This window comes from Mesoplodon bidens (assembly GCF_964165515.1).
Source record: "Mesoplodon bidens genome assembly, contig: HAP1_SCAFFOLD_118, whole genome shotgun sequence".
In the NCBI taxonomy this organism is placed as follows: Eukaryota; Metazoa; Chordata; class Mammalia; order Artiodactyla; family Ziphiidae; genus Mesoplodon; species Mesoplodon bidens.
Window position 1 is genome coordinate 610891 of NW_027671260.1, and position 144179 is coordinate 755069.

General features: G+C 42.3%; 3 protein-coding genes across 7 annotated transcripts; 1 reads left to right on the top strand and 2 right to left on the bottom strand.

Moving 5' to 3' along the window:
* Positions 1-3493: 3493 nt before the first annotated feature.
* On the top strand, positions 3494-100998 carry LOC308611634 (uncharacterized protein). 5 transcript variants are annotated; one of them, XR_014014979.1, is made up of 4 exons: positions 3494-4259; positions 5154-5269; positions 30325-30389; positions 100516-100998. XR_014014979.1 is itself a non-coding variant. In XM_081260347.1 (3 exons), exons 1-3 carry the CDS (start codon positions 29120-29122, stop codon positions 100518-100520), a joined length of 246 nt encoding a protein of 81 aa, XP_081116473.1. In that variant the 5' UTR covers positions 28885-29119; the 3' UTR covers positions 100521-100998. The 5 variants fall into 5 exon arrangements, 2 of the variants coding, with proteins under 2 accessions (XP_081116473.1, XP_081116472.1); XR_014014978.1 differs by having other exon boundaries at positions 3494-5269; XM_081260347.1 differs by lacking the exons at positions 3494-4259; positions 5154-5269 and adding an exon at positions 28885-29295.
* LOC308611649 (putative speedy protein-like protein 3) lies at positions 11554-15528 on the bottom strand (the record flags this gene model as incomplete). The annotated part of the gene is made up of 5 exons (XM_081260353.1): positions 11554-11852; positions 12013-12181; positions 13701-13786; positions 14271-14446; positions 14964-15528. 5 exons carry the CDS (start codon positions 15526-15528, stop codon positions 11592-11594), a joined length of 1257 nt encoding a protein of 418 aa, XP_081116479.1. The 3' UTR covers positions 11554-11591.
* Positions 89399-92023, bottom strand: LOC308611645 (NUT family member 2G-like). Its single transcript, XM_081260351.1, has 2 exons — positions 91687-92023; positions 89399-90727 (listed from the first exon to the last, which is right to left on the bottom strand). Exons 1-2 carry the CDS (start codon positions 92004-92006, stop codon positions 90595-90597), a joined length of 453 nt encoding a protein of 150 aa, XP_081116477.1. The 5' UTR covers positions 92007-92023; the 3' UTR covers positions 89399-90594.
* Positions 100999-144179: the final 43181 nt, after the last annotated feature.

Genomic DNA, 144179 nt, shown 5'->3' on the forward strand with positions numbered 1-144179 from the left:
TCAATGTCAGGAGTTTGTTGCCATCTGAAACGGCCTCTGAGCTTGGCATGGTCTTTTCCTTAACCTCCTCCACACCATTCCTTAGTTACACTGTGGCACGTGGGGTCTCAGTGTCCTTACCAGGGATTGAACCCAGGTACCCTGCATTGTAAGGCAGATTCTTTAACCCTGGACCACCAGGGAAGTCCCTACCCTTATGTTTTAACAGTTTTGGAGGTCTTCACAGAGATCTTGGATGGATTCACCTAACATCACCAGGTAAACTTCGTTTCAAAAGTAGTGCACCTCATTCCTCAAAACTTTTAAAGTAGAACTAATTATAAGATCCAGAAATTCCACTTCTGTGTATTTTTTCGGAAGAAAACAAAAACACTAGTTCAGAAAGACACATGCACCCCTATGTTCATTGAGCATTATTTATAATAGCCAGTGTATAGCAGCAACCTAAGTGTCCATCCATAGATGAATGGATAAAGAAGATGTGTCATATATACATATATATTTATATGTATACGTATATATATATATATATACACATATATATGTATATGTATATATATATAACTGTACACACACACACAATGGACTATTAGCCAGAAAAAAAGAAAAGAAGAAGAAGAATGAGGGGCTTCCCTGTGGATGCAGTGGTTAAGAATCCGCCTGCCAGTGCAGGGGAAATGGGTTCAAGCCCTGGTCCGGGAAGATCCCACATGCCACGGAGCAGCTAAGCCCGTGTGCCACAACTATTGAGCCACGCTCTAGAGCCTGTGAGCCACAACTACTGAACCCATGTACCACAGCTACTGAAGCCCGCTCACCTAGAGCCCATGCTCTGCAACAAGCTAAGCCACCGCAATTAGAAGCCCATGCACCGCAAGGAAGAGAAATCCCCGCTCGCCGCAACTAGAAAAGAGGCTGCATGCAGCAACAAAAACCCAATGCAGCCAAAAGTAAAATAAATAAATTTTTAAAAATTAAAAAAAAATGAAATCTTGCCATTTTGTGGCAACGTGGATGGAGCTAGAGTGTATTATGCTAAGTGCAATATGTCAGACAGAGAAAGACAAATACCATATGATCTCATTTGTATGTGTACTCTAAAAAACAAAACAAATGAACTAATGTCACTAAACAGAAACAGACTCATAGATACAGAGAACAAACAGGTGGTTGCCAGAAGAGGGTAGGTGGATGAGTGAAATAGGTGAGGGAGATTAAGAGGAACAGATAAGCAGTTAGAAAATAAATGAGTCATGGGAATGAACTATACAGCATGGGCAATACAGTCAATAGCATTATAACTTTGTACGGTGACGGATGGTAACTAGACCATAACTAGAGTTAATCTTGGTGATCATTTTCTAATGTACAGAAATATTGATATTATGCACCTGGAACTAACATAGTGTAGTAGGTCAGTTACACTTGAATTAAACTTTTTTAATTCAAACGAAAACAATAGTGTGCCTCGTTAACTAGAGATGCTTAGTCATACAGCAGTTCTCTAGAACGTATTCATCCTGTGTAACTGTAACTTTATACCCGTTGAACAACTCCCCATTCTCTCCTCCCCCACCCCTGACAATTTATGGGTGACTCTTTTAGATACCTCACCTCATATAAGTGGAAACACACATTTTTGTCCTTCTGTGACTGACTTATTTCACCTATCATAATGTGTTCTGTTTATATCCCCGTTGTCACAACTGGTAGGATTTCCTTCTAATAGGAAAGTCTGAATAATATCCTATGTATATACCCCATTTTCTTTATCCATTTCTCTGTGGATGAAAATTTGCATTTTTTTCCTACCTTGGCTCTGGTGAATAATGCTGTAATGACTATAGAGGTGCATGTATCTCTTCTAGATATTGATTTCCTTTTCTTTGAATATACAGGCTATATTATATTGTATTATATTCTATTACATTATATTCTATTATAGTTATTGTGCTTCCCGGATCTTGTGTTTTTCACAAATTGAAGGTTTGCAGCAACTCTTTGTTGAGCAAGTCTGTTGGCACTGTATTTCCAACAGTAGTTGCTCACTTCTTGCCTTTGGGTCATATTTTAGTAATTCTCACACTATTTCAAACCCTCCATCAGCAAAAAGGTTACTACTCGCCGAAGGCTCAGATGATGGTTAGCATTTTTTAGCAGTAAAGTATTTTTAATTTTCTTTTTGTTTCGGCTGTGCTGCACACCACATCACGTGGGATCTCAGTTCCCTGACCAGGGATCAAACCTGCGCCCCCTGTAGGAAGGCGGATTCTTAACCACTGGACCACCAGGGAAGTCCCTAAAGTATGTTTTTTAACATCTTTATTGGAGTATAATTGCTTTACAGCGTTGTGTTACTTTCTGCTGTATAACAAAGTGAATCAGTTGTATGTATACCTATATCCCCATATCCCCTCCATCTTGCGTCTCCCTCCCACCCTCCCTTTCCCACCCCTCTAGGTGGACACAAAGCACTGAGCTGATCTCCCTGTGCTATGCGGCTGCTTCCCACTAGCTATCGGTTTTACATTTGGTAGTGTACATGTGTCCATGCCACTGTCTCGCTTCATCCCAGCTTACCCTTCCCCCTCCCCGTGTCCTCAAGTGAATTCCCTATGTCTGCGTCTTTATTCCTGTCCTGCCACTAGGTTCATCAGAACCACTTTTTTTTCCCTTTGGTTTCCATCTCGCTTCGTCCCAGCTTACCCTTCCCCCTCCCTGTGTCCTCAAGTGCATTCTCTACGTCTGCATCTTTATTCCTGTCCTGCCACTAGGTTCATCAGAACCACTTTTTTTCCTTTGGATTCCATAAATATGTGTTAGCATATGGTATTTGTTTATCTCTTTCTGAGTTACTTCACTCTGTTTCACAGACTCTAGGTCCATCCACCTCACTACAAATAGTTCAATTTCATTTGTTTTTATGGCTCAGTCAAATTCCATGGTATATATGTGCCCCATCTTCTTTATCCATTCATCTGTCAGTGGACGCTTAAGTTGCTTCCATGTCCTGGCTATTGTAAATAGTGCTGCAGTGAACATTGTGGTACGTGTCTCTTTTTGAATTATGGACTTCTCAGCGTATATGCCCAGGAGTGGCATTGCTGGATCATATGGTAGTTCTATTGTTAGTTGGGTTTTTTTTGTATAAATTTATGTATTTTTATCTATTCATTATTTTTGGCTGTGTTGGGTCTTTGTTGCTGTACGCGGGCTTTCTCTAATTGCAGCGAGCAGGTGCTTCAGTGTTGTGGTGCGCAGGCTTCTCATTGCGGTGGCTTCTCTTGTTGTGGAGCGCGGGCTCTAGGCATGCGGGCTTCAGTAGTTGTGGCATGCGGGCTCAGTGGGTGTGTCTCGCGGGCTCTAGAGTGCAGACTCAGTAGTTGTGGCACACGGGCTTAGTTGCCCTGCGGCATGTGGGATCTTCCCGGACCAGGACTTGAACCCATGTCCCATGCATTGGGAGGAGGATTGTTAAACACTGTACCACCAGGGAAGCCCTATTTTCAGTTTTTTAAGGAACCTCCATACTGTTCTCCGTAGTGGCTGTATCAATGTACATTCCCACCAACAGTGCAGGGGGAGGGTTCCCTTTTCTCCACACCCTCTCCAGCATTTATTGTTTGTAGATTTTTTGGTGATGGCCATGCTGAGTGGTGTGAGCTGATACCTCACCGTAGTTGTGATTTGCCTTTCTCTAATGGTTAGTGTCATTGAGCATCCTTTCATGTGTTTGTTGGCAATCTTATATCTTCTTTGGAGAAATGTCCATTTAGGTCTTGTGTCCACTTTTGGATTGAGTTGTTTGTTTTTTTGATATTGAGCTGCGTGAGCCGCTTGTATATTTTGGAGATTAATCCTTTGTCAGTTGCTTCATTTACAACTATTTTCTCCCACTCTGAGAGTTGTTTTTTTGTCTTATTTATGGTTTCCTTTCCTGTGGAAAAGCTTTTAAGTTTGAATAGGTCCCATTTGTTTATTTTTGTTTTTATTTCCATTTCTCTAGGAGGTGGGTCAAAAAGGATCTTGCTGTGATTTATGTCATAGAGTGTTCTGCCTGTGTTTTCCTCTATGAGTTAGACAGTGTCTGGCCTTACCTTTAGGTCTTCAATCCATTTTGAGTTTATTTTTGTGTTATGGTGTTAGTAGTGTTCTCATTTCATTCTTTTACAGGTAGCTGTCCAGTTTTCCCAGCGCCACTTATTGAAGAGGCTGTCTTTTCTCCATTGTATATTCTTGCCTCCTTCATCAAAGCTAAGGTGACCATATGTGCGTGGGCTTATCTCTGGGCTTTCTATCCTGTTCCATTGATCTATATTTCTCTTCCCCAAAGTATATTTCAATAAAGGTATGTACATTGTTTGTTTAGACACAAGGCTGTCACACACTTAACAGACTACAGTATAGTGTAAACAGAAGCTTTTCATGCACGGGTACACCAGAAATTTCATGTGACTCGCTTTATGGCGGTATTGGCTTCATTGCAGTGTTCTGGAACTGAAGCTGCAGTGTCTCTGAGCTGGGCCTGTACACCCAGAAGTGGGATTGCTGGATCATATGGAAATTTTATTTAAAAGATTTTGAGAAAACTCCATACTGTTTTCCACAGTGCCTGCACAATGTTACATTCCTGCGTACAATATGCAAGGGTTACGATTTCTCTACCACCTTGACAACTCTTATCTTTAAAAAAAAATAAAAAATTGTAGGCATTCTAAGAGATGTGAGGTAGTATCTCATGATGATTTTGATTTGCATTTCCCAGATGATTAGTGACGTTGAGCACCTTTTCATGTACCTGGTGCTGTGTTACGTCTTTCTAACACACATACACACACACAGAGGGATAGAAGGAATCTTTTGGAAGTGATGAGTATATTATCGTGATGGTGGTGATGGTATCACAGGTGTGTGCATATGTCCAAACTCATCAAGTTATATACATTAAACATGGGCTAGATTTTGTATATCAGTTCTACGTAAATAAAGCCGTAAAAGCCCAGCAACAAGTGGTGTATTTCATGAGCCAGTGAAGCCCAGGTACATCTTGTCTCCTCTCCCAGGGGTGAACCCAAGCAGCCTTTGAACTTGGCTCACTTTCTGTTTCTTTAGTTTCCCCTTCTATTACTTTTGTGTTTCTCCTTTGTTCTCAGATTCCAGCTAAGTGGTTCCCCATTGGTGGCAGCAGTGGTTCTGAGTTTGGCTCTGTCATTTGAAGACTTGATGGTCTCTAAAGGGATTAAGTTTCTACAGAACTGATCTCAGTTAGGTGAGAGGTAACAGAGGATCTAGTTTGTTAGTCTTTTCTTAGTCTTTTCTGTTTGTCTATTTGTCTACTTTGACAAGCTCAAATCAATTAAGAATCTCTTGCCCAATGGGATGAGAATGGCTCTTTAGTATCTAGACTGGTGAGTGTTTATTCCTGACCCAAGTCTAAGACTTAAAGCTGCAGGTAAAAGTTCCATTTCTCTGTATGTCTGTGTGTCTATAATTCAAAAAGGTCTTTACCTCTGACAGTGCGAGTATGTAATGTTTTCCTACTTCTGGATCTATTAAAGTAGATTGTAGAGTCTGTTAAATTAAAGGGTTTCTGTCCTGATTGGCTTACAAAGATACAAATGTGCTTATAAAAATTATATATCCCTAAAATTCTCAGAGAGAAAGGAATTAGAACTTCTAATACTTTAAATGTGCTAGAAAAATATTCTTATTGAAATCAAGTCAGGGAATTCCCCAGCGGTCCAGTGGTTAGGACTCGGTGCTTTCACTGCCAGGGTCCAGGTTCAGTCCCTGGTCAGGAACCTAAGATCCAGCAAGCCCCTCGGTGCAGCCAAAAAAAAAAATCAACTCAGAAATTTAAAGACTTCAAGTTTACATAATTTAGGTAAATCTTTGACACATGAAGCTAGTTTAATATTTTTGGTTTCATAAAAAGTTATTCGTATCTTATTTATCAGTATTAGGCATACATTTAAAACAATTCTACTTGGGTGTGTTCTTCCTAAATTTATATAGGTGTGCCCATCAACTAAGCTCATATTACTTCTACTTAATGTTTAAGGTTATGAAAAATGTAAGTTTGTGTTTAACCACATTTAGTTTTTATTCTGACAAACTTTCTTTCAACAGTAACTATGTTTTCTACTGTGTTAGCTTGTCGATAAATTCCCAGATCTTCAGTTTACGTAAACCCTTGAACTGGTACTAAGTTGTGTTACTTACTGGATAATCATTGGATACCGAGGTCATTTGTAAGCAAGACAGAAACCTGAGGCATTGATTACTAAGCATAATCTCAAGTTATATGCTCTTGCTGCATATGTTTACTTGTTACCTAGAGGCTCTGTCTGTGGGTGTGTTAATGAATGTGTTTGTCTCTGCCACTTGAATAAGTTGTGTAAGGGATGTTTGTGGCTGTGTAAAGTTGTGTTATGTGTGTTCATGAGCTCTGCTAGCCTGAAATGCTGATGTGTGATGGGCAGTTGTCAATCATTCACTCCTAGTTTTCTTTGTGAAATGGAAGTAACTTTGGTTCAAAGTTAGTATTAATATACTATGAATGAGACTTGACCCATAGTGATGTTATCGGCTGGAACAGAACTCAGGTTCAGCTGCTCATCGCTCAGAAGTCAGTGTTCCAGAGACAAGGGTTGGTGGAAGAAGAAAGATGCTTTATTCAGGAAGCTGGCAACCTGGGAAGATGGTGGGCTAGTGTCCCCAATACCATCTCCCAGTTGCCAATGAGAGGGAAAAGGGGTTGATAGGGAAAAGACGGGAAGTCTCTGGGCTGTGCCGGTGGGGGCTCCATGCAGAGTAGCACAGTCAGCTCTGACCATCCTCTTGAAATTGGTCATGCAGCGGTGTGGTCAGTGTCATGTTGATTGTTTCAGGCACAGTTAATCTTCAATTCCAGTGTTGGTTTGTTCCCATTTCCTTGAGGCCAGTTCCTGGAATTGTGTAAGCCATTGGTTCAGGTCTGCTCAAGATGGAGCAGCTTGTGTCATAGCTCCAGTCTGGTCATCATACAGTTAGCTTTCTCCTCTTGTAGTGGTTTTAGTATCTGCAAAACAAGTTAGGAGTGTGTGTCTGACACTGTTACTTACGTCCTTCGGGAGGAACTAAAGATTCTGTGACTGCTGTTGTCCTAATCAGTAACTGCTTGAACCTGTTCTTTGGTGACTCAGGGGAGGCCTGGGAGACTGCAGCTATTTTACAAACAAGAGGCAGGGGACATGGAAGGGCCCTGCATGGTCCTCCTTGGTTCCAGCAACCGAGAGGTACAACTTTGTATGCAAGATAATGCGATGTAGTTTTGTTTATTAACAGGAACAAAAATAGTTTGGTCCTAAAGTAAAATGACTGATTGTTCCAGCACCAGAAAGAGGATAGTGAAGGACACAACCTGAATGAGTATAGAAAGTTGTAGGAGACGGGTAGAAAGGGAATTTTATTTGTCTGAGCCGAAGGCAGCTCAGTTTTGATGTTTATTCCAGAGATTTTCAAAAAAGAGCTTATGGTTCTCTTAGTAGCAAATATTATATTGATGCAAAGCTGGAGTTTGGTTTTCTCTCTGTACAAATGATAAATTTTTTTCATGGAGTATTGGTCTCTTTAATAAGTGGTTGGAAAAGTTGTTCTCTAAATCTGCCTAAACAGCAGAGATTCTGTATCTCACTGGAAGAGGTTTCTGCACCTAGTTCTGAATTCATCCGGCCTTATTATTTTTTTGAAAATAAATGCACAGGGACTTCCCTGGTGGCTCCTTGGTGAAGAATCCGCCCGCCAGTGCAGGGCACACTGGTTCAAGCCCTGGTCCGGGAAGATCCCACGTGCTTTTAGAAACTAGAGCACAGAAAGACTAAGGTCATGTGAAATTTGAAACGCTAAATATTGTCATAGTGTTAAGCAGTTTGAAGATTGTTGGAAGAAATTATTTGTCATTCATTCAAGCAATAAACATTTGATGAATACTTGCAAAACATAAAAAACCTCTAGAACCCGTGAGCCACAACTACTGGAATCGACGTGCCTAGATCCCATGCTCCGGAACAAGAGAAGCCACTGCATGGAGACGCCGACGCACCGCAATGAAGAGTCGCCCCCGCTCCACTGCAACTAAAGAAAGCCCACGTGCAACAACGAAGACCCAACGCAGACAAAAATAAATAAATATATAAATAAATGTATTGGGGGAAAAAAAGAAAGAAAATAAATGCACAACAAAATTTCTGCATTTCTGAGAAAGTTAAGCTTCCTTAAAACTGTGTTCCTTTTGGTCTGTTTTTTTTTTTTTTTTAAAGTCTACTGTCAGGAACTCCCTGGCACTTCAGCGGTTAGGATTCTGCGCTTCCACTGCTAGAGGCCTGTTTTCGATCCCTGATCAGGGAACTAAGATCCTGCAAGCTGCGTGGCGAGGCCGAAAAAACAGCCAAGACAAAATAATCATCTCTTGGCTGTTAAACAAAGTCAAGGACCTTTAGTTCCTCCTCAAGGGCTATTGGGTGATATTCTGAGCCACGTCCTTGGAGCTGTTTGGCAGAGACTGAAACCCCCAGCAGGTGGAAGAAGTTAACTGCATGTTGCCCACAAGCACGTAGACCCCAGACCAGTTGGAACCAGAAGGCTGATGATGTTGAGTCCCCGTTACCTCACCACTGACCAATCAGAAGAATGACCGTGAGCTGATCACGCACCCTGTAACCCTCTCTTCAACATGTAGCCCCTTTCTCTTTTCCCTGTATAGTCCTCAAGCAAAACTTCAGGAGGGGAGAGTTGGTTCTTCGGGACATGAGTCCACCTCTCTTCTGGACTGCCGGCTTCCTCAATAAAGCTATCTTTCCTTTTACCCAAGAGTTGTCTCTCAGTATTGGAGTCCTGAATGATGCAAGACCTGCCTCATCTTCTGTAGTTTTCTCTACATGAAAAATAATTGAGGACTATTTTTCAGAGTTAAGAAATGTGGTTGGATAATCACAACGCCATTAAGCAACACCTCGTTGGACAGCAAAGAGGCGAAGCCGACTGGTAATGACCACACACATCCTGACTGTGAGAAGACTTTCATCTTTATTGTAGTTCCCCAAAAGCTGCATCGCACGGTACTCTTGAACAATCTAAAATAACATACAAACATGCTGAGGCAAGTTAAAAAATTAGGACTGAATTCCCACAATTCAATAATGAGAACTAAGAAAATACAAATTTATGCTTACAAGAATTGGGAGGAAATACCCACTATGCTATAAGTAGAATGGAAATATTATGTAATAGATAAAATCAACAATCTCTTGAAAATGTGAGTAAAATTGTATATATGTGTAAATATACAACAGCTACAGTTCTCATCACAAAAGTTTGTAGTAATAAGATGTTTCAAAATGAAGACTATTTCAAAACTATTTAAAATAAATATATAAACATAAAATATAAAAATACAATAATTTTATAGGTGACATTTTCAAAATAAGCCAGTGAAACTTAAGTCATGAGTCATGACCCTGTGGCTGTAATTATATATATATATATTTTTTTTTTCTAATTATATATTTTAATGTTATTCCCTCCTATTCTGAGCCGCTACACTCCACCTTCAAATGCTTCTAGACTGGGGCAAACAAGTGTACAAAAAATGGGACCTCCAATGTTCGTCTCAGGGGAGATGGAAATGAAATGATCTGAAAATTGAGGTGGTGCCTTCCAAAAGGGTAGAATCTGAATAAACCCTGTTTTCTTATTGTCCTGCCACAGACTCCTAGAAGCACGCCCCGCTCCTAGGAGTATAACACGAAAACTGGCCTCCGCTCATTCTAGAAGATGCTGGCTTCTTCTCGATGATCTGCACAAGAGGCTTCTCCCTTCTTCACGGCTGTCGTCAGTGTCTGGATTGACTTCTTGTTGAACATCCTCATCTCTCCTGGGCTCTGTGATCTGGAAGTAAGAGAAGGAGCAAGGATGTCAGATTTCAAAGTGGCAACTGTCCAGATATAAAGGTTTTCACATTCTTAGTCAATTCTAACCAGAATTGAGACTCATTTATGATTGGAGTTTTATCTCAAATTCTCCATTCTGAACCCCAGTCCTGAACCATTCATTGTTTTCAAGTGCGATTCTTGGACTTTGGTGACCCTGACTCCAAAAACTACTGAATACACCCAAGGTCAGGCCCAGTAATCTGCTTTATAGCCCAGACTCCAGGTGATTCTGCTCAGGGAGCTGGCATTTGGAGAATGCTGCTTTAGTCTTAACTCACCTTGGTCCTTTGGCACCACTTAAATTCTGAACTTGGAAGCACACTACAGACATCACTGACAAGTCAACATCATGGACCAGGAGACCTGAGGCCGGATCCCTAACCCTAACCCTGCATCCTAATGTCTATGTTATTATTAAGTTTTCATTTATTTACTTATTTTCTTTCTTTTATTTTTGGCTGCATTGGGCCTCTGTTGCTGTGTGTGGGCTTTCTCTAGTTGTGGTGAGCGAGGACTACTCTCCGTTGCTTCTCCTGACGGCTTCTCTTGTTACGGAGCACGGGCTCTAGGCGCACAGGCTGAGTAGTTGCGACTTGCGGGCTCTAGAACGCAGGCTCAGTAGTTGTGGCTCGTGGGCTCTAGAGCGCAGGTGCAGTAGTTGTGGCGCACGGGCTTAGTTGCTCCGCGGCATGTGGGGTCTTCCCGGACCAGCGCTCAAACCTGTGTGCCCTGCATTGGCAGGCGGTTTCTTAACCACTGTGCCAACAGGGAAGTCCCTGGATCCTAATGTTTAAATAATACTCAGCCCTAAACTTGGTTAGTGTTATGTGCTGACTGTTTGTGTCCCCCAAAATTCTTATGTTGAAATCTTAAAATCTTAACCCCTAAGGTGCTGGTCTTAGGAGGTGGGGTCTTTGGGAGGTTATTAGGTCATGGGGTAGAGCCCTCATGAATGAGATTATTGCCCTTGTAAAAGAGACCATGCTGTGTTGTTTCTAAGCAACGCGGTCTGTAGTAGGGCAGGTTGAATGGACTAAGACAGCTAGTTTGCAAGACTTAAACCAAATGTTTGCTCAATCCTCTGCCCACATCTAGAACTCTAATGTGTCAATTGTAATAAGCCATGCTGAAGATGGCATTCCTTAACCTTCAGTCGTTGTGATAAACCCCCTTGACCATAAACGTGAGGGGGAAAAGGTGAATTGTACTAGAGGAATCATTGGTCCAGAAGTGGTGAGTCAGGGGGAATAAAGAGTCACAGGTGATCTGGCCATAGGCAATTTGAAAGTAAATTTGGATGAATATAAAGCTAGTCATAATTCATCTTTTCTTATTGAACGTGTGGGCTGTTCTATCTAATATCCTGTTTGTAGACATTTACTTTGTTGTAGCTAAATGCTAGAACCCATAACCCTGAGGGATGTAAGGCCAAAAATGAATGAAAAAGAGAAACTGGAAACACAGTATATGGAAAAGAATCACCATCTCGTCAAAGCTGTTATTTGGACCCAGTTGCTTTGGGTGAAATAACTTCAGTGAGACCCATGCTTCTGGGACAAACTGGTTTCCCCGATGTCTGGTGCCCACGGGCCTCGCGGTGCTGGTGTCTGTGTGTGGCTGTCAGTCCGTGGCTGGCGCAGAGTCGGCACGTGGCTGTGTGCCTGGCTGGCCCCCTTCACAGCGTGAGAGGTGATGTGGGTCCAGCAGTGGGATTCCTCCGATTTCCTCAGTAGACAACACGTCATTCCACCCGCACCTTTGCGCACGCAGACCTACCTTTGCGCAGGCCGATGACCTCAGGCCTGCGTGGTCCTGGGGCCTCTGGGGCAAGAGGGCGCAATCTCTTCCCCACACCCAGAGCTCTGGATCAAAAGCCTGGATCTGGAAAGACAAACAGCCCCTGGCAATGAGGATGCCGCTGCCTCCCGTTGCCCCGCCTCCGGTTCTTTCTCGTCTGTCCCCAGGTCCCAAACCGAGTCCCCCATGATCCCCACCTCCTCTCCGTCCCTCCCCCTCCCCGAGACCGCCACAGCCCACCCACCTGCTCGCACTCTTCCCGAGTGACCCATGTCTTCCAGCCCATGGATCGGATGAACTGGGAACACAGTTTGTGGAACAAGGCATGCTGGGAGCTGTTCTTTCCATAGAGGAACGAAACGATGGCCTGCTTGGGGGCCTGGTTGTTCTCTTCCATGTCGCTGGCCACATAGCTGGGGAAAGACATCAGGTCGCTGTCATCAGGACAGGAAGGGCCTCCACTTGAGATCAGCTTCCCAGAAAAGAGGCAGGCTGAGCATCCTCACACGACCCACCCAGCCCTGCCCAGCGTCACCGGGAGCCGCCCAGTCATCAGGGAGCCACTGCCAGGCAGGACCTTCAGAAGGGTGCCTCTCACACCTTGATGATGAGGACACGATCCAAACCCCCCGTTCCCTTCAACTTGTTTTATGTGCACACACCTCTCTTCCTATGTTGTAGGTACATGTACAGTTCCTGAGGGCAGGAGCTGATCTGATCTGTTTCTGCATTCATCCCTCTCTTAGCAAATGACACATTTAGGGCTTGGTTCATATTGATGCATGAATTCAACAGCCTTTTGTGAATCTCTGTTCCCACCACCTCATATTCCCCAGCATGTAGGGTGTACTTTATAAGGTTTGTTAGATGAATGAATGAATGAATGAATGAATGAACATTTTATCTCATGGCCAAATGCAATACTGATTACCTAGAAGTCTCACAATAACAAACATTTGCCCAATGAAAAGAATTGTGCTGAGTGTTTTGGGAATGCATTGACATTTTGACGAGACCTGCCTTCCACGTGGTGTCTAGTCTAGTGGGACCGGGGAAGGGGAAAGGGGGAGATAAGAAATGACTATAATGCAAAGCATCACATTATAATACAATTTGAACTAAAGTGCCTCTGGGATGCAGAAGTTAGGGAGATCGGGCATCGTGAAGGTTTTGGTGTTTGAACCCACTTTAAGGATAGGGTCGTTTTCTTCAGATAAATGTATGGCAAAGATACCTGGATAGAAAGCTCAATAGAAACTTAGAGGGCAGGGTATTTGGAAGGAGCAGTGAAACACAGGAGTAAAGTATCAGGACGGTGTGCTAGAGATTGCAGAGAGAGTTAAATCCCAACGCAGAACTCTGGCCTTGATTTGGCATGTCATTAGCCAATGAAATTGTGTGAAGCGGTCAGACCTGTGTTTTGGAAGGATGTTCAGGCAAATAGAGCCAACTGGCTTGGGAGACTTGGAAGAAACATCAGTGGGGAGCATTTGACACCAAATCCGCGCTATGTGATACGGGCCCCGATTGTGGCATTTGTCGTGGGAATGCAGAAACGGAAGATAATCACACTTGGTGCTGATGTCGGAAGACCTGAGACCGGAGAATTCGAACCGGAAACGTCTCAAGTCTGTTACTCGGGGGCAGGATGGTGTCAGTTCTTTCTTCCTCTCCTCTTAGGAAAGTTTCGCGTTTTGCTTTGTTTCTTTCAGTGTTTTAATTGACATTAGGGTAGTTTGTTTTGACAATGAATGCTATAAAAAACAACATGGTTTGAAAAAGAAACCACGGTACCGTAATCCTGTCATTTTCACACCTAGAGTCAGTACAAAGGGGTTTAAAAAAATAGATGAAAGGTCAGAGCCCCACATCTCTCCCTCTGCCCTCCCAGGGTGTTGAATATTGATGGCGGGGATGGAGCAAGGTACTCACAGAGCTATGAAGAAATGGATTATCTGGAATTGCCAGGAGAAGAGGCCGGCCCGGCTGACATACGCTATCACCATCGACAGGAGATACTGATGGAAAGAGGGGAAAAAACGTAGGAGAGAGGTCACATCCTGGAAGAGGAGAAAGAGTGGGAGGGAGAAGGGAGCAGGGGACGAGGAATGGGTGGTGCCACTTGGAGGAGAGACCCCCGTGTGGGGTGAGCCTGATTATTTGGGGAAGGGGAGAGGACAGAAGGTCAGAGTTGGCGGCGCTCCAAGGGTGGGAGGCTGTGGGATTGAGGGCGTGGACTTAGGGCCGCGGGCACAGGACGGTTTTCGATGAACCGGAGCCAAGGTGAGTCCCCAGGATCTGAGAGGAGAGGGGACTTAGGCAGCAACCACCAAAGGGGCACTCCTGGGGCTCAGATCCCAGAGGGGACCTCGAGGCCCCTGGAGGGAAGTGTTGACAAGGCATGAGGTTAGGAGGGGAGTGGAAACGTGGGTGTAGAAAGCACCCAGCGCGCCCACCTAGAACAGGTGCTGGAGCAGGAATCCATCTCAGTGGGTGACTTACCTTGTCAGATACTTCCAGGTTTTTGTCCCAGGCGAGGAATTTCTTAACGATGGGATCCTCTGTGAAAAAAGGGCAGATGTTGCCAGTGGGAACAGGGCTGTCGTGGGAGCATTCCAGAGCCAAGAGGGTGAACCGCGCCCCCCTGGGGAAATGCCAAGATGTGGCCCAGGGTGAAGCTGACGGAAAGAGGGGAGGGAAGACCATTCACTGTGGGAGGAAAGGGGGTGACTCCCCTTCTGGGGGGGCCGAGTGACAGGGAGTGATGCCCCTTCATCATGCATTCACGTACCTGCAGAGGGCATCAAGATACTCTCAGCCAATGTCTCAATTGACAGTCATGTCAGGGGGTGAAGATGGCTTGTCAGCCCCTCCTCCCTCCACCCTGAACATGCCAGTAAGATTCAAAAGGCCAGTAAGAGCTAGAGTCTCGGGTACAGTTGAAACCAAGGGAACCTAATCCTGTATCATTTCTAAATCTAACCTAGTCTTGTATCATTTCTAAGTCTAACCTCATCCTGTATCTTTTATGTGTCTCCCGTATCCTTTATCCGTAGACAGTCCGCCAGGGACGGAGAGCGCACCAAGTAGCAGGGAATTCTTTTCCACTGGGAAAGTGTAGTCATGGGAAGTTTTGGTTTGTTTGTTTTTCAAGTATAGGATTGGAGGTTGCTGGGCAGGGCGGTGGGTCCTTACCAAGCATCCACTTGAAGACCTCGTGGTGCTCAGGCAGCACTGAAGACACCCGCTGTCGCTTGAGCTTCATCTTGAGCCCACTGAACGACTCCATGACCCAGGTGTCGGCCTCGTGGTGCTCAGGCAGCACTGAAGACACCCGCTCTCGCTTCAGCTTCATCTTGAGCCCACTGAACGACTCCATGACCCAGGTGTCGGCCTCGTGGTGCTCAGGCAGCACTGAAGACACCCGCTGTTGCTTGAGCTTCATCTTGAGCCCACTGAACGACTCCACGACCCAGGTGTCCTGGGCCTCAGCGGCCGTGTTGCCCTCCACCTCCGCTCTGAACGCCACTGACCTCTTCCTCTTACAGCCGGGGCGCTGAAGCGGGGGGCTGCAACCAGCCCAGGGAGCTGACGAAGGAGAAGAGACTGCAGTATGACGCTCTCGTCTTGGGAATCCAGCCACTGGTGACCACCCAACCCCACCCCGACTCCGCCTCCCCCCCCGAAGCACCTCCGTGCTTTCCAGTCTCACAGACCGCTGACCTTGCCCCAAGTCATCTTTCCATCTTTCTCTGTCCATATCTACCTATCCCTCCCCTGACTCTTTTTGTCATTTGTCCAGCTTCCCGTTCTCAAAACTCTTTCTCATGGTAGATAATTTCTCCCACCAGGAATAAAAAAAAAGAACCCTCCCCTTGTTTCCTCTCTCCTCTTCTCTCATCCTTGGATCTCATCTCCTAACCCTGTTTCTTGCTCCCCAGGTGTTCCCGTGTCCCCAGCTCCTGTGCTCTCCTCCCTCAATCCCTGGCTCTCTGAATGTCTCCTTTCTTTCATAGGCACCTTATGCAGGTGCTCCTTCCCGACCTCTGTACCCTTTCCTCCTTACTGGTCAAATCTCTGAAATTCCTTCTCATGCCAGCTCCCTCACCTGATGGTCCTGGGCTTTCTTCATAGACAGTCAACTCCATGGGGTACCCTGAAGAGCTGGACTGGGAGTTCAGCTCCTCAGCCTGGGAAGTCGGTTGACAATTGTCCCTGATGTCTCCCAGACTCTTCCCTTCCTCGAAGCCTAGACTCTGCTTTGTCCCAACTCTTCTTCTGGACTTGGGCTAAACACAAGTGGTCGTCCCTTCTCCAAGCTGCGGGGCAACTGTCAGTGGAGAGAAGCTCTGGCGAGATTCTGTTGTCTACTACTGCTGCCAAGCACCAAGGAGTCTGGTCCATCCAATCGGGAAGGTCGGAAGCCTCTGATGTCATCATCAGAGTTTGAAGGAAACAAGTTTGAAGGAAAACACAAGTAACTGTCAGACCTATGCGTGCACTTGTCCCAGGGATCGGGGTAAATGGTATCTCCTGCCACTGACCCAACCTCTGCCCGTCCTCCAAAACCCCCCTCAAGGTATCCGGACCCCTCTTTTTTATTGTCATAAATGGCAAAATTTTATTCTTTTTTTTTTTCTTCATCTTTATTTTTTTATTTTTTTTGCTTTATAACAAATTTAATCAGTTATACATATGTTCCCATATCCCCTCCCTTTTGCGTCTCCCTCCCACCCTCCCTATCCCACCCCTCCAGGCGGTCCCAAAGCACCAAGCTGATCTCCCTGTGCTACGCGGCTGCTTCCCACTAGCTATCTACCTTACGTTTGGTAGTGTATATATGTCCATGCCGCTCTTTCACTTTGTCACAGCTTAGCCATCCGCCTCCCCATATCTTCAAGTCCATTCTCTAGTAGGTCTGTGTCTTTATTCCTGTCTTACCCCTATGTTCTTCATGACATTTTTTTTTCTTAAATTCCATATATATGTGTCAGCATACAGTATTTGTCTTTCTCTTTCTGACTTACTTCGCTCTGTATGACAGGCTCTAGGTCCATCCACCTCATTACAAATAGCTCAATTTCGTTTCTTTTTATGGCTGAGTAATATTCCATTGTATATATGTGCCACATCTTCTTTACCCATTCATCCGATGATGGACACTTAGGTTGTTTCCATCTCCGGGCTATTGTAAATAGGGCTGCTATGAACATTTTGGTACATGTCTCTTTTTGAATTATGGTTTTCTCAGTGTATATGCCCAGTAGTGGGATTGCTAGGTCATATGGTAGTTCTATTTGTAGTTTTTTAACGAACCTCCATACCGTTCTCCATAGTGGCTGTACCAATTCACATTCCCACCAGCAGTGCAAGAGTGTTCCCTTTTTTCCACACCCTCTCCAGCATTTATTGTTTCTAGATTTTTTGATGATGGCCATTCTGACTGGTGTGAGATGATATCTCATTGTAGTTTTGATTTGCATTTCTCTACTGAGTAAAGATGTTGAGCATCCTTTCATGTGTTTGTTGGCAGTCTGTATACCTTCTGTGGAGAAATGTCTGTTTAGGTCTTCTGCCCATTTTTGGATTTTGTTTGCTTTTTTGTTATTGAGCTGCATGAGCTGCTTATAAATTTTGGAGATTAATCCTTTGTCAGTTGCTTCATTTGCAAATATTTTCTCCCATTCTGAGGGTTGTCTTTTGGTCTTGTTTATGGTTTCCTTTGCTGTGCAAAAGCTTTTAAGTTTCATTAGGTCCCATTTGTTTATTTTTGTTTTGATTTCCATTTCTCTAGGAGGAGGGTCAAAAAGGATCTTGCTGTGATTTATGTCATAGAGTGTTCTGCCTATGTTTTCCTCTAAGAGTTTGATAGTTTCTGGCCTTACATTTAGGTCTTTAATCCATTTTGAGCTTATTTTTGTGTATGGTGTTAGGGAGTGATCGAATCTCATACTTTTACATGTCCCTATCCAGTTTTCCCAGCACCACTTATTGAAGAGACTGTCCTTTCTCCACTGTACATTCCTGCCTCCTTTATCAAAGATAAGGTGACCATATGTGCGTGGGTTTATCTCTGGGCTTTCTATCCTGTTCCATTGATCTATCTTTCTGTTTTTGTGCCAGTACCATGCTGTCTTGATTACTGTAGCTTTGTAGTATAGTCTGAAGTCAGGGAGCCTGATTCCTCCAGCTCCATTTTTCGTCCTCAAGATTGCTTTGGCTATTCGGGGTCTTTTGTGTTTCCATACAAATTGTGAAATTTTTTGTTCTAGTTCTGTGAAAAATGTCAGTGGTAGTTTGATAGGGATTGCATTGAATCTGTAGATTGCTTTGGGTAGTAGAGTCATTTTCACAATGTTGATTCTTCCAATCCAAGAACATGGTACATCTCTCCATCTATTTGTATCATCTTTAATTTCTTTCATCAGGGTCTTATAATTTTCTGCATACAGGTCTTTTGTCTCCTTAGGTAGGTTTATTCCTAGATATTTTATTCTTTTTGTTGCAATGGTAAATGGGAGTGTTTCCTTGATTTCACTTTCAGATTTTTCATCATTAGTATATAGGAATGCCAGAGATTTCTTTGCATTAATTTTGTATCCTGCAACTTTACCAAATTCATTGATTAGCTCTAGTAGTTTTCTGGCAGCATCTTTGGGATTCTCTATGTATAGTATCATGTCATCTGCAAACAGTGACAGCTTTACTTCTTCTTTTCTGATTTGGATTCCTTTTATTTCCTTTTCTTCTCTGATTGCTGTGGCTAAAACTTCCAAAACTAGGTTGAATAAGAGTGGTGAGAGTGGGCAACCTTGTCTTGGTCCTGATCTTAGTGGAAATGGTTTCAGTTTTTCACCATTGAGGACGATGCTGGCTGTGGGTTTGTCATATATGGCCTTTATTATGTTGAGGAAAGTTCCCTCTATGCCTACTTTCTGCAGGGTTTTTATCATAAATGGGTGTTGAATTTTGTCGAAAGCTTTCTCTGCATCTATTGAGATGATCATATGGTTTTTCTCCTTCAATTTGTTAATATGGTGTATCACGTTGATTGATTTGCGTATATTGAAGAATCCTTGCATTCCTGGAATAAACCTCACTTGATCATGGTGTAAGATCCTTTTAATGTGCTGTTGGATTCTGTTTGCTAGTATTTTGTTGAGGATTTTTGCATCTATGTTCATCAGTGATATTGGCCTGTAGTTTTCTTTCTTTGTGACATCCTTGTCTGGTTTTGGTATCAAGGTGATGGTGGCCTTGTAGAATGAGTTTGGGAGTGTTCCTCCCTCTGCTATATTTTGGAAGAGTTTGAGAAGGATAGGTGTTAGCTCTTCTCTAAATGCTTGATAGAATTCGCCTGTGAAGCCATCTGGTCCTGGGCTTTTGTTTGTTGGAAGATTTTTTATCACAGTTTCAATTTCAGTGCTTGTGATTGGTCTGTTCATATTTTCTATTTCTTCCTGATTCAGTCTTTGCAGGTTGTGCATTTCTAAGAATTTGTCCATTTCTTCCAGGTTGTCCATTTTATTGGCATAGAGTTGCTTGTAGTAATCTCTCCTGATCTTTTGTATTTCTGCAGTGTCAGTTGTTACTTCTCCTTTTTCATTTCTAATTCTATTGATTTGAGTCTTCTCCCTTTTTTTCTTGATGAGTCTGGCTAATGGTTTATCAATTTTGTTTATCTTCTCAAAGAACCAGCTTTTAGTTTTATTGATCTTTGCTATCGTTTCCTTCATTTCTTTTTCATTTATTTCTGATCTGATTTTTATGATTTCTTTCCTTCTGCTAACTTTGGGATGTTTTTGTTCTTCTTTCTCTAATTGCTTTAGGTGCAAGATTAGGTTATTTATTCGAGATGTTTCCTGTTTCTTAAGGTGGGATTGTATTGCTATAAACTTCCCTCTTAGAACTGCTTTTGCTGCATCCCATAGGTTTTGGGTCGTCGTGTCTCCATTGTCATTTGTTTCTAGGTATTTTTTAATTTCCTCTTTGATTTCTTCAGTGATCACTTCGTTATTGAGTAGTGTATTCTTTAGCCTCCATGTGTTTGTATTTTTTTACAGCTCTTTTCCTGTAATTGATGTCTAGTCTCATAGCATTGTGGTCGGAAAAGATACTTGATACAATTTCAATTCAAACAAAATTTTTTTTTAGCTAAGTAGTATTCCATTGTGTGTATATATATCACATCTTCCTTACCCATTCATCTCTTAAGAAACACTTAGCTTGCTTCCATATGTTGTCAATTGTAAATAATGCTGCCATGAACATTAGGGTGCATATATCTTTTCAAATTAATGTTTTTTGGTTTTATTTTTTCGATATATATCCAGGAATGAAAATGCTGTGTCATATGGTAGTTCTAATTTTTTTTATGAGTTTATTGGAGTACAGTTGATTCACAATGGCGTATTAGTTTCTGCTTTATAACAAAGCGAATCAGTTATACATATACACCTGTTCCCATATCCCCTCCCTCTTGTGTCTCCCTCCCTCCCACCCTGGACCCCTCTTTACCGCTTCCCAGCAGGTGCACTGTCCTCTCCCTGCTGGACTCTCCCTCTCCCTCCCATTCCTCTTCCACGGCCTGGTGGGAGAGTGGGGAGAGGGACAAGGAAACTTAGGGGAAGCAGCAACGTTTCAGCCTTATAAGAGTGAGATAATGGCTTCCGTGGTGGTGCAGTGGTTGAGAGTCCACCTGCCGATGCAGGGGACACGGGTTGGTACCCCGGTTCGGGAAGATCCCACATGCCGCGGAGTGGCTGGGCCCATGAGCCATGGCCGCTGAGCCTGCACGTCCGGAGCCTGTGCTCCGCAACAGGAGAGGCCACAACCGTGAGCGGCCCGCGTACCCCCCCCCCAAAAAAAATAAATAAAGAGTGAGATAAGTATGTAAAAAAAGATCCCAGGTACATCGACTCAGTGGATTAAAAAGTTACGTTAAAACACGCAATTTGGCAAAGCTCTTTGGCTGAATGTTTACTGACACTGCGTTCAGAATTCTGTACTGGGGGAGTACACGTCCGCTCCCCTCAGGCACCTTTGAGTCCAAGAGCCATTTGGAGAAGCTAAAATCATAGAAAACTACAGGTGCTCACGACCCTTCAAAGGGTGTCTACAAACACACACACACACACACACACACACACACACACACACAAAAAGGGCACCTTTGGATGTCACAAAGTCCATGGATTGTCCAAAGCCTGCCCCTTGATTCCAGTTAAGAAGTTCTAGTCTACTTATCAAAATCTTGAGAATGTGGTATCACTGTTGACCCAGAGATTTCACTACCTGAATAAAAATGTCACATGTACAAAATACTAAATGGAAAAAACTCCAGTTCAACACAGATTATTTTTCTGAATAAAAATGTCACATGCACAAAAAGACTAAATGGAAAAATTTCCAATTCCAGACAGGTTATTTTTCTATGAGGGTAGGAAGTATATGGTAGCCGAGATGCAGAGAAGAAAATAGCCAACTCAGGGTCATGCAGTGTCACTGGAAGCTTCTTCTGAACCTCCCAACTCGTACTTCCACTCCTCCCCTTGGGGTCTGAGTCTTGCTTTTTTTCTTGGGTTTCCCTGGTGGCACAGTGGTCAAGAATCCGCCTGCCGATGCAGGGGACACAGGTTCGAGCCCTGGTCCGGGAAGATCGCACATACCGCGGAGCACCTAACGCCCGTGCGCCACAACTACTGAGCCTGCAAGCCATAACTCCTCAGCCCGCGAGCCACAACTACTGAGCCCACGCGCCTAGGGCCCATGCTCTGCCGCAAAGAGAAGCCACCTCAATGAGAAGCCTGCACACTGCACCGAAGAGTAGCCCCCGCTCGCTGCGACTAGAGAAAGCCTGCGCCCAGCAAGGAAGACCCAACGCAGCCAAAAATAAGTAAAACAAAAATCTTAAGGAAGGAAAACAAGAATTCTCATTGTTGTGCAACCATCCCGACCATCCATCTCCAGAATGTTTTCATCCTGTCCAAGTGAAACTCTGTCCCCATTAAACACTGACTCCCCACCCCCCTCCCAGCCCCTGACACCCACCACTCCACTTTCTGTCTCTATGAATTTGACCCATCTGGGGACCTCACAGAAGTGGAATCATGTAACATTTGTCCATTTGTATCTGACTTATCCACTTAGCTTAATGTCTTCGCGTGTCATCTGTGTGGTAGCCTGTGTCAAAATTTCCTTCCTAGACCCCAAAGCCAGTGTGGACAGTACACAGTGAGTGAGAAGGAAATAAAACCGTGGGTCTGAAGAAGTTCAGATGTTTGCCAAGTGCAGTGGGAAAGCAGTGAATGAGAGGTGTCCTGATCCAGTTTGCACTGAAAGAGGAACAATTGATTTTGGCTGCTGCATAAATGGATGGGGTGGGGATTCAGTAAGAGTGGAAGTTGGGAGACCCACATAAGGTTAGGAATTTGGCGTGGTAGTCCAGGAAGACGATGTCTGAGAAGATGGAGAGAAGTAAACAGGTTCTCTATATTTGGAGGGAGAATCAGCAGGGCTCATCGGGGGATCAGATTGCGGGGAGGTAGCGGGGCGCTATTCTGTTTACTCTGTGTGCACGTGTGTGCTTATGCCTCTACTGCTGAGACTTAATTGTTTCTACAAAGAAACACTAACCTTTCCTCTTAAAAGTGGAATTGTTAAATTTTCACTGTTCATACAAAGAAATGTCAATCTTTGAAAAATACATAAATGGTCTTTGTATCAATTAGAAACTTTCCTTCCTGTTTGTGGGTGAATAATATCTGTTGTGTGAATATACACACTACATTTTCTTGATCCATTCATCTGTCAGTGAACACTTGGTTTGTTTCCACATTTTGGCTCTGAATCTTGCTTTTGAATTATTGTTTGGACTTTGATGAGAAGTATCTCTGTTGTTCAGGATGTGCCCAGAGGTTTATTCTGTCTTCTGATCACTTCCATATTTCTAATTAGCCCAAGCAATGCATACGTAGAGTCAAATCAGTTCATCCAAGGTGCAGGGACTGAGTGTCTCTTTGGTTTGCACTCGTGGACTTTCTGAGATGTTCTAGGTCTCAGAGGCCGTGCAAAGAGTGTCTGAGGTCCTCCAGAGCTGCCACAGCCTGGCTCTCCTCAGGGTCTGCACTGCTGGGAAAAGCACTGCTGCTTGAGGACCTGTGTCCCTCTGCTGTAGACGTTGCATTGTTAGGAGGCAAATGAATTCAGATTTGCGTTCATCATGCTTTCAACCATCACAGCTGATTGGGTCCTTGTATAACAAAACAGAAGTTCACTCTCCCTCTTGGCTAACAGGCTTTCAAATATTAGAAGGTTGGTATTCTGTCCCCATGAAAATTTCTCTTGTATACTGTGAAATACCCTGATTGCTTTATCTAGTCTTCAGATCTGGATTTGCATAATCCCACCCCACTGCACCTTGTCCAAATGTGCAACAGTCGGGTGGGACCCATCTTAAGATGTGTTGGTATGTTGTCCAAAAATGGCGTAAACAGCCCAGATTGAATGTGATGTTGTAAGTGAGCAGGACCTTGTGGGGCCTTCCTGGGACGGATTCTCCCCATGTCTTCTGCCTGCTTCTTGTCTTTAGAAAATTTTAGCCTCCTAGCCTTCCGTGAGTTGGAAACAAACAATTTAATCAGAGAAGGGAGAAAGTGCCAAAAGAAAGGAAAAGAGTCCCAGAAGACCAAATAATACTAGTGTAGCCGTTAAACAAAGTCAAGGACCTTTAGTTCCTCCTCAAGGGCTGTAGATACTGTTCTGAGCCACGTCCTTGGAGCTGTTTTGCAGAGACTGAAGCCCCCAGCAGGGGGGAGGAAGGTAACTGCATGCTGCCCACAAGCATGTAGACCCCAGACCAGCTGGAACCAGCCGGTTGATGATGTTGACCTCAGATTACCTCACCACCAACCAATCGGAAGAATGTCCACAAGCTGACCACACACCCCTCAACCTCCTCTCCCTCACCCCACTCGTTTGTAATTCACTTTAAACATTTTTTAAATTTTATATTGGGAGTATAGTTGATTTACAGTGTTGTGTTAGTTTCCGGTGTACAGCAAAGTGATTCAGTTATATGGACACAGATATCTATTCTTTTTCAGATTGTTTTCCCATTTAGGTTATTACCGAATTTTGCTTTTTTTTCGTGGTGCTGTGTGGCTTGTAGGATCTCAGTTCCCTGACCAGGGATTGAACCCGGGCCACGGCCGTGAAAGACCAGAATCCTAACCTCTGGGCCACCAGGGAACTCCCTAGGTTACTACAGAATATTGAGTAGAGATCCCTGTGCTCTACAGGAGGTCCTTGTTGATGTCCTGTTTTATATATAGTTGTGTGCACATGTTAGCCCCAACCTCCTGATCTATCCCTCTCCCCCACCTTTTCCCTTTGGTAAACATAAGTTTTTTTTCTATGTCTGTGAGTCTGTTTCCGTTCTGTTCAGAAGTTCATTCGTATCACTGTTTTAGATTCCACATAGGAGTGGTAGCGTATGGTATTTGTCTTTGTCTGACATCCTTCACTTAGTCTGATAATCTCTAGGTCCATCCATGTTGCTGCTCATGGCATAATCTCATTCTTTTTTATGGCTGAGTAGTATTCCATCACACATATGTACCACATCTTCCCTATCCATTCCTCTGTCGATGGACATTTAAGTTGCTTCCATGTCTTGGCTATTGTAAATCGTACTGCTATACATATTGGGGTGCGTGTGTCTTCTTGAATTATGGTTTTCTCTGGGTATATGCCCAGGAGTGGGATTGCTGGGTCCTACGGTAGCTCTAGCTTTAGTGTTTTGAGGAACCTCCACACTGTTCTGCATAGCGGCAGCACCAGTGTACATTCCCACCAACAGCCTCACCCCATCTGTAAACACCTTTCCCTGAAAGCCACGGGGGAGTGGGGGCCTTTTGAGCCCTAGATACCTGGACCCCTTGCTTGTTGCCCTGCCGTAAACGCGGCACTTTCCTTCACCGTGACCCGTGTCCGTAGATGGGCTTTAGTGCGTGCGGGCGAGTGGACCCAAGTGTGGTTCCGTAACAGCGTGTTTGGAGATCAGCAGAACTGTCGCCTCTCCTCCTCTCTCTTCCTCCTGCGGATGCAGTTTAATACAACAACGGCTGTAGCTCTAGTGCAGAAATATCAGTGGGGTGAGGCAGAAGGGCTTTGTCAATACAGTCCTTTGGGCATGAGAGTCACGTGGAGAAAATATTCCAACACAGATGCCTGGACCCAGCCTCACAGATTCTAATTCCACAGCACTGAGCCAGGGCCTAATTTTAACCTTCTCAATGGACATGCTTCTGATGTGGAAATGACTGGGTGGGATGTGCCACCCAGGCTGGTGCAGTAGGGGGTCTTCAAGGCATCGTTGAATGCAATAAGCAGGAGGGAGGTGAACCGTGACCTGGATTTCAACCAGGCAGCCTCTGGCAGGGCTGTGGCCGGGCCATGGGTCCACAGCTGAGCAGACGTCTGTGTCAGCCTGCAGTCCTCCTGCCAACGGGTCCGTGACAAGCCCTCCAGCGGCCTGGTGCTGCTGCGGATGAGCAGCCCTGGGATCGGAGTTCAGCCCAGGCACCTACCTGCTACATACATAGTGCATGTGCTTGTGAGGAAACCGCCCTCTCCACCAGGAAGCCTGGAGCACATCCTCCCGTACAGCCCTCAGAGGGGACCAACCCTGCTGACACCTTGATCTCAGACTTGCAGCCTGCGTAAATGTCGGACAGTGCATTTGTGTTGCTTAAGCCCGCCAGTGTGTCGTATTTTGTGACGCAGCCCAAGTAAACTGCTACGACCTGTATTTTGAATAAGAAGGAATTCACATGAGACGGTCACTTTCCTGCTTCCCCTGCCTTTATTTTTTTATTTTTATTTGTAAAAAATTATTTATCTCTCTTAGGCTGCATCGTGTCTAATTGCAGCACGCGGGCTTAATTGCCCCGTGGCGTGTGGGATCTTAGCTCCCGGACCAGTGTTCCCAGGCTTTGAACCCACGTACCCTGTATTAGAAGGCGAATTCTTTACCACTGGAACACCAGGGAAGTCCCTCCCCTGCCTTTAAATTAAGACGTGTCGCTGAGCTTCAAAGAAGAGCCTGTCCTTTTCTGTTAGATTACAAACTTGAGTTTTCTTCTTAAACAGTGCGTTTCCTGGTTGTGGTAGATGTGTTAGTGTTGAAAACAATGGTTGAGAGACTTTAAGAGGAAAATGATTTTACAAATCCTGAAGATGGGTGCCAGTTATCTTGATAAAATTGGTATGTTAAGAGACCCAAAATAAACAGGAGAAAACACAGGCAACTACTTAGGAAATGCAGGATGGGAAAGGCTTCTTCAAGTACAGTGTCCAAGCTGATGAAAAGTATGAAGTGAAAGTGAAAGATTTGAACACAAAATATCTTTTTAAGTGTCTGTATAACAGAATGTGAGAGTAAAAAATTAAGTTAAAAAGAGAAAGAACAGGGATTGACAGATACACACTTTTATATGTAAAATAGATAAACAGTAAGGACCTACTGTATAGCCCAGGGAACTATGTTCAATATCTTGTAATAACCCATAATGGAAAAAAGAACCTGAAAAAGAATACATATATTCTTACATAAATACATGTAACTGAGTCACTTTGCTGTACACCTGAAATATTGTAAACGAAGTATACTTCAATAAAAATAGATAAGTGACAAAGTAGGGAAAATATCTGTATTTAATAGAAATGCAGATACAAAAAGAGAAAGCTTTATATTGTAAATCTCCATATATATGAAGAGATCTTAATGAAAGCAAACTAAAAGGTGGCCATTGCTGCTTCTGGTCAAGGTGAAATCGCAGGGTCCAGGTTTACCCTCCTAGCTTCAACAACTTTAAAAAGGGGGAAATGTATGAAATGACAGTTTTTCGCCTTTTGGAGAGAGGGGAGAGTCGTGAGAGACATCAGCTCACTGCTGGACATCCTGTTCATTGGGATGACTCTGTACTTATTATTCCCTTTTTTAGAGCATTTCCTCAAGACAGCTTGTAATAGAAAGACTTCCAGAGAGTGTCCAGGGCAGGGGGCTGGGGAGCCCAGCATGTCTCTGGGCTGGAGGGATAGAGTGAGGTGTTGAGGTGGGCACAGCAGCTGGGGTTCACAGGCCACCCCAGTCTTCTGCTGAGACACGGTCAGTGCATGTGGGTGAGGTGAGAACTGGAGGCCTGGTGGCGTGCTCATGGGCGCACTGCCCTTCCAAGGCGCTTCCCAGCAAGGTACTCCGTGTAGCTGATGTCCTTACGTGGTGAACTTGGAAAATGCGAGAAATGCGCCCTGGAGGTTTGCCAGGCTCAGGCTCAGAGGAGGTGTGGTCGCTGTCATTCCCACACAAGCAGCATTTCATCGGTGAGAATTCAGGCAGAGGCCACAGTCAGCAGCAGCAAGAACTGGAAAAGACCATTCGTGGCTCTAAGCAGCCACTTCCAAGAGCAGTTTTGGAGAAGCACACATTTTGTGCAGGATTCATTTAATGTGGCAGTTCAGCTGGGGAAATCAGGAATGGGTTAGGTGCTTATTCATTTGCATGAATCATCACTTCTTATTTCCGTTTTTAGAGGATTTCCTCAAGACGCTTGTAATAGAAATACTTCCTCTGTCCCTTTCGTAAGTATCTAAATCTTTTTAAAAGCTAAATCAGTCTCTTGCCAGCATTACAACCCAGGAATGTTTATGTTAAGGACCTGAGAGCTATCTTCTTTATCTCTCTGTCACCAGGGGAGTTTAGGCTAGGTGTTAGGCACTTTCCTCTGAGCTATAAGTACGTGCTTGTCCTAGAGATAGGAGAAGTTGTCTTTCTCCTTTGGATAAAGGGTATTAACTAGCATGGACAACCACCGAGATGACCAGGTGAATTTAGGATGTACTCTGAAAGAATGTATGCCATTTTTATGGTGGTGTCAAGTCTATTCCCATGAGGCAAGTTCCCGTTTATCTTGAGAACTTGTATGCAACAGATTTTATCTGCTGAGCTATAAAAAAAAAAAGGTGAGGTTGATTTCATTTGCACAAACATTAGTGGTTCACCTGTGGGTGCACAGCACAGTCTGGTTTAATGGTTATTCAACAGTAAAACCGTTTTCCTTATCTCTACATTTGTGGAGAGGATTTTCTCGGTTGGCGAGAGATTTTTTATTTTTATTTTGTGTGTTCGTTAATTAATTAATTAATGAGACTGTGCTGCACAGCATGCGGGATCTTAGTTCCCCAACCAGGAGTCAAACACGTGCCCCCTGCAGTGGAAACTAGGAGTCTTCACCACTGGACCACCAGGGAAGTCCCTGGAGATTTTATTTTTACCTTTTCCCCTAGCAGCTTTTAAGGAACAGTTGGCCAAGAACACAGTTATATTATTTCACCCCCAGTGATAAATAGTGATAAATCATTACCCTTCTGATTCCATTTTTGAAAAATGATATTTTTACCTAACATAAACAGTATCCTGTATAAGAGGTAAGAGCCCAGGTATCTGTTTTCTGTTTTCGGTTTGTGTGTACGTTCTGATTTTCGTACAGTTTTTAATGCGTTGGTTGTGTAATCTAAACAGCTACAGTTTCTATTTTCTTTTCCTTCCGTGGGCAATATTAGTTTGTGTCATGGCTGGGCATTTATTGTATTCTAGGATTTGAATGAAAGTTGTAGCGTTTCAGTTAAGCGAACATGATACCCTCCTTCCCCTCTCCTGGTGGTGGGGGAATCTCAGATGTAACCCGAAATGTCCCAGGGCCGGGAAAGGACCAGGGAGCCTGGAGACCATCACACAGCCCCCACTTGAGGCCACACCTTTCCTTGATCCCTAACAGGAGTGAAGACAAATGGGCAATGGAGTCCCTGGTCCAGGCGGCACACCCTCGCAGCACAGCAGCACTTGAGCGCCAGATGAGAAGGAGACATTTCATACGTTCACTATCTTGACGGCACGGAGACTTCGGGGAGGCTTCTGGAGTCCGGGTACTTGTCCCGTGCTCCTGGCGGGCTTTGGCAGGCGGACTTCGGGCGTCCGCCTGCGCAGGTGCGCCTCATGATTTGTGCGTGTTGGCGCACGCGCACCGCCGCCGCACCGCCCCCGCTTCCTGTGCGTGCCCAGGTCGTCGCTGGCCGTCGTTCCCCCGTCTTGGCCTCTTGCGGGCGAGCATTTCGGGGCCTGCGGGGCGGTACGCTGTCCGGGCCGGCCGGCAGCCCGCGGGAGCGGGCTGTGCGGGCGAGGGTTCGCGTGGGCCGGGTGGAGGCTGGAACTGTGACCTCCGAGCTCGAGCCGCGGAGCCCGCGTTTGGGCCGGAGTGGCCGGGCGGCCGGCAGCGGTGCAGTGCCCGACCATGTGCAGCGCGGGGCCAAGCGAGGTCCCGGGAGGGACGTGGGCCCAGAGCCGGCTCCTCTGGCCCAGTGGTCTCGGGAGGCGGAGCGGAGGGACCCCGAGAGAGGAGCGCGCCCGAGGAGCAGCCCCCGGACCGGAGCCTCGGGAGCCCGGGGCCGGTGAGCGAGTCCCGACGGGGTAGGTGTTGCGTGTGCAGGCCTGTAGTTGGTTGTGGAGCCTGCGGCCCTTGAAGAGCAGGGCTTGGGGTAGCCCGCCCCGGGCCCCGCGGTAGAGCCACCTGGAGGGTTTGACCGCTTCCCGGAGGTGGAGGGGCCGGGCTGGAGGACAGGGCTGGCTGCTCCGGATGGGGCTCCCCTGGGACTTGTGAGCTCTGGGTGTCCTGGGGGAGCAGGGTCCACAGGCTCGGCCGGGACGTGCCGCGTCCTCCCCTCCGTCCAACCCCGATCCTCCACCTCCTCCTCGTCCTCCCCCTCCTCCTCGTCCTCCCCCTCCTGTCGCCGTCTCGGCATCTCGCACGTGTGTCTCAAGGCGCGTCAGCACCTTGGTTGTGTAATGTAAGCGTCCGCCGCCCCCCTGGGTTGTGCCCTGTGGAGTCGCACAGTGTAATCGGTGCAGGATGAGTCTGCAGGGCTTCTGTCCTGCTGCCTCGGGTGAGGAAGGAAGCGATGGGGCCTGAGAAGGGAGATGACTTGTCCTAGACCCTCACCGGGTGTGCACGTGGGGTCGCTCACAGGACTCCAAACTCCTAGGGCAGGTGTTCTGTCCACTTAAAGTCAGCTTTAATAAAAGATGTTTTCGAGCGTCGCACTTAAGTTTGTAAAGTTTGTATAAATCATTGCAAGACTGAAACGCACCTGAGTGTGTCCCTTTATTCTGGGTATCCTGTGGATGTTCTGATCTAAGTTGTTAACAGACTGAGAAGAGATAAACTATAAGCGTTTTTTAATTTCATATTTAATGACGGAGGTTTATTTTAATAGGATTCAATGTACACTCGCTACGGAAAAATAAAGTATCCCCTCAGGTACCAGAGTCACGTGGGAGTTACAGACCTGAGGGTGGTTGCTCCCTCCTTATTCTCACAGGCCCTTCTGAAGGTGAAAGGACGGGTCTCCCACAGGTGTCTCTTGTGGAGCGCGGGGCGGGTGCTCGTGCACCCCGAGCCGCTTCAGTCGTAGCTTCACTGCCTGCGTTTTCCTTCTCCAGGTCCGCCTCCACTGTCACAGTCCTGCACGTTGTTCCAAGAGCAGCGGAAAATGAGTCAGCCTCTGGTGAGTTTTGCTGTTTACGTATTTACCTGCTGCTGTTCTTTTGTGATAACACCTTGGGAGGCGAATAGTTCAAAAGTTAAAATGGGAAAGTAGGAGTAGGTAAAAGATGTGGTTAGACAAAGTGTAGAGGAGCAGGTCAGCACCAAGTGTTTCTGGCAAGTTCTACGTGTAGATCCCAGGATCCTCTTAGAGCCACAGTACAAGCCTCGTGTTCTTGACATTTGTGTCAGAACACCATCCCTTGCTTGACTTATATGGTCCTGCCAAATCACTTTTGTTCTCGAGCGTTAAAAGGTTTCCCTGAGGATCCCGCTGTAGGCCGCGAGCCTTCCTGAGAGACAGCCCCTAACGTGTTGACATTGGTGCCTTCCTTGTGCTTCCTGTAAGCTGAGAGCGTGCTGTCCAGGGAGCACTCAGTGCATATAAGTTGTCTGTTCAGTAGAACACCGTTGTCACATAGGTACATTGTTTTCAGTGCTCAGTCGAGGGATGCAATGAGGATCATCTGGAAGAACAGCCTTGTCACCCTTCCAGTAAACTGCGCTCTTTGTCTCTTACAATCTCAGAGGGTCGCGCTACACACCATGCAGTGAGGTCTCTGGCAAAGATTCTTGTTTCCCAGCTGAATTGTCTCGTGCAGCCTGCGGTCTTGGTTCTGCCCCTCCACGGAACCTGATCCGGTTGAGGTGACCTGGCATCCAGCATACAAAGCGGTGGAGATTTGCCAGTCGTCACCTCAGACCACTGTCGCCTTGCCATCCGCAGAGTCTGCTCTGTTGGTTTCTGTGACAGATCTCTCCTTGCTGTCTTCCTGACTGACTCTGTCTTCCGCCCTCTGTGTGTGTTGTCGTTTCACCCTTGGTCCATGACTCTCCACCCCGTCTGATCTCACCCTCTGGTGCTTTTCACCTCCAGCTCTGTCAGTTCTCCCACCTGGACCCGACAGATGCCTCTGTCCAGCCACTTGCCAGCATCTCTATGGCGTTTGTCCAAAGGGCACCTCGGATGACTAGATCCAGTAGATCCAGAAATGATTATTTACAGCTCCCCTGCCCCTTGCCTTGTCCTGTTGTCTCTGGCGGCTCATCGTTGCATCATCCAGCCTGTCACCTGCCCAGAAAAATGAGTTCATTCTAAAGTCCTTCTCCATCCTCTGTTACCACGTTGTAGTGTGAGGCTTGTTAATGTCGTCTTCTGAATGGTTTTTATTCGTTCTCCTTCATCCCATACTTGCTACCATTAAAACAGCTTATCTGTTCATTTCTGTAGTTACAGAAACTTCTTTTCTGTGCCGCTACCTCTTTCCTCCAGCAGCTCAAGTGTATTCTCCACGCTGAGTATTTCTCCTAAAATATTAATCACAGCGTTTTGTCTGCATGTGGGAAGCACTTTAGAGGTTCCCTGGGTGACTGGACAAACGAGGTTGCCGTTCCGCGGAGCCATTAACCATCGAGCCCAGCACTGCGGGGAGGTCCTAACTCGCCGATGATGCGTTTGGATGGATCTGTGGGGTAAAATCCTGATCGGAGAGGCTTAGGAGAGAGTGGGAGAACTGGGTTTGTTCTGGTCCCAACTTTTTCAAGACATTTTGCTGTGACGGGGAAAATAGAAACTGGACAGTAGCTGGGGTAGGAGCTGAGGTCCGGGGAGGATGTTGTGTTGTGTTGTGTTGTGTTGTGATGGGAGAAATAACAGTGGGAATGATCCAGTAGATGCGTGTGGGGGAGGGGAGAGCTGCTGCCCGTGGTCCTGGAGTGGGGAGGGGATGGCAGAGCTGGGTTGCAGGTGGGGAAGCCCTCCGATGGCTTCTGTGTTCTCAGGGAAGCAGCTCCTCAGCTGAGGGTGAGGGTGAGGTTGGGGGGTTGAGGGGAGAGCAGAGCTCTGGGGCCCAGCTCCATCGTGACCATCAGCACACACAGTGCATCCAGCTGGGAAGACTGTACTTGCCTTCCCTGCCTGAAAAGCCATCTCCTTTCTTAAATGTGGGAGTAATTACTCTTTGGGGAGCCTATGTAATTACATGGGTGCTTCTCAGCTCAAAACGAATTGAGTGCCAGTTCTGGCCACGGACATTTTCTTCTCTGCTGATGGAAGGGTCCCCAGAGGAAGTGTCCTGCTTGCCTGGCTCTTGGCCTCGAGGACCCTTCACACCATCTAGTGTTGTGTCTTTTATCTTTGACATAAGCATCAAATGTCTTCAGGTTGTGCATGTGATCTTAAGAAGCAATTCCCTGCTTCCAGGAGCTTTTGTTCTCCTCGGGAAAGGCACTTCACAGACGTAATTACGGGAGAGGACGGGAATCCTGCCCGTCGATACGTAGGGAACTCCAGAGTGCTGACAAAGCAGAGCCTGCTTTCATTTATTTATTTATTTATTCATTTATTCATTTAAATTTTTTATTTGTTTACTATTTAACTTATTCAGTTTCAGCTGCGTTGGGTCTCTGTTGCTGCGCGCGGGCTTTGTTCTCTAGTTGCGGTGAGCGGGGGCTACTCTTCGTGGCAGTGCACGGGCTTCTCATTGCGGTGGCTTCTCTTATTGTGGAGCACAGCTTATAGGCATGCGGGCCTCAGTAGTTGCGGGTCGTGGGCTCAGTAGTTGTGGCACGCAGGCTCTAGAGTGCAGGCTCAGTAGTTGTGGTGCACGGGCTTAGTTGCTCCGCAGCATGTGGCATCTTCCCAGACCAGTGTTCGAACCCGTGTGCCCACCATTGGCAGGCGGATTGTTAACCAGTGTGCGACCAGGGAAGTCCGAGAGCCTGGTTTTAAATGCATTGTCAGAGCACGTGGCTCAGTGACTCGGGGAAGGGGGACGGCCCTCAAGTGCCCAGGACTTGGGTAACTGCAGAGGTTGGCGAGGCTCTCAGAGCAGCGTGAGGTGGACTGGATGAGGCTCCTGAGGTGCTGGTAAGGACCTCCCTCCTTAGGATGTGGGCCTCCCGTCAGGAAGAGCGGGACGTGAAGGCAGGCAGACCCTGAGTTTGACTGAAGAGCCTCCCCTCTGTGCTGGTTTTGGTTTCTTCCTGTGGAGAAACTGAAACCTTGTAATTGGGACAGTGAGTCATCTGATCAAAAGATGTCATGTGTAGAGACTGTGGACGGCATGAAACGCGGAGTGGGGTGCGGTGGGTCAAGTCAGGGGGACTCTGGGCTCCAGCGCGATGCCCGACAGGAAGGGGCGAGGCCGCGGCGTGTTCCCGCTCATCCTAGGCCCCGGTAAGCAGTATGGACGTTCCCTTGGAGTTTTTCTGAATCGTGAATGAGGTTGAGAGTATTGTCACGTGCTTAGAAGCCGTTTCTTCTTTTTAATTGGTGGACAGTCTTTAGCGCAGCTTTAGGGTTACAGGAGACTCAGAATCGAGCAGACAGCGCTTTCCTATACCCGTCCCTCTGGGTTCCCCCCATTGGTAACGTCTCTGGCCTGTGTGGCGCGTCCTCTCAGTGATGGATCGGCATTGACACCTAATTCTCCCCTGGAGTCTGTAGTTTATATTAAGGCTCACTCTCTGTGTCCTACTGTTCAGGTTTGGACAGGTGTGATGACCTGCAGCCACCACTGCAGTGCCACCCAGAACCATTTCACTGCCCGAAACATCCCTGGGGGCCACCTGTTCACCCGCCCAGTGCCCCCAGGCCCCCGACAGCTGCTGGTCTTGTTACTGTCTGTGTATTTTTGCCCTTTCGAGAATGTCACGTAGTTGGACTCCTTCATTCTGTGGTCTTTTCAGACTGGTGTCTTTCTGTTTTTGTATGAAGGGCCTGTTCATGTCCACTGCCCGTCTTACTGCCCCAATGCTTTCCTGTGTTGTTTTTTTTTTTTCTGTGTGCGCGCCTCTCACTGTTGTCTCCTCTCCTGCTTCGGAGCTCAGGCTCCGGACGTGCAGGCTCAGCAGCCATGGCTGAAGGGCCCAGCTGATCCGCGGCATGTGGGATCCTCCCGGTCCGGGGCACGAACCCGTGTCCCCTGCATCATTTGGCACTGGAAGGCTTCCAGAAGCCTCCCCCTTCCATTGCAGCTGAGGAAGCAGCTCCTCAGCTGAAGGTGTGGGTGAGGTTGGGGGTTTGAGAATAGGCAGGTGGAAGAACTCCTCAGTCTGGAAGACACGATGTGGGAGGGAATCTGAGTAGCTCATGTAACGTGTGTATAGATTATTCACTAAATCTTGAGTTAGCTCTTAAGATTGAGAAGCAGCAGCATTAGGGAATAATAAGCGAGCTGTCCTCCACATCCTAAGACACGGTACCAACTGAGACTATAAATCTGCAGGTCCAGATTCATTCACAGATGGTAGGCTGATGGGAAGCTGTTAGCCAGAGTTAGGGGGTTAGGGAGCAAATCCCCAACTTAGATTCTGTAGAGGGTAACAACCTGCCTCTCTCATGCAGGGGGAGATGGAATTCTCAGCTCCATGCCTCAGGACTCCGGTCCATTATCATGGCTGTTGTAATCTGTTTCTGAAGTGGTCTTTTCTACAACATTGAAAAAAGTGACTGCATTATCCTGAACATTTTTATCAAGTAACAAATCAGCTGATATAAATGCATAAAGTTGGCTGAAAGCAGGCCAGGATTTCAAAGCCCCTTCGGCATGTCTAGGTTGGGCACACGTCATGGAGCCTAAGAGTTTATTTAGATGGGGAATCTTAAAAAGCTGCGACTAAAAGTGACCATGAAATCATCAAACTTTTAAGTTTGAAAAAGGCTCATTCTTTTTCATATGTAAAAAATCATTAACTGAGTCATTAAAAGAGCTTTTTAAAAAGCCTCCTGTCAAGAGAGTGACAGATACAGAACTTTAAACCCATGCCTCTGGGGCCAGTGCTCTTTCTGTCATAAAATGTTTCTCCCTAACATTTGATGAATCAACACACACACACACACACACACACACATACACACACACACACACACAATGTTAAGACCCAGTGTTCACTCTTCAACTTGCTTTCAACCATATGGAAACTTTATGGATTGAGTCTTTCAGATATTATTTCAGAGCAGATAAGCCAAACGCTTTCTCTCACCTGGCTCCAAGCACTGTTTAGTCTTCTCCAACTGGGTGTAATTATTCACTAGGGATCTCGCCTGTTGTTCAACACTCAAACTTGTGATGGCCATGCTGTGGACTCCATTGTCTTGAGAGGAAAGTTTACACACCAAAACATTTGGGTGGGTGAAAGGAACACAGGAGAGGAGACTAGAGGAAAGGTATCGGTGAATATGTAGTGAGTTGTTGCTCTTCTACCTTGATTATGCCTGACTGGCTATTTTTATTAACATGAGCTTGTGCTACATGCTTGATGCATGACACACGCAGACTCCCTTAACTTAGAACATAATTGTGGCACATGTATCTCCAGCTACAAATATAGATACAAAAGAGCCTAAGGAGCTCTGAGAGTCACATACCTTCATTTATTTTTTTGACTTTTTCTTTTTTTGTGAGAATTGAATAGAAATAAAAGCTAAAAAGTATCCCTTATTCACCTAGCAATTTCTTCTCATCTTCCTTTTCTCAGGTAACATCTCTAGGAATCCTCCCATACCCAGGAAAAGATAGTTTCTCCTGCTCTTTACAATCAAAACCCCCTGGGCAACCCTTTCTCATACCTTTTATAGTAGAGTGTTGAATTGTGGATTTACTTGTCTGAATCTTCTTGAACCTGTGAGAAAATTGAGTGCAGGGTCTGAATCTTCCAACAGTGTATCTTCCAGTGCCAAGCACGAAAGAGTCAACTAACATGTAGCTTTAAAAAAAAAGTATCTTGTACATATTGTAAGTGTTCAATACATTTGTACATCAAATACATGAAATAACCAAGGCTGAGAAATATGATAGGAAAAAATTAATATTAAGGAGGATTTATAAATGAGTAGAAAGGGGATTTTAGAGAAGAAATCATGATTTAAGATTATTGTTTTTTTTTAACCTGGTATATGTTGCGGATTGCTATAGAAGAAAAGGCAGTTCAATACTTTGAAAATGTGTGAAGTCTATATTCATTAGTTCATCAGCTAAAATAAGGTGGTATGCCCATAGCTGCTCATCTTTCAAAAATTTTCATAAATGTCAACTTGTTGAAAATATTTATGAAACTAATTTTTCTTTACCTTTTAAATTCTCTTGGAATTAAACATGGTGATTTACCACTAAGACCTTCAAGATGTATTAACTTATTTAGGCCACCATAATAAATTTGAGAGAGTCTTTGTACAGAGATGCATTTTAAAAAACACAGTTAATCACCCAAAAGTAATTTATAAAGGAATTCAAATTTTAACCATTACTCATAAAAAAAGGTGAAAAAAGGAATTAAATTCATAAAAAGTTGAACATTCCTACATCTTCATCCCCCTACTCAATTTTCTTGTAGTTCACAGTGCTGCAGAATTCCTAATGCAGAAATCCTCAATTATATCCAGCACTTTTTGGCTTTTCCCTTTTCTTTACAAACCCTCCATTATTTTCTTTTTCTTTTTTTTAAATATCTTTTTTGGAGTATAATTGCTTTACAATGGTGTGTTAGTTTCTGCTGTATAACAGAGTGAATCAGCTATATGTATACATATATCCCCATATCCCCTCCCTCTTGCGTCTCCCTCCCACCCTCCCTATCCCAGCCCTCCAGGCGGTCACCAAGCACCGAGCTGATCTCCCTGTGCTATGCGGCCGCTTCCCACTAGCTCTCTATTACTCTGTGTTTGGTAGTGTATCTATGTCCATGCTACTCTCTCACAGCGTCCCAGCCTAACCTTCCCCCTTCCTTGTGTCCTCAAGTCCATTCTCCACATCTGTGTGTTTATTCCTGTCCTGCTCCTTGGTTTATCGGAACCTTTCTCTTTTTTTTTAGATTCCATATATATGTGTTAGCATACAGTATTTGTTTTTCTCTTCCTGACTTCCTTCACTCTGTATGACAGACTCTAGGTCCATCCACCTCACTACAAATAACTCAATTTCGTTTCTTTCTGTGGCTGAGTAATATTCCATTGTATATATGTGCCACATCTTCTTTATCCATTCATCTGTTGATGGACACTTAGGTTGCTTCCATGTCGTGGTTATTGTAAATACAGCTGCAATGAACATTGTGGTCCATGACTCTTTTTGAATTATGGCTTTCTCAGTGTATATGCCCAGTAGTGAGATTGCTGGGTCGTATGGTAGTTCTCTTTTTTAGTTTTTTAAGGAACCTCCATACTGTTCTCCATAGTGGCTATACCAATTTACAGTCCCACCAACAGTGTAGGAGGGTTCCCTTTTCTCCACACCCTCTCCAGCGTTTATTGTCTGTAGATTTTTTGATGATGGCCATTCTGACCGGTGTGAGGTGATACCTCATTGTAGCTTTGATTTGCATTTCTCTAATGATTAGTGATGCTGAGCATCGTTTCATGTGTTTGTTGGCAATCTGTATGTCTTCTTTGGAGAAATGTCTATTTAGGCCTTACGCCCATTTTTGGATTAGTTTGTTTGTTTTTTTGATATTGAGCTGTGTGAGCTGCTTGCAAATTTTAGAGATTAATCCTTTGTCAGTTGCTTCATTTGCACATATTTTCTCCCATTCTGAGGGTTGTTTTTTCGTCTTGTTTATGGTTTCCATTGCTGTGCAAAAGCCCCATAGCAGTATTGTGAGTGTCACTGAAGCAGACTTGGGTCCACTTATCCACGTGCAATAAACCCAATGTACTGACACTGGGTTGTGGTGAAATAAAGTGCCGTGTTTTATTGTAAGGCACCATACAAAGAGTCCGGACAGCTAGTACTCAAAAAGCCTCATTTTCCTGATGGGTTTCAGCAAAGTGTTTTTAAAGGCACGGTGAGGGAGGGGAGTCCCAGGGTATGTGATCAGCTTGTGCACAGTTCTCTGTTTGGTTGATGGTGAGGTTTCAGGACAGTGTCACAGGGGTTAACGTCATCAATTCTTTGGCTCCAGTAGGCCTGGGGGCTATGTGCTCATGGTCATTAAGTAGTTAACCTTCCATTTGGTGGGAGTTTTAGCATCTGTAAAGCAGGAAATGTGCATCAAATACTGTTATCTATGTACTTCAGAGAGGAGCTAAAGTAGAGGATATGGGGGAGGGGTCTATCCTAGGAAGGCCCCATAGGGTCCTCCTCTGTTATATGAGCCCTGATGTTCTTTCCAAAATCCTCTTGAAGTTGAAGACAGACAGATTGGGTTTCCATTTTTTTGCTACCAAAAGCATCCTAACTTATACACTTGGCATAAAAATACTCTACTAATTTGGTACCTGCTCAGAGGTCTTGCTCAGGGCTGTACACAACTCCAGCTTGTGTCATTCACATTGACATTATTATGAATGGTACCCACTGGAGTTGTGCAGTCCCCAACTTTCATAGTTGTAAAAGGCTGTGCTGCTTTGTATCTGCTCATCTTTCCAGCTCCCCTTCAGTTGTCTTACATATGTGAGCTACAGTTGAGTCAGTTCCAACTACTTTTGCTCTCCAGAGGAACCATGGTATTACTTGGGGTTTTTGTGATCACTTTGTTCCCAATGCCAAATACAGATTCTTCACAGTTTGTTCATCTGACAGAGTCGTGTTTATTCTTTGATGGTCTTCTCAGATATCACCTTTACTCTAAAACTTTTCTGGTCACATCATTTTCCTGCCATAGACCCTAGGCACTCATAGTAAATGACTTTATCAAATGTAAACATAGCACTTTGTGTACATTTCTATCAATGCATCTCATGATGGTTTTTTTTTTTTTTTTTTTTTTTTTTTTTTTTTGCGGTACGCGGGCCTCGCACTGTTGTGGCCTCTCCCGTTGCGGAGCACAGGCTCCAGACACACAGACTCAGTGGTCACGGCTCATGGGCCCAGCCGCTCCGCGGCATGTGGGATCCTCCCAGACCGGGACACGAACCCGCGTCCCCTGCATCGGCAGGCGGACTCTTAATCACTGCGCCACCACGGAAGCCCTCAGGATGGTTTTTTATGTTAGTCTTCTGTACTGACCTATGTGCTTTTTGAGCAAACAGATTTTTCTAATTGTGGCCTAGTAGAGGAAACCCTAGCACACAGCAGATGCTTAAAGGACTCTCTCTTTGTGGACTGTTTAATGTATTCATTAACACTCATAATTCACTGAATGAACCAAATCATTTAATATTTACAGTTTTCCACAGCAAGATCTTTTTCGACCCACCGCCTAGAGTAATGAAAATAAAAACAAAAATAAATAAATGGGACCTAATGAAACTTAGAAGCTTTTGCACAGCAAAGGAAACCATAAACAAACTGAAAAGACAACCCTCAGAATGGGAGAAAATATTTTCAAACAAAGCAACTGACAAGGGATTAATCTCCAAAATACACAAACAGCTCATTCAGCTCAATATCAAAAAGACAAACAACCCAATCAAAAAATGGGTGGAAGACCTAAATAGACATTTCTCCAAAGAAGACATACAGGTGGCCAAGAAACACATGAAAAGATGCTCAACATCACTAATCATTAGAGAAATGCAAATCAAAATGACAGTGAAGTATCACCTCATACCAGTCAGAATGGCCATCATCAAAAAATCTACAGACAATAAATGCTGGAGAGGGTGTGGAGAAAAGGGTACCCTCCAACACTGTTGGTGAAACTGTAAATTGGTACAGCCACTATGGAGAACAGTATGGAGATTCCTTAAAAAACTAAAGATAGAGCTACCATATGACCTAGCAATCCCACTCCTAGGCATATATCCAAAGAAAACCATAATTCGAAAGGATGAATGCATCCCAATGTTCACTGCAGCACTATTTATAATAGCCAGCACGTGGAAGGAACCTAAATGTCCATCAACAGAAGAATGGATAAAGAAGATGTGGTACATATATACAATGGAATATTCCTCAGCCATAAAAAGGAATGAAATAGTGCCATTTGCAGAGATGTGGTTGGAGCTAGAGATTGTCATACAGAGTGAAGTAAGTCAGACAGAGAAAGACAAATATTGTACAGTACCATTTATGTGTGGAATCTAGAAAAATGGTAGAGATGAACTTACTTGCAAAGCAGAAATAGAGTCACAGATGTAGAGAACAACCTTACGGTTACCAAGGGGGGAAGGGGTGGGTGGGATGAATTGGGAGATTGGGACTGACATATATAACTACTATGTATAAAATAGGTAACTAATGAGAACCTACTGTATATCACAGGGAACTCTACTCAGTGCTCTGTGGTGACCTAAATGGGAAGGAAATCTAAAAAAGAGCAGATATATGTATATGTATGACTGATTCACTTTGCTGTACAGCAAGAAACTAACACAACATTGTAAAAGAACTATACTCCAATAAAAATCAAATAAAAATTTTAGAGTTTTCAATCTCCCATTACCACATATATCCAGATGCAGCAATATTTACTTCTTCTATCAGTTGCCAATGTCAACTAAAAAAACCCAAACAATAGCAGCACAGTAAGGAGAAACTTTACTCAAAAGGGTAAGTGCGAGGAGGGGCCTATTGCAATTGGGGGAGGAGAACTATCGCATTAGGGAGAATGCTGTGACCCTAAGATCTGCAAGCCTCTCAGTGGTTAATCAAAAGGGGTTTTTCTTCTCTTGAGAGGAAGTAACAAGGGTATTAAGGGTAGGGTGTGGGCAAATGGGATAAAAGAGTAGCTTGAGTGGATGGTAGATCAGAGAATATTTTACCCTGAGGTCAGCCTGTTCTTAGGAGAGATTATCTGTTGACTCAGTCTGACAGTGAGTCCGAGTTCTGGAGCCTGGAGGAAGGAGTGAAACTTTACAGTTTGATTAATAAGCAGTTTGTTCCAATTGATTAGTAGGAATAAACACTTAAGATGATAATTTATGAGACAAAAAAATGGCAATTTGGAATATCTTTGTCTGGCATTGCCATAGGTAAACAAGAGGAGGCATCTGTGGTGGTTCTTAGGAATAAGCTGTTTTCCACAACACAAAGGGCAGAGGGATATCTTAACTTTTGCTGTTTTCCAGGATTCGAGGGCTCAGGTAAAATTCCACATTGTCACTAATAATAGTTTTCAGTATCGAAGGACACAATTAGACTATATAAAACTTTATTTTATTTTCCAGTGGTCATCACACAGCCAAGCAAATGTATCCACTTGTTAAATTTAATTACCTTTTATCTTAGAGAGTTCCCCCAAATTAAATAGGTCGGAAATTTTTATAAAGAATCAAATATTGCTTTCCTGTCTGAAAAGTGTGGACTGAGTATCAGAGACTTATCAGACTCCTTTCAAGCTAAAGTCACCTTCATTCACTTGATAAGACTGTAGAGGGCACAGTTGGACTGAAACAAAGCTTGAGTGAAAGAGTGTGAGAACTTCATTACACCCAGCTAATACCCACCTGTGTGCTGTCAGTGATCCATATCTGCCTTTCAGAGCAAAGGTCTTTTAAAAAATCTTTTTGAAAGAGGGTTTTCTTATTTGTCACTTTACTTTCTTTTTAATTAATCCTGACAACATTTCATGTGAGAAAGTGTGTTTGAAGAGATAGAATTATAAATGAGTCCAGCATTATTGTTATAGTCCCTGTATTAAAATGTTACTGTAAGCTAAGGCAAGGAAGTCAAAGATAGTAGATTAAGAGAAAACTGCTGGGGAACTGAGCAAGCATTATTAAAAACAAGTGACAGGTTTGTATTACTCTATTGGAAGGAGCATATAGTAGTGGAAAGACTAAGGAATTAGTTGGGCTATCCGTAAGCTATTTGAAGCACAGCTTTTTCCAAAGCTAAGTAAAGTTTTGTCTAATCATCAGCTAATTTGTGGTTTCAAAATCCTGTAGTGTTCTTGATGCAGTTACCACCAAAATGAAGCATGCCCTTCTTCCTAATGGTCTACTCCTCCCCTTCCTTGTACTATATGTGCAAAACAAATGACATATACGAACTCTTTATGTTCTCTTTTCACCCTGCTTTCATTCCACATTGCACCAAGATTTCATTTTCCACATCAGTAATGGCTTTATAATTTCCAAATTCAAAGGTTTTTCTTCTGTCTCATTTACCTTAAAATCTCAATTGCCTTTGATTTTTTGCTCCTCACAGATGACTCTTATCTTTTTGCTGTAATTGTGTTGACTATGTACTACCTGTTACTCTTTTCACATATTTAGCAAATCAGTTTGTTAGTTTGAGTGCTTCTTTTTGATTTTTCCCATTCCATTATTTTGGGAATTCACCATACTTCTGTATTTTGTGTGCTGGTTCTCCTCTATCAGACTATTGATTGAATTTTATGTTTCCAGCTAAAACCTGCCATTGGATTGGCTATTACCTCAGTGGGAAATGGCTATGGTATCCATGTAATGTACTCTCACTAAAGCCCCAACTTTGTATTGCTAATTGCCTTCTAAATATTCATAAATGGATGTCTTGCTGTTCCTTGAAAGATAGCTATTCAAAATCATTTTTCTCTCCAAACCTAGTCCCTCTTTCTGATTTTCTCATTCTTCTATCTCTGCCATAGCCTTTAGATAGAAAAAAATTCGACTGTTTTTTCAACTAACACTCTGTAGGCTCCTTGCTATCCTCCTAGGCCAGGTCTTTGGGCCAAGGTAACTAGTGTCTGGATCCATTAGAAAGTCCAAGGGGGCAGAATTTTCTTTATGCTTTGTTCATTAATGTAGCCTAATCACAAAGGATGATAACTAGCTCAATTAATATTCATTAATAAATGAATGAGCCCAAATACCCAAAGTTAGGTTCTCCTATTATTTATTTTACATTAATTACCAGATGAATATTTTTAATACCACTTTTGTATTGCTGCTTTTCTGATCAGAAACTTCATTGAGTCTATTTTGTCTCTTTTTTTCTGACTTTTAAGATTGTCCATTTTTCTATTCTAAGGAGGTCCTAAGAAAGTGAATTAATGTTGTGGGTAAGAGTGAACGTACTGGAGTTAAACAGCCTGAGTTTGATTATTGTTCTTTCATTTACTAACTGGGACAGGTATTTAATTTTTCTGTGCCTCGGTTTCTACGTCTTTAAAATTGAGATAATGATCAGTGGATTGATGTTAGGATGAAATAAGTTAGTGTGTCTTAAGCACTCAAACAGTGCCTGGTATTTAATGAATGCTCAATATGCATTATTATTATTATTATTATTATAAACCTCTACATTTGAAAAGCGTCTGTACAGTCAGTGACATCCAGATGTTTAATAGAACATATCCCATCTTTCAAACAAAATTTTACATGTAATCCCAATAACTTTATGAAATACAAAATAAGTGTGGCTTTGATTATTTGTACCCTCCGCTCTTTCATAAACTCATAAATGTCCTTGACAAAATCCCCAAGCTCCAAGAACTACAATTTAAAAACCCCTGGTCTCAGTAACTTTTTTTCTTTTTTTTTAATATTTATTTTTTTGGCTGCACTGGGTCTTAGTTGTGGCATGCAGACTTCTTAGTTGTGGCATGCGGAATCTTAGTTGCAGAATGTGGACTCTTAGTTGCAGCATGCATGCGGGATCTAGTTCCCTGACCAGGGATCAAACCCGGGCCCCCTGCATTGGGAGCACAGGGTCTTACCCACTGGACCACCAGAGAAGTCCCTGGTCTCAGTAACTTTTGATGTAAGTATTTACTGATTGACTAAGTCATGTTGAAAACCATTAGATTGTAGAAAGAGCAGGCATTTTAATAATACATCTATTATATTGCCTGTCTCAAGTGAGGGTATTGTAAGACAAGGAAGTTACATTTGAAAATATTATGTAACACAGACAATTTATATCTATTTTAGTAAATTTAGATCAAAGGAATAAACTTTTTTTTATAATAAATGAGGGGTAAGTTTGAATTACAAATCATACTTAAGGAATCAAAGTGTTGTGTTATTATAATTGTCATATATAGAATAAATTATTTGCCCTTTGAGCATTTGGAGATGACTTAAAACATTATTTGTTTCTGAACTAAACCTAAAAGATGTGAAAAGCATTTTCTAAATGATGATATTAACACTACTTATCCTTTTACTTTCAACTCTGTAAGCTTAGTAAAACTTCAGTCTTTATTGATATCCCCATATCTAAAAGATATTTATCTCTACTGCTTAACTGGAAATTTTTGAGAAAAAATTAATTGATGTTATTAAAAGAAAGGTGTCATCTAAAATTATACTGTCTTATTTTTAGAAAGAATTTGCTGAGTGATCCAATGAACATCTGACTAAGAGTCATGTACTCTTAAAGGGGTTGAGAACAGGTTCATGAGATATTTGAGTCCCTTCATTTTACAAATGAGAAAAATATGAGCCTGCTTAGCTAAGGAATTTACCAAAGATAGATGATTGCATATTAAATATTAAGAAGTATTAAAATCTCTGTTCTCAATCCAGTACTCTTTCCACCATTTGGAAAATTAATCATACAGTCTCAAACATCAAAATATTTTTTCCTGTATCCAAAAGAGAACAGAATGTCATGTTTTAGAATCCAGATGTCATATCAACTTAAAAAGCAACATAAAAAACAATTGTAAAGTAAAACTTTGGATTAAGCAGATGATGACTGCTTGATTGGTAGTGGCTTATACTGGAATATAAAGTAAATCAGTAAGCAGAAATACTGCAGACATCTGTTTTTCTGAATGTCAATCAACAGAGCTGTTCTAAGAAGGATTGAGAAATAGCAAAAGGCTGGTCTTTCTCCAATCTGTGGTTGTCTTTATTGAACTCATTTTCTTTTTTCCTTGCCCTTTTTGGTGCCTCTTATCTCTGTTCTCTCCTTCTCCTACCAAAACTTCTTCTAGGAAACTTGTATCAAACTTGTACTGAAATGTAAATGGCTTACAAGCCTTAAGGTGCTGCCTCTCCCAGGGAAGTGTGAGGAGTGAGATTTAAGAGGGGCAAAGAAAGGTAAAGTTATAGAATGTATATCTAAATATGAAATTTTAAGCATCAGTGAGGAAGAGAATAGCAGTTTTAAATTGTAGGAGGACACACTTCCCAGTGATTTTAAAACCATTGTTAATCTCCCCAAAGAAATAAAAACCAAACAGACAAACAAATATGCAACAAATATAACAGCCAAACACAAAACCAAAAATAAAAAACCCCAAATTAATGGGACTTGACTATGTTGAAACTGAGATTAATATGTGGAGTATTGATTTCTCTAATAAGTTGAGTCCCTCAGTCCATGAACATGGTATATCCCTTTATCTAGGTATTCTTTAATTTTTCTCAGTACTGCTTCATAATTTTGCATATAGAAGTCTTCGTATCTCTCATTAGATTTATTTTTATGTGTTTCACTTTTTAGATATTACCATCAAGAGCATCGTTTTCTGAATATCCTATTTGCTGTTGGTCTGTACAAATACAATTGATTTTTAACAATATTGACCTTGGATTCAGCAACCTTGTTAAATTATCTTATTCAAATGGCTTACCTGTAGAATTTGTTTCAAATACCATAAGGATTAAAAGATCAATTCTCTAAAACAATGTAATAAATCTAAGATTTCCTACAAACAGTAATGTTTTTAAAAATTCATACAGCAAAACTTGACAGGAAAAGAAGAATAAATATGTAAATCCACAATCATCGTGGGAGATTTTAACACAACTCCCTCAGTAGTAGGTAGAACAACCAGCCAAAAGTCCATGGAAAATTTTTAACACAAATATCAAACTTGATCAATTTGAAATATATAAAACGCTCTATGCAACAATGATGGAAATCACACTTTTCACAAGTATATATAGACTATATTACAAAATTACTTATATGGTTGTACATAAAGCAAGTCTCAACATATTTCAAAGACTGAAATACAATAAAATATGCTTTCTGACCATTGAGATGTTGAGTTAGAAATCAGTAACAAAAATTATTTTAAAATAGATCCAAATGTTCAGGAATTAAGCATTTTACTTTAATAATCCACAAAGAAGAAATCACAATTAGCATAAGAAAAGCAAAATTTTAGCTATACTCCCATGGTTTATTACATATGTGTGTACTCTAACACCATCACAGTTTCCCCCACAAGCATATGCACTAACAGAGTTTGTATCCTATCTATCTAGTTTCCTTTAGGGTCTGATAAGGCCAGTTGAAGATGCTTACTAAATGCTAATTGGGTGTATCGGCAGAACTCTTGGTTTTAAGCAACATGATATGACTTAGATAACTTTAAGAAAATGAATTTATTACAGTGATACAGAGTAGCTCACAGAATGGTTTGGAGAGTCAGAGAACCGTGGGTCTAAACGATCAGCCAGGAGAAATGTCTAAACTTATTTCATGGTCTGATGTGGTGAAGACGAGATTGCCGCTACTGCTGGATTACTTGATTACTCTGCAGATTGTAATGCTGAGCTCACAAACACAGAATTTAGATGCTGCTGGAAAGAGGGTATTGCTTCCACTAGGGTTCTTTTGTGTGACCAGTATAGACTCTACAATTACTGTTTTCCACTCACTCACTGGCAGCTTTTAATTGCAAATCTGGGGCATATGCATCCAACTGATAGAATTCCGTTTTTGTGCTAATGCCCTAGTTTCAAAGGAGGCTGAGAAAACAAGTACTTGAGATGTTTAGCTTCTATGGTGAAAGGTGGATTTGCCTCATAAAGGGGGAGATTCCTAAATCATAGGGAATGGACAAGGTTCATGCAATTTATCTATGACTTTCAGGCAGACATGGGTCTTGCCAAGACACTTTGGATAGTCTATTTACTGATCTGTAGGTTCTCTGAGCATGATGTCATTAAAATAGAGGATAAGTGTGATGTCAGAAGGTCAAGGTCTCTATGAACTAAGCTGTGATGTAGAATGAAAAAGTTGAGACAATACAGTGAAATTAATACTGCTACCTTGTGATTTGCAAGCAAATTGTTCTGATGTTCTCAGCTTTTTAGAGTAAAGGAATAAAAGCATGTGCCTAATCAATAACTATTGATTACTTAGAAAGCAAAGCAGGTCCCTTAGAACCTTACTGATTTGTTCTAGTGAAGAGACCACATATAGAACAACGGCCTCAATTTGCTGTCTCTAGCTGATCAAATTTATAACAATCTTCTGTTTTACTCCTGAATACTCTGACTTCTACACTAGACAAATTGAAATTTTAAAAGGGAATATGATAGAAATCACCAACCCTGAATTTGTAAAATCTTCAGTAGTGAAACTAATCACTGTGATTCTCTTAGGGATTTAATCATGCTTTTGACATATTATTATAATAAATAGAGGAAGCTCTTGGGGCTTTTATTGAGCTCTTCCTAATAAAAATATTATTCCCTGAGACATGCAGCCAAGATGGTGATTCTGCTTGTGGCTGAGTGTACTACTTTAATGATATACTAAGAAACTAGTGAAATATTTATGGAATTTTGGGGCATCCTAGTAGTCCTACTGGGAGGCAGACTTAAGTCAAACTGCCATTTATCATTTCATCTTCATGTCTCCACCCTGACTAGTGGAGAATAGTGGTATCAAAGGTACCAAGAATCAATACAGGGAAGGGTAAAGAGGTTGGGATGGGAAAAATTGACTTCCATTTTCTAGGTAACTCTTCTTGGCTAAGTCATTACATGTCTCCAATCATGGCGAAAAAAATGTTACTATATATCGTAAAATTGACTTCTCTTTAGAAAGATGGCAAGTGAGGGTTGGAGAGTCCTTTCTTTATTGGAATCTACCATTATATCCTCATCCCACTACAAAGAAGTCCAGTTCTTTTTCAGTCAGTGCCCCATTCCAAGATGCCAATTAAACTCTCATAATAAAGCAGTCATCAGAATTAAATGTTTAGTGTTATTCTATCTCAACCTGTGGATGCAAGAAGTAAGACTTTTATCACATTCACAGAAAGTTAATGATATTTGGCATTATCTTGAGCTGGGAATTTAAGACTGGAATATTACATTCTTATTACATTGGTTTATCCTGTTGTCTTTATTTTTAATTTATTTTATTAATTTATGAAAAGAAATTTTACTGTGGTAAGAAAACAATATGTGATCTACTCTCACATTTTTAAGTGTATAATACAGCCCCTGGCAACTATCATTCTATTCTTTGTTTCTGCGAGTTTGACTATTTTAGATATCTCATGTAAGTGGAATCATGCAGTATTTGTTCTTCTGTGACTGGCATATTTCACTTAGCATAACATCTTCAGATATATCTATGTTACTGCACATGGCAGATTTTCCTTCTTTTTTAAGGCTGGGCAATATTCTATTGTATGTATATATCACATTTTTAAAATGTATTCATCCATCAATGGATATGTACGTTTTGTCCATATCTTGGCTATCATGAATAATGCTACAGTGAGCATGGTAGTGCAGAAATATCTTTTAGATCTTGATTTCAAATCTTTAGACTATCTACAGAGAAGTGGCATTGCTGGGTCACGTGATAATTCTATTTTTAAGGTTTTTAAGACCCTCCATACTATTTCATAGCAACTGTACCATTTTACATTCTTACCAACAGTACCCAGTAGTTCCAATTTCTCCACATCCTTACCAATACTTTATTTATTTTTATAATAGCCATCCTAACAGGTTCAGGATGATACCTCATTGTGTGTTTTCTTTTGTTGTTTTTTGGGGGTTGTTTTGGTCTGTGCTGTGCGGCATGTGGGATCTTAGTTCCCTGACCAGGGATTGAACCTGCACCCTCAGCAGTGAAAGCACAGAGTCTTAACCACTGGACCACCAGGGAATTCCCTCATTGTGGTTTTGATTTACATTTTCCTGATGGTTAGTGATGTTGAGCACCTTTTCATATATCTGTTGACCATTTATATATCTTCTTTGGCAAAATGTCTGTTCAAGCCCATCATTGCCCATTTTTAAATTGGGTTATTTGGGGGGTTTTTTGCTATTAAGTCATAGGAGTTTCTTATAAATTTTGAATATTAAGCCCTTATCTGATACAGGGTTTGCAAGTATTTTCTTCTCTTCCATAGGCTGCCTTTTCATTTTGTTGATTGTTTCCTTTGCTGTTCAGAAGGATTTTAGTTTGATGTAGTTCTACTTGCCCATTTTTGCTTTGTTGCCTGTGCTTTTGGTGTCATATAGTTAGGACATCATTGCCAAAATTAGTGTCAAGGATCTTTTCCCCTATGTTTTCTTCTAGGAGTTTTACAGTTTCAGATCTTATGTTTAAGTCTTTAATCCATTTAGAGTTGATTTTTGTGTATGATACAAGAGTCCAGTTTCATTCTTTTGCATGTGGATATCCAATTTCACCAACACCATTTGTCAGTTCTGAGAAAGAACAAAGTTGGAGGCATAAGAGTTTCTGATTTCAAAAAAATATATTACAAACCTACAGTACTCAAAACAGCATGGTACTGGCAAAAAAGACAGACGAATGGAACAGAATAGAGAGACTAGAAATAAACATATGCATATACAGCCAACTGATCTTTGACAAAGGAGCTAAGAATACAATTGGGAAAGGATGCTCTCCCAGTGCCCTTAGAAGTAACCATGACACCCTACAGATTTGGAATATTCAGGGCCTCCATACTTTTTTAAAAGATAAATTTATTTATTTATTTTTGGCTCCATGGTGTCTTCGTTGCTGTGCACGGGCTTTCTCTAGTTGTGGCGAGTGAGGGCTACTCTTCATTGCAGTGTGCGGGCTTCTCATTGCGGTGGCTTCTCTTGTTGCAGAGCACAGGCTCTAGGCTCATAGGCTTCAGTAGTTGTGGCACACAGGCTCAGTAGTTGTGGCTCGTGGGCTTAGTTGCTTCCCGGACCAGGGCTCGAACCCGTGTCCCTTGCACTGTCAGGTGGATTCCTAACGACTGCACCACCAGGGAAGTCCCAGGACCTTCATCCTTTTACATGTGAGTTACTACTTGATTTTCCCTAGTCAGGTCACTAGTAGGCTTTAAGTTCCAGGAGACTCTAAGGTTAATTTTTCTCAATTTGTTTCTTATTGCCAACTAGGGATTTACTGTCTTCAGTGCCAAGCAGGCTAGATAACTGATGGCAGTTTCCCCTATATCCTCAATGATCTGTTGTCTCTGATCTCTCCTGGTATCAATTTTTATGTTAGAGCAATAGATGACTTACTCTGGGTTAATTAAGTAGAAAATAAACTACTAAAAAGATATTGGACAGTTTATGGAATCTCTAAATAAAAGATTCAAGAACCAGCATTGGTGTTTGGAAGTTTAAACTTATGCCTAGGAATCATGCTGTAGAATTGGTCCAGGGAACAACCTAGTGCAAGAGTCACTGGGCAGAGACACTTCAGCTAGAACTACAAAGATCAATGATAGGGGATGCTAAATACAGTAATATGAATCACTGATACATTTGTTCTGGATACTGAAAACTGTGTGTGCTTTCCACTTCCAGAATATATTCTAAGCAGTCTTTTCTTCTTGTCAGTAGCTTCTAGTCCAGTCTCCAGAATGGATATAACTGATTGTCAGAGCTAAGGTCATATGCTAGCCTATGGCCCTAAAGGTTACTCAGAGATTAAGTAGCTGGCATTTTCAATCTCAATAACGAGAGACAGATTCTTCCTCATAAGATGGGGATTTCCATAACTTATATATGGGTTCATACACTGGACAAAAACGAAGAGTAGAACTCTCCATTAGAGTTTATTCATGAATAAATACCACATAAGTCATAATTTTCTTTACAATAATATTTTGGAAACAAGAATAAGGAAGTTATATATATATATATATATATATATATATATATATATATACACACACACACACACACATATATATACACAGACACACACACATACACATATATGTATATATGGGTGTGTGTGTTTATAAATTCTGACTTTATATAAAGTAGGCCTTTGTTTTTTACTGTGACTGTTCTGAATGCAGAATGGGGATTCTTTTAGTTACAAAGAGGAAAATGAAAACTTTTTTCTGAACTAAACTACATGAAGTGTGAACATGAAGATTAACATTGTCTCTGAGGCAGGAACCTCAAAATTATACTCCTTCTCAATCAATGTTATTGTCAGTTCTTAGTTTTATTAATTATTAAAGGAAAATATATATCCAAGACATTACTGCAAATAAATATTTTAGAATATGTCTGGCTTTTCCTGTACAGTGAAAACATTTTTATAATATGAAATGTAAGAACAGATATTTTTCCAACGTAAGTTCTCGTTGCACATTCTCACATATTATAACCATATGTAATTACTGTTAAGTGAAAAGCCTGAATTAGATGAGTAAATTGTTAGAGCCAGTGGTAAGAAAATTATTATATATATTTTTAGCACAGTATTTAAATTTTATATTTAAGAAACTTTTGAGGGACTTTTCATCTAGCTAGTAAGTGAGTTAATTAAAAACAGAGGAACGTTGTGAAGAGTGACACCATGGTGTTTTTAGAATCAGAGGGGTATGAATTCCAATTATTCAATGATAATTTTTGAGATCCTACCACAGCCAGGTACATGGCTTTTACATTTTCTCTAGGAATTTCATTTTCATCATCTAAACAATAGATATAAAACATTTAACTAATGAAGTTTTTGAGAGCAGAACAAATCTTCAAGGCAAGACACAAAAAGGTGAAAACCTTTCCAAGTAACTTGACAATGTTCCAGAGCAAAACTCAATAATATTTATAGAAATACAAAAATATTCATCACTACTACAAGGCAAAATTAATAAGTTATGGCATCCAACCAAAGATTACCAGGCATACAAAGGGTCAGGGAAAGATGAACTATAATAAGAATAATCACTTGAGAGTGACCCAAAACTGGCACAGATGTTAGAATGAGAAGATAAGGAAGTCAAAATAGCTTTTATAATTGTACCACCCATGTTAAAAAAAGTTATGTCGAAATATAGAAGATATAAAAAAGAACCCAATTTAACTTCTAGAGATGAAAGCTACAGTTATTGAGATCAAAACAAAGCAAACAAATCATTTGATAGGTTTTGTGTGTTTGAAACTTTGTTGTTTGAAAATTTGTTTCATTTGTTCTACCAGTTAGACCTGGTAGAAGAAACAGTGTTTCTGGGTAAGAGATGATAAAAATACCAGTCCTCCAGTTAGTTCACTGTCACTCTCAGAGAGCTTAAAAGAGAACTCAGTGTGGTCGAACAGTAGCCCAGAGAATAAGTTGGAGGGGGTTATTGCTGGAAGTGACAAAAGTAAGACACGGCTTCCACTTTGGGGTGTCTTCTGTTGTAAAAGAGGCAAGAATGAGGATGAACCATAAACTCTTCCCATGCTGAAGCCACAGAGTGAACCCATCCCATGTTATTAGAGGCCACTGATACCAGAGGCAGAAGACCAGGATCATAACTGCTAATGGGCAGCTAATTGTGCTTGTAGTCAGAGGAGGGTCTCCCTCTTTTCCCCTTTTTCTTTTTAATTCTAAACTCAGGGTTATAATTAAACAAAACAGGAATTTAGAGAAGAGCATGTGGGAAGCTTTTTGGCTATTTGGAGTTGTTGCTTTGAACAAATATCCCCCCAATAAAACTAATAACATAATAATAGTAGTACATGAAATGTCCATATATTGACTTAAATGAATTCTTTAAAATTAGATGTAGTTTTTGGTCTAGACTGCAAAAGCATTAAATTTCCCTTGTAGCAGTTACTGAAAAAAAATTAAACATTTACATTTCTTTACTTCATCAAGATTGAATTTCTCAATCAAACCACATATGATTAACCTGGTTTTCCAATGTATCTTTTATAACAGACACATAATCTGATAATAAACATGGCATTGCTTTCTAAATTATTTTTAATGACATACATGATAGAACATGAGAGGATCTTGGCCCATTTAGCAACCCCCATACTTTTATTTTAATGGAACATATAGTTTAGGTAGAAAATATAGCCTAGTGGATTTAAAAAAAATTATCTTTGGAAATGAAAAATAATGGGACTGAAAGATTATGTATAAATTAGAGACTATAAGGATTTGATTTATTTGAAGTACAGAGTCCTTAAATTGTGCTTCTGGTTAATAAACTGGCTTTAGACATTGGACAAAGGTCTGTAATTTCTTCTACTACAGTCTGGTATTTCAAGAGCTACCAAGAAAACACTGCTGAATGGCTTTAGGTCTCAGAAGTTAAGACACAAGAGAAGTCAGATATCACCACTATGGTGGTAAATTCCCTCTATGCAAAACAATTTTTAAAAATTCCACTTCTCTCATTAGAATACCACAGTGCAGAACTTGCGTGGTGGCGCAGTGGCTAAGAATCCCCCTGCCAAGGCAGGGGACATGGGTGCGAGCCCTGGTCCAGGAAGATCCCACATGCCCAGAGCAACTAAGCCAGTGTGCCATAACTACTGAGCCTGCATGGCACAACTACTGAAGCCCACGTGTCTAGAGCCCGTGCTCCACAACAAGCGAAGACACCGCAATGAAGAGTAACCCCCACTCGCCGCCACTAGAGAAAGCCCACGCGCAGCAATGAAGACCCAACGCAGCCAAAAATAAATAAAAATTAATTAATTAAAGAAGAAAAAAGAACACCACAGTGCAATGTCATCATCTCCTCAAGAAAAAGTGCCATATAATTCTGTTCTCTGTCTTCAGTGTTATGCAGTAAGACAAGATTTGTTTTCTCCAAGTCCCCCCTCCCTTTTTTTGGTCATTTCCCCCTCCTAGAAGAGAGCCTTAGCTTAGATGAGAAAATAAAGTTTCCATTATCATAACACCAAATAAAGGCTATCAACATTTGCAAGGGAAATTTTGATTGTAGATGTTTAACTGAAAGATTAAAACATATTTCCGTAGGACCTTCAAGGTACCTGACCTCTCCCACAGCGTATCTTGCTGAGAAGATGAAAGGAGCCTATTGACTGCTAATCAAGCCTTGCAGAGTAAGAAGAAAGCTGAAAAACCAAGGTCATGGTGAAGAGGAGAAAAGTTAGGGAGAACCTACAGAGATGCAGCTTTAAGCTGAAACCGGTATAGACTTTAAATGGAAAAGAGGAAAACACTATCCGTGCTCTCCACTGTTCTCTATGTGTTTTGTATTGTAAAGTAGGCTTTTCTTCTAGTAACAGACCCACTTTCATGCTCTTCCAGATATTCAAGTCTACATAAATAAGGATTTATATACTTGTGGTCTTGTCTGAGATTACTGTACTGTGACATAACATATGGCTGTGCCTCCATCTAAGACTACCATAGAAATGAGCCAAGAAATACTCCACCGTTTATCTAAACTACCAGATTGTTGCTGAGGAAGGGGAGTGCTCACAGCTTTTGTAAATTGATGTAATGAATACTCTTTCAGCAGGGGAGTAACTTGAGAAAAGTAGTAATCTTGGCCTGGAAGCACTGGCGGAGAGAATGCATGGTTTAACATGAATGCCTAGGTTAATGCTTTCTTGTGAGTTTATTAGTTTCCCATAGGAAAATTTCACAAGCTGTTATCAGGCTATGAAGAGAGGGAAGAAGTCTGGGGAAGGTCATATGTGTGTCTGCATCATCCAAAATGGCTGATAGAAGGGAAATTAGATTGTTTATGAAGGCGGAGGAAAAGTCCGTGAATGATATGGCAATATTGATGGGGGCAATGCAGTTGATAGAGTATTTGGCTCCAGCTACATTTGAAAGAGGGCTTGAAACTAGTGAAAAGACAGCCAGTAGGTACGTGAGAAGAAGAATGCATTATTTAGGAATTCATGATTCTCTGCCATTCTCAAATAATTCATTGAATAATTAATTGAGAGGATGGGTAAGGGAAATTGATTAAGCTTTAGAGAAACTGATAAAAATTATTTAGTGGACAGTGTATGTTATGGTTGATTTAAGAGATTTTCAAGGGTAATTTTGACTTTACTCCCTTAAACAATATTTTCCACTGATTTTAGCACCTAATCAAATATCAGAGTAATATTTGACTCCAATTTATGGACAGATTTGAATATACAAAATCTTAAGTAACCTAAGAATGGAAGGCAAGTTTAAAGAGAAGTTATAAGGTATGAATACAAGTTTTTCCTCTCATTAAGCAATGCAAAAGGAGAACTACAGCTGTAGAACCCTAGAGTTTGTAGAGCTTTTCAGTGTGATTGAGCCATCAGAGATCAATGTTTTATGGTACCATAGTAGGAAATCCTATATTATGATATCGTAGTATCGAAGTTAGTAATCTTATTCAATTGTGATGGTATTTTAAAAGACTAAGAAAATTAGGATGTGTGTGTGTTTGTACTAAAGGAAGTTGAAGAAGAAACTATTAATCATTAATTTACTGTATCCCAAATTCAGAATTCAGAAGTTGGCATGGTATAGATTCAGGAATTTTTTTGTCTGTGTTAGATTTAAGGAAGGAGTGAATATTATTTGATACCCATAGGAAGACTAAACCTAAAGAGAATATAAATACTTTTTTCTAGGGAGATTTTTTTTTCCTTTGAAAAAATGCTTCAGGGTAACACTAGAGTCTAAACTCTTTGGGGACAGTGGCTATTGGTGAGAGTATTTGGAAGTGTAGGTATAGTTAAATAATAAACTTGATTCTTGGAGTTAAGGACTCTGAAAAAGCAAGAAAAGTTACTTCTCTAAGGGCAGGATCACCTTAAGGAAGTTAATTTGAAAATGTCATTTAACAGGTGTGAGTTTTGACACACTTCAGTGAATATGTGCACCATGTTGTTCATTGACAAGGGGAAAAAGAATTACTATGTCATTAACAAGACCACTTCTTACCAATCTGAAAGAACTAAAGATATTTGGAGAGTTCAGATGGTATTATAATTGATTCATCCAAGATTACTCCTAGAGTGAAATAAGTGGATTGGCACTCAGCATCTATTTGATCTATAGTCATTTCCCTTTATTCGAGGTTTCATTTTCTACTGTTTCAGTTACCCACGGTCAACCGAAGTCCAAAAATATTAAGTAGAAACTTCCAGAAATAAACAATTCATAAATTTCTGAGTAGCGTGATGAAATCTTGTATCATCCATCCACCCACCGGGATATGGACCATCCCTTTGTCTGGCATATCTCACCCCTTAGTTACTTAGTAGCCATCTTGGTTATAGAACTGACTCTCAGTATCACAGTGCTTGTGTCCAAGTCACCCTTATTTTACTTAATAATGGCCCCAAAGCAAAAGAGGAGTGATGCTGGCAATTTGGATATGCCAAAGAGAAGCTGTAAAGTAGTGTCTTTAGGTGAAAAGGTGAAAGTTCTTGGTTTAATAAGGAAAGAAAAAATCATTTGCTGAGGTTGCTAAGATGTATGGTAAGAATGAATCTTCTGTATGTGAAATTGTGAAGAAGGAAAAATAAATTCATGCTAGTTTTGCGGTCACACCTCAAATTGCAAAAGTTATGGCCACAGTGCATGATAAGTGCTTAGTTAAGATGGAAAAGGCATGAAATTTGTACAATAAGATATTTTGAGAGAGGAAGGGACCACATTCAGATAACTTTTATTATAGTATATTGCTATAATTTTTACATTTTATTATTAGTTATTGTTAACCTCTTACTGTGCCTATCTTATAAATTTTATCATAGGTATGTAAGTATAGGAAAAAAACACAGTATATATAGGATTCGGTGCTATCTGCTGTTTCATGCAACCACTGGGGTCTTGGAATGTATACCCTGAGGATAAGGGGGCTACTGCATTTTCTAGTATACCTTCCTAAGGCAGAGGTTAGAAGTTAAGAAAAAAAAACCCCAAACCCTCTTTCAGCTTGGGATCTTTATGTAAAAGAAATTCCACAAACTCAGTGCATTTATGTGAGACTTGGAATTTGAAAATAAGGAAAGGCAGTTATCCTGGTGCTTTAGCTTTTGTGGCCAGCAAGCATCGCTGTGGAGACATAAGTATTCATCTGTAGCATCATTCCTGTGTACTTAACTCCCTAGGTAGTAAGCACAATAGCTGTTTCTCTTTGTGAGTTTAGATGGAAAATCTATAGACTCTATGTACATTTAATGAAAATTATGAAGCAGTAACAATTGTTACAATCACACGGGTCAAGAAATGGAACATTGGCAACAACCAAGAATCCCCTCCATGCCTTGCATCATCACAAAAGCCTCCCATAGCACAAACAATAACCACTTACCTAACTTTTATGTTAACCCATTCATTGTTTTTCTTTGTAGATTTATTACTTATGTGCACATTCCTGTAATACTGTTGATAGATATTTGTGTTGTTTTCTATTTATGGCTGTCATGAACAATGCTGAACAAGATACATGTTTATATATGTATCCTAGTAGACAGGAGAACACGTTTCTCTAGGGAGTGAACTACTGGGTTACAGGGAAGTTTCAGGAATGAGATGCTGAGTCACAGAGAAAATATGTCCTTAAACCACAAGATAATGACAAGTGGTCCAATCAACTTACACTTCCAACAGTGGTGGTGACTCATATTTAAATTCCTTGACATTAGTTGTTATCATTTATTTTAATATTTCCTATCTAATCTGTGTGTAGTGGTACCTCATTATGGTGTGAATTTTAGTTTTCATGATTACTATTGAAAATATAAATATTTTACAGTTTTAAATATAGTTATTGGCTTTTGGGATTTGCTGTTTTTTGAAGGGTCTATTGAATTTTTGGCCTACTTTTCTATTGGGTTATTTGCCTTTTTATTCTTGCTTTTAAGAGTTTATTTCATTTTTTAGTTGAAGTATAGTTGATTTACAATATTATATTACTTTCAGATGTAGAACATAGTGATTCAATATTTTTATAGATTATACTCCATTTAAAGTTATTATAAAATATTGGCCATATTTCCTGAACTGTAAATATATCTTTGTAGCTGATTTATTTTACACATTTTATACCTCTTTATCCCCTACCCCTATCTTGCCCCTTCCTCCTTCTCTTTCCCCACTGGTAACCACTAGTCTGTTCTCTATAACTGTGAGTCTATTTCAGTTTTGTTATAGTCATTCATTTTATTTTTTAGATTCCACATATAAATGATAACATACAGTATTTGTCTTTCTCTGTCTGACTTATTTCACTAATCATAATACCCTCCATGTCCATCCATGTTGTTGCAAATGGCAGGATTTCTTTCTTTTTCATGGCTGAGTAATATTTCTCTGTGTGTGTGTGTGTGTGTGTGTGTGCGTGCGTGTGTGTGTATCATACCACATGTTATTTATTCATTTGGCTGTTTGCAGGCACTTAGGTTTCTTCCATATCTTGGCTATTGTAAATAATGTACATAATGCTGCTGTGAACATTGGGTGCATTCATCTTTTGGGATTAGTATTTTCGTTTTCTTTGGATATATACCCAGGAGTGGAATTGCTGGATCTTGTGGTAGTTCTGATTTTAGTTTTTGAGAAACCTTCATACTGTTTTCCATAGTGGCTGCACCAATTCATATTCCTACCAGCAGTGTACTAGGGTTCCCTTTTCTCCACATCCTTGCCAACATTTGTTATTTGTAGTCTTTTTGATGATAGCCATTCTGACAGGTATGAAGTGATACCTCATTGTGGTTTTGATTTGTATTTCTTTGTTGATTAGTGATGTGCATCTTTTCATGTGCCTATTGGCCACCTGTATGTATTCTTTGGAAACATGTCTATTCAGGTCTTCTGCCCATTTTTAATTGTTTTTTTAATATTGAGTTTTATGCGATGTTCATGTATTTTAGATATTAACCTCTTATAGGTCATATCATTTGCAAATATTTTCTGCCATTTAGTAGGTTGTCTTTTCATTTTGTCAGTGGTTTCCTTTTCAGTGCAAAAGCTTTAAAGTTGATTTAGGTCCCATTTGTTTATTTTTGCTTTGGTTTCCTTTGTCTTAGGAGACAGATCCAAAATAATATTGCTATTATTTATGTCAGAGTGTTTTGCCTATGTTTTCTTCAAGGAGTTTTATGGTTTCTGATCTTGTATTTAGGTCTTTAATCCATTTTGAATTTATTTTTGTATATGATGTGAGAAAGTGTTCTAATTTAATTGTTTCACAAGTAGCTGTCCAGTTTTCCCAGCACCACTTATTGAAGAGACCTTTTTCCTATTGAACATTCTTGCCTCCTTTGTCTTAGATTAATTGACCATAAGTGTATATAGGTTTATTTCTGGTCTCTCTATTCTGTTCCATATGTCTGTTTTGGTGTCAGTACCATACTGTTTTGTTTACTGTAGGTCTGTACTATAGTCTGAAGTCAGGGCGTGAGATACCTCCAGCTTTATTCTTTTTAAGTTCTTTTCATATTTTGAATAGTAGTCTCTCTATTGGTTTTATATGTTGCAATGATCTTTTCAGGTCTGTGGCATGACCTCTCTTTTAACTATCTTTGTGTTTTCTTTTGTTGGAAAATATTTCTTAATTTAATGTGGGTAAATACATCAATCTTTTCCTTTAAAGCTTATACTTTTTTCCATCTTTCTACTTTGTGGCTTAAAGATAGCCTCCTATATTGTCTTTTAAAATATATTTGGTACCATTTCACATGTAGGTCATTAATCCATCTGGAAATAATTTTGTTTACAATATGATACAATTTTAATTATTTTTTCTTTATGGATACCCTAGTGCTCAGCATTTTTTAATCGAAAAGTTTGTTATGTCTTTGTTGAGGTGCTGTGATACCTCTGTTATACAGAGGTGCCATATGTATGTGTGTGTGTGTGTGTGTGTACATATATATACATATGATTTTGTTTTAACAATATATGTTTTGGTTTGTTCTTCTGTGTCTCTATTAAGTCTTCTTTTGGTTCATTTGTTTGTCTCTATATCAAAACTGCACCCTCTTTGTTACTAGAGCTTTATAAGAACACTAAATATTCAGTAGAACAAGTTTTCCCACATTTATATTATTCTTCAAGTGTGTGGTGGGCTTTTGTAATCCGTATAAATTTTTAAAGAAGTTTTTCAGGTCCAAAACAAAATCTTTGGCATTTTCACTTAGATTTTTCTTACCCTATAACTTAATTTTTAGAGACTTAACATCTTTTCACTATTAAGATATCCAACTTATAAACACAAAATATATCTCTATTCATTTCTGATTTCTTCAAGGTCTTTGAAAAACTATTATAATGTTGTCTGTAAAGGCTTTGTATATCTTATTGGATTTATTGCTACTTCAGCTTTTTGGTGCTATCTAAAAGGATTTCTTTCTTTTTACTATCACTTTCTGTTTGATGCTATTATATAAAAACACAATTTATTTTTATTGATTTTTATCTAGAAATCTTAAGAAGCTCTCTTACAAATCCTAGCAATTTCCTGTACATTATTTTGTATTTTCTCTGTACACAACAATATCATATCTAAATAGAACAAGTTGTGTGTTTTCTTTTCTAATCCTTAGACATTTTAGTTCTTTTTCTTGACTTTCTCCACTGGCTAAACTCTGAAGTACAATACTGAATAGAGTGGTGACAGGGGGCATCCTTGTCTTCTTCCTGATCTTTAAATCTTTAATCATCTCACCTGTATCTATAATGTTACTCTATGGTAGATAGCTAATTTTCATTTAAGAAAGTTTCTGTTTCTAGTTTGATAAGATTAGCTGCAGGTTTTTGTAAAATCATACATGACTGCTGAAATTACAAGAAACTTTGGATTTAATTTTTTGTATCTTTAATTTTATTAATTTTGTTATGTAAAATAATTTTGGTTATGTGTCATGAAATTAGCTTTTTATGTTGGACTCAGTTTGCTTATATTATATTTACCATCTGTTTTCCTGGGTAAGGTCACCTCTAATTATCCTTTCTTATACTGTCCTTTCCTGTCTTGAAATGAAGAAAATATTAAAAAGTAGTTGAATAGTGTTCCCTCTTTCTATTCTCAAAGAGTTTGTGTACTACTGGAATTCTTCCTTTCTTTAGAACACACTAGTGAAAAATCTTGGATTTCAGCTTTCTTCATGGTGAGAATAGTGAGTGCTGATTCAGTGTCTGTAATGTATAAATGTATGTATAAATTTCTATTTCTGTTTGAATCTATTTTGATATTATATTTTTCTAGAGGACTGTGATTTTTATAAAATTTAAAATTTATTTGAAAACACTTTGTTCATTTTTTCCTTTGTAAAGTCTGTAACATGTATGTGATATATGACCCTTTTACCTTTCTGATACTGGCTTCTTGTCCTTTCTATCTTTTTTTTTCTTTTTTGGTCTTGAGAAGACTCTCAAGTAGATAGCCATTTTTATTAGTATTTTCAAAGAGCCAAATGTTAGCTTTTGAACTTGTATTGTTTATTTTCTATGTCATTAATTTCTGCTCTTGCATTTATTATTTACTTCTTCCACTTTCTTTGGGTATGTCTCTTGAAGATAGCACATAGTTACATGTAATTTTATACAATCTGACACTTATTTTCTTTTCATTTGGAGCAGCCAATCCATTTGCATTAAATGTAGTTACTAATTTGGTTTCAATCTTCCTTTTTTTCCTACTTGTCTAAATTCTTTCATATTTTTCTTTTTCTTCTGGAATCGTGAAATATTTATAGCAGTCTACTTTGACTCTATTAAGTTTGAAACTGTAAGCTCTATTTTATTATTTAATGACAATTTCTGTCAGAATTTACTAAATATTTAGAGCTGAAAAAAAAAACCCTTGCTGGGAACCTGTAAATCAATACTTGTAATCTGTGTCACACACACACACACACACACACACACATTTGAAAGGAAACTTATTAGAAATTAATTAGCTAAGTTTGCAACATAAGAATTAAATAGATTGTGCCATAGAAGAAGAGATAATTAATAAAACAAGTAGGACAAACAGAAAACAAACTATAGAGGGTATCAATAATCTCCAACTTGTAGGAGGACTCACACTTCACACTATTTAAAACAATAGTGGTAGGACAGTAAAATGGCGTCACTCAATTGAAAACCATCTAAGCAGTTCCTCCAACAATTAAACATGAAATTACCATATGACCCAGCAATTCTACTCCTAGATGTATACCCAAGAGAAATGAAAACATATGTTCACACCAATTGAACAAGATTGTTTATAGCAACATTTTTCATAGTAGCAAACAAGTGGAAACAGCCAAAATGTCCATCAGCTGATAAATGGATGAACAGAATTGGTATGTCCATACAATGAAATATTACTTGGTTATAAAAAGGAATGGAATACTGATGCATGCTATCACCTAGATGAACCTTCAAAATATTATGCTAAGTAAAAAAGTCAGTCACAAAAGACCTTATATTGTATGATTCTCTTTCTATGAAATGTCCAGAATAGTGAAATCTACAGAGACAGAAGATAGATTAGTGGTTGCTTAGAGCTTGTGGGAAGTAGGGTGGGAATATAGGGAGGTGATGCCTAAAGAATATTAGATTTGTTTTTTAAAGTGATAAAAATGTTCGAAATTGACTGTAATGATGGTTGCACTTATATGTGAATATACTCAAAATCACTGAAATATATAAATAGGTGAATTCTATGGTATGTGAATTATATGTCAGTAAAAAATGGGATCTAAATTGACAATAGAGAGGATCAGTAAACTTCAATTTTGTTTCTTTGAAAATATAAAGAATGGTATTTTTTTATGTTCATAAAAGAGGAAGGCACAAACAAAACTATGAAAGAATAAGGGTTTTACTTACATATATTTGGAGTTTTACTAATTATAGGAATAAAGTAAAGAGTATCATGCCATTAATATGAAAATTTATAAAAACTTGAATTAAAAAATAAAATTAGCAAAATTGTCTTAAGAGGAAATAGAGAAACATAGTATACTAACAACTTTTACATGAATAGGCTAGTCTGGTCAAATGTCTAGAAATCAGCAAACAAAAACACCAGGACCAGACATTTTAAAAGTGCTTTGCGGGCTTCCCTGGTGGCGCAGTGGTTGAGAGTCCGCCTGCCGATGCAGGGGACACGGGTTCGTGCCCCGGTCCGGGAGGATCCCACATGCCGCGGAGCGGCTGGGCTCATGAGCCATGGCCGCTGAGCCTGCGCGTCCGGAGCCTGTGCTCCGCAACGGGAGAGGCCACAACAGTGAGAGGCCCGTGTACCGCCAAAAAAAAAAGAAAAAAAAAAAAAAAAAAAAGTGCTTTGCAAATCCTTCAGGGATCAAATTAACTTTTATCTTATATAAAATTTTTCAGAGAGTGAAACAAGAGGGTATACTCACTTCTTCAATATACAATAGCCAAACCTAAATAAATAAAATATACAACACATCCATTTATAGAGATCAATAAAACTATTCCAAATAAAATATTAACACAAGATTAATTTATATGTACAGAAGCAAAAGCCAGTGGAAAATATATTTGAAAACAAAAAAAGAGGTGGAAAATGTCTGCATACAAAATACAAGAAAATCTGTAATCTCTGAACTTGCTGGATACAAGACTGACATACAAAAACCAATAAGAATTTAAAATATTAGCAACAACCATAAGAAAATGTACTACTATTAGTAAATACTATTCCATTAATACTTTTACTATTAAGTAAAAATATCATTCACAATAAAATAATAAATATCAGGTATTTGAGAATAAATATAATAACGTGAGTCAAATATTCATGGAGAAAATGATGCTTTCTTAAAGGATGTAAAAAATTAAATGGAACACTTTATAATATTCTTTGTAAAAATGAATCAATATTTTATAATTGACCATGCCACTAACTTGTGTATGCATTGCTATCACAATGAAAATTGCAATAGATATTTTCATAAGCCATGACAAGCTAAATCTAAAGTTTATATGGGAGAGAAGTGTATTAGGCAGAGTTCTCCAGAGAAACAGAAGCAGAGCCAATAGGAGATGTGTATGTGCAAAACATCTGCAGGGCAGGGCAACAGGCTGGAGACCCAGGGAAGAGCTGATATTGCAGTGTGAGTCCAAAGGCAGTCTGCTGGCAGAATTCCCTCTTTTTGAGGGGACGTCAGTCTTTTTTCTATTAAGACTTTCAACTGATTGGGTGAAATGTTAATCTCATCTAAAAAAATTCTTCACACAAATATCATGAATCATGTTTGACCAAATGTCTGGTTACCGTGTCTTAGCCAAGGTGACCATTACGTATAAGTAGGGAGTTGAAACTAGCCAAAAAATTCTGAAGAAGATATGAAAACATTAAGAAACATGAGGAAAGGGCAACCTATGCTACCTGATATAAACATTTAAAGTCATATTAATTAAAACAGTGTGGTACTGGCACAACAAAGGTATAGACAAACAAAATTGAACAGAATATAGGGCCCAGGAACATAGATAGATTAAAAAAAAGACTAATGTGGTAACATTACAGATTTGTGGAGAAAGGATGAACCTTTTAATAAATGGTGTTGAGATGATTGGAAATTCATATGGACAAAGGATTAGACCCCTATCTTAAAGAAATGAGAAAATAAATTCCAGTTCAAATCAAAAATTAAATACGAAAGAAAAAACATGAATACTTTAGGAGCAAAATATGGATATAGCTTTATGAAGTCAGGTTAGGGAAAGGTTTCTTAAACACAACATTTAAAGAATCACAAAGTATGAAGAAAAGCTGAACAGATTATATGACGTTCATATTGAAACATTTCCACAGCAGTATAGACAAATGGACAAATAAAAACACAAAAGAATAAATCTGGGTGGCCACGAAACTTATAAAAGAAAGGTCAGCCTCTCTATCATTAAGGAAATTCTTATTTATCTACATTAGAAGCTAGGTGCATTGGAATCTTAATGTAGTGCTGTTTATAATAAGTTGGATGTTACCTAAATTCCCTTCTTAAAGGTAATTGATAAATAAATTATGGTTTGTTCTCAAAAGTAATATTATACAGTAGGTAAATTGAATGAAATGTTTTTGTGTGTATTAACATGGGTGGATCATAATAACATAATGTGAATTTAAAAAATAAATTGCAGTTACAAAAAGAGTATGTAGGTTTACAAATATATGAACTGAAGGGATGGGTGTGTGTGTGTGTTTGTGTGTGTATGTGAGAGAGAGAGCAAGAGACAGTGTGTACATGAGTTTTTGTGTGTGTTAAATAAGAATATATATGTAGTCAGATACGGCAACATGAACATAGAAGATTCACATACCTTTTGGATAGAGATCTCTCTAATGATTGGGGATGATCTGAAGCGAAATGCAGGAATCAGATCTTTGGAAATACCCGTCAGGCTCCACGTGAAGTTTTGAAAAATTTACCACTTTAAGTAAACATTTTCTTCTCTGAGTCTGTTAAGATTTATTGCAAGTTCGATCTAATGAGCTGTATAGTAGAATGAAGTTTTCAAAGTATGCTTGGTGAGGGATAGATTTCAGATCATTGATTGTTCCCCTAAAGACTAAGGCTATTTGGTGAGGAGGCTCCAAAACAAGGATTTTGTCGATATATAAATCTGTTTTCTTGAAGAGCTAATTATTTGTAGTTATGGCAGTATAATTTATTGAAGCTTTAATTTGTGTTTGTTTTCCCCAATAACTCTATGACCACCACTTCAAGATGGTAGTCAACATTTGCTGTTAATTACTTCAGGGGAGATTTGTGTTAGGGTGAAAAGCTGGTGTTTCCTGGAATTGACCGATTTTCCTTTGTTCTTTGAAAAGCACAAATACTTTGAAAGAATAATGTTAGGTGAGAGAGAGAGAGAGGAAACAGAGGAGAGCCATTGAGACTCCAAAGGAAGAGGGATAGATGTCCCCGAGGCTGGAGAGAGGGACATATGTTCATGTAGCAGAAAACTTAAACATTCACTATGGCAATGTGAAAATAGGGCATGTCTCCAGAGGTACAGAAAGATTTCAGAAACAGTGGTTATGCACTTCATGCAAGTAATATGGGTTCAGGCACCAACTTTCCTGTTATTCCAGTTTATCAGTGAAGCAGTAGAGTCAGCAGATTTAAAGCCACCATGAAAGTTCAACAAGATGTATCTTTTGTTTAAGGCCCAAATACAGAGCCTCTACCACACTTTCTAGGGTTATTTTAAGCCTCTAGAATGTTCATGTGACCTAACGAAAGAAATGGATTCTTGAATGATGACAAATGGTAGTTTCTTCTTTGCCTGATGGGATGAGGGCTTACATTATTATTAAATTTGACATAAAAGAAGTGAATGAGCCTCTTCTTTTTTTTTTTTTTTAAGATGTTGGGGGTAGGAGTTTAGTAATTTATTTATTTATTTTTGCTGTGTTAGGTCTTCGTTTCTGTGCAAGGGCTTTCTCTAGTTGTGGCAAGCGGGGGCCACTCTTCATCGCGGTGCGCGGGCCTCTCACTATCGCGGCCTCTCGTTGCGGAGCACAGGCTCCAGATGCGCAGGCTCAGTAGATGTGGCTCACGGGCCTAGTTGCTCCGCGGCATGTGGGATCCTCCCAGACCAGGGCTCGAACCCGTGTCCCCTGCATTAGTAGGCAGATTCTCAACCACTGCACCACCAGGGAAGCCCGAGCCTCTTCTTGACCAAACACTTGAAATTCACTTTAATGAGAATACCAATATGGTGTTGTAGAATAACAAAATCTCATGCAAGAAGGGAGCCTAGTGATCACTCCATCCAGCCTACCATTTTGTAAATAAGGAACCTGAAATTGATCAAATGTGGACAACTTGCCCGAACTTAATATTCTGGTAATTAATCAAGCTGCGATTCAAACTCAGGTCTTTTGATTCCAGGTCTAGTTTATTTTTCCCATTACATTAGGCTTTGTTTAAATAGATACAATTTTAAAAGTACATGATACCTTTACTCACTGTGGGACAGTATTCCAACATGAAGGTTTTATTTCTATTTGCCTTTCCTTGAACCTAGGACAGTTGAGGAACACACACACACACACACACACACACACACACTCAGTAAATCTTCATTGCTTGGACTATCAATCCATTGGTATTTTAGCGTTTCCTTCAGAGATATGATGCATCCTAAGAAGCTATATTTTCAAATAGCATATTTCAGATGAATTATCTAAATGTGTGGGGGTTAGTTCCTGAAAATCTATTTCTCAGTTAATTGCTAGTTAATGTTTTTCTATTTTTACCACCTTAATCTGCTGTCCCTTACCTGGACTCTTAAAAAGGGCCTTCTAAAGTTTTTTCTTGAATCCTTGTTTACTTGTCTATAGGAAACTCCCCATAGATAATCTTTTTTTTTTTTTTTTTTTTTTTGTGGTACACGGGCCTCTCCCTGCTGTGGCCTCTCCCGATGCGGAGCACAGGCTCCGGACGCGCAGGCTCAGCGGCCATGGCTCGTGGGCCCAGCCGCTCCGCGGCATGTGGGATCTTCCCGGACCGGGACACGAACCCGTGTCCCCTGCATCGGCAGGCGGACTCTCAACCACTGTGCTACCAGGGAAGCCCTCCCCCCATAGATAATCTTTAAAAATTAAATTAAATCATTTTTCTCCCATGTTTAAGCCTCCAAACCCAACTCTGCATTGCACTATCCTATTGTAATTGAATAAAATCAATATTTCTCACCATTGACTAAAAAGCTTACATGATATGGCATCTCCCAAATACTCCTTTGTTTGGTCTGCTATGACAAAAATACCATAGACGGTCTTTTTCTGTCTTATATCACTTATATATGGAATCTAAAAAAGCCAAAGTCATAAAAGCAAAGAGTAGAATGGTGGTTTCCAGGGGCTGGGGGTGGGGAAATTGGAAAAATGTTGGTCAAATGATATAAACTTGCAACTGGTATTGATAGATAAATAAGCCCTGGAGATTTAATGCACAACATAGTGATTACAGTCAACAATACTGTACTATAAACTTCAAAGTTGCTAAGAGACTAGATCATAATTATTCTCACCACAAAAAAAGAAATGATAATTGTGTGACATGATAGAGGTGTTAGCTAATGGTACTGGTGGTAATCATACTGCAATATACAAATGTACCAAACCAACAAGTGTACACCTTGCACTTACATAATGTTATATTTCAACTATATCTCAATAAAAAATACTATAGGCTGGGTGGCTTAAACACAAATATTTGTTTCTTATAATTCTGAAGTAGTATTTCCCCCAAATACTACTTCACTATGGAGTTGTAAGATCATCTTACATATCCTGGATGCCAGTCTATGTTATGTATATATCTATATCTATATCTATATCTCATGAATATTTTCTCCAGTCTCTGTGGCTTGCCCTTTCATTTTCTAATGGTGTCTTTAAAAGTGCAGAAATTTAAAATTTTAATGTAGTTATAATTTTTTTATAATTATCAAAATGCTATTTTTAAAATTCTGAGGTAACATGGTTTTAATTATAAATTGAAAAGCAGATAGTATAGGTATGTGATTTTGTATCTCATGCAGAATTTGGCAGTCTGGTAGCTTGTGAATATTTTCTATTTGTACTATTATTGCATGTATGAATTTATTTACAATAAATATACTTATGTGATACATAGAGAATATTTAAATTGTCAGGATTTGCTATTTCCCCATAACCTTTCTGCTCTCAATACTCTGAAGACTTGAAATGTTTACTTTCTTAATTGGTACAAGGCCTTTGTTGAGGTGGGGGGTGGACGGGAGAGAGATATAAAGAATGTAAAGAATACAAATAATAGCCCAGGCTATTCTCTATGAGGAAGAATGAAAGAGGGCAAAGGGGTAAGAAGGATAGGGAACAATAAAGGAAGGGTGAGGACAGGAGAGAAGAGGTAAAAGGAAAGAGCAGTCACTATCAGGAATGGGATTTAGGAAAGGGAGTGTGTAACAAATCTTTCGGAATCCTAGCTGTGTGCTGCCTGCATCTTTAAAACAAATCAACATGATCTTCAGTGCTTTCTGGAGGTTGGTTTCTGTTTGTGTGCATTATCATACTTAGGCTGTGATATATTTGACATCCTAAATTTTCATGGAGTTTATTTCCCACTCTTTGACATCTATGTATCTTACTGACACAACTTGAGTACCTCCTACTTTTTCTCATGTCCAATCACCATAAACTCATCAATACAAGGGACTATCATAATGCTTTTGTGATATCCAGATGACTAATCTCCCTATGGACTATAATATTATAGACATCGGGAGACTTGGCATAGCACTCAAGTAAGACAAAGTTTGAGTGTACTTCTGTCTCTGTCAGATAGAAGTGAACTGCTCCGTTACCTTTGCTGTTTGATGTGGAGACAACTATTCGCCAGGTCAATAGCTGTGTATCAGGAGTTAGAGATGTTTTGATTTGTTCCAGAAAAAAAAGGCCCATAAAATCCAGCAGCTTTGATTAGAATTAGTACCTCATTATCTTATGATAATCAACAATCATTGTCCATGACTTGTTTGCCTTTTTTACAGGCCAAAGAGATTATTTAAATGGGGCGGGTGATGGAGATTCCCATCTGCATGGTTATTTTAGTCTCTGCCAATTCCCCAGATATGTGCTATTGCTATTTTTTGGTATCGTTTTCATGTAGGGACAGTTCCAGGAGTTTCCACTTGGCCCTTCCTATGTATTTTTTTCCAGTTGTGGCAAAATATGCATGACATAAAAGTGACCATCTTAACCATGTGTAGGTGTACCATTTAGTGGCATTAAGTACATTCACGTTGTTGTGCAACCATCATTACCATTCATCTCCAGGACTTTTTTCATCTTCCCAAACTGAAACTCTGTACCCATGAAACAACACCTCTCCATTCATCACTGCACCCAGACCCTGGCAATCACCATTCTATTATCTGTCTATATAAATTTGACTACTCTAGTACCTCATATGACTGGAATCACAGTATTTGTGTTTTCGGTTCTGGCTTATTTCATTTAGCATAATGTCTTCAAAGTTCATCCGTATCGTAGTGTGTGTCAGAATTTTTTACCTTTTTAGGGTCATTAATATTCCATTGTATGTATATACTACATTTTGTTTATCCATTCCTCTGTTGATGGACATTTAGGTTGTTTCCATCTTTTGGCTATTGTGAATAATGCTGCTAAGAAGGTGAAATTACAAACATCTGTTCAAGTCCCTGCTTTTAATTCCTTTGGATATATACTCTGAAGTAGAATAGCTAGATCGTATGGTAGTTCTGTTTAATTTTTTGAGGAACTGCAATGTAGAAGGGTTCAGATTTCTACACATCCATGCGAATACTTGTTCTTTATTATTGTTTTTAATAATAGCTATCCTAATGGATGTCAGGCAGTAGCCGTTCTTAATAGCACTGACCTTGGTTGAGAGTTCTGTCATTTTCCAAGTATGTGTACTCCAAAAATACATTCAGATATGGGGAAATATAGTGTAGGTCACTGCACAAGATTTCTAGTGAGGTGAACTTGTGTCAAAATTCCAATTATCACACGGCTTCCATAAGCCCTATTATGACCTGAAGACCACAGTGATGTTTTGGAACCTCAGGTGTGTAAATTTATCTTAATAATCTCTGAAAAATTCTGAGTTTTCCACTTTTCTTTCTAAACATTCCCCCTGGAAAACTGTAAACCCCTTTGAGGTAGACCTGGAGGAAAAAAATAATCACACTCTATACTTTTGACAGTGTTGCAGCAAAGTTCCTGAAGCTATTGTAGCTACCTGATCTCTGGTTTAGGTCTGGGCGAGGCTGTAATTTTCATTCCTGGAAAATCAATGCAGGTTTCTGCTCATTGTGCTTGAATTTTATTTTCATTTATACAGTTCAAGCCTGCTCATCAATGTAATTCCCAGTGTAAATGTGATTAATCTGTTACTGCTGGAAGTCACTTTGGGTCAAAATACTGCCACTCTGCCCTGCTGACCTTTATGATAATTGCACTCACCTTGTTTCTCATGTTAAATGCTACCACTTAACCTCTGCTACTTTGTAACCCAATGTTCCTGTTAAAAAGCACTGGGGCCATTTCATTGGTGCTATCCCGCATTGTCATCTTTAGCCCACAGAAGACAGATGCCACAGAGGTTTAAAAGGATGCTTGTATTTCTCTCATCAAAGAATGTCTTAATGTCTTGAAGAAGAATGTTATCGGTGACCTCTGAGGGGGCATAACTATGGGATAGTTGAGTGGGTTTTACATAATTAATCCACTCCAACATTCTCATTTTAAGTACATGGATTCCTTTGTCTACATTCTGTCAGATAAATTATGGCATCTTGCCCTCTTTGAATGTTGCTGACTATTGAATCTATGTTTCAGTCAGCCAAACAAGCCAACGATTAGAGCCAATTCTATCAGCTAGAGCTAACACTTTGAATCTCAGGTAACGTCTTTATAATAAATTCAACCCCTTGCAACTTTATATTCGATCTTTCTCAGTCTAACACTTATAAAATATATGCCAGGGCTTCCCTGGTGGCACAGTGGTTGAGAGTCCACCTGCCAATGCAGGGGACACGGATTCGTGCCCCGGTCCAGGAGGATCCCACATGCCGCGGAGCGGCTGGGCCCGTGAGCCATGGCCACTGAGCCTGCGCGTCCGGAGCCTGTGCTCCACAACGGGAGAGGCCACAACAGTGAGAGGCCCGCGTACCGCAAAAAAACAAACAAAAAAACCCCCCAAAAAAATATGCCACACACACATTCTACAGGTTTCTGCTGATACACGTTAGCAGGATATAGCATTTCTTTTGATGTATATGCTAACTCCTACCAGGGTGGACATTATACTTGCCTACTGGGGCCTGGTAGAATCTGACTGTAGTTATTAGGATGCAATAAGTGCTGATGTGGGTGGGTCTTGAGAAAAGTAGAAATTTCCTTGAAAACTAACCTATTTAGATGAGGTCTTTAGAGATATGTTAAGTAAGTAAGGGAAGGTTAGTTTCCTCAAATGGGGAGGAAGAAGGGTGGCTTCCTTTGGCGAGGAAACCACAGGAAGATTTGGGTGAAAAATTTTCATATGAATCTGAGTCTGCCTACCTGCACTTATCCTAAATACTCAATATATCCTTATCTTAATACCCAACTCTTCCTGATCAATGTCCTGATATTAATCTGTGAGGCTTAGCACAGATGTACGTTGAACTTGCATTTTAATTCTGCAACCCACACTTTTAGATTTGAAACTTGATCCTCAGCCATGTCTGCTGTGTGGCTCTAAGACATGAGAAAATTTTAAGGCCCTCAGTGTGGCTCTCTGTGTCTTCCCGTGCCTCGATCTGAGAGCTTAAACACCTAACACCTTTTAACATTAAGTGTAAACATTTTCATTTTGTAAGCTCTCTGGTGCTATAAGCAGCAGCTAATGGTCCCCATGGTGCTTGTAGGTATTACTGCTGTAATAGACAAAATCCGCTGCCGCTTGAGATGTAAAAGTATTGTCTTCAACTGGCAATATGTTCAAAGCAAATATTGCTGGTAATTTATTTATTGCTTCCACTACTCGGAAGAAGCACTTGTCTTTGCATTGGCAATGGAGTCACTATTACATTCAAGCTCAAAACCTTATTCCAGAGTCCCATCTTGAGCATCTTTTTCCTGGGATTACTCATGCAGGACAGGAAATCTGCTTCAGGAAGTTTAGAAAGTAGATTTTAATAAAAGGAGCTTGTTTCAAAAGTTATAAAAGCTGGAGTCAAATGAAATAGGAAGGCAACCTAGAGTTTGGAAAGACTGAATCCCCTAAGCAGAACTGGAATGAATGTAGAGACTGCTGGTGGGTGCTGGGAACATGGAGGGAGAAGCCCTTGAGCAGGAATTGGACGCATGAGGGAGACGAAGCCTCAGTTGTATGTACAACTCAAAGAAAGAGGGCATTCTGGGTTCTCCCCTATCCCCTTCCTCCAAACTCTCACCAGTCCTTCCTTTACTCAAAATTAATTGGAAGCTAGTTGTCAGTGAATCCTGGGAAACCGAGTTTTCAGGAGTCAGTCCTCTAAAATAAAAATCAGAGCTGGAAAAAGAGAAATAGTCTTTAAAAATTATTCACACAGGGCCTCCCTGGTGGCGCAGTGGTTGAGAGTCCGCCTGCCGATGCAGGGGATACGGGTTCGTGCCCCGGTCTGGGAGGATCCCATATGCCGCGGAGCGGCTGGGCCCGTGAGCCATGGCCGCTGGGCCTGCGCATCCGGAGCCTGTGCTCCGCAACGGGAGAGGCCACAACAGTGAGAGGCCCGCATACCGCAAAAAGAAAAAAAGAAAAAAAAAAAAATTATTCACACAAATATGCCATCCCTTTACAATAACTTCTCACATTCCAGTTCACTTGTTCAAATACCCCACCACTATGATAGTACTTTGACGCAAGTCTGTTTACTCCCTTGCTTTCTCCTGATACTGCCTTTGTATCTCCCCTTACTCTCTTACATTCCAATGTCCATTATCTACTAGTGTGTTTGTCCCTAGCCCTGTTCCAGTGTCTTTTAATTATGCTGGATCAACCCAAACCATTGCTTTCTCTTTTCTTGATCTCCAGCTTTCAAAGTCTTCCCAAGTAAAGTGTATAATAGTTTAGATTGTTTCCTTTATAAATTCATGATCACTAACCTAAAAGGTCCTTTAATATTGCCCTTTAATTCTGCTACATTAATCTGGACCCATCATTTCCCACTCTTTACACTTTGTTCTCTCTTTCTGCACTATTCTTTTTTTTTTTAAATCTTTATTGGAGTATGATTGCGTTACAATGTTGTGTTAGTTTCTGCTGTATAACAAAGTGATTCAGCTATTGCACTATTCTTAAATGGCATGTCCCCACCATTTGCTATAATATCAGGAGATAATCTCTTTTAATTCACAGAAAAGAAAAGAAAAAACATTAGGAGAACTTTCCTGTTAATTAACATAATAGAGTTACTACATCTGCTGCCATCTTTATCTCCTTTGGTTTAACAGAACAGAAGGTCTATTCCTACTAAACCCAATTCCCTTACTCCTGATTTGGATTGCATCACCTTGCACTCTCTAAGGATCCTTATTTTGTTCAATACCTTCTCTAATCTGGATCTTTTCCACTATCTTTTTTAAACATTCTAAAATCTTCCAAATTGGGAAAAATAATAAAGAAGAGTAAAGCAAAAAAGAAAAGCAAAACCAAACTCACCTTTCTCCACCTGACTTCTGTTACTAATTACCACACTATCTCTTCTTCAAAGGCACAGTTTTTAAAATAATTCTTGAAAATGTTTTTCTATATCTTGGCAATTGTGAATAATGCTTCAATGAACATGAGAGTGCAATCTTTTTGAGATCCTGATTTCAGTTCTCTTATACATATATATACACACACACACATATATATATACATATATATATACATATATCCATTCAGAAGTGGGATTGCTAAATCATATGATAGTTCTATTTTTAATTTTTCGAGAAGCCTCCATACTGTTTTCCATAGTGACTATATACCATTTTGTATTCCCACCAACAGTGTACAAGAGATCCAATTTCTCCATATTCTCCCCAGTACTTGTTACCTTTATATTTTTGAAACTAAGCATCCTAACAGGTGTGAGGTGATATCTCTTTGTGATTTTGATTTGCATTGCCCTGATGATTAGCGATGCTGAGTACCTTTTCATATACATTTTGGCCGTTCATATGTGTTCTTTGGAAAATGTATATTCAAGTTCTTTGCCCATTTCTTGATGGAGTTATTTGGTTTATTTGCTACTTAGTTGTGGGAATTCCTTATAAATTTTGGATATTTACCCCTTACCAGATATATGATTTGCACATATTTTCTCCCATTCCATTGGTTACCTTTCCATTCTGTTGGTTGTTTCCTTTGCTGTGCAGGAGCTTTTTATTTTGATGTAGTTCTACTTGTCTATTTTTGCTTCTGTGGTCTGTGCTTTTGGTGTCATAGCCAATAAATCATTGCCAAGATCAGTGTCAAGAAGCTTTTCCCAAAATGTTCATCAACAGATGAATGGTTCAAAGCATGTAGTATATATTTACAATGGAATATTTTCAACTTTAAAAGAAGAAGGGGGTTCTACCATTGTGGCAACAGGGATGAACCTGGAGGACAATACGCTAAGTAAATAAGCCAGTCACAGAAGGACAAATACTGCATAATTCCATTTATATGAGGTATCTAAAATAATCAGACTCATGGAAGCAGAGAATAGAATGTTGGTTGCCAGGGGCTGGGGAAAGGGAGAAATGGGGAGCTGTTGTTCAACAGGTATGAATTTTCAGTTATACAAGATGAATAAATTTGAGAAATCTGCTGTACAAATAGTGTCTATAGTTAACAATAGTGTTAAGCACTTAAAATTAGTTAAGAGGGTCAATTTCATGTTAAGTGTTCTTACCACACACAGAAAAAATGGGACACAAGGAAGCTTTTGGAGGGGACAGATATGTCTATTACCTTGATTGTGTTAATTGTCTCATGGGTTTATGCATATGTCCAAACTCATCAAATAGTATACATTAAGCATGTGCCATTTTTTGTGCATCAGTTATACCTCCATAAAGCTGTTTAAAAATGTTTATCTATATTTGATATCTTCATTTTATGCCTTCCTTCTCATGCTTCAATCCACTCCCAATAGAATCCATCTTTTATTACTCCAATAAAAAGGTACTTCATAAACTATTTCCAAATCCATGGATGCGATGTGAAAATTTTATCTCCTAGTTACTTGACCTGTAAGTAGGATTTGCTTCTGTCTTTGAGACTTGATTTTCCTTGACCCAAAAACTCCTCTGGTTTTCTTCTCATCTCTGCGGCAGTTCATTATCTTCTTTGCAGGTACGTATCCTTCTCCTCAGACATTAAATGTTGAAATTCTTCAAAATTCAGTTTTAGGCCATTATGTCCTCTCACTCTGGAACTCATAATATGATTTCACAGAAACACACAGCTTCAGTTACCAACTCCATCAAGTTTGGACATTTGTGTACCTGAGACCTCTAATCTGAATTCTGTAAATCCAGTTGCCTAATTAACATCTAAATCTGTTCATTTAAAATATACATAAAGCTAAATACTCATGGTCTCCCTAAACTGCTGAATCTCTCCTCCTTCATTTTCATTTGTCTTAGTGTGTAGTGACACCATTCACCCAGTTGTATAAACCAGGCACCTAACAATAATCTTTGAGTTCAACCTCTCGCATCAGCCACTATATCCTATCCATTATCAATCTTACCCATTTTACCTCCTAGATACTTCCTTAATCTATCTAATGTCCTCTATCTACTCATCGTTGTAAGTGGTAAATTAATGCATGAATATATATTTCCCTGATTGCTTTGCTTGGTACCTATAGTTTTTATGGCAGAAAAATTTATATTAAAAAAAATCCGTTCATCTTCCGTGTATCTTCCCTTCTGTTCCTCCATCCTTCTGTCCCCATTTCAAGCAAGTATACAGGACTCCCTAGAAACCTCTTCCTCAGGAAATATGCCATTTCTAAGCCTCAAGGTGTGAAGGAGGAGATTACAAGGCAGTTGGAGGATTAAAAGCCAGTGAGTACAACAAGCACTGCCTGACACTACCTTGTTACTGGATAGAGCCTTGGAGCTGCACCAACTCATTAGAGGGATGTAGTTGAGAGAGATATAGGGAAGGCATGTAATAGGCATGAGGTATCTATCTCATCAAATATTTCAGCATCCCAAACATTATAGAGGAGCATTTATAAATGGGACATAAAGGTACAGGTGTCCCGGTCTCAGAAGACCAGAAGGACCTCCACAACACTTTCATGTTACAGGGTTTTTATACCACTTTGGTTGTATAAGGTACCTCTAATAATGGCTGAGTCTAAATTCTCTACTTGCTCAGTTATTTAAAGAATTAAATTCATTTAAATCAAGTAAAGAAACAGTAGGTTTATAGCAGCTCATAACTGCTTACTTTTTAAAAAATTTTTATTTATTTATTATTTTTGGCTCTGTGTTGGGTCTTCGTTGCTGCACGCGAGCTTTCTCTAGTTGCGGAGAGTGGGGGCTACTCTTTGTTTCAGTGTGCGGGCTTCTCATCACGGTGGCTTCTCGTTGCGGAGCATGGGCTCTAGGTGCACGGGCTTCAGTAGTTGTGGCGCATGGGCTCTAGAGCGCAGGCTCAATAGTTGTGGCACACGGACTCTAGAGCGCAGGCTCAGTAGTTGCAGCACATGGGCTTAGTTGCTCCGCAGCATGTGGGATCTTCGGGAACCAGGGCTGGAACCCGTGTCCCCTGCATTGGCAGGTGGATTCTTAACCACTGCGCCACCAGGGAAGCCCCTTAACTGTTTACTTTATGTAGAAAAGCTGCCACCAATATATGGCAAGAACTTCGCTTGTATAATTTACACTAACTGGTATAATACACCTTCTACAAGAAAACTGAACAAGAATGAACTAGGGAGCAAAACATTTTTATCCTTTGAGCCATTCTGTTTTTAAGGGTTCTTGTAAGCTCTGATGTTTTATCTCTGAGAGAAAGAAAAAAAATTTTTTTAATTGGAAATTTAGAGATTTTTTTTTAAAACTTAAAATGGAAGATCTTGGTAGTAATTGAGTGTATAGTATTGTGTCATATGTTTTATTATTCATTTTATAGAACTAATTGCCCATGTGTTCCTATAATAGGGGAGGAAAAAATAACGGTTTTAGTCCCAGTATAGATATTGCGTGATAAAAGGAGAATGATGACCATCTCCATTTCCAAAGGGAGAACAGGAATTCAAAACATGCTATGCCATAAATCGTTTAATTCAGCATTTTAAAATATTTTGAGCATTTTGAACTCAATGTTTTGTAACTTCTAAAAAAGTATAATGTATATACATAATTTCCACACATTTAAAATGACTTGTTAAATTGTTAAGACCTGACTTCTTTCTCAAAATTAAGGTATGCTAGTCGGACCTGAGAATAGCCTCCAGAGGGCGACCAAGTTTCATCCCTGCAAACAACTGCATCAAAATGTAACATTGCTTCCAACAAAAGCAAGGACTTTCTAAAGTTAAAATTTGAAAAGCCAGTGATAATAGTTAATCCTTGAAAAAATACCATGACCCAAAGTCTGAATAGCTCTGCAAATATTGGTTGTTTCAGAAGGAGACCACCTCTAATTTGATGGTTTAGTAGAGCAAGGGCCTTTGAATCTAGACAAATCTCACAAAGCTGCTAGATCAGCAAAACTTGTCATCAGTTCACGCATGCTCTGATTTTCCTGCTCACTGAAGTCTACCTCTTCTAAGCACCTTGTATTAGCAGGGTTTGGCTCTTGCATTTCCACAGACGTAAGGCCTTAAATTCAAGGGTCAGCTCTACAAATGGTTGATATATTACTTTGTAAATAGAGTTTCATCTATGGAATGGGATAAATATCTTCCTTATGTCTCATTGTTTTGTGAGTATTAAATTAGAGAAATATATGAAAACACTTGACACAATGACTGGTAGGTAAGCTTACTTTCTGCCCATTTCTTTTGCCCTCCCTTTTTTTCTCCTTAAATTGAGAAAGATAGGATCTTATTATGTCATTCACTTCAATGTTTTAGTGCTATATCACTCTTCCATTACTTTTCCCCAAAGTATATTTTTTAAAATCTCACAGAAATAAAGTAGTGATTAGTTTAAATAATTGATATTTCTCAATCCCTAGACAGAAGTATATCTAATAAAATTAGGTTTGTTAATCCTTGACTGATAATGACAAGAAAATAAAGAAGTATTTCTAATTGGGCAATCCATCCAATTGGCTCTCACCATGTACCAATGGATTATTTTTTTTCTACTTATTTCATCTTTATTAAAGCTACAACACAGAGAACATTAGTTGAGTTTACTTTGTAACTGCCCTTTCTCATTATTCCTGACCTGTATCTAACTAGCAGACAGTTACTTTTGATTCTTCTGAGAAAGTTCCTAAAGCATTGCTTTTCTTTATAAAATAATCTTCCTGAAGATAATGCTAATTTTAACTACTGATCAAGATGGCCTTAATGTGTCCCTCAGTTTGGCTAAACTTCAGACAGGATTTTTCTTTACCATAGGCCCCTAACCTCCCTTTTCTGAAAACATTTACTTTAAGAAGCTTGAAATTATAAATTCTTTCCCTGCCCCTTCGAGATGTAAATTTTCTCCTAGTCACTTGATAATTTTCCAACCCAGAAATGTCTTTCTCAAGGACCTGGGAGTCAGCTCTTTGAAATATAACCTTCAAGAAAGGTATTGCCCCTAGTTCCCAGTCTCTGTGGGGAGTATAGGAGCCTAACTTTGATAAGAGCCAAAGCAAACAGAGATGGTCTAATTATATTGACCAACCTCTTCCCCAGCATCCTCTACTATTTTTCCTACAGCTCATCCTGGCATCTAAAAACTTCCATGCCTTTTGTTTCAGCAGAACGGAGTTCAGTGTCTCTCCCCTATTACAGAATCATCTTGAGTAAAGTACTCCTTGCCTGTTTAACCATCCGGTGCAATTTTTCTTTGACATCACTCCATCGCATACTCCAAACTGCCTACCACTTTCAGATTAATCTTATAAAACTTTGTGTATGTGCTGCTGAAGTGAGCACAATCTTTATAGAACTTTGAATCACTCCCTATTTCCTGTGGCATGAAGCCCACCATTCAAACTTCTCCACAGTCTTATACCTTCCAAACTCATTAGTGTTATCTCCCAATTCCTGAATTCTCTCCTCCAATAATATTAGTACATTTTCTTCCTAAACGTGGCTAACATTTCCCCATTTTGAGATTTCATGTGTCTTCTAATTTTTTTAATATTTGGAAATTTTATTATACTGTATTTGCCCATAACAAATAAAATAGAAATTGTTTCAAGTCTTTGCAAATAAATTTAATACAGGGTATTAAGAACACCAGTGATGAAACTTCTGAGAAGTAAAGAAGGGCCACCTAGATAATGGAGTGATTAGTAGGAATAGGAATTTACTTGTACCCCTATGCTGGAAAGGCAAAGTTAAGGAGAGGGTTGTAAAGGCGTCCAGGGCCAGGTTAAATGATCATCAATGTCAGACCATACCAGTTCTGTCTCATTGGAGTTGGAGCCGTGGAAGTTACACAGTTGCTGCTGGAGAATCTTCACAAAGTAGAGGAAGAAAGGGAGAAATCTCATAGCTTATCCCTAAACTCCCATATACCATCAGTTGCTTCTCTTTGGCTGCGCCTGATCAGAAGTAAGCTGCCTGTATGAGTCTGCTATCATGTGATAGAAAACAGATTCAAGAAGGAACAATGACTAAATTCAAGAAAAAGCAGTCCCAAACTAGTATTTTTGCTTGATTGTTGTGCAACAGTCTGTTTTCTTTATTTTTTCTAACTTTATTGAGATGTAATTGACATATAGCATTGTGTAAGTTTAAGGTGTACAACCTGTTGGTATGTTACATGTTGTGAAATGATTACCACAGCGGAGCTAGTTAACACACCTCCGTTACCTCGCATAAATAGCATTTTTTTTGGTGAGAACATTTAAGATCTCTCTTAGCAACTTTCAAGTATATAATACAGTTCTGTTAACTGCAATCACCATGCTGTAGATTAGATTCCCAGAAATTCATGTGCTAACTGGATATTTTACCCTTTGGTCAACATCTCCCCATTTCCCCCAACCCCAACCCCTAGCAACAACCATTCTATTGTCTGTTTCTCTGGGTTTGGCTGTTTTAGAGTCTACAATTTAGTTACATCATACAGTATTTATTTTTCTCTCTCTGACTTATTTCACTCATCATAATGCCCCAAGGATCCATAAATGTTGTTGCAAGTGGCAGGATTTTCTTCTTTTTCATGGCTGAATAATATTCCATCTATGTACCTACCACATCTTCTATATCCATTTATCCATGTATGGACACTTTGGTTGTTTCCATCTCTCGGCAATTGTGAATAATGCTGCAATGAACGTGCGAGTGCAGATATCTCTTTGAAATAGTGATTTCATTTTCTTTGGATATATATATACCCAAAGCAGGATTGCTAATGTATGGTAGTTTTCTTTTTAATTTTTTGAGGAGACTCCATATTGTTTACCATAGCGGCTGTACCAATTTACATTCCCACCAACAGTGCACAAGGGTTTCCTTTTCTGCATCCTTGTCAACATTTGTTACCTCTTAGTCTCTTTGAGGTGATATCTCGTTGTAGTTTTGATTTGCATTTCCCTGGTGATTAGTGATGTAGAGCATCTTTTCATGAACCTGTTGGTGATCTGGATGTCTTCATTGGAAAATTTTTTATTCAGTTCTTCTGCCCAAGTTTTAATTGAATTGTTTGAAAATCTATATCTATATCTATATATAGATATAGATATAGATATAGATATAGCCATTGTATGAGTTCCTTATATATTTTGGATATTAACACCTTATCACGTACATGATTTGCAAATATTTTCTCCCATTCTGTAGCTTGCCCTTTCATTTTGTTGATTGTTTATTTTTCTGTGTAGAAGCTTTTTAGGTTGATGTTATATAACAAGTTGTATAACAAGTTGTATTTCTCTTGGTGATTTTAAGATTCCCTTGTTATCTTTAACGTTGACATTTTAATTTTAATATTTCTTGGTATGGATCTCTTTAGGTTGATCTGCTTTGGAGCTCTCTGGGCTTCCTGTATCTGGATGTCTGTTTCTTTCCCCAGGTTAGGAAAAGTTTTCAGATATTATTTCTACAAATATTTTCTGCCCCCTTTTCTCTTCTCCTTCTGGAGTTCCTATAAGGTGAATTTTATTCCATTTGATGTGCCATAAATCCCTTAAGCTATATTCATTATTTTCATTCTTTTTTCTTCCTTATTCTCTGATTGGATGAGTTCCTCTGACCTGTCTTTGAGTTCACCTATTCTTTCTTGTGCTTCATCTACTGTATTTCTAAGTTCAGTTATTGCATTCTCCAGTTCCGTGACTTCTATTTGGAACTTTCTTATATCTTCTATTTCTTCGTTGAAGTTCTCACTGTTTTCATCCATTTTCCTTCTGAGTTCAGTGAGCATTTTTATGACCATAACTTTGAACTCTTTATCAAGTAAATTACTTATGTTCATTTCATTAAGATTTTTTTCCTGAGGTTTTATTTTGTTCTTTTTTTGGAGTATAGTCCTCCCTTTCTTCATTTTGCTTGACTCTCTGTGTTGGTTTCTATGCATTAAGTGAAATAGCCACATCTCCCAGTCTTGAAGAGCTGTGTGACAGATGAACCTTGTCATTTAACCCCGTCTACTCTTGGTTGCCTCTCAAACCTTTGTGATTGTCTAAGCAGTTTATTTTTAATAGACCTGGCACACCATCCCAGCAGTTGAGGGTGTGCCAAGACAAATGAGCAACCCAAAGTGGAGGATCTCAGGCAGCACCTAGATTCAGGTTGATAGGAAGCCAGAAAACTTGGTAACAGCTTTTAAAGAATGCAAATGTATTTAGTCTTGTGAGATTGCAAGTGGAAGCCCTGCTGCGCCCCAGAAGCAAGCAATCTGAAGGTGTTCCCTGGGGAGCAGTCACAAGAAAACAGTGCTTCAGATAAGTGTACAAGCTCCATTCTGGGAGATACCAGTGGACTGTAGTAAGGCAGAGTGAGGGTGGAGAGATGGCACCCCCAGCCTACCTTCCCCGAGAGCACATCCGTAGCCTCTAGATGTGTGCTGAACCTGAAGCCTGCTCTTAAGTCTTGTCCCTACTAGCAAATAGGCCTTTTTCATGTAAAGGCTGGGGCTGTGTCTCAGTCTGATGTGTAGTGGTACATCCTGGGGGTGGTATCCTGCCAAGAACTGTCTCTCCAATTGTTACAGTCCCATGGGACCCAGAAAAGAAATCCCTCCTGGCCTCCAGAGCCAGGTGATCAAGGAGCATCCCCTGAGTGGAGGCCACAAAAATGGGATCTCCTGTCTTGGAGATTCTGGCTCTCTGGAGCACATCAGAAGGAAAGTGTGAAGATGATGCTTACTGGCTGAGTGAGGCGGTGGGAAGAGTGCAAAGATGACACCATTTGAATAAAGGGAAAGAGGGAAAAGAAAAAAATATATATATATAGCAAGACAGAGGAAGAGCAGGGAAGAAGGAGCCAGCTGGCTGGAGCACAAAGCTGTCACCTGCAGGAAAGGAAAAAGGGGAAAAAGGATGGCACCTTTCAGTTTTATCAAGGCAAAGAGAGAGCAGGAAGATGGCACCCACCAGCCTCTGTCCCTGGGGAGTATTCCAGCAGGCCCCTGTTCCTCAGATTAATGCTTTAAAATTGGGAAGTGAGTCTCTTTCCCAAAAAGTCAGAGTGCTTTTCAAAGGGCTGCTTCTACACTTGGCCCTGGGACAGGTGAGTCTGTGCACAGGCCCTTTAAGAGCTGTTCCTCAGTTCACCACAGCCCTGTGGGTCTCATGGGATGTGGCTTGTTGGTCTTCAAAGTCAGATGTTTTGAGGGTCTATCTCTCAGGTGCCAGCCTTAAAATTTGGAGTGCCCAATGTGGGGTCCATACCCTTCACCTCTCAGGAAGAAGCTCCAGGTTTTGAGTTCCTTCCTAATTGTGTGTCTCCACACCAAGGATGGGGTTCATGGCAAAATTGTGTCTCAGCCTTTCCTACCTGTTTTGATGTGGTTTCCCTCTGGTTTTCCTGATGTGAAGGGGTTGCTCCACCATCTTTTAGTTTTCTTCAGAGGAAATTTTTCCATATGTAGCTGTAGCTTTGGTGTGTTTGTGGGAGGAGGTGGGTTCGGGATCTTCCTATGTTGCCATCTTGAACTGGAACCTATTTAATATGTTTTAAATTTTGGTTTTCAGTCGTTCAGTTTGTTACTAGTATATGGAAATCTGATCAATGTTGTGTATTAATGTGTATGTATTGATTTTATATTCTGAGATCCTGCTAAAGCAAGCTATTATAATTTATTATGAGTCTACTTATACCTTCCTTGGAATTTTCTATGTAGACAATTATGTCATCTGTAAAGAATTACAGTTATATTTCTTCTTTTCTAATATGTATGCCTCTTTTTTCCTTTTCTTGCTGTACTACACTAACTAGAATGTAAAGTACTAAGTTGAAAACTAAGATAAGAGTGGACCTTCTAACCTTGTTTTGAACTCAGGGGAAAGCATTCATTCTTTCACCATTTCATGTGATGTTAGAAGTAGGTTTTCTGTAGAGGCTCTTTATTCGGTTGAGGTAGTGCCCTTCTATTCCTCATTTCCTGAGCACTTTTCATATGAAGGGGCGTTGACTCTCGTTCAGTGCCTGGTCTGTGTTCACTGGTGTAACAGCACGTGTTTCCTCTTTAGACTCAATCTGGTAGATTACACTGGGGAGTGGTCACCATTGAACAAGGCTTGCGTCCCTGGAATAAACGCCACTTGGTCATAGTCTGTTATTCACGTGGATGCTGATGGTAGGTATTCTTGTGGATTCCTTCTAGTAGGGTAAAGTCTGGTTCCCCCAAAACGCCCGTGTTTAACCCCTCCTATGACAATATGTGCACGTTACCTTGTATGGAAAAATGGACTTTGCAGCTGTGACTAAGTAAAAAATCTTGAGATGAAGAGATTATCCTAAATTTTCTGGGTGGGCTATATATAAACACAAAGAGCTGTGTAGGAGGGACACAGGAAGAGTCAGAGTTGGAGAGACCATGTGATGAGGGAAGCAGAGATTAAAGTGATGCACTTTGAAGATGGAAGAAGGGACTAATTCCAAGGAATGCAGGCAGCCTCTAGAAGACAGAAAGGGAAAGGAAACAGATTCTCCTGTAGGGCTTCAAAAGGAACAAGCCCTGAGACACCTTGCCTAATATCAGACTACTAAGCTGCAAAAACTTTCTTTCACAAAGGGTCAAGGAGTGCTGGGAGCACACATGTGCTGCCCACCTGGACAGAGGGGGACCTGTGAGGCTGACCTACAGATTCTGTGGAGGTGGAGAGACATGAGCCCCTTTCTTCTCCAAGCTCTTTGCAGGGTCCAGCAGAGAGTCATGCCACCTGTGGAAGCCTGCGGCCCCAGTTTTGCATGCTGGTGGTGTAGGGGTCATGTTCAGGGAATCTCTGTTGTCCTAACACCTGCCTGGGTCCTGGGGAAGGAATCAGAAGTCAGAAGCAGGAGAAGAGCCTTTGGCCAGCAGGGAAGGGGGGGTGAGGCCCAGGGCAGGTCCATAAAAGATCAGAGCATCTCAGTGCTTTAGGAGGAAGGGGCTTCAGAGGTGGGCCAGCACAGGCTGTGACAGAGGCTAAGCGGACTGGGAGGGGAGGCACTTCTGGGAGACAGCGGGGGTCTACTCCCTGCCCCTCATTGTTTGCTCATCTCACTCTAATGAGGGGGTCATTTCCCCTGCTCTGATGATTCGAAGCCTCTGCCGACACCCACAGGACGGTGACTGAGGCCTCCACACTCCTCAGCATGGATCCCAGCTCCCACTCAGATCTGGGGCCACAGACACCTCTCCCACCCCCTGCCGCCCCTGTGAGCAAGCTGTTCTTGTGAAACGTGGTCATAGTTTGTTAGGAGGACCTGTTTCCTATGGGGATACAAACCAGTGTTGATACCAGTACACACACACGTCCAGCCATGGGTGCAGAGGGAAGGGACAGTAGCTCTGGGGTGTCTTTGCAGACCCGGAGGCCCCGGACGCCAGTCCCCACGGCCACAGCCACATGGGTCCTCCTCCCTCAGTTGAACGAGATGCTGCTGCACAGAGATCCCACAAGTTCCACAAAGGGGCCCGACTGTCCTTTCCCTTATACACACCTGTAACGGGTGCCCCATGAATCTCCCCACACCCGTTCCCCTTGTTGCATCCTCATTGGGATGAAGAGGTAGCTGCCTCCACCACTCTCCACATTGCAATAATCCCAGTGGAACTAGAGGATGCTCCCGCTACGATGAGGCAGACAGTCCCGTCCCCATGGCCAAGACTTTTCGTCTCTGGTCAGGCCACCCACACAGGAAACCCTGGATGAGCGGAGGGTCATCCCAGCGCCGTCGTCTGGCCACATGAGGAAAGCAGAGAGAAGCTCCATAATGACAAGGGCCGTCTCCAGGCTCCATCCTAGAAACTGGTGAGTGTCCAGAGGGCTGAAAGGCACAAGAGCAGCTCTGCCTCCCCAGAAGGTTCAGGGATGCAGAAGACGGTACAGATGCCCCAGAAGGGCCCTAGCCGAGCAGGCGTTAGAGAAGGGGCTGATGAGGGGGTCCCTGGGGAAAGTGAGAGCTGTGCGTTCCCAGGGGCAGCCTGAGGAGTCCTTGTCTATGTGGAGGAAAGGTGTGGCCACCTGTAGACCCAGAGCTCCTGTGACCTCCCTCATCCTTCCTTCCTCTCAGGATCGCTCTCTGTGGAGCAGCTCAACACCAACAAGATGACAGTGGCCTGAGAGCATTTCCCACGAAAACGATCTTTGTTCACAATTTACATACATCACTCCAAAGGTCCTCCTCCCACACCCACCTCCCCCACCTCCCTAACCCCCCCACAATCCCGCTCCCCCTCCCCACCCTGGTGGTCCTGCCCCCCTCCCTTCCCCCCACATCATCCAGGATCAGCACTGGGAGGAGGAGGAGCCCCTGGGCTCCCCAGGGGGCTGCCCTGGGGCCTCGCCCTGGAGGGCCGGCCCAGCTGTTCCCTACTGGCTGCAGTGCTTCTTCCTCCTCTTCCCACGCTTCTTTGTGTCAAACGGGTCACGCTTTCTCTTTCTCAGCTGTGAGGGGCGAGCCAGCCCCAGAGCCAAGGCTGGCCTCCCAGAGACGCCGAGGCCAGCCCCGGGGATGGGCAGCTTCTCAGCAGCGGCTGGGCGTCCACACAGAGCCCGCTTCCTCGACTTGGGAGCGGCTGGTGGAGCTGGGCTGAGGCCTCTTCTCTGAGAGGAGGGGGACTGGGGAGCACTCTGGGCCCCCCAACCTCCAGAGGAAGCCAGGGCTGAGACATGTGCAGGACTGAGGGACATCCCAAAAGGCACCCAGTATATGCTGAGAGTCTACGATGAAGACGCTTTGGAGCACCTCCTCGTTCTCACTGGACCCATCCCTGGGCACTCGGGCCTCCCGAAGAGGAGAGGCCTTTCTGAGAACAGACGCATCCCTGGATCTCAGTAGAGGGCCAGTGCGCCTTTGACCCTGGGGAGGGGAGAGCCGTACGGGCCGGAATATAGAGAACTCCTGACGTCCTCCAGAGGGAACAAAGACTTTGGGCCTGCACAGGGCAGTGTCTGTTTGGATGAGCCTATGAAGAGCCTGAGAATCAATCTCTGGTGGGCAGGCTTCATCACTGACCCCTAGATGGGGGTCTTGGTCGTGCCTCTGGGCACCTTGGCCGGCGTCGGACTCAGAAGGACTTGAGGCCATTCCGGGTGCACTGTGACTCGGGGCTGCCCGCACACTGTCGTCCTCTTTCAAGGCCAGGAGTCGTTTCTGCACCAGCTGGTAGGAGGGAGGAGGACAGTGACGGCTCCACACACACGTGTGAGAGGAGGAGCACTGGGCAGTGGGACAATGGCCCTGGGGGGGAGGAGGGGACGGGCGACCCCAGGACTCGAATCCAAATACAGACACTGTGGCAGTCCTGCCATCCTCCTGCAACTGATTCCGAGCTTTGTGACCTTCCCTCCCCTCCCGGCTCCCCATCCTCTCCTTCCTTTCACCCTGCACTGCACCCACCCCAGAACGGGCCCTTCCCCATGCCAGGTGTCCCAGGCAGGGGAGGGATGGACAGCGCTATGTGGCCCTCCTGTTCTGGGGCCCTACCTCTCCCCTGTTCACTGGGGTCCCTCTGTGCCCTGGTCTTCCTGAGTGTCCCTTGTGTCCCCTCTTCTACCGGGGATCCCTCCCTCCTCTGGCTCCCCTGGGTCATCTGGGTTCCCCTGTCCCCTGGATCACCTGGGGTCCCCCTCCCGTGGGGTCCCCTGGCTCCCTGAGTGTCCCTCTCCCTCCCCTGTCTCACTTCTTCGGGGGTGAGCCCTTCCTCCTGCTCCAGCTCCTTCTCTAGGGCCAAGAGGTCCAGCTGTGGGTCTGGGGAAAGCAAATCTGCCAGGAATCCAGGGTGAATGACTGCCTCCACCTAGAACAGAAAGAAGAGGCTGTGAGCATCCTCGGCCAGGAGTGGCCTGTGAGACAAGAAGGCCAGGAGGGAAAGTGAAAAGCAGAGACCCACCCCACTCTCCTCCACAAGGCGGGGATGGTCAGCGCGCACACACACACACACGCAAACATGCACATACACAGTCACACACAAAAGAGCACATATACAGAGGCACAAACACAGACACAAAGGCATACACACAGATAGACACAAACATGTACACACAAACATCTGCGTAAACCTCCCCTAACACCAGGCTCAGGAACAAGGAGCTGAGCTTAAGTCCCAACGGCCTGAGCAGAACCCAGATCTTGGGTGCTGAGAGTTCCATGCCCTGGCATCTTGCAGACCCCAGTCTCCAGGCCTAGCCTACTTTGCTGACAAAGTCCTCCTGGGAACACAGCTTGTCGATATAGCTTAAGAGATCTGGGTCCGAGTAGGTGCCGTCCTCTTCCTGCTGCAGCTCATTTCCGTCCTCTCCCCATTCTGCATCTGAGTCGCCTGTGGCTGAGTGGACGGGCCCCACCAGCGCCTCCATGATGTCCATATACTCCCTCACAGCCTCAGGTGGAATGTCCTCGGGTGCCTTGGGCTCCGGGGGTCGCTGGGACCCGTGTGGCTTCGGGCGGGAGGGCTGGGCCCTGGGGCCGGACATCCTGGGAGCACAGGCTGAGGCAGAGCAGGAGGAAGGGAAGGAAGGTGAGGGGCTCCCGGTCCACCTCCTGACCACCGAGCGCACGCTGGTGAGGGCACTGTTGGGGGACATTGATGTGGGTGTGGGGGGGTCAGGACCACCTGGAGCTTCATGCACAGTTGGAGGGGGGAGGTAAGGGGGCATCTAAGAGAGTCACATATAAGGAAGTGGGGAACCTCCAATTTTCCAGGGGTGTCCCCATCAAGCCCACTTCTTAGGCAGACTTTGTGTGCAGTCCTTTGACAGGGAGGCGTGAGAGAAGTTACAAGATTGACCAAGTCAATACCCCGTAGTAACAAAGGGCATCTGAGACCCCACCCCCCACCCCCCGCCTCGGTGGCTGTTTTGCTTGAAAGACCAATGCCCCTGTCTTGAAGGAAAATGATCCACATGGGAAGAGTGGCCAACCCTGGGCCCCTGTTACCTGTGCGTTCAACTCCAGTGGGAACCTGGGTGGCCGGCTGAAGGCCCACTTTCGGGGCTGGGGGCCCCCGAGGATCCAGCTTCGGTGGGGCTGGAGGAGGCAGGCCCTGCGCGCACTGCATCCACCGCAACTGCTGGATCTGCATCTCCTCCTCTGCCTCAAATTGCATGAACCTGGGGTGTGACGGAGGCACAGGCCATCCTGAGAAAATGGCCTGGGTTCTGGAGCCCAACAAAGGCAGCCAAGAATGAGGGATTGGGAGAGGATGTGCCTTGGGGCTGTCAAGGCCCTGTGAGGTGCTGTCCACAGCAGAGAGCTGCTCCTGGAACTGATACAAGATCTGGGACCCTTCCTGCCTCACCAGCACTGGAGAGCATTCAACAGCATAGAGCCAGGTCGCTGCATTGAACCAGGTCAACGGGACACGTGGCTGACCCAGGGGGCACCCTCCCCATGCCCCCCATCCAGAGCCACATGAAGGGCTGACAGCCAGAGGCTGGAACAGGCATGTGTTCCCCACAGGGGTCCTTGCCCAAATCCAGGACCCTGGGTTGGGACTGAGAGTTCTGGAACGTAGACCTGGAGACAGGGCTCAGGAGAGGCTGGACGATGTGGATGCTGAGCTTAGAGGACAGGCCTTCCTTTCCTCTGAGAGGTGCTTGTTTGTTTGGTTTTGTTTCTTAAACCAAGGGGATTACCGTGGAGCAAACACTGGAAGGGCCAGAGACCCTTGGGCTGATGACAGCTGGCTTCCCCAGCCTCTTGAGGGATGCCAGGGTACCCACTCAGGCCACTTTTCGTGAGGAGAGGGGGTCCCAAATCTATGTCAGTGGCCGCCAGCCAGCCACCACTAAGGAAGCAGCAGGCTGGCGGGTGGAGCTCTTTCCCCAGCCCAGCCCATATGGCCGGAGTTGGACCCCTACTGGACTCACAGCTTCACCCTGCCCCGTCCTGAGACCTTCATGTGAGGGCAAGGGTAGGTCAAACTCAGGGGAGGGCAGAGCTCGTGGTGGAGGAAGGACAGAAGACCCAAACTCTCAAGGTGAGGGAGGGGTTTCTGGAGGACTGTAGGGCCTCTGGGCTGCGGGCCCCCCGTTCCGAGCGACAGCCCTTCTCCTTTGTCCTCTCTGATGAGCACCCCCACGGCCAGACCCTGCCCTCACCCACTCGCCTCACCCTCCACGCAGCCCCTGGGCCCAGGACGCTGACTCACTTTTGCGCCATCTCGTAGTAGATCATCCGGTCAGAGTTGCTAATGTGCTGCCATTCCTGCACGGCCCTGCACAGTCCCTCCTCCAGTGTCATGGTGGGCTTCAGGCGGGCCAGGGATCGAAGCGCTGGGCTGTAAGCACTCGGGGTCAGTCTCTGTGCCCAGCCCAGCCCCCACCTGCCTGACCCCACCCACCAATGTGGACCACACATCACTCAACACAGCATGACTGAGCAACAGGAGAGTGAGAGGCAGGTGTCTGGGAGAGCAGAGACAAGCCTTCCCGGCTACGGCTGTCACCGCCTCACACTCACTCGAGGATGACCATCCACTCCCAGGCTAGAGCTGGGACACTGTGCCTTGGGGAGCTCTTTTCCTCTTCAAGGCTGCCTTTTCATAATAAAAATCACCATCATCAATGAGGCGTGGCATGTGCCAGGCAATCTGCTCACACTTCATAGATTAGCCCAAGGAGTCTTCTGCACGGTCCTCTGAAGGTGAAGTGTGATTGTCCCCTTTTTACGAGGGACCGCAGGTTTAGGATGGAAATGCCTGCCAGGCTCACAACTCTAGTGGGAGAGAGCCCATGCCCTTAGGAGAGCTCTACCATCACCCTGTTCCTAGTGGAATTCTCCACATCAACAAAGTCGAGGCGTGCATGAAGCGCTCTCCTGGGCTCCGCGCTCCTCCCCCTTCTCCGAAGTGACCTCCCCCGGCCACGTACACTCAAGTGCTGTATGAAAGGAGACGTCAGCACAGGAGAGTGTGGCATCCACTCCTTGGCTCCTCAACTTACACCACGACCCTCTCTGACTGCAAGTCTTCAGGCCATATTAGCAGGAGAATCATGGAAGAGCAAGCTGGCTAGACTCACAGGGGGGTGGGGTCAGTTGAGATAAGGCACATTTCAGTCATGATGTCATGGACTGGCAGGCTCGCCCGTATGACTGACAGTGTGCCTTTTCGTGGCGTGGACATCGCCTTCACACCTTGCTTCCAGCATCCCTAGAAACCTAACCTGCGAGTCCATCCCCAGTTCCTCTTTATCTAAGAGCTCCGATAAGCTCATGACCCCCTGAGCGTTCACTCACATGAGAAAGCAGGAAAGAGCTTCTGCATCAGGACTCTGGGGAAGGTGTCTCCGGGCCAGTGGCTTGAGGCGCTGCCACCGTCGGAAGTTACTGTACACGCTCTGGTGGTTAGAGCAGTCCTCCTGCGAGGCATAGGGCTGGTTGGTGTCCAGGCTGCCCTCCCTGGAAGTGCCATGTGGCCATGGCCCAGAGTTCACTGGGCGAATGTTAGGGGCCATCTGGGCAGCTGGTGGTGGAGCTTGAGGAGGAAAGCCTGGGGTCCAGCCTCCCTTGCCAGCCTGAGTAACTCCAACAGCTGGAGCAGTCACAATGGTCTCCATCGCAGGGGTTGCTAAGAATATGGGTGCAGGACACGCAGCACTCCCGCTGAGGGCCCCTGGAGCGCTCCAGTTGAGGGGGCCCTGAGGAACAATAAAGGTCTGAGTCTGGGGGGCCTGCACTGGCCTCCCTTGTGACCTGACTTGGACAGTGAAGTTGCAAGCCCCAGGGGCACTGGGGCCACAGCCACCATTAGCCACCAAAGGCATCCTGGGGAAAGCTGGCAGCCGCAGGCTGCTGCCGGGAGGGAATGCGGGAGTGATGAGAGGTGGCAGGTGCTGCTCCCAGGGTGGCCAGTGCTGGGCGCCAGGAATGGGTGGAGGAAAGGACACTGCCGTGAAAGTAGACAAGGAGGCACCGGGGTTCATGGGGACATCCGTTCCCAGCACTGCAGATGCTGTTGAGGCAAAGGAAAGGAGTGAATGGAGGAGGAGAATGGGCAAGTGGGACTGAGGCTTTCTGCGGCATCAGAGTGTAAATCTCCACAGATGAGAGACTCTTGGACAAGGGAAACTGCAGCGTGCAAATGTCTTCAAGTGATTTTCATGCCCTGACCTCCAGTTGAGAATTATTCCACTGGTGACCCCACGCCCATCCACCAAGCTCCCTGACCCCTGCCTGCCGAGAAGAAATTGCCTCAGCAAGCACTCACTTGGAGAGCCTCCCTAAGGCACACCCTGGCACCTAAGCCTCACAGGCTGTCTCCCAAGACCTGGAGCTGTGTGGACATCCGCTCTGTGAGAAATGCCCCTCAGCCGGCGTACTAGCAGGTAGGGGCCTTCTGCAAGGTAAGTTCTAGGCCCCCAAAGGCCCTTTGTGGACAGGCACTGTGTAAAATATTAGGGCCCCACCTCCTCCTCAGTCCTCCTTTTCCTGATGCTCAGTATAAATCCCCTCTTTCTTTCCTAGCCTCACAAAACAAAACAAAATGCTGGAAAATATCTCTAATGGAATCCTGATACAAACCCATGACACTGGCCCAGAAAGCACCTGCATCTCCGAACAACCCACAGCAGATACGTAACATGGGCCAGGTCCTGCCACCCCTTCCCCAGTGCCCAGAGTCACTGTCATCAGTCAGGAGTTCTGTTCCTAGGGGCTTGGGGTGGTCTGAGAAGTAGGCACGTGCCCCTTAGATTCTGTCATTTCACAGCCAGTGATGGCTGCAGAGGATTAAACAAGGGCCAGGGAATTGTCATGTTACATTGGTCGTGGGAGTATAGACTGCCTGTGGTCCTTCCCCTTCCAGCTCCCAATAATGGAGAGACAATCTGAGATGCAGGCATAAGCCAGATGCCATGGCGATCAAGTTGTCTGAAACACATCCCTGTTCAGGAGAACAAGGTACACACCACGGTGCACCTAACTCACCAGAACAGATGTCATAGGACGTTTAATAGTAACACAGAAGATCATCTTCCTGATCCTGGGCTACACTCCTTCCCCCTTTAAAAGAGGAAGCAGGCTTCATAGACATTCCACCCGAAACAACCCCACTCCACATCTGTTCCCTGTCCATGAAGGAGTGACCTGAAATAGGAACAAACTCTTCCTCTCAAGGCAGCCTGAGGGTCCACCATGAGATACTGGACAAGATGAAGTAGGTCTGAAGTACTGCCATTCCACAAAAGGAAGAACAATTCAGAGCAACTCAGGAACCTGAGCCCTCTCTTGGCTGAAGTTACTCGTAATGGTTGCCCATCCCCTGTTGAATCCAAGGCAACAGTTACCTGAACTGACAAGTGAGCTCTGGGCTGGGAGGAGTGGATGAGGTGTGGGCTGCGGCAGTTAGAGTAACCCCCTGCCTAGCTCTCGGAGAGGACACTTCACTGCAGGTGTGGCCACACACAGCCCCATTGAATAGTTTTCTCACCAAGACCATCTCTCCCCACGGCCCCCTGAGATACAGTATGCTCCTGTTCAAACCCCTTTGAAAGATATGGTGAGGCAAGCTTCAGGTGCCTGAGGAACACAATACAGCTCTAGGCTTTCCTCATGACCCTCCCTGTGTCACCACCAGGACATCACACACATCCTTACACACACGTTTCAAAGTGGCTTGTCTCCCTTCTAGAAAGAATCAGACTGTCTGCTGCCATCCTTTCTCCATAGCCAGGGCAATTCCTCTGGATCCACCTCCAACGACCCCTCCTCCCCAGGGCAGTCTCAGGTTTCTTCAGGCTCCCCAGTCTCCCCAGGTGAAATGTCCTTGTGCGTCCAGTGCTCTCTTCTCCCTCTACTTCAGTCCAACTGTGTGCCCACAGTTAAGTGTAACGTGTGAACCTGAAGGATGTGAGGATGGCAGGGTCTCTGAGAACACACCCCCAGCCTATAGGCTTACCTCCTATTGAAGCCATCCTGCAGGCTTGGGCACGGACTACTGCTGCTTGGTAGCCTCAATGAGAAAATTCAAGACCAGGAGCCAGAGAGCGACCTGCTTCAGCAAACGCTCGGGATCCAAGTCAACGAGGGACACGTTTGAAAGTAAACCGGAAAATGCGGGCTGAACGGTTCTGCGGTGGGGGAGGGGCAGAGGGCACGTGGGTCGGGGTGGCGTGCGCTGGGGGGACATTCCACGAGGGCTCTGCCAGGTAGGCAAGAACCGGAAGTTCCTTCCACCTCCCACAGTGGCAACACAATTGGCGTGTGCCTCTTTAGGCAGTTTATAAACTGTTGTTTTGATTCACGGCACCGAGGTTGAGCATGACAGTCCCTTCCTTTCACGTCTTTATCCATCAACCTAGGTTTTTTTTTTTTTTTTTTTTTTTTGCGGTACGCGGGCCTCTCACTGTTGTGGCCTCTCCCGTTGCGGAGCACAGGCTCCGGGCGCGCAGGCTCAGCGGCCATGGCTCACGGTCCCAGCTGCTCCGCGGCATGGGGGATCTTCCCAGACCGGGGCACGAACCCGTGTCCCCTGCATCGGCAGGCGGACTCTCAACCACTGCGCCACCAGGGAAGCCCTGGAGCTTTTATAATGAAGGAAAACTTATATGATTTGCAACCAATAACTTCATACTAGAGGAATGGTGAGGCAAAATATTGTACCCAGGCACTCGAGAAAGGCAGGCTTCCTTGTTGCTTCCTCCCTTTGTTCAGTCATTCAACCAATTATTTACAAGATTCTCACTCATAATTCTGATACAGTATTTGAAGGACTCTTCTCAAGGCCACTGATACAAAAATTGCACTGTGCAAAAATTAGCCAGTCCCAATACTGCAATCACTTTTGTAATACTTCAAAATCCTACACCCCACAGACAGAGATAATCAAATTAGCCCAAATGTAACTTGGGAAGACCAGTCACAGAAGGGAGTATCTAAAAGTCCTTTGGATCATGATCTCTGACTATTCCTGCACAGAAGGTGGGGGCGGGCATTGACTACTGAGAAAAAACATCTCTGGACATGCATCACAAGCCTCAGAAGACAGTTCATCTTCCACTCAATCACGAAACATTAAAGAAACGAAGAGATACCATGTTTGTGTCTTGTGGAGTTTTCAAGTCTGCACTTGGAGGCGCTTAGTGCTGTTACATGTGAGGGGTCTTCAGAGGCATCCTGTTGAGTGAGAAATGCTCTAATCTTGCATTTGACCAGAAAGCGGATCTGATGATTGAAGTTTCTTTGGGAAGTATTACAAAGTCAGGTCAGTAAGTTGATCCCGCTACTATTTTTGTTGTTGTTGTTTTATTGTCAACTGAAATTCTGCAAGATATTATAAAAAAGGAGGGAGGGAAAATAAAATTGTTCCCATACTACCTGTTGAAATTGGCCCAGATTGTCAACTCTTTCTCAAAATTATTTTTAAAAAAACCCCAAAACCGTACAAAGGAAACACCTGTGAACACGGAGAAAAAATATTCTAGTAGAGTAAATGCGTTGGAAAAACTCTAGGAACGGAGTCAGGAGACAGTATCTTAAGAGTGTTTCCCAGGTCTGAAATTCTTTGCTAGCATTGTTCTTTAACGGAAACTTCAGGTGTGCTAGGAAAAAGGACCTACTGTTTTTTGAAAGGCATTAACAAGAACCAAGGAACGGCAGTCCAAAGGGCATGAAAGTACTTGCCCCAATTTGAGGCCACTGTGCTTACAGCGGAGCTCTCCAGAACTCTTTGTAGCTAAGTGCATGGGTTTCACGAGTGCAATATAAAACTCACGAGTGCACATTTCACAAGAGCTGGTTTTAAGAAGAGACCGTCTTTAAGAGGTTCCCAGCGAGGAGCGTCGCCAGAGAAGTTCCGCAGCTTGCCCGACCCTCCATTTCTGTCCTCTCCTGCAGAGACCTCCTAGGCCCGCGCACCCCGCGCCTGCACGCCCGCACATGCCTGTGCACGCCCACTGGGGCGGGTCTCTCGGGCACGCGGACCGCCGTCCTCCAACAGCTCCCGGCGTCTGCTGGGGCAGTTTGCTCCGGAAGACAGGAGCGCATGCGCGAGCGCGGAGGGTGGGGCCCCAATGGCTGTCCGGCGGGGGAGGGGCCTGTCATGGCGGCCTGTAGAGTCAATTCTAGGAATCGTGAGGTAAGGGGTACGGGGACTTTTCACCCCTCAGGTGTCACCGCTCTGCACTGTTGTTCACCCTGTGGGTTATTTGTGCCCTTGTCCATGTAAGGAGACTCCCCACAATGTGGATTCACGCCCCCATAGAGCTCGATTCCCTTGAGATGTTTACCCCAGGATTATCGGCACCACTGGGGAGCCGGCTGCATGAAGGGTTCAGTGATTGCGGGGCCTACAGTGGGGGCTAAATAGTGTGTGCGAGCTATTAAACAGGTGCCGTTCTAGTCTGCACGTTGTGAAGAGTACAAAAGCTAGAGGGAAGTTCTTGCGAGTTGAAAACCCTCATCTGGTTCCGAAGGTGTAGCTCAGGTGATTGGAAAATGAGTGAAGATGGAAGGAACACACTCATCGTTTCACTAGTGTCTTCCTTCTTATCATAAAAACATCAGTCAACACTTAGGTTCAAACTGCATTCTTTTGTCGGTGATGCGAGCAACTTTGCTGAATGTGGTAATAAACATGTATTTGTAGTCTGGTGTCAAATCATGATTGATTTGCAAGCATAGATGGGGTCTGTACATACTTAATTGGTTGGTGGGAATCTGATAGGTAGTCAAATGTGTGGGTTGGTTTTGTCCGTGGATATTTGTGTTTGAAGGGAGGTCATGCCTGTGTTTTTGTGAGAGTGTGTAAGAGTGAGCGTTGTATTTGGAGGGTGTTGAGATGTGACGCAGGCATACTCAAGGAGTTGGTGGTTAGGTGTTTGTAATTTGGTGTTTGGGGAATATGTTTACATGTGTTTTTTTCACCCCTGAATTTGGGGATTTGTGTGTGTGTAATGGTGGATTTGGAAGGATTATCTGCATATGCGTAAGGGCCATGTCAGGAAAAGTAGTGGTGTATATTACTTTGGGTGTCCAGTCTGTTAATTTTGTATATTTGGGGAATGTAGGCTGATCATTTGTGTATTCAGGGCATGTTGTATGGTTATGGGGTGTTTGTGGGTGTGCATTTTCAGGAGCTGTGTATGTATATTTGGATGTGTAGAGGGCAAGTCTGTGACTATTTTATGGGGCTGGTGGATGTTGAATGTGTAGGTATGTTGTGTTTGTATGATCCTGTATTCTGCAAGATGGCAGAGTTCATTCTGTGTGAGAGGCTGGGAATATGGGGTTATGTATACGCCAGTAGTGTGGTACTGTATGTGTATTTGGAACAAAGGGCGTATAGGGTGACATTATTGTCTATTTGTAGTGTACTGGGTAATCGTGGTTCTATTTGGGACTTGTGGAGAGTTGTGTGTTAAATGAGTTTGTGTGTGTATTCAAGGGGCATGGCCACTGGGAGGAATATTTGCTGAGGCTGTGCATTTGTAATTTTCAGTAGGAGCCTCTTAGGCTTATGTATTTTGGGAAGTGAGTATATGTGTATCTGATAGAGAGGTGGGGTTCTATGTTTCTACAGGGAAGATGGACAATTGCATTTGTATGTATTAGAAATATGTGATACGGGTATTTGTTAGTACTTGCATATGTGTGAGCTGGCTCCTGATAGCTAGGGATAATTTGATATATGGAAGTTGTTTCATAAATGGTTTGCTGGAGATATTTCCATGTATCTTACTTGTGTATTCTAATCCGTGTGCGTGTCCATCATCAGGTGCATGCATTATCAGAGTTTGTTCATAAGGTATGGAGTTGTTAGGAGTATTCAAAGTGTATTTCTTTGGAGAACGCTAGGGTGTTTATACATGTGTTTGGTAGGAGTAAGAGGTGGTCTGTCTATATATTCAGGGTGAGGGTAGAAATGTATATACACACACACACACACATATACAGTTTGTATGTTGGAGTAGTGGTGGGGAGCTTGTATTCTGGAGAGGTAGCATAATGTATAGTGTTTGGGAGGGGATCCATATGTTCAGGGGTTAGGAATATTTGCATGTGTGTGTCCATAGGTGTGTGAGAATTGTGTATGTATATTAGTAAGACTGCAGAGGTTGTCGGTGTTTTTCTGTTTTGAGTGTGTCTGAGCATTTGGGGTGTATACTCATGAGTAGTTTGTGGATGTGTGTATTTGTGATTTGTGAGTGTAGCAGGAGGCTTCGAGTCCTCTATGTGTCTATTTCAAAATGTAATGCCTGAAGAATTTAGTGGTGTTGCTTGTATGTGTGTTCTCAGTATTAGTGAGGTGGACTTATATGGACAGTTGACCCTTGAACAACATGGGTTTGAACCACACGGGTCCACTTACAGTGGATTTCTTTTTCAGTAACTACTACAGGACTACTACAGGATCCATGGATGCAGAGCCACTGCATGGAGGGTTGGCGCCCTAACCCCCAAGCTGTTCAAGGGTCAGCTGTCTTTGATCAGTATAGATTATTTGTGTCTGTGTGTGTGTTTGAGTTCCTGGGGCTTCTGGGGTATGTATTCTGTGGGATGTGAGAGATTAGTTTGTGTGTTTGGAAACCAGTAGGCTGTGTGGGTTCTGTGTGTGTGCAGGAGTCCTGCAGTCTATGTATTTTAGGGCCGTGGGATTGCATATGGGTCTTTGTTTGGGTTGCACATGAGACAGTTGTGTACTTGGTGACCCTGTGTGCTTAGGTACTCAGTGTGTACATCTGGATGGCATATTGGTTGCACATGTTTGTTTTCAGGCCCATGTTGTGTGTGTATATATAGTTGTGAGAGTGGAATGTGAATATTCAGGGTGAGTAAGGTTTCATCTGTAAAAATTTAGGTAGTAAGAGGTGGTCTGTTTGTGTATTTATTCAGGGTGAGGGTGTGTGTTCAGGAGATATATATATATATCTATGTACAAACACAAATGTGTATGTGGTGTCCTTTTGGTTATATATCTGTGGTGGGAGTTGAGAGTTCTCCTTGGGGTGTAAGTGGATTCTGTGCACATATTCACAGGAAAAGTTATGGGATGTGCTGGAACTGGTTCATACTGTCTTGGGAGAGTCAATGGTGCATATCTCTTCCCAGCTGTGTGTTTAGTGATGTCAGGTGGGTAGCTTGAAATTGGTCCTGCTGGGAATATTTATACCATGTAGATACCATAAGGGAAGTCTTTCCCGCCTTTCTCGGAGAGCTTTTTATCAAGCACTTAGCAGCGTACCACTGATGTGCGTGTTTGGATTGTGTATGTATGAAGCAAGAATATTTGGGCATCGGTGGGTACGTATGGGACCCTCATGTGAATTGTGAGTGGGGCATCTGGGGCTATGGGCCCTTGTATATGTGCATTGACCCTGGTAATTGTGAATCATTGCATTGCTCCTATCAGGTTGGTCTGTTCTTTAGGGCCAGAGAATCCCCACAAATGTTGTTGATTCCCAGTAGAAATCATGCAGATGGATACAGGGGTGTCTGTACCTTAGGCAGGTGGACACTCCTTCAGCATTTGTGTGGTCCTAGCATCTGGGTCCCTAGAAGGGGGCGCCTGGCAGACAGATGGCCATGCAGAGCAGAACCTTCACAGGTGTGTTGTTGGCATGACAGGCAGCAATCAGAAAGTCATGGGGCTTCCTGGATAGGAGGTCAGATGACCAAGGGCTCTCCCAGGAAAACCCCCTGAGAATCAGTTGGACAGCTACAGGCGTTCCTGGCTCTTCTGTGGCACAGCGGACGTGCAAGGACACCCTCCACATGGGGTCCAGAGCCATGTGTCCCTGAGCCCAACTGCCCCAGGGTGGTGGGAACTGTTGCATATCAGGCTGGTCAACTGTATCACTAGGTCTCAACCAACCTGTCTCATGGAAACCTAAGTCCTCACGGATAGGCAGGACCTCTAGGGATCACTGAGCTGACAAGGACAGAGGTAGGGAGGCTTTGTCACTGAGGGAGAGTTGGGGACTGAGACCTGGAGAGCCTGGGGAGTCCCACTCTGAGGAGATGTGGCTCTGATGTTCCCAAACCCTTTAGACATGTTCTCTGTTCTTTTCTGAAGGCTCAAGATGCTTCTAGCAGTGGGAAGCTTATCTCAGTTTCATGTTTCTCTGATAGGATGAACTGACCCTTTTATTCACTCTTCCACATCGAGCTGCAAACCCATCAGAGGGAACCATGTGATCGTTGTAGCCACCAGCTGACCCCACAGCCACCTTGTGCCTGCCTTGGACCCACCCAAGCATTTCTGAGCCTTCTTTATGGTGAGTCTTGTGGCCTTTTCTCCCTCATTGTGACTCCTCCTGCCAATAAAACATGCTGTGAATGTTAACAAAAGGAAACCTGCACTAGAATTGGAGTCTGGAAGGCCCGTAGAGGGAGCTCTCATGCCGTGCCACTCATCATCAATTACCCCAACAGGAAGAGGTCATTTACTGACCCCAAAGAGGAAGTGCAACCACTTTACTACCCCAGCTGGAGGAGGGAAGACTTCCTTCCTGGCCAGCAACAAGAAATAGAAAATAGAAATAGCTAATAGAAAATTCCGCAGTTTAGCCAATGAGACGCCGTTGTCACCTGAAGTTTTACTTTCCTCCAGTGAACTTTCATTTTTTCCCTTGATGATGACTTTCTTTCCTTGTCCCACTCTCCTTACTATACAAGTCTTCTGGGACTTCCCTGGTGGTCCAGCAGCCAAGACTCCGCGCTTCCAATGCACGGGGCATGGGTTCGATCCCTGGTCGGGGAACTAAAATTTCCACATGCCATGTGGCATGGCCAAAAAAAAAGAAAGCCTTCCATGTTGTGTAACCCGTTGGAGTATCTCCCTTTCTATCAGATGAGATGCTGCCTGATTCATGAATCGTTTAATAAGGCCAATTTATTCAAAATTCAAAGTAAATCTTCCAATTTACTCCGTTAAATTTTGTTTTTTAATACATTGGGGGCATGCAGAGGTGGCCACTAACAGTTTAATATGTATCCCTCCAGAAATGTTCTGTATAAAAATATGTATGTGCACTTTTCTAAAATCCACTCTTATGATTGCTACTGCTAACAAGATGATTTTATGATTCAATGCTTATCTTTTTAAAAAGAAAAAGGTAAATATATTGGTGGCAGTGATGGGATCTGAAGCAAATTTCTGATAACATTTGGGACAAGGAGGAACAGGTGTGGTGCCCACAACTCCTTTGAGTTCACTGTCTTTCTTGCCATTCCTGAAGGTTGTTGGTAAGCTCCTCTTGGTTTGAGCTCCATTCTCTTTGCGTTTGTGCTCCCAATCTAACTGGCTTTCCTTTACAGGGCAGGTCAGTTTGGCTGGTAGAGGATTCTCCTTGAGGCCAAACCCCTAGCCTTTCAGATGGAAATTCCCAGGACACAGTAACGTCTCTTGGTTATTGCCAGTATATTTTTTGAGTGGTAAACCATAGCCCCTAATTTTGTTCCCTGGATTCCACACTGGGCACTGCTGACAGTGTAGTCTGCACTTGCCCATCTGTTTGGAATCAGCCCCCAGTTTCCATGCTTGGAGCTGTTGGTGGTGGCTATAGTTCTCCATTTTGTTTGGAATCAGTTTGCAGTCCGCCTTCCTTGGGATTTGCCGTTTGGATCTTTTTCCTCAGTCCAAGGATCCCTGGGAATCGGTGGTGGTGCATACCAGGCCTTCTTTTGTCCAGGACATAGTAACATCTCTTTGTTACTGCTGATATATTAAGGCGCAGGTTTTTTGTGTGTTCTTTTGGGTTGACAAAGGCTAGCTAAGGAAATGAGATCCTTTATCGCCCAAGAGTTGAGAATGCCAGCTTCTGGCACACCTGCTTATTTTATATTTAAGAACTATGGTCCTGGAGGTTGTAGATATTTAGAAAGATGGAAAAATTATACTAATATTGATCTAGAATTACAGTGGTCATTGTGGGGCATGTTCCAGTTAGACAAGATTGTACATTTAAGGAAACCACTAGAGAGCAAGGGTTCACAGATTGCACAGGGAGAATGAGATGCCTGCTTTACTTGGTATGTAAAAGTTTACAGACGGTTTCAAGATTCCAAAATAGCTTCGTTTAGAGACTTAGAACAAAAAGCTAATGAAAAATTAAAGGGACAAAAGGTACCTGAGACAAAAGACCGTAGGACGGATGTGACTGCAGACGTACCTCCTACTGTCCCCCCCTTTCCGTTGTCACCCGAGGACTCTTGTGTTACTCACTTCCAGTCTGAAATACTTCTCTATTCCAAAAAGAATATTTAACAATTGCCATTTAAAGTAAAACTACCTGAGGTTGCAGGTGAGCCCCCTCAGGTGTCCTTTACCCCTTGGTCAAAGACTGAACTGAGAGCTGTAGTCAAAGAATTCTCTAAACCTTGGAGGAACCCCCAACATTTTTTAAAGAACTTAGAGTCACTGTCAGGGCGTATGTCCCCAAACTGCTAGATCTTTATCCACTTGTACACATGTTGGTAGGACTGGGGGAAGCCCCAGAATGGATGTGGGAAGCAAAATGACATAATCCCTAGGATGGGATTCAAGATCCTCAACCTAAAAAGGCTTGCAGAATAACAACTAACCTTTTATAAGCTATTCCTAAAATCTTCCCTGCTCACACTTGGTCTATTATTAATTGGCCTAATGATTGCTCTATTATTCACTCATACAAACAAAAGAGGGGTGAATCTGTGGAAGACTTTAGAGCCAGTTTGGAAGCTCTCTTTTTACAGCAGTTGGTGTTCCAAGGAATAAAAAGGCCACTCAGCCTGCTTTAACTGCCCTCTTTGTAAGTGGATTATCTTCTGAGATGAGTGGATTGATAAAAGGGCAGAAAACAGGGTGGGAGGCTATAGGCCTGACTGAACTCGTGACTATAGCTGAGCATTTTTTTTTTTTTTTTTCTGTTTGCGGTATGCGGGCCTCTCACTGTCGTGGCCTCTCCCGTTGCGGAGCACAGGCTCCGGACGCGCAGGCCCAGCAGCCATGGCTCACGGGCCCAGCCGCTCCGCGGCATATGGGATCCTCCCAGACCGGGGCACGAACCCGTATCCCCTGCATCCGCAGGCGGACTCTCAACCACTGCGCCACCAGGGAGGCCCTGGCTGAGCATTTTGAAAGGACCTTGGAGCAAGACCACAAACAGAAATCCACCAAGCTCATAGCCTTACAGTTACAACAGCTCTAAGGCAAGGGACACAAAATGACACCTGGGCCTCCCCCATTACAACCTCCTAGGGGTCCATGATCAATTTGATGACCCAAAGTTGATGTTTCATTTGTAATCAGTGAGGACACTGGAAAAAGAGGTGTCCTCAAAGGTCCTATGCAAACTCTTCACAAATGCTCTGATATCTGTCTCAAAGGGAGGGCCCCCCATGACCCTCTCCCCTAGTTGGCAGAACTCCAGAGGTTCTCTGGTAAACTATTAGCAGCAATGACCTTAAACAGCCCAGAGGAAAATATAATGAAAAACGGCCAAATTTTAGTTGATACTGGAGCTATGCTTTCTACTTGAAACCCCACTTTCATATTTTACTTTGAAATCTACATTAAACTCTAACCCTAACTGTAAACATAATTACCTAACCCTTTAACACCCTACCCCTAGCCCTAACCAGAGCTGTGCTTTCTACTCTAAATCCCACCCTCAAAGAACAACAGGTGCCTCTGAGTAAAGAGGATGTTTCCATAGTGGGAGTACCTAATACAGTTCAGAGAGAATTTTTATCTCAACCAAGATTCCTTTCTGCTATGCAGTATAGCCCCAGTTCATCTATTCAGTAGAGATCTCTTTTCTAACTTCAAAGGGCCAGTACATTTTGCCTCCAGTGGAGATCTCACCTTAAAATTTCCTGATCAACGTGAACCTGATCAGTTATGTTCCTTACAATCTGTCCTGGACCTAAAAGCGGAAGTTCAACAAAAGTTCCCTAATTGGATGGAGATGCCTGCAAATTTGGGGGCTACTTCTGACAGGATGCCTGCAAATTTGGGGGCTACTTCTGACAGTGTTAACATGAGAAGAATAAAAAAAATGCAAACCTATAAAGATTCAGATAGATGTAGCTAAACCTCTCCCTAGGTTTCCTCAACAGCTATTAAAGCCTGCGGTCATACAAGGTCCCATAGCTATTGTAGAAGACCTAATTGCCCAGGAGGTAATCATTCATGTACTTGTCCCTGCAGCATGCCAATCTTGCCTGGTTGGAAACCTGGCAGGATGGCGATTTGTCCAGGACTTGGGAGCTGTTAATAAAAATAGTTTTCCCCTGTTTTCCTGTTGTTCCAAACCTAGCCACCCTTGTGTCACAAGCTTGAACTGACTTGAAATGGTTTACAGTTGGAGACCTTTGTTCACCTTTCTTCAGCATCCCGGAGACCCAACAGCCAATATCTACATGCCTTTACTTGGAACAATCAACAATATACCTGCACTTTTATGCCTCAAGGGTTCACTGGGACTCCTTCTTTTTTCCTCCCAAGTACTTCACCAAGATTTAAGTACCCTCTAGTTCCCTGAGAAATCAGCCTTTTTACCATATGGAGATAACCTCGTGCTGTACTCAGCTACTGTAAAGATTCCATAAGGCATTCATAAAAGATTCCATTTATTTGCTGCAACAATTAGCTGAGAAAGAACACAAAGGAAAAATTACAATTATCCGTAGACGCTGTTCATTACCTAGGACGTAATCTAAGCACTGAAGGAATTCAGCTATCTCCAGAGAGAATTAGGCTGATACAGGAACTTCCTAGACTCACAACTAAGTGCTAGCATTGTGGATTTCTAGGTTTAGCTGGTTATTGCAAGCTCTAGGTTCCAAATTTTTCTGTTACCTCTTCCACTCTGTGAACTTATTAAAGATTTAGTTCCTGAATCCTTTGCTTGGGAAGATAAACATAAGCAGGTTTTTATAAGGCTAAAACAAGCACTGCAAGAACTGCCTGCCTTAGGGTTACCCAAATGATCAGGTTCAGGTTGATCCAGAAACTTTTTTTTTTTTTTTTTTTTTTTGCGGTACGCGGGCCTCTCACTGTTGTGGCCTCTCCCGTTGCGGAGCACAGGCTCCGGACACGCAGGCTCAGCGGCCATGGCTCACGGGCCCAGCCGCTCTGCGGCATGTGGGATCTTCCCGGATCAGGGCACGAACCCGTGTCCCCTGCATCGGCAGGTGAACTGTCAACCACTGCGCCACCAGGGAAGCCCGATCCGGATACTCTAAGGTGAGATCTCCACTGGAGGCAAAGTATATTAGCCCTTTTAAGTTCGAAAAGAGATCTCTACTTAATAGATTAACTTTAGGTTATTCAAAACCTTTTACTTTATTTGTGCATGAAAGGCATAATCAGGCCGCGCAGAACTGTGTGAGCATGGTAGTAAACACAGGCCTATTGCCTGGTATAGCATACAACTTGATTCAGTTGCTTTTGCCTGTCTCAGGTGTCTTAAGGTTATAGCCACAACTGCAAATTTAGTGGAAGCCTTGGCAGATTTGACTCTAGGAAATGAAGTTTATTTGCAAACTCCACACCTTGTCCACAGTCTTCTTAACGCTGAATTGACAACATTTCTCTGCAAGTATCACTGGATTAACGTCCTGTGAAATCCTGCTTTCACCACCTAATCTTTAAACGTCACACCGTTCTCAGTCCTGCTACACTACTACCTCTGCCTCACAAAGGTGAGGGCCGTGACTGCCAGGTATCAGTGTCCCATGGGAATTCCCTGGTAGTCCATTGGTTAGGACTCCGAGCTTCCACTGCGGGGAGCGCGGGTTGGATCTCTGGTCGAGGAACTAAGATCCCACAAGCCACATGGCGCGGCCCAAAACAAAAACAAAACAAACAGAAAACAGTGTCCCGTTTTGTGACACCGTGTCCTGAGTAAAGATGTTACCAAGTCCAAGGTTGCTCTGCTTGCCGCACGACAGGCCATAAATCGGAGATGAGGTGTTGAGGCAAGGAATATGACTTTATTCAGAAAGCCAGCAGACCGAGAAGATGGCAGAGTAAAGTCTCAAAATAACCATCTTATCGGGGTTTGGGTGCCAGTTTCTTTTATAATACAGAGATGGGGAGGAGATGAGGAGGTAAAGTAAGAAGGCCATAAGTTGTGCGAATAGCCCCTGGAATGGCCAGCCTCGGGGAGGAGATGTGTTAATTTCTTCTTAATTGTAGCCATCCACAGGTGGAAGGAGTCCATATGTTTCCCTGAACAAAGGCACTTTGGTTTAACATTCAGACAGAGGGACAGGGTTCCCCGAGGCAGGCCATTATGTACAGGTACAGACAGTATCCTTGTAGTGAACAAAAGCAGCAGAAGGCAAAGGTTAAAGTAAAAGGAACAGATCCCATGTGGAGTCCGATTTGGCTCTTCCCTGTTACAATTCCCTACTGTCAATGTCCATTCCACAGTCTTGTGGATAAAAGGGGGTGATGGCCCTTCTATTGCTTCATCAGATGGATCTTTCCGGGAGTGTCCACCATTGGTGCCAGTGTTCCAAACGTTGGGTTTTTGGTTTTTTTTGTTCCTCTCTGGAAAGTGTGTCCTTTACACCTGTAGCCTTAAAAAAATATTCTCAGCCTAAAAGTTGAGAATTACGATCTCTTTGATGGGAATTTTGAGGGCTTCAAGCCTGGGAGGCAGCATCTCAAGTTAAGGAATTCAGCACTTTTCTATGGACGGGAAGATGCAAGAGTCTGGGCTCACTGAAGTCAGTCATTTGATATGTGCCTCAGCTATCCGGGGCCTGTATCCTATATTCTCATATCCTGAGTTTCGTCAGGGCTCACCGGCTCATGCTGGGGGGCTGCAGTCGCTAATGACTGATGTGTCAGGAAATATTCCATTTCTCAGATCCTCTCCTCTTGGTCAGGATTTTGACCAATATTTGGGAGACATTTCAGGATCAAATTTTGAACCATGGCGCTGGGAGGCTCATCCCAGGTCAGGGGAGAATTCTTGATATGCCACTCCAGGTGCTAGTTTTTGGATTAGGCCCTATTGATAATTAAAGATCTTCTGGATCCTCTATCTAACTATGATCCAGGAGACATTTTCCCTTGTTGCTTCCTCCTGTATCTAGAATCACACTATTACAATTATTTCATGTTATAAATGTGGTCTATTTCCTCAAGATGTTTAGCCATTGAAGTATTGTTGGAGGCCTGGTTCCATACTGGGTACTGTAAGAGACACCAATCTTATAAAGTAGACAGGATATAAGTAATGCAGCTAGTAACGTTAACAAAGACACAGTACAGCAGGGAGACACAAAGAGCAAACAATCTGGAAACAAAGAACAATGATCAGTATAACTACTTGTAATCCAATTGCAATAGCGAGCGACCAGAGGTACCATAACTGATTTAGTGAGCCATCCGCTGTTTCAGTGTACCAGCAGTGCGTACTTAGACGTGCATGGCTTAATCTTTGAGACAAGCATATGCTACTGGCAGGATCACCCAGGTAGAGAGAAAAAGATAAATGTTTCAATTCTGCTTACAAGGGTATAATTTAACAAATGACTGTAAATCATAATGAGTTTAAGGGGAGCGTTTTGCTTACACCTGGAAAACACAGATTGAAAACAGTCATTTTTCAGATAGAAACCATAAAAATTATAACCATAATTATAACCAAAATTATAACCATAAGTATAACCCTTTTACCCAGGCATGTGCAACTAATCGTTTTTGTTAACAGCTTTATGAAGCCATCAGGTTTCCCATTAGAATTCTTCAAGTTCTTACCCAGTTCACCTTTATGGTTTGAAAATCAGAAACTTGTATTTATGCAAAGGTCCTTTCTATAAATCTTCTTGGAGAGGAAGCATTTTTGCAAAGGCATCAGAGTGAAACCATGACTGTGTACAATGGTGAAAGACTTAAGAAGGCACGTTTCAATCTGATTACAGTGCAATTGAGAAAGTAACGTGGTTACTGCGGTGACATGCAACACTTTCAGACAATAAAGAGAATTCTGACTGGTAACATTTTACCAGGACATACCAGATTTTAGGAACTCCTTATAATCTGTAGAATACCTGTGTCATTTGGCATACAATAGAACCTAAGAAGATTTATTGCTTATTTGACAACACTTCCTGTGTCATTCAACCTAATTAGTTAATATCTCTCTTTGGGGTGTTTCAGGGGCCCTTTGAAGCACCCCAAAGTTAGCTAGAGGTCAAAGGAACTTCATTATAATTTGATTTGGGAAGTTTTGTCAAAAAAATAAGAAAAGGGTTTAAAACAGATAGGATGCCATGTCACTGTGAAACAATAGTTATTCACTTAGCCAAAGTAACAATAAAAGATTTCAAAGGCAAGTACAGAACAGATCTCTTAAAAGGTAGAAAAACTTAAAATCTGGTATCAAAGGCAGTCCAAAATCTTAAGAAACCTTGTCTTCTTAACAGAGAGAAAAGCGAAATTCAAGTTGTGCACCAGCTTACTTTTAAAACGTATTTACTCAATTAAACTTATTTTAAACTTAGTCCTGACCACGTACAGAACTCTTTTTTTCAGGGTCCACTTTCCATAAACCTTCTGTCACTTACTTTAGCACAATTCTGACTTTCAAGTGGTCAAATATCTGGAGAGATTAATTTTAGATAGACCTTCCTAAAAGATAAGTATTTTAAAAAGTTCACCTAAAGCTCTTACCTCATTTGCATTTTCTTTCCTTAAAAGTTTCTTCACATCAAGTTATTTCCTTGCTGACAAATTTGCAACAGATATAACAAGATTTTATTTAGCTTATATTAAACGTAGGCACAATAAAAGTATTATACTTAATGTTGATGACTCTAACAGCATGTCTCTATTAATTAGATCAACAAACGAACGTTAATACCAGGTCTTAATTAATACTGACTATTTCCCAGTTCACATGAACCTGAAGCTCATTTAGCTCAGTTTCTCTTGTATTTAGAATAGTTTGGTGTGTAAGTGCTTACTTTTCTTTAAGCCAATTAAATAGAGCTCATCCACAAATCAACCTCAGCAATGTTATCCAAAGACAAAGACACATACAAGGACACAAACATACAGAGACGTCATGGTTGTCATTTCAGAATTTCAGCACTGAGTCAGGTACAGCCATGTGAAGCCCATCAGTTTAGAAAAAGAGGTTGGATTCAAATTAGGTTTCTGGCAGATGGAACAAATCCAACTCACTTGTCTAGATGGCTGAATTTTTACAGAAAAGACACTTAGGTTTTTTATTTATCCTTGATAAGTCAGTTTCTAAATTACTTTACCCTCTTTCAAAAAGGTGCATTTTAGAAAGATGGCAGAGATGAGAGTTCCTGAGAAGACCAGAAAGGACATTTGCATCTCAAAGATACAGGCAAGTTTTTCCTAGGATGACTTTGTTTCCCCTTTGTTTAATATTTACAAGCCTCTTAAGATAAACAGGGAGGGTTTGGGGAGTGGTATCTATTGGAGAGTCAATCAACTCGTTCCCCACTGTCAAAGTTCCCTGGGGCTCCTGTGGGGAAATTAGAATCGGACGCCTCAAGGCCAAGGGAGTCCCCTGGCCTCTTATAGGATGTCCGCACAAGGGAACTTGCCCTGCTGTGGATGTGGCTCCCAGTCCAAATTGGGTGGCTTGTGGAGTCTTAGATGGTGATACTAAATCAGGCTCCTGTCCTCTGGGGGTTAACACAGAAACTTCTATTTGATCCCCGTGGGTAGGGGAAACAGGAGGTGGTGAATATGATGGCGGCGTGGGGGGAGGGTGAGCAGGTGGAACAACTGCCGGTGCAGCTTGCTGTTTTGCAAAACACTTCTAACTGCGAGATCCTATAAAAATTGAGTGAGCCATTTAGGGGCTACCGCCCTTGTGATCTTATATTTTGGGTCCACACCCTATTACAATAGTATACATGTCTTTCTTAGTCATAGGCTCAGGGCTATGTTACACCCATTTATCTACTATAGGCCCCACCCAAAGGGCTCTCCTTCAGGGTTGATGGAGTATTTCCCATTTTGTACACCCAAACGCAAAAGACGCAAACAAATTCTGGCATCAGTGCACACAAAACCAAGACCAAAACCAAGGAACCAGTTCCCAAATCGGTTCTGAGGGGGTGTAGTGGTGTAGAGAGCAGCCGTCTGGTGCAGAAGCCCACAGGCAGCTAGGAGGAGCTGTGTTAGTCCAAAGGGTCCGGGACACATAGTCCATTCTCAGCCCAGAAGGAGCAGCCAGGGGGAACCAGTGGGAGGGCTTGACTAATTGAGCTTTGTGCCTGCTGTAAAGCTTATTGTTTAGCTCTTGGCCAGTAAACTATGGAGGGCTTGTACGTGGCTGCATAAATGGGTCTAAGAATGATGGACAAGTGTGGTATTCGTTGCCTCCAAAGTGTGGAGAGACCTAAGTAAGATGTGTTGGGCTTGCTATAGTGTGTTGGGGGGCTGAATAGTTAACAGCTGAGGTTTAGCTGCAAAAGGAATTTCCTGGCTTTTAGAGGATCAGTTAATGCCCAGAAATTTAATAGTTGTGGACAGCCCTTGAATTTTATGTGGGGCAATAAATAGCCCACCTGTATGTTATAGATGGGTCACCAACCATGTTAGGGCCTTGTGCACCAGTCTCCTGAGGGGCTCTGGATTAGAACCTCAGTATAGTGCCAGACGGTGCAAGGGGACCCCAGGTCTTGCCAGCAAAGACTGTGGGCAATAGCTGGGCTGTTAAGATAGCCAGTAGGCAGACAGGTTAAAACATACTGGGTGCCTTCTGAAGTAAAAGTAGACTGCAGCTGGGACTCCTTAATAACTGGTACTGAATAGAACATAACAGCTAGATTGTCACAGCAAAGTAATTCCCTGGAGCCCTTTGGATATCCTCAATGAACTGGACAATGTTGGAAATGGGAGCCTTAATAGTGGGGAGCAGCACTTACATTTCAGTAGTTGATTATAAGTCACCACTCATTAATAGCAGGCTTTAATAGCAGCCAAATGGGGAAATTGAAAAGGAGAAATGGTGTGTTTAATGACTTCTTCTTTTCATAAATTCTGAATTATGGGCTGCAATCCCACAGCCCCCTGTCATACATGTTATTGGGAGATATTTACTGTCTTAGGTGTCAGTCTTATGGGCTCCCAGTTTCAGCTTCCACCGGGAAGGCCAGGAATTTGGGTTTGTTCCAAATGGCGTTGCAGTACATCAAGGCATCCATAGCTGTAACGGGAAAGGGTAGGGCCAAAGGGGCTACCACCACTAAAAGATTTTTTTTTTTTTTTTTTTTTTTTTGCTGTACGCTGGCCTCTCACTGCTGTGGCCTCTCCCGCCGCGGAGCACAGGCTCCGGACACACAGGCTCCGCGGCCATGGCTCGCGGGCCCAGCCGCTCCGCGGCATGTGGGATCCTCCGGGATAGGGGCACGAACCCGTGTCCCCTGCATCGGCAGGCGGACTCTCAACCACTGCGCCACCAGGGAAGCCCCACTAAAAGATTTTTAATAAAGATTGTTTCAATAGTGACATTCAATGGAAGTTGAATGCTTTCTACTCCCCTGACTACTATGCCTTGTAATCTAAAGTGTGGCCCTTGCTTATAATTGGAGGGGTTCCCAGGAGGCACTGTAATTTGAGCTCCCGTGGTCAATGAGAGCCATAAGAAAATTTGTTTATGTGTGTCCCAAGGAAAATTAGAGAAGTATATGGGCAAGTGTCCCAGAGGAGGGCCACGCTCCAGGGATCTGCCAGGTCCCTAAGGCAGAGGCGTTGGCAGAGGTCAGGGTACAGGATTCGGAGAGGTGACGGCTACCCATCACTCCAGTCTCCGGAAGAGTCTGCAGCGCCTGAGCAAAAATTTCTAACTTGTGCTTGGGCGGTCTCAAGTTGACATCATTAGGGACCCCCATCTCCAGAGCTGCCAATACAGGGAGGTCTGTTAGTCATCTCATGAAGGATGGAGCTGTGTGATGGCACCACCCCTTGGTGGAGCTCAGTAAGGGTCCCAGAAGTCCCTATATCCCTTAGGGGTCCTCTGCTGGGTTCCTGGCCAATGGGGCAGCGGGGCCCATGTGCCTTTACTGGCAAGCGAGATCTGGGGCTTCCGAAAACTTATCTTTTTCGTATCCAGCTACAACATGGATGCAGCCCCACGCCTGTTGGACTGTATCTGACGTTTCTTTGAATCGTAACAGCGTGGCTCTACAATTAGGGGGAGCACCCTTCTCCCCCCTTCCCTTGGACAAATGTTTTCTAGAAAAATTTGCCTTTCAACCATGGTATAGTTACATGTCTCTGTTTCTTGTTCATGCTGGTCATCTGATGTTTTGGTACAATGGATGGTGACAGGGAACACCTGGAATGGAGTTTCCTCTTCCTGACTCATACGCTGCCACTTCCTGTTTAGGGTGTCCCAGTCAGCCTGGGTGGGGTCAAGGGATGACTTGCAACAGCAGCAAGAAATGCAGCAACATAGGAGGCACTTACCTCAGCGGCATTTGCCCGTTCAGGGTACCGTGATGCCCCTGGTACAGCTGCCTCTATCATCGGTTAGGGCTGTGTGGGGAACTCTTGGATGTATGTTTAGGGCATAGGATGGTTTGGGGTAATAGTAAAGCTGTGTAGAGACTGTGTATGTGTGATCTGGGGAGAGATGAGGGGCATGAGTGCCTTTGTGAGTGTACGGTTGGTGTAGCATGGTGTGGCTGGGTGGTGGGCTGCTTCTGGGTGTTTTGAGGCTATGTGTGCAGGCATTTGAGAAGAGGTAGGGGTATGCATTTTAATGCTCTGTGTGTTGGATCCGTGTGTATTCAGAGTGCAGGGGTTATACACATGCTCATCCTGTAGGGTAAGAGTCCAGGGAGTGTATTTTTGATGTGGAGGAATTTGCAGAGATTGGGGTTGTCAGTGTAAATTGGGGCCGCTAGCTGTGTGTGTATAATCAGGGGATGTGTCAGAGGCTGTTTATAGTATCTCAAGAGGGAGATGGGTGTGCGTTTGTATTGGGGGTGTGAGGTCATGATGTGTTCTGGGGGGAGTATTTAGGAGAAGGTTGGAAACATTGTGTCTCTCTAATGGTATTTTGTGTTTGTCTCAGCTTCTGAGGCATTGTACATACGTGGATGTTGACAGCTGTGTGCGGACTGTATGTGTTCTATTTGGATTTGGGGGGTTGTGTCTTCTATTAAGAAGTCTGTGACTTTGGTTTGAATATATTTGGCTATTGTTGAAGGGTTTGTGTGTTTGCATTGAGGGGTTATATGGGGTTGGGTGGATTTTTGTGGGGTATGAGGATTTAGGTGTTTGATTATCAGGGGCTGTTGGGGGTGTGATTTTGTATTCAAGACTGTGGCTGTGGTTTTATTGGGGTTTGTAGTGCATGTATATTGGAGCAGGAGGGTTCTGGGCACACAGTCAGGCATTTGCTTATAAGTAGGGAGTTTGTGTGTTTGAGGATGTTTGGAGCTCTGTGGGGCTCTGTGATGGTGGCACAGGTGACTGTGGGCAGGTGGAGTGTGTGTTGGGCTGGAAGGGAAACTCGAGGGCCTGTTGGGGACTGTGAGGCACCCATGTGAACTCCCACGTGGACTGTCCTTTGTTCCTTCTGATCTTCTATGGCGTGTCCGCATCCTGATCTTCTGTGGCATCTACTCCCCTGGAGTGGTCAGCGATACTCTGCTCATTCTTAGCCAGATGAGTCAGGAAATGTCACTTCCTCTGGCAGCTGGATGTGCCTCTTGCAAGTGAGTGGTCCTGGAGTCCAGGGTGCAGGACTGGTGGACAGATGCAGAGTGAAGCTGATTCCCCCATGAGCCCTCTCCTCAGTGAGGTGACCAGGACGTCAGGGCTGTATCTCCAGAAGGTCAGACCTGGCCAGTCCTCTCTAGAATGTGCTGGAGCGGCCAACTCGTTGAACGCACCCTGCCAGGAGATAAACAGACCCTGAGGACAATTCCTAAGGGAGAAGTCTATACCTACCCATCTTCCACTTTCTCCTTTGGATGGCCTCTACCACAAGGTAAAAGCTAAGCCCCCTCACACGGCCTTTCTTGGCCTGGTCTTACTGAGCGGCCAGTCTCTCCCCACATCCTGGCTCACTATGGGCCCTCTGGTGATACCAGCAAGAGGGCTCCCTGCATGTCAGTTCTCACCTCCTTCCCTTGGCCCACGCTGCCCTTGCTGTTTGTCCTGCTCTTACTCTCCCAAGGCTGTTATGTTAAGTCACCCTGTCCAGGTGGGAAGGATCCACTGAAAATGCACATTTGAGTAATTACTGGGGCTTCCCTGGTGGCGCAGTGGTTGAGAGTCCGCCTGCCGATGTAGGGGACACGGGTTCGTGCCCCGGTCCGGGAGGATCCCACATGCCGCGGAGCGGCTAGGCCCGTGAGCCGTGGGCGCTGAGCCTGCGCGTCCGGAGCCTGTGCTCCGCAACGGGAGAGGCCACAACAGTGAGAGGCCCATGTACTGCCAAAAAAAAAAAAAAAAAAAAAGAGTAATTACTGCATCACCTGAGTCTCTAGCATGTACCAGGCACTATGACGCTTGCCAAATCCCTAAAAACCCCACAAAGCGGATATGCTATTAGTTGAACTTTGCAGGTGATGAAGCTGAGGTTCAGAGGTGAGCAACCATGACCAAGTACCCTGTATGTACCAGAATATCAATCAGACTGGTCAACGTATCCAATAAAGCCAAACATTAGTCTGATCAGTACGCCTAGATGCAAGGCTGTAAAGGCGCAAAATATGTCCCAGCACGAGAAAGAGCAGTGCCAAGTACCCCAGCAAAGAAGCAGTGTTCATATCTTGCTTTCTTAATCAAAATAACTGCACATCAACCCACAATTTCCTACTCTGTTAATAGGAGAAAAATACCAATGTGCGTTGTCCTGTAAAACTACCTTAAAAGAATATGTATGATCCTGAGTGCTTTAGTAATGACCCCAAATCACCATCATGAAGTTGGGATACTTCTTAAAACACTGCAAGTCTTACACACTGGCATATAGAATCTGTAAAGTCAGTTCTTTGGGTAATGATGGTAGATAGAAGTGGCCCAGAAGGACAGAAAACAGAAAATAGAGCAGAAACGATTTGTCCAGAGGTGACAATGGGTCATAGCCAAGGTTCAAGCATTACGAGGGAGGTGGTGAAAATAGTAATGGGCATAGAGTGTAATAAGTCAAGGATATCTAATGTAGTTTCTAATGAATGTTTGTGAAAGACATATAACTAAAAAGATAATAGGCTGGGAGGTGAAATAATACAAAACATTTGATATATTTTTTACAAGGATAAAAGAAGATAGAAATGAACATTAAAGAAGTAGGTCTTTAGAAATAGAATATAGAAAAACTATAAGATGGTTACTAACCTCACAATATGATGAGGCAACTTAGATTTATTTTGTTTAAATAAATTGGTAGACTATATTTACAGTAGTTTTAAGTTTAAAGAGAATTTTTGAGCAGAGTATTGAGTTCCCATACACCCCCTCACATCTATTCCCCAAACCACACTTTCCCCTATTATTAACGTCTTGCATTAGTGTGGGGCATTTTTTTACAACTGATGAGCCAATGTTCATACATTATTATTAACTAATATCCATAGTTTACATTACAGTTTACTCTGTTGTATATCCTATGGGTTTTGACGAATGTATGACAAGCATTGACCATTACAGTGTCATACAGAATAGCTTAAGTGCCCTCCGTTTTCCAGGATGTCCTATAGCTGAAATCATACAGCATGTATCCATTTCAGTTTGGCATCTTTCATTTAGCAATATGCGTTTAGGGTTCCTCCATGTCTCTTCCATTTAGTACTCTTATAGCTCAAGCTGCCATAACATAATACTATAGGCTTAGTGACTTTAACAACTCACAGTTCTAGAGGCTTGGAAGTCTAAGATCACGGTGCTGGCCAATTCAGTGCCTGGTGAGGGCTCTCTTGCTGGCTTGCAGACAACTGTCTTTTCACTGTGTCCTCACATGTTGGAGAGAGACAGAAAAAATTCTCTGGTTTCTTCTTATAGGGGCACTAATAGAGCCTAATCCTCATGACATCATTTAATCTAATTACCTGCCAAAGGCCCCATCTCCAAATACCATCACTTTCTTAGAGCTTGAATATATGAATTTTGGGGGAACAGAATTCAGTTGACAGTCTCATTCTTCTAACAGTATAAAATATGACTAATAAAGAAAGCTCATCATTAAATTATCTCTTTCCTAGCAATACATAGATATTTACGTGCTGTTTTAAACCATTTATATTTTTTTTACATCTTTATTGGAATATAATTGCTTTACAATGGTGTGTTAGTTTCTGACTTACAACAAAGCGAATCAGTCATACATACACACATGTTCCCATATCTCTTCCCTCTTGCATCTCCCTCCCTCCCACCCTCCCTATCCCACCCCTCTAGGTGGTCACAGAGCACCGAGCTGATGTCTCTGTGCCACGTGGCTGCTTCCCACTAGCTATCTATTTTACGTTTGGTAGTGTATATATGTCCATGGCACTTTCTCGCTTTGTCACAGCTTCCCCTTCCCCTTCCCCATATCCTCAAGTCCATTCTCGAGTAGGTCTGTGTCTTTATTCCTGTCTTACCCCTAGGTTCTTCATGACATTTTTTTTTACATATTAATTGGAGTATAATTGCTTTACAATGGTGTGTTAGTTTCTGTTTTATAACAAAGTGAATCAGTTATACATAAACATATGTTCCCATATCTCTTCCCTCTTGCGTCTCCCTCCCTCCCACCCTCCCTATCCCACCCCTCCAGGTGGTCACAAAGCCCCGAGCTGATCTCCCTGTGCTATGCGGCTGCTTCCCACTAGCTAGCGACCTTATATTTGGTAGTGTATCACAGCTTACCCTTCCCCCTCCCCATATCCTCAAGTCCATTCTCTAGAAGGTCTGTGTCTTTTTTTTTTTTTTTTTTTTTGCGGTACGCGGGACTCTCACTGTTGTGGCCTCTCATGTTGCGGAGCACAGGCTCCGGACGCGCCGGCTCAGCCGCCATGGCTCACGGTCCCAGCCGCTCCGCGGCATGTGGGATCTTCCTAGACCTGGGCACGAACCCGTGTCCCCTGCATCGGCAGGCAGACTCTCAACCACTGCGCCACCAGGGAAGCCCCAGGTCTGTGTCTTTATTCCTGTCTTACCTCTAGGTTCTTCATCACATTTTTTTTCTTAAATTCTATATATATGTGTTAGCATACGGTATTTGTCTTTCTCTTTCTGACTTACTTCACTCTGTATGACAGACTCTAGGTCCATCCACCTCACTACAAATAACTCAATTTCATTTCTTTTTATGGCTGAGTAATATTCCATTGTATATATGTGCCACATCTTCTTTTTCCATTCATCTGATGATAGACACTTAGCTTGTTTCCATCTCCGGGCTATTGTAAATAGAGCTGCAATGAACATTTTGGTACATCACTCTTTCTGAATTATGGTTTTCTCAGGGTATATACCCAGTAATGGGATTGCTGGGTCATATGGTAGTTCTATTTGTAGTTTTTTAAGGAACCTCCATATTGTTCTCCATAGTGGCTGTACCAATTCACATTCCCACCAGCAGTGCAAGAGTGTTCCCTTTTCTCCACACCCTCTCCAGCATTTATTGTTTCTAGATTTCTTAATGATGGCCATTCTGACTGGTGTGAGATGATATCTCATTGTAGTTTTGAGTTGCATTTCTCTAATGATTAATGATGTTGAGCATTCTTTCATGTGTTTGTTGGCAGTCTGTATATCTTCTGTGGAGAAATGTCTATTTAGGTCTTCTGCCCATTTTTGGATTGGGTTGTTTGTTTTTTTGTTATTGAGCTGCATGAGCTGCTTATAAATTTTGGAGATTAATCCTTTGTCCGTTGCTTCATTTGCAAATATTTTCTCCCATTCTGTGGGTTGTCTTTTGGTCTTGTTTATGGTTTCCTTTGCTGTGCAAAAGCTTTGAAGTTTCATTAGGTCCCATTTGTTTATTTTTGTTTTGATTTCCATTTCTCTAGGAGGTGGGTCAAAAAGGATCTTGCTGTGATTTATGTCATGGAGTGTTCTGCCTATGTTTTCCTCTAAGAGTTTGATAGTTTCTGGCCTTACATTTAGATCTTTAATCCATTTTGAGCTTACTATTATGTGTGGTGTTAGGGAGGGATCGAATCTCATACTTTTACATGTCCCTGTCCAGTTTTCCCAGCACCACTTATTGAAGAGGCTGTCCTTTCTCCACTGTACATTCCTGCCTCCTTTATCAAAGATAAGGTGACCATATGTGTGTGGGTTTATCTCTGGGCTTTCTATCCTGTTCCATTGATCTATCTTTCTGTTTTTCTGCCAGTACCATACTGTCTTGATTACTGTAGCTTTGTAGTATAGTCTGAAGTCAGGGAGCCTGATTCCTCCAGCTCGGTTTTACGTTCTCAAGATTGCCTTGGCTATTCGGGGTCTTTTGTGTTTCCATACAAATTGTGATATTTGTTGCTCGAGTTCTGTGAAAAATGCCAGTGGTAGTTTGATAGGGATTGCATTGAATCTGTAGATTGCTTTGGGTAGTAGAGTCATTTTCACAATGTTGATTCTTGCCATCCAAGAACATGGTATATCTCTCCATCTATTTGTATCATCTTTAATTTCTTTCATCAGTGTCTTATAATTTTCTGCATACAGGTCTTTTGTCTCCTTAGGTAGGTTTATTCCTAGAAATTTTATTCTTTTTGTTGCAGTGGTAAATGGGAGTGTTTTCTTGATTTCACTTTCAGATTTTTCATCATTAGTGTATAGGAATGCCAGAGATTTCTGTGCATTAATTTTGTATCCTGCTACTTTACCAAATTCATTGATTAGCTCTAGTAGTTTTCTGGTAGCATCTTTAGGATTCTCTATGTATAGTATCATGTCATCTGCAAACAGTAACAGCTTTACTTCTTCTTTTCCGATTTGGATTCCTTTTATTTCCTTTTCTTCTCTGATTACTGTGGCTAAAACTTTCAAAACTATGTTGAATTAGATTGGTGAGAGTGGGCAACCTTGTTTTGTTCCTGATCTTATTGGAAATGCTTTCAGTTTTTCACCATTGAGGACAATGTTGGCTGTGGGTTTGTCATATATGGCCTTTATTATGTTAAGGAAAGTTCCCTCTATGCCTACTTTCTGCAGGGTTTTTATCATAAATGGTTGTTGAATTTTGTCAAAAGCTTTCTCTGCATCTATTGAGATGATCATATGGTTTTTCTCCTTCCATTTGTTAATATGGTATATCACGTTGATTGATTTGCGTATATTGAAGAATGCTTGCATTCCTGGAATAAACCCCACTTGATCATGGTGTATGATCCTTTTAATGTGCTGTTGGATTCTGTTTGCTAGTATTTTGTTGAGGATTTTTGCATCTATGTTCATCAGTGTTATTGGCCTGTAGTTTTCTTTCTTTGTGACATCCTTGTCTGGTTTTGGTATCAGGGTGATGGTGGCCTTGTAGAATGAGTTTGGGAGTGTTCCTCCTTCTGCTATATTTTGGAAGAGTTTGAGAAGGATAGGTGTTAGCTCTTCTCTAAATGTTTGATAGAATTCACCTGTGAAGCCATCTGGTCCTGGGTTTTTGTTTGTTGGAAGATTTTTAATCACAGTTTCAATTTCAGTGCTTGTGATTCGTCTGTTCATATTTTCCATTTCTTCCTGATTCAGTCTTGGCAGGTTGTGCATTTCTAAGAATTTGTCCATTTCTTCCAGGTTGTCCATTTTATTGGCATAGAGTTGCTTGTAGTAATCTCTCCTGATCTTTTGTATTTCTGCAGTGTCAGTGGTTACTTTTTCTTGATGAGTCTGGCTAATGGTTTATCAATTTTGTTTATCTTCTCAAAGAACCAGCTTTTAGTTTTATTGATCTTTGCTATCGTTTCCTTCATTTCTTTTTCATTTATTTCTGATCTGATTTTTATGATTTCTTTCCTTCTGCTAACTTTGGCTTTTTTTGGTTGTTGTTCTTCTTCTTTCTCTAATTGCTTTAGGTGCAAGTTTAGGTTGTTTATTCGACATGTTTCCTGTTTCTTAAGGTAGGATTGTATTGCTATAAACTTCCCTCTTAGAACTGCTTTTGCTGCCTCTCCTAGGTTTTGGGTTGTGGTGTCTCCATTGTCATTTGTTTCTAGGTATTTTTTGATTTCCTCTTTGATTTCTTCAATGATCACTTCATTATTAAGTAGTGTATTGTTTAGCCTCCATGTGTTTGTATTTTTTACAGATCTTTTCCTGTAATTGATATCTAGTCTCATAGCGTTGTGGTCAGAAAAGATACTTGATACAATTTCAATTTTCTTAAATTTACCAAGGCTTGATTTGTGACCCAAGATATGATCTATCCTGCAGAATGTTCCATGAGCACTTGAGAAAAATGTGTATTCTGTTGTTTTTGGATGGAATGTCCTATAAATATCAATTAAGTCCATCTTGTTTAATGTATCATTTAAAGCTTGTGTTTCCTTATTTATTTTCATTTTGGATGATCTGTCCATTAGTGAAAGTGGGGTGTTAAAGTTCCCTACTATGAATGTGCTACTGTCGATTTCCCCTTTTATGGCTGTTAGTGTTTGCCTTATGTATTGAGGTGCTCCTATGTTGGGTGCCTAAATATTTACAATTGTTATATCTCCTTCTTGGATCGATCCCTTGATCATTAGGTAGTGTCCTTCTTTGTGTCTTCTAATAGTCTTTATTTTAAAGTCTATTTTGACTGATATGAGAACTGCTACCCCAGCTTTCTTTTGATTTCGATTTGCATGGAATATCTTTTTCCATCCCCTTACTTTCAGTCTGTATGTGTCTCTAGGTCTGAAGTGGGTCTCTTGTAGACATCATATATATGGGTCTTGTTTTTGTATCCATTCAGCCAATCTGTGTCTTTTGGTGGGAGCATTTAGTCCATTTACATTTAAGGTAATTATCTATATGTGTGTTCCTATTCCCATTTTCTTAATTGTTTTGGGTTCGTTATTGTAGTTCTTTTCCTTCTCTTGTGTTTCTTGCCTAGAGAAATTCCTTTAGCATTTGTTGTAAAGCTGGTTTGGTGGTGCTGAACCCTCTCAGCTTTTGCTTGTCTGTAAAGGTTTTAATTTCTCCATCAAATCTGAATGAGCTCCTTGCTGGGTAGAGTAATCTTGGTTGTAGGTTTTTCTCCTTCATCATTTTAAATATGTCCTGCCAGTCCCCTCTTGCTTGCAGAGTTTCTGCTGAGAGATCAGCTGTTAACGTTATGGGGATTCCCTTGTGTGTTATTTGTTGTTTTTCCCTTGCTGCTTTTAATAGGTTTTCTTTGTATTTAATTTTTGACAGTTTGATTAATATGTGTCTTGACGTGTTTCTCCTTGGATTTTTCCTGTATGGGACGCTCTGTGCGTCCTGGACTTGATTAACTATTTCCTTTCCCATATTAGGGAAGTTTTCAACTATAATCTCTTCAAATATTTTCTCAGTCCCTTTCTTTTTCTCTTCTTCTTCTGGAACCCCTATAATTCGAATGTTGGTGCGTTTAGTGTTGTCCCAGGGGTCTCTGAGACTGTCCTCAGTTCTTTTCATTCTTTTTTCTTTCTTCTGCTCTGCAGTCGTTATTTCCACTATTTTATCTTCCAGGTCACTTATCCGTTCTTCTGCCTCAGTTATTCTGCTATTGATCCAATCTAGAGTATTTTTCATTTCACTTATTGTGTTGTTCAAAAAGAGGAAAAGAGGAGAAAATCATAAATCTTGCTCTCAAAGTCCACCTCCTCAAGTTGGGATGATTCCTTGTCTATTCATGTATTCCACAGATGCAGGATACAAGTTGATTGTGGAGCTTTAATCCGCTGCTTCTGAGGCTGCTGGGAGGGATTTTCCTTTCTCTTCTTTCTTCGCACAGCTCCCGGGGCTCAGCTTTGGATTTGGCCCCGCCTCTGCATGTAGGTCGCCGGAGGGCATCTGTTCTTCGCTCAGACAGGATGGGGTTAAAGGAACAGCTGCTTCGGGGACTCTGACTCACTCAGGCCTGGGGGAGGGAGGGGTACGGAGTGCGGGGCGAGCCTGCGGCGGCAGAGGCCGGCGTGATGTTGCACCAGCCCGAGGTGTGCCGTGCACTCTCCCGGGGAAGCTGTCCCTGGATCCCGGGACCCCGGCAGTGGCGGGCTGCACAGCCTCCCCGGAAAGGGAGTGTGGACAGTGACCTGCGCTCGCACACAGGCCTCTTGGCGGTGGCAGCAGCAGCCCCAGCATCCCACGCCCGCCTCTGGGGTCCGCGCTTTTAGCCGCGGCTCGCGCCCGTCTCTGGAGCTCCTTTAAGCAGCGCTCTTAATCCCCTCTCCTCGCGCACCAGGAAACAAAGAGGGAAGAAAAAGTCTCTTGCCTCTTCGGCAGGTCCAGACTTTTTCCCGGACTCCCTCCCGGCCAGCCGTGGTGCACTTACCCCTTCAGGCTGTGTTCAGGCTGCCAACCCCAGTCCTCTCCCTGTGCTCCCGACAGAAACCTGAAACCCGAGCCTCAGCTCACAGCCCCGCCCGCGCCGGTGGCCGAGCAGACAAGCCTCCGGCTGCTGAGTGCCGATCGGCACCCATCCTCTGTGCGGGAATCTCTCCGCTTTGCCCTCCGCACCCCTGTTGCTGTGCTCTCCTCCGCTACTCCCAAGCTTTCCCCCTCTGCCACCTGCAGTCTCTGCCCTTGAAGGGGCTTCCTAGTGTGTGGAAACCTTTCCTGCCTCACAGCTCCCTCCCACTGGTGCAGGTCCCGTCCCTATCCTTTTGTGTCTGTTTATTCTTTTTTCTTTTGCCCTACCCAGAGTGCATGGGGAGTTTCTTGCCTTTTGGGGGGTCTGAGGTCTTCTGCCAGCGTTCAGAATGTGGTCTGTAGGAGCTGTTCCACGTGTAGATGTATTTCTGGTGTATCTGTGGGGAGGAAGGTGATCTCCGTGTCTTACTCTTCCGCCATCTTCCCCCAGGCCCCTAAGGAGTTTTATTAGCAACTAATCAAGATGTTTTTTCACAAGGCTCCCGATTAGCTGTTGGTATACTAAGAGTGAATCAGAGTTAGCGTAGTTTCTGATTTCTTTACATTGTCTATGTGGATGATCATATTTTTACTGCTGGGGGTGGCGGTGGTGGGGAGTGAGGGAATGTTGCTTTCCTGCTCCTGATGTTTCAGTCCTGTCAAGAGAGCTCGTAGGGTCCTATCAGCACTGCTTCTTTACTGACTCTGCCCCAGGGTGATCAAGTGACTTATATAGAAAGCTTGAAAAGAATTAAGTGAGCATGCTTGCCTTGACTAATTCTGTTCTCTCCCTTGAGAGTGTGAGTGTCTTCTGTTTCTCTCATTCTGTGTATTACTAGTTAGTAAATCTGCCCAATTCTGCGGTTCAGTTATGTGATCATTTCATTCAAACTGGATTCTCAAGCCAGGGTTATCAAGAGTAACAGGAATATTCGGCCCTCCATCTTTTCTCTTTTATCTTATTTCCTAATTTATTCCAAACCAAATGGAATTAAGGCATTGTACTTGCTGAAAGGTAATTAGAAGTTCCTGACACTTGGTGCATTACCTGGGAACACTGAGAAATAAAAGGAAAGGAGCAGACATTTTGGAGAGGAAAATGTCCATGTGGAATATCTTTTGTTACTGCCAAGGAAGGTAGTCTACTGCCTTGGTCTTTAATGTATGGTGGGATGTTGAAACCTTTGACTGTTTGAAAATATTTAGGTTTGTGCAGTAAACTGCTGAAGCTTAGAAAACGTTTAATGCATGCTGTATAAATGTGCCGTGCTTGCTGGGAGACTAATAAACTTGGAGGCTGAACACAATAGAAATTTACGATCTCACAGTTGTAGAGGCCAGAAGTGTGCTGTCAAGGTGTCAGCAAGGCTGCTCTCCCTACTGATGCTCTAGGGGAGATTCTATCCCTTGCCTCTTTCAGCTTCTGGTGGTTGCCAGCTTCCTTGGCTTGAGGCCACGTCACTCAGTTTTGGTCTGTGTCTTCACATCACCCCCTTTCTGTGTCTGTATCTTCTCTTTTGTGTGTCTCAAATATCCCTCTGCCCTTCTTGTATATTAAGGACAATTGTCATTCTATTTAGGACCCATCCAGCTAATATAGGATGGAAATCCCATCTCAAGATCCTTAATGACGTTTGCAAAAACCTTTTTTTTTCAAATGAGGTAACAGTCAAGGCTTAGGACATGGATATATCCTTTTGGGGGCCACCATCCAACCCACTACACCAGCCATAAGATACTTTGATTTTGGCTGATGGCTGCAGCTTATGGTGTGGGAGAGTGGCTGTTTCTTTCGAGCCACTTAAGTAAAGGTCTGATATAAAGAAAAGGGGCATTAGGGAGTTGCAGGTGACTGAGCAATACCTGGAGCGGAATGAATAAGGCACCTGGAGGGTCTTTAGTATACAGAGACCTTTACCTGGCACTTGACTTGAGAGTGTGCAGGAGTTTACAGGGCAGGAAAGTCTCAGGCAGCCGTCCACCTTGCCTTACTCTTCAGGTACAGTTTTTCCCAAGCAGGCTTGACTGAGACAAAGACTCAATTATAAGGAAAACATGTTTTATAGAACTTGTCGGCACTGACACATATGGTCTACCGTAGGCTCAAGTGACGCCCTTCACATGTGGACCCAAGCTGACACTGGATTTGTCAATTATATTGGAGAAAGAAATGTTGTCCTAAAGGCAGCCGCCTTTGGTCTATGTAGTTCCATAGCAGGAGGCAGTGAAAATGGCCATGGCGGCATAGGACTGTCAAATCTACGCCTCAGACCTGGAGGTGTAATGTCACTCGACAGAACCCATAAACAGCTCAGTACTGCAGTGTAAACAACAAGGTCATCAAAGAGGAAGGATAACGCAAGAGTCCATGTGTGACAGATGCTCAGGGCTGTGCACTGCACATGGCAAATTCATAGTGACAAATCAATGTCAAGCTAAAAGTTTCCTCCTGGTTCGAAGTTCGCAGGTCAGAAATTTCAGTTAAATGGCATAGACTAATGGACATTCTAGTGAGGCTAAAACCAAAGAGACTTTCTCTTTCTCTCAAATGCCATTGAGTTTCCGCTATGTTCTTTGATCAAAGTCTTGACTGGATTCCGGGAACAAAAATGTGCCTAGTTTCACTCTTCTAAGAGTGGGGGATTGGCTTGCTTTTGAGATTGTTTTTAAATTTGGGGGATAGTGCTGTAAAATCAAATTGTATCTTAGTAACTCTTTAGACTCTTTAAAAGCATGGTTCATGAGAGGGTTGATAAACTGATAAAACAGCCAAGGCCCTGAGAGACCCACACCCGTGTCAGTGACAGAAGTCCAAGCTACAGATACTGAAGGAGCCCTCAGTCCCATTCAGGCAATGAAAGCCCTGTCACTGAGAATGAACCAAATGTACATTTGGGAGGATTGTTTATGGACATTTAGGACTTTGGATTTTTAACCCACAGTAACAAGGAAACTTGATTTCAAAATTGGGATTTAATACTTTGGAACCTTAATTCATAAGAGCGTGTCATGTGTGCCCTTTTAATTTGTCTGTGAAGAATTTGATACTGGCAAAGGTGTACTTACAAATTTGCAACATTTCTATGATTTCTGAATTGTATTACTGGATGCTTTTATGTATTTAATCTTAGTTTGTCATTTGACCTCATCAAATGTCTATGGTTAGCTATGTTGTGGATGGCTGGTAGAACAAAAAGTTGTTTCTGATCATTGGATATGAGTAGCCTTGGAGTTCATTTGAATTAATGCAATTTCTCACCCATATCAGAGACTTCTGGGATGAAACTCTAAGGCATCCACCAGCAGTTCCTGGAGGCCACTCAAACGAGTAGCCCCATAAAAGTGTGAGCAGGGCTGTCCTGATAAAGGTCTATTCTTTCCTGAAGGGAGAGCCATATTCCATTAATTATAGGCTTAAAAGCATCGTTGAGTGGGTTAAGAGATTGAAAACACCAGGGGAGCATTAGTGACAGTTTCCCTTCTCATTCTTACGGGTACCAGCATGTGAAGGGAATTTGATTAGTGTAACTTTTAACCTCCCTGCTCTTATGTTCACTGACACTGGCTAGGTGAGGTGACCTACCTGACGGGCAAAGTTGGGAAGAATAACTGGCCATGCTTTGCTAAGCTCTTCTTTCCTTCATCTTGGGAGTGAGTCTGGTGATAGAGAGACAAAAGTTCTCTGCTCCACTGTGGACATGCCCCTCTCACCTGGCTTTGCCTGGAACCAACTTGCTGCAACAAAGTGGGTAAGTCTGGATAACTCTAGAATTCAGTTGACAGACTCACTTGGCTATGTCATGAAGCCCCATTTTCCAACATGGGCTCTAACGGTAACAAGTGACATAATGTGTGGGCTCCAGTGCAAAATGAAAATATAGTGCCTCTTGTTCAAACTGCAAAGAAAAAGTCTTGTTGAAAGTATTTGCACTGGGGTGCATAGTGTCCTCCCCAAATTCATGTTCACCTGGAACCTGTGAATGTGCCCAAGTAAATTCTTTTTTCAGATAGAATCGAGATAAGATGACATCATACTAGATTAGGATGAGTCCTAAATGGGTTCTGTGGGTTGTTCTCTCTTCTCTTTTTCATACATGTCATCTTTTTCAGCAGACTGTTTGGCTAATATTGGGAAGTAACACGAGTAAGAAAGGATATGATAAGATTCCTTGGACATTCTTGTTTCTTAAAAAACAACACTTTCTTTCTGTGTTAGAAGTAAGTTCAGATTCAAATGGAAAGCATGGCCTCCGCATCTGTTAACACCTTCCCTTAGTCTTGGATGTGACCAGTAGCACAGAATTCTGGTGGAACACAGCAAGACTCCAAATGGGTACCAAATAAGCATGTCATGGAAAGCACACCATAAGCAGGGTGAAAACTAGATGTGAATGGGGCAGCAGGAATGATGGCAGACACACATATTGCACACGTCTCCTCTGCTCATGCGTATATTTTATTGTCCCATAAACTTTACTTACAGAACGTAAGTTCAAAGATAAAATCATTAAGAATATTAAGACAGCAATATCAGAGCATGAAACCAAGCAAGTGTGGGGCCCTTCTGAGCATGGTTCATCTGGGACTTGATAAACTGGTAAAAACAGCCAAGTCTGTGAGATACCCACACCATGTCAGTGACAGGAGCCCAAGCTACAGATATTGAAGGGGCCCTCAATACCACTCAGGCACTGAAAGCCCTGTCACTGAGAATGAACCAAAATATAAATTTAGGAGGATAATTTATGGACACTTAGGACTGGATTTTTAACCCACAATAACAAGAAAACTTCATTTCAAAAGAAAGTGTGAGGTCTTCAAGTTTGCTTTCATTATTGAGGGTCCTTTGTGGTTACATATCAATTTTGGAGTGGTTTCTTCTATTTCTGCAAAAACAGGGGATTTTGATAGGCATTGCATTAAATCTGTAGATAGCTTTGTGTAACATGGACATTTTAACAATAGTTGATGAACATGGGATGTCTTTCCATTTATTTATGTCTTCCTTAATTTCTCTCAATACTGCTGTAGTTTTCAGTGTACAAGTGTTTCATGTCTTTGGTTAAGCTTATTGCTAAGTATTTTATCCTTTTAGATGGTATTGTAAATGGAATTGTTCTCCTAATTTCTTTTTCAGATTGTTCATTGTTAATGTACAGAAATGCAAGTGATGTGTGTATGTTGATTTCATATTCTGCAAACAAACTTTGCTAAGTTTATTCTAATACATTTTTTGTTCTAATAATTTTTTTGTGAAATATTTAGCACTTTCTACATCTTTTTCAATAGTTTCCCTTTCAGCCTAAATGTATCCTTAAATCTAGGGGACATTTTGACCTCCATCTTAGGCTTTCATCTTATTTCTCAACTTATTCAGTCTTAGTTATTGAGTGTTCTCCTTATTGTTTGCCACTTTGGAGAATCCAACAAAATGTTCTACTCAAGGTGAGACGTCTTTTCTCTTCCGCCTCTGAACCTGAATATCACTTATTACTTACTTCATTCTCTTAGCACTTAGCATTCGAAATTTAACGGGTGATCTTTCTTAAAGGAGGCCAATATGCTCACCGAATTCAAGACCTCTGGTGAGTTGTGTCAAGTGTATAGGAATCATATTAACTTGTTGGCTGTTAGCACCCCTGGAAACATTTCTAAAGTGGCCTTTGACATTGATATTCAGGTATATTGAGCACCACATTAAAGAGTTTTAACAGAATAAGAGTAGGCTGGTCTTCCCTAAAGCAGAGTTTATTCAAGGGTGACCTTTTCGTAACCTGCATCAGGCTCATCCGCATTGAGTCATTGAGTGCCCTCAACCCCCCTAAACTGTAAACTTTTTTTTTTCTTTTTCTTTTTTGTGGTACGCGGGCCTCTCACTGTTGTGGCCTCTCCTGTTGCGGAGCACAGGCTCCAGACGCGCAGCAGAGGTTCCAGACATGCAGGCTCAGCGGCCATGGCTCGCGGGCCCAGCCGCTCCGCGGCATGTGGGATCCTCCCGGACCAGGGCACAAACCCATGTCCCCTGCATCAGCAGGCAGACTCTCAACCACTGTGCCACCAGGGAAGCCCCTGTAAACTTCTTATACACAAGAATTATGTTTTATAGCTCTTGTTCCCCTTCCCTATACCTAAACATACCTGGAATAGAAGGTGCCTCTACGAACAGGTGTTGCTTTAGTTTAAACTACATTAAGTACATGTATATGTTCATTTCCCTCTGGGAAAGGAGGCTACTTTCCACAGGATTCAAATATCAAGCCTTTAAACTTCCTTGAACCCATAGATATATAAATAGTTGCATAACTATCCTCCCTCTATACAACTCTAAGATGATCATATCAAAGTATGGTCATTAATTGTTTTTAATTGCAAACAGATAATAAGCAAAGTGTAAGGAATTTCTTCCACCAAAGTAAAGGCCAAAGTTCAAAAAGTCAAATTAATATGGGATTTGTTACTATTCTAAATAGTAAAGAACACTGACAAGAAATAGCACAGTGCTGGTTGCTATTATCATCTTTTCATTTTCCATGACTGTTGTTTATATTATCTTCATGGGATTTCACTGAAATTATCAAGGTTTTTTAATAGTCACTAAAAAACAAAATGCCTTGAAATGCCAATACAAAGAAAAATGAGTCAGAACATGAAAAAGTGTTTTAGACAAGTTGACGACATATATTCTTTGCTCATTTCTCTTTTTGAGACAACTTCCATCTTCTTCACACCCACATGTACAATACACTGAATAAAATACAAGCCCATCACTCGATGGTGATAAGAAAAGGAAAGATAAGCCGGTTCCAGAAAATCCCTCTATTCCTAGTATCTTGTTGCATCTGGCAAAAAAGAGCATTTTGAAATATTCTCTAAAGTTTTGTATTTTATTTTATAATAATTTACTTATTTATCTCAATGTAAATATTAAAAACGCATGAGAAATATGTTAACATTCGGCATTTGACTATTCTTATCTACTTCCTTAATGTTTCCTTTGCCTCCTATGATGATCTTTTGGGATAGACAGCACATACCACTCTCATACTCCCCAGACTCTACAGCCCCATACACATGCAAAATAGCTTGTGTGGGGATGTGTTAACATAAACTTGGTTGAGGCAGGAAGGCTGTAGAGTACATCGTTTTTACACCTCAACATTTTAAGAGTTTTTGGAAAGTAACCCTAGTTTGAGTGCAAGTTCCATCGATTTATCAAATGCATTTCAGGTATATCTAGGTATGTCCAGTCATATGGTAAGGCTATATTACTGGGAGACTATTTACATGAGCAAGTGCAAAGAAATCAGTGAAAGAATATATTATAACCAAGAGTCAGATATAATAGGTCAATCAAATAGAATGTAGATCCCAGGAACATATCCACACATATAAGGACAATTGATTTTTCAACAGAGGTGCAAAGCCAATTTTGAGGAGAAAGGATAGTCTTCTTGACAAATGGTGCTGGAAGCATGTCGTACATGGATATAGTGCCTAGTTCACCATATGCAAAAGTATGACCTTTGATCCCTACTTCACACCATATAAAGAATTAACTAAATGTAGATCAAAACATAAATCTCTAAAACTTGGACACAATCTTTTTGACCTTGGGTTAAGCAAAGATTTCCTAGAGATGACACCAAAAACAAGATCCATAAAAGAAAAAAAGTAATAAATTGGGTTTCATCTTTGGAAGCCATTATTAATAAAAGAAAAGCCACAGGTTGGAAGAAAATATTTACAAATTATATACCTGAAAATTATATACTTGTGTCTCTAACACGTAGAGAACTCTCAAAACTCAGTAATTAGAAAAACATTTTTTAATTAACAATATGGGTAAGAATATTTAAAAAGAGATCCTGCCAAGGAGGTGTACGGACGCAAATAAGCACATGACGTTGCTCAATGTAATCCATTATTAGCTCTATGGAAATGAACGCCCCAGGAGATACCACTACACACCTACTGAATGGCTAAAATTAGAAAAGTCCAACCACACCAAGTACTGGTGAGGCAGTGTAGGAACTGCGCGGCTTTTACATGCTAGTGGGAGGGCAAGAGTGCAGTCACTTCAGTCCGCAGTTTGGCCGTTTCTTCATAAGTTGAACGTACACCTACCGTATGACCCAGCCTTTCTGCACCCGGATATTTACGCAAGAAAAATGAAAGCATATGTGCACACAAAGACTTGTACATGGATCATCATAGCATCTTTATTTCTAATAGACAGAATTGAAACAACCTCGAGCACCCATCAACAAGAGAATGAAGAAATATACTGTGGTATACCCATACAGTGAAACACTATTCAGCAAAACAAAGTGATAAACTATTGACACCCACCAGAATATGAATTACTCTCCAAATAATTACATTGAGTGAAAGAAGCCAGATAAAAGAGTCCTCAGTGTGTGAATCCCTTTATCTAAATTTCTAGAAAAATGCAAACACGTCTCTAATGAAAGAAAGCATATGAGTGCTCACTTGGGGATGTGGAGGGCTGGAATGTGAGGGGAAAAAAGGGGCTTTATGAATGAGGCATAAACACTTGCAAGTGATGGATATGTTCCTTTTTTTGATTGTGTTGGCAGTTCCATGGGTATATGCATATTTCAGAATTTAAATTGTGTTTTTAAGTATGTGCAGTGTACTGTGTCCGTTCTATTTAAGAGAGCCATTAAAAAAAGACTAAGAACAGACGTTTGTCTCAACGAATAAATGTAACAAAGAACAGAAAAGTCAACTACAGTATGATCTCTGTCAGTTGAATTTTCCTGTAGTTTATTTCCTCAAAAAATATATCCCAGTTCTTAAAAGAGATGGGACTCTTAATAAGTGGTTAAAAAAACCCAGCAAAGCCATCAGCAGGGTGAGCTCCGGCTACTTTTCAATTGTGAGACACTAGGTGCACAGTGCAGACATGCTAGGGTGTTTGTTCTTCCTGCCCAATATTTTAGAGAGGATATGAAACACCCCCGTTAAATGCCTGCAAGTGATGCCCAGAGTGGAGTTTGGAGAATGATGGCTGTGATCTTTAATATGGTTGTGCCTTTGTAAAGAATCTCACTCAGAATTTCCAGGGTAATTTTGGAGTCCATTTTTTGTGTGTTTTTTGGATGATATATATGTAACTCACCTGAAGAATATACCCACGTAGACTTGAAGTTAGGGACCAGCTGGTGTAAATCTGTGTGGTTATCTCCTGACCTAACCTTTTAGCTTCTTTTTGCTCCTTGATTGTAGTTAAGCTTCATCTTGCCTCAGGGACTTTGTATTCGCTGTTCCCATGTTTTGGAAATATTATTTCCAGAAAAATTTTCCATAACTGATTCCTTTCTATTCTTTGGCACTCATCTCTTAAAGATATTTTTTCCTTGATTGTCCTACTAGCCTAACTCAGTCCCAATTTAACAGATTACCTTACTTCTTTCACAGAATAATAATCAAACCAAATATTATCTTTGGTGTCTCTTTGTATTTAGATGAACTTCTTCCCAAAGAACTCAAGGCCCCCAGTGACAGAGGTTGTTACCTTTCTTATCCCTTATTCTGGGTCTTAGAACTGTGTCTGGCATGTAGTAATCACTCGAGGTCTGTTGACTGTGTAAAGAATATGTGAGTAGATGAACAGATTTGGAGTTATTTGAGGTCGCTCTTAATGATGGCTGGTGTTGGTGATTAAAGTTGTAGGTTTTAGAGTTGGAAGTGATCTTGCTGAGTCTCACAGTTATGGCAAATCTCTCCCTACTGTAGCATCCCTGACAGATGATCAAGTCTGAGCTTGAATAACTGTATATGAAAGACCCTAACCAGGGCACCCTCCTAGCTCTGCCAGGTCAGATAGAATTTTGGACTATTCTCTTTCTCTCTCTTGTAGACAGCCACTGTCATTTGGTAAGCCATAAGCCTTCCTTTGCTTTGACTGTGGTTAGTGTGTTTGCTGGATTTCTAAAATATATTTTTAGTGTTTACTTGTTTAGATTGAAAAGATTGGGCTATATTTTTAAAAGTTTATCAGTCCATTTTGGAAGGCCTTTTAAGTTGAGATATTGCATGCAAGAGAGCTAAGGGAATTCTGGACTCCATATTTTCGTTTTTACCTTTTTTTTTTTCTCAGACTTTGAACTAACAATGGCTAAGAATGAGAGGCACTCAGACCCGAATATTTTTTCCCTTGTCAAGCACAGAGAATATGGGAAAGAATGAAATTGGGAAATTGTTTTGCTCCTCTTCCTTTCCTCCTTTTTGGTCAGTTACCTTAGTCGTCCACCTCACTTTGTATTTCTAGCCTGGCTTCAGAAGACCTGAATTTGATGAACTACACACTGATGGAGTAGTAGATTGCTAGAAGGAATGGCGGCTTCACAGAATTATTTTCAAGAAGGATGGTCCAGCCAATTTCCTCACTTCCACTGTGAAAGGAGTTCCCTATTCCTAAGAAAATGGACCTATGTCCGACTGACACAGAAGATGGAGATTTATCCCAGTGCATGTATATATGTATATCTATTAAATTTATGTATATATATATAATGCCTAATGGAAACATCTCAGATGTTCTCTTTGGTATTTTTCTTTAATTTTACTTATAAAATTGTGACCATTTTTTAATTCAAAAGAGGAGAACCTTAAAAATTAATTAAGAAGACATCCTCAGTAGTCTAAGGTTCAGAGTGACTTGGCAGAGAAAATTGCTGAATGGTTAGATAATAGTGCTGGTATGCTTGGCTATTGTAACACTTTACATTTGAGTTTCTCTTCCTTGAAATTACAAGAACTATATGACTCAAGAGAAAGATTGATAATTAGGAATATTCTGCTTGCTTTATTTTATTTATTTTGTTGTTGTCGTTGTTGCGGTACGCGGGCCTCTCACTGCTGCGGCCTCTCCCGTTGCGGAGCACAGGCTCCGGACGCGCAGGCCCAGCGGCCACGGCTCACGGGCCCAGCCGCTCCGCGGCATGTGGGATCCTCCTGGGCACGAGCCCGTCTCCCCTGCATCGGCAGGCAGACTCCCAACCACTGTGCCACCAGGGAAGCCCCTCTGCTTGCTTTTTATATAGCGTATTGAAGAACATTTTAATTATTTGGAGGTCATAGGAAGGAACCTTCATGATCTAAGTTTTGAACAAGTAGTGTTGCAACACAAAGCTATGACTTAAAAAGGAAATTTGAAATGACCTATTTCTTTTGGCATCTCAATCCAGATATCTGTCAGTAAAATGAGTCACTTTTCAGTCAAATGGGTGGTCAGCAATATAATTTTTTATTGGGAAGCTGAAAGACACCATTGCCAAGCAGAGCACCTGCAGTGTTAACATCTATATTTGAGCATCTTTCGTTTTCCCAAGGGGTGCAAGTGAAGAGAAGGCAGGCAGAGAAATGCACTTGAATAAAGTTTTTCAAGATGGATAGAACAGAGAGCATTCCCAGAGGCAGGTCAAGTCCAACCCAAGAACAACTCTCTCAGTGCTTTCACAACTAGGTAAAATACAAGACCAGTAGTAACTCAGCTCTCAAATCAGTGCTGAAATCCAGTGGAAGGTTGTTAATATTGATACGGTTAACATACATCAAATAGGATTACTGAATTTTCTGAATCCAACTGAACTCCCAGGATTGTTTGGTTTCATAGGCTGTTGGGCTCAAGACGCATTTGGTTTTAAATAATCCTTCCTAAAATGTTCAGCTTTCAGTCTAATATGATTGAAACCCAGCTTGAGTGTGTCTTATAATACACTGGACTGGAAAGACTATGGGCATTGAATTATTCAAAACATGGCAGGCGAAGGAGTGATATGTGGGGAGGATGTGATCATAGAAATGAGTGAGACTTGATATGTCTTGTTATCTCATTTGATTTACCTGTTAGAACTCTTCCAAATATTAGAGGAAAGAAATCAATATCAATTTTCACCTGTCACGTTCCACACTTCAATGATGAATGAATGTCAAATTTGACCACAGTTTTCTGTACCACCTGCTCTGAAATAATATTTCTGGGCCTTTATTAAAAATGTAAAATTGTCATTGAATTTCCAAATATGATTCTGCAGTGGCTAATTCAGCTTGTTTTATTAGTAAGCAAGTTCTGATGAGTAATACTAATTTAATAAGCCTGCATGTGAGGTTAAAGTGTCAACTATTCCTGCCGAAGGTGATGAGATATGACTGTGATGAGGTGGTAGGACACTCACCTTCCTGAACGAACCCTGCGAGCACACAGTTCTTGGGAGAAACCAGTACTGCATATAGTAGCAAATCTGATATCATTTTGCATGTCTCCTGTAGCAGTGGAATGCGCACACATACAAACATGATCATGGGTGAAAAAACACACATGCGCACCTTAGAGGCTTACATTAATTTCTGAATATAGTTCTCCGGAAAGAAAAAGCTTTACTGATGATTTGTATTTTTATAGTTTATTGTTTTATCCATACTAAAACACTTCATGAAATCACTTCCTGTTTTGTTGTCCATGGAATCCTTTCCATTTTGAGATGCTAAATATAAATCGAAATAATGATTATAGTCCTTGGCCATGAAAGACTAAGTTACAGAGAACCCGGTGACTGGAGGTCAGAGCTGCCACGGAATTATTCTCTGCTCCAGAGACCATCAGAATATCACTGTGTACCCACTTAAGGATAGAATGCTGCTATTGAGAAACGAGCTCTCTTTTATTTCTACTAAAAGGAGAGAACAGTAGGGGACCTTGGCTGCGCCAGTGTATGAGACTTTCTCTGTTTTGTACAATAAGCCAAAAACAATACATGAAATAGCCTCACGCCTGTTGTCTTTTGTACCCAGCTCCTTCCTGTATTGCTCCTGATCCATTACACTTAAATCAACAAGAGTTGCTTGAACATTTTGACAGTTATGTTCCCCATACCCTGAAGCATTTTTAAAGGGTTACTGAGATAAAGCTATTTCAAAGATACTCCCTCCAAATTTTTTCAGGGTGGCATCAATGAAAGTAACTTAGAGGAAAAAAACTTGAGTTCCTGGCCTACCACTCTAAGGCCAGGCAAGCATAAACCTTCATAGCAAAACCTAAGTTTGCTCCCAGTTGAGAATTTGGTTTCCACGGTCTTATATAAAAAGTATATGGAGACTTTAATTCCCTATAAGCCCTTTCCAAAGAGTGAATACAGTTCATCATTCGTAAGAGATGATGAAAGTTACAATTTTGTTGAATAGGTGGAATATATATTACATATAATATACATATTTATTTTTAATATATATATATATAATATATATAAAGTTACTATTCAGAGTCCTAAAACGTGGATTTTTCTTACTTACCAAGAATGAACAGTAACTTGATCTCTAAACAATAAAGCACCTGGTCATAACAGAATCATAACAAATATTTGATATCAGAATGAATTCACTGTTCAGGTGTAAAGAGGGAATAGCTTCAGTTTTCCTCTTTCGTGCACCCCATTATTGCATCCTGGACAGAGGGGATTTTCTTGATTTTAATCTAAAGGAGAAATGGTCACTTTTGTTGAGATGGAAATTGACCACCTCAGTAGGCAGAGGCACTGTTTTTATTTGGCTGAATTCATGTTTCTAGTGATAATTCAAGGTGTAATAGGGTTTTCTCAGCCACTCCAAAATCTGAAAATGATAAGCATCTCACCAGAGTTTCAGGATGGCCCATTACCTATTCTGTGGAAAGGATATTCAAAATACCATGCTTCATCAATGTCTTCTTTGACTTATTAATGAATGGACAACTACTGAGTTAAGACAGTGTCTTATCCTTGCTTCAAAAAAAAAAAACAAAAAAACCCCACAAACACAAAAAAACTGTTAACAATGAAAACTTATTATGCCAGGCCTTAGTATGGCCTGACTTGGAAATTTAGTTTCAGAGGCTTTTGTGAATATACCAAGGAAAGAGGACCTAGGTGTATCTTATTCCCACAGGCCGCCAATAAATATTTGCTTAACGGACAAAATATGAATATATAGTGTAGGAGAGAACCTGACAGATGCTTCACATTATTGAGTGATAGCAATGCCCAAACTCATCTGTGATCAAACACTATGAAAGTATCCTCCTAAGGATAAACTTACTACAAATAAGAAGTGAAAATTCAATTATGCAGATACTTTCAGTGTCAGCTCTGATATGCAAAAAGCATGGAAGTTGTCACTGTATCTTGTCCTTACAAGATAATGCTGTACAAAATGAAAATCAGTGACTTTTCTCAGACGTGATTAATAAAACATGTAACTATGAAAGAATTTTCAAACGGTAATTATGTATGTGTATATATGTGTCTCTGAAAAATCTGTGTCAAAGAACACTGAGGCTATCAGTATAAACTTCTTTAACTTCTATCTCTTCTTACCTTTATTTCCTCCCAAACTTACCAGTATCCATCCAGCTCGAAGGATACAAGTGATTTTTATATACTGTGCAAGGTGTTTTTTTCTTATTCATATGTCCATGTTTCCCCAATTCTCTAAATTATTATCTACATCTTCAGGATCTCCTTTATTGGTTCCTTCATTTCAACATATAAAATAGAAGTCCTTCTCATTCTAAAAAAAATCTTTTTTGCTAATTATTTTCTCTTTTCATCCAAACTCCTTGAGAGCAGCCTATTCCCACTGTCCTCACTAGCCCCGCCTGGCCCCGACAGGCAGCCCTACACCCTCAGTTTATTGCCATCTGGCTTTTTGTCCACCACTTCCCTGCACTGCTCTCAGGTCACTGGGGACCTAACTGCCCAAATCCAATGGACACTCACAGTCTCTGAAGGATGACGCTGGCATCTCCTTCCTCCTTCTTGAATCTCTAGCACCTCTCTCCTTCCCAGAATTCTTTCTCTGCTTATCACTTAAACGTTGTCAGGACTCACAGTTCTCTGACATCTCACCCATTTTCATGATTTTAATGACTGCTGCTATGTGCTGAGGACATTCAAATTTTTATCTTTCCATGTCTTCACGTGCATGTCCAGTTATCTACCAGTTTGTCTTCTGAATTCTACAGGTGCTTCAAAATTCTACATGTCCAAAGCTAAAGTCTTTTCCCCACTTCAGTTCTTTATCCCCTATTTCCAAACTCAATGATACCACCACCCAACCTTAGTCACACAGATGGGGGTTCAGCCTCCGCCTCCTACTTCTTCCTTACTTCCCAAGGTCAAGTCTTGCTGGTAATTTCCTAAATACAATTAGAACTTATTTCCTCCCTTCATTTATACCTTATTTCAGACCCCTTTCTTCTTGCTATTACCTGGTCTAGAAGTTACGAAATTGCTGTTCGGTGGAACCAGTTGTTAGACATTCTATTAAAAAAGGACTCTAGGGTCAAATAGCTTTGAGGATGGCTGTGTACCATACGCCTGCTGTGACGATCCAGAATGAACATTAGCCTACAGCAGCCCCGAGAAGCTGTACAGTAAAGGAACCTGCTTAACTTTACTTAAGCCAGGTTCTCCCTTCTGCCGGCCTATAAACCTTTCAGTAGGGACAGGAGAGGAGGTGGCAGCGTGAAAATACCACTTGAAAATATAAAGCACTGCTCCTCAGAAGAGTGGGGCATAATTATCTCCAGGCTTCTTCAGATTCCTCATCCATACTGACGTCAGTGGTCTAAAATGCCACCTGAACTTGTCCTTTCCATTCTTAGCTATTTTCTGAGGAAAGCAGCTCCACGCACATGGATGCTTAAGACCTGCTCCCCTCCTCCTCGCTGCCTCCTTTAGGGGCACTTGCCGCTGCCTGGGGACACTGCACTGATCCTCCAGAGCCTGTGCCTGTGGCTCTGTAACACACCCCTCGGACACTCAAGGCTCTGGACTTCCGCTGTCCACTCTGCCTTGAGTATCCTTGCCTTTCACCGGCTGACTCACCAGTTTCTCACGAGTCCTTTAAGACTTAGCTTAGGGACTGCCTCTTTTGATGACTTTTCTTTGCCTCACGGCTCCCCCTCTTCTTCCACACTGACTAAACGCCCTGAATATGCCCGTCACAGCATGTCACGTTCAGGATGAGACATCTGCTGTGCGTCTTCCCCTCTGACTCCACTGCTAAAGGGCCAACACTACATCTTGCTCATTGTTTCACTCCTCTAACACTCAACCCATGACTAATGAACTAACTAGTACTGTAGTAGCCCTCTTAGTAACAATCAGGCAGGACCTTCTACAAGAAATCTGACACTCCAGCTTTTCTCTGATCTCACCTTTCACTCTGATTGAACTAAAGACTTATCTGTACATGTTTTACCAGGGAGACATAATTTAATCCAGAGATGTCATCACATACTCTTACATACTCTGCCATTTAAAAATTCTGCTCACGATGGGGGAAGGAGACAGGTGTGCTTTCTGACAGCCCCACTGTTTTTGCACTTCTAGTGGTCACTGGCTTCTCTCTCAGTGCCTTCCTTAAACCCTTCTTAACAAGGGAACAGGATAACAAAGTAATTAAGAGCCTGGTTACAGCCTATGTGTGAACAGAAACATAACCAAGGACATAGAGAATAGACTGGCGGTTGCCAAGGAGGAGGGGGTGGGAGAGGGTTGGATTGGGAGTTTGGGATTAGCAGATGCAAACTGGTGTATATACAGGATGGATAAACAAAAAGGTCCTACGTGGGACTTCCCTGGTGGCGCAGTGGTTAAGAATACGCCTGCCAATGCAGGGGACATGGGTTCAAGCCCTGGTCCGGGAAGATCCCACATGCCAGAGAGCAACTAAGCCGGATGTCACAACTCCTGAAGTCCAGGCACCTAGAGCCCGTGCTCTGCAACAAGAGAAGCCACCACAATGAGAAGCATGTGCACCTCAACGAGAGGAAGCCCGCGTGCAGCAACAAAGGCCAAACACAGCCAAAAATACATACATACATACATACATTTATTTTTAAAAAGTGCATGTATTTAAAAAAAAACCAAAAAGGTCCTACTGTAGAGCACAGGGAACTATATCCTATATCCTGTGATAAACCGTAATGGAAAAGAATATGAAAAAGAATGTACATAAATGTGTAACTGGGTCACTTTCCTGTACAGCAGTAATTAACATTGTAATTCAAGTGTATGTCAATAAAAAATAAAATTTTAAAAAATTGCTAGAAAAATAGTCACATAAGGGTAACTTCCCTGGTGGTCCAGTGGTTAAGACTTTGCCTTCCAATGGAGGGGGTGAGGGTTCAATCCCTGGTCGGGGAGCTAAGATCCCACATGCCTTGAGGCCAAAAAACCAAAATATAAAACAGAAGCAGTACTGTAACAAATGCAATAAACACTTTAAAAATGGTTGACATCAGAAAAAATCTTTAAAGAAAAAATTCACATAAATCAGAAACAAATGAAAGATAATAAAGTCCATACATTAAAAAAAAAAAAGAGCATGGGTTCGGGTCACATTGCAACTTCCCACTTACTTATAGCTGTGTAATTTTGGGCAACTCACATAATGTCTCCTCAGACTGTTCATCTATAAAATGGGGATGGTAAGAGTTCCCTACCTCAGAGCGTTGCTGTAATCCATAAACACGGTTAAGTGCCTTGGTAAATGTTTGAGGCTCTCTGGTTATTATGAATTAAAATATGTCAATGGCTTCTGGCCGTGTGATTTATAATAGTTTGATGTTTAACCAAATGGTAAAACTATTCCATTTATTATTCCCATCTCTTTTTAACCCTTAGCCTGCTTTGTTGTTTATGTTTTCTGCCACCACAGAGTGCTAGTTCCAGAAGAGTAAAGGCTTTATTTTGTTCACTGCTGAAAGCAACAGCACCCAGAAAAGTACTGTACATATGAAGCCCTCAGTAAACACTAGCTGAATGAATGGTGCAAAGTGTTACAAGGAAAAGTACACCCAAACTTTCATTATAATAAAAAAGTATAGATAAAAAAATCTTTCTCTAATGGCTTCCAGTCAAGTAACTGAAAACACCATATGCTATAATAAAAACATAAGTAATTTATGAAAATTTGAAGGCAAAAACATAATTTTAAAAGATTTAGACCTATGTTAGGCGTGATAGAGTATGGATGCTTTCTTGAAATTCACAATCAGATCCAAGAGTATCACTTTCAGACTGTTCTAGTACACTGAGTTTACTTTTAGTTGTCTTTGATGAAACAGTCATTATTCTACTCTCTTTCTTAACAAAAATGTGTTTTCTCGAAGACTCACTTTTAATTGGTTTATTAACCAAAGAATTATTTTGCCCAATTCCTTTGCTTTTCTGCTTTACAGGTGAGTCAGAGCAGGAATGCAGGTCCTTCCCAGGTTGTTTCTTAGCAGAGTAGTTTTTGGTCTATTCACCTGCTTTGCTCATTTTCTCTGAAGAAGACCTGCTATTTCTAGATAATTCTTCTTCTTTTTTTTGACTTCCAGTTCCAGAAATGACGTCTGCTGAAGGAGAACATGTTCTAGCAATGAAATCTTCAAAAGACTCCTGCCGCTGCTCTGTGACTGGGACCCCCAGGTTGTCTTTGGAAGTTTCTAAGGCCTCCTGAGTAGACGCTGGGACACGGAAGGAGTCGAGAGGCAAAGGAATCCTAGCATCACCTGTAATTTTCGGAAAGTGGAGGGGAAGACAAAAGACAAGACAAAAATTCAGTGATGAACAAAGCCAACCATTAAAAAGTAGAGTTCAAAACTTCAATGTTACTCTGTAATCTTATTATTAACACAGTCAATTGATGAATCAGAAGATTTCAGAGCCAGTTTTTTTTGTAATTATATCTTGCCAAGTGATTCTCAGCTTAACCTAGCTATATCCAAGGCTATGTCCGCTACGTTTTCAGACTTTGGTGATTGGGGTAGTTGTTACCCATTTCCTTTCCCTCACTAAAAATAAAACCCTATTCTGTAGGATAATTAATGTCTTTTCTATCCTCCAGGCACATGTAAACCGTATATAGTTTGTGACCAGACTGTGTTCTCAAGCTGTCAGTTCCCAAGACCACTCTGAGATGGGCTGATGGGGGCTCCAAGTAAGGCTGGAGGAAAAGCTGACAGGTTTTCCCCTCCCATTCCCATAACCAGGTGATTCACTCTAATATGTTACCTATTAGCTATGTCTGGACTACTTATTTTAGAAATTATATCAGTCCGTGTACCTTCATTAGTGTTCCTTCATTGTAAGCTGACTGCATACAAATAGAAACCTAGATAAAATATGAACAGAACAGACATTTATACAATTTAAAATCTGGAATATTTTCTCTAATGTCTTCTTGCTTCATTAAGGATAGTTTGCTTTAACTCATAAATTTTCTCAAGAACTTCCAGTCTCCTTATTTACAAAAGTACAGTATCATGAAATGGGCCCACATTTACTAATCTCAGATTTGGAAAGGACTCCAGAGTCTTCTAGCTCCCGAGCATGTGAATTATTAGAGACTGATCATTATTGTTTTCTCCCTGACTTGGTCATTTCCTTTTTGCTAATCACTCTTAGAATCATTAAGTGCTGTTCTGTCCATTTACTTGGCTATTTTGCATTTGTTATGGGGCACCCTGTTTTGATTCTGATTTTCCTTCTTCAAGTGCCTTCTTTTCTTCTTTAGGTGGACTACTAACAGGAGAATTCATGGGGGGACAACCTAGTAAATGAAAATCTGACTGATCTATACCAGCCATTGTGGCCAACTGCCCAAGCCTAGACGAGAGGAGGAAAGGAGAAAAGACAAAGGTTATTATAATCACAGAAGAGCAGTTTAGATTTCCCCAGACTTACAATCATGAAATACTTCTAAAATCTTTTTTTTTTTTTTTTGCGGTACACGGGCCTTTCACTCCTGTGGCCTCTCCCATTGCGGAGCACAGGCTCCGGACGCGCAGGCTCAGCGGCCATGGCTCACGGGCCCAGCCGCTCCGCGCCATGCGGGATCCTCCCAGACCTGGGCACGAACCCGTAGCCCCTGCATCGGCAGGCGGACTCTCAACCACCCCGCCACCAGGGAAGCCCTACTTCTAAAATCTTAAAAGCTAACATCCTACTCCAGACTACAAGCCTCTATCTCCCCCAAATCCTCAGCCCTTTCCAGATTCATCCTCTAGGAGACATCCCACTGTCTCACTAGAAGCTTCAATATGTTCCATGCACCCTGTCCACTGCCTGTCACACCTCCATTCCTACACTTCTTTACCACCTTTCCTCCAGTTTCCAAGAATGTGTTTGTTCCTTCCTTCCCAACACCAACACCAATTCATTCACTGACAAAACACCACTCCATCAACTATCAATCTCCACTTCCCTCTTTCAGCAAAATTGCTCCCGGTTGAGAACCACTGACCTTTATCTCCCCTGCAGATTAATAATCATTTTTATGTCTAAGGCAAAGATAACTTTAATTCAAACTTATCAAACAAGCAAAAGAAGTGAAAGATAGGAAAATTCTTATGCATTCCCGACTATTTTCAATGAAAACTGCCTTTAATTTAGTCTTTACAAAACAACTATACCTACTAATTACTCTGTCTACAGGTTACTCTTTTATACTGGGCTCCCCACTCTACCAAAGCAGGCTTCCCTATATGCATTTCTTAAAAAATTTAATTCCTCATTTTAAAATGTCAACTATATTACCTATAATTACACTAAATTTGGCTAAATATAGCCACGTAAGTGATGAAAATTGCTCCAGTTCCTCAGCAAACTACCATTAGAGTCGCAAAGAGAAGAATGCCATGAAGAGAAATGAACTAACCCAGCATCTTTAAGGAGAACCAGGAAAGCATGGAACTTCTGAAAAGAATTCTCAGTGCTGCCCCAAACACCTTCATCATCCAGGATCATGCTTGTCAATGAGTGGGCATGAAGGGCTTCAGACAAAGAGAAAGTTGTGTTTCTTAACTGGGCATTTTCATGTTCCAGCTATACAAGAAGACTGAAAACGTCTGACATGATTTTTTCTCATTGTCATCAAAAGTAGTCTTGCCTTGGGCTTCCCTGGTGGCGCAGTGGTTGCGAGTCCGCCTGCCGATGCAGGGGACACGGGTTCGTGCCCCACTCTGGGAAGATCCCACATGCTGCGTAGCGGCTGGGCCCGTGAGCCATGGCCGCTGAGCCTGTGTGTCTGGAGCCTGCGCTCCGCAACGGGAGAGGCCACAACAGTGAGATGCTAACATACCGCAAAAAACCCCCCAAAAAACAAAAAACAAACAAAAAGTAGTCTTGCCTAGTTTCAAGGTACAAAACTAAAACACTCAAAATGGAATTAATTTATAATTAATGTAACCCTCCGCCAGTAAAGACAGAGACCATATCACATAATAACCAAAACCCACAGGCACCCA

Coding starts and splice junctions, on each gene's coding strand:
- LOC308611634 (XM_081260346.1), top strand. CDS start 29,120: ATGTGCAGCGCGGGGCCAAGCGAGGTCCCGGGAGGGACGTGGGCCCAG. Junction 29,296..30,324: donor GGTGAGCGAGTCCCGACGGG/GTAGGTGTTGCG, acceptor TTCCTTCTCCAG/GTCCGCCTCCACTGTCACAG. Junction 30,390..86,129: donor GGAAAATGAGTCAGCCTCTG/GTGAGTTTTGCT, acceptor GTCTCTGGTCAG/GCCACCCACACAGGAAACCC.
- LOC308611645 (XM_081260351.1), bottom strand. CDS start 92,006: ATGGAGACCATTGTGACTGCTCCAGCTGTTGGAGTTACTCAGGCTGGC. Junction 90,728..91,686: donor GCTCTTTCCTGCTTTCTCAT/GTGAGTGAACGC, acceptor GAGTGCTTACAG/CCCAGCGCTTCGATCCCTGG.